Source organism: Bombyx mandarina, chromosome 12 (assembly GCF_030267445.1).
Source record: "Bombyx mandarina strain Sakado chromosome 12, ASM3026744v2".
Classification (NCBI taxonomy): Eukaryota; Metazoa; Arthropoda; class Insecta; order Lepidoptera; family Bombycidae; genus Bombyx; species Bombyx mandarina.
This window is the reverse complement of record NC_143219.1, coordinates 11,374,664-11,493,998: the sequence shown is the minus strand read 5'-3', so window position 1 is coordinate 11,493,998 and position 119,335 is coordinate 11,374,664. Positions and strand designations below refer to the sequence as shown.

Genomic DNA, 119,335 nt, shown 5'->3' with positions numbered 1-119,335 from the left:
TTTTATCACTGCTGGAGTCCTAACAGACCGAGGGCGACCACTTCTTGACCTGTCATCTACACTAGAGTCTTCATTGTATCGTTTGATGGTACGATAAACGAATCTTTTGGTTATATTTAAATTTTTCAGTATGTTAAAAATTTGAATTGGCACGTAACCGCAACGATGCAACGCAATAACTGCGACACGGTCTTCTTTAAGCGTCCACTCCATATTTAAAAATGAGTGAAAATTCGAAAAGTATACTTTTTTATTTTCATGAACAATTCGAAATTCGAATTCAATAAACTTTTTTGTGGCCAGCATTCTAAAAGAAAAGTTTTTACTGTGTGACAATACTTATGACCTGACTAGGTATATAACTAGTCGATAAACGATACAATGAAGACTCTAGTGTAGATGACAGGTCAAGAAGTGGTCGCCCTCGGTCTGTTAGGACTCCAGCAGTGATAAAAGCTGTGAAGGCGCGAATTCAAAGAAATCCCAAACGTAAGCAGAAACTGTTGGCCCTGCAGATGGGGTTAAGCAGAACCACGGTGAAAAGGGTGTTAAATGAAGACTTAGGGCTTCGGGCATATCGAAGAAAAACAGGACATCGTTTGAATGTTCGTCTAATGGACCTGAGACTGAAGAGATGCCGCGCTTTGTTGAAGCGGTACGCGGGAAAAAAATATCGGGAAATTCTTTTTTCGGATGAAAAAATTTTTACCGTAGAAGAGAGCTACAGCAAACAAAATGATAAGGTGTACGCACACAGTAGTGAAGAAGCGAGCAACTGTATTCCGCGTGTCCAACGAGGTTATTTTCCATCCTCGCTTATGGTATGGTTGGGAGTTTCTTATTGGGGCTTAACAGAGGTACATTTTTGTGAGAAAGGTGTAAAAACGAATGCAGTTGTGTATCAAAATACAGTCCTGACGAACCTTGTGGAACCTGTTTCTCATACCATGTTCAATAACAGGCACTGGGTATTCCAACAAGATTCGGCGCCAGCTCATAGAGCGAAGAGCACACAAGACTGGCTGGCGGCGCGTAAAATCGACTTCATCCGGCACGAAGACTGGCCCTCCTCCAGTCCAGATTTGAATCCGTTAGATTACAAGATATGGCAACACTTGGAGGAAAAGGCGTGCTCAAAGCCTCATCCCAATTTGGAGTCACTCAAGACATCCTTGATTAAGGCAGCCGCCGATATTGACATGGACCTCGTTCGTGCTGCGATAGACGACTGGCCGCGCAGATTGAAGGCCTGTATTCAAATTCACGGAGGTCATTTTGAATAAACTTTAGTGTTATAAGAATCTATGTTTTGTTAAGTTTATTTTGGTATATGAATGGTTACATAATGAATAAATTTGTTTCAATTATTTTACATTAAACATGTGACAGAATTTATGACCTGACTAGGTATATGTCTTTCTGAAAAACCAAATGGCATCAACCCTACCACTGAACTCCGAGCGGAAATAAAATGTATAGTTTTATATTTTGATGAACAATTTTTGGTTAATAAATACGGAATTTATTACAATAAACTTATCTAAGACGTAAACTTGCGTTTTTAGCTCATTTCCCAGCCTTATAATTCAATAACGGAAGGAAAAAAACGAAGAAAAAAGTTAAGTATTCGACACGTTGTACCGCTGATATAAAATGTGATTTCCGAATATCTCAGCAAATATAATAGAATAGGACGTATTTTCTCGAGCGAACACACAGTGAAGGGTAGTTATGTAAAAGAGTGAAAACTTGCCTCACACGTCGTGTTATTGCGTAGCTTCGGAAAATGATATCAAAAATATTTGTTTAATATAAACACAATTCCTTCACGAGTAAGTCGATTATGCAAATAAAACAAAAAAAAGTATATAATAAATTGTTTGCTCGGCTTCATATTGATATTTTTCATCGATAATAAACATAACTATATGACAATAGATTGTACTTTGCGTACCAATAATTTAGAACCTTAAGTGATGTTGAAATCTGAAGAGCATGAGCACGTAACTATACTGAGATCTTGGAACTTATATCTCAAGGTGGGTGGCGCATTTACGTTGTAGATGTCTACGGGCTCCAGTAACCACTTCACACCAGGTGGGCTGTGAGCTCGTTTATCCATCTAAGCAATAAAAAAAAACTAGACCTGAAAAAAAAAAGGGTTTTTTCGTTCTTAAGGGAAGTTAGTAAATGTCAGAAACCATGATGAAATTAAACAAATAACAGTTTTCATAAAATTCATTTATTTGTACGTAAAGGCTTAATATAATATTTACAATTGTTTATTTAGTATGTCCCGAAAAATTATTAATAATAATGTATGGCTCATTCTTAATCTTACTCTCGATGATGTACCTCGTAATACATAAACATTTAGGCTTACAGTCTTATGACCTAAATATTTATTAGAGATATAAAATTAATACTACTTTACATTAACTTCGATTTGATTGAATTTCATTCGATCTGATTAATTCCATTTCCGGGTAAGAATTGTTTTGAATTTAAAACGAACAACCATTTTATTTATGATACGGAAGTGACGCACACTTATTGTTATATTTTATTATTTGATACATTTGATTACAACAGTGCAATATGACTTTTATATTCAAGAAAATATATAATTAATGCAGTTCATATATGCAGAATGCATTGTAATTTACAACTGTAAATGAAAAATAAATTTATTTTTTCAATTTTGAATTACTTCACTGATTTTAAAACAGTAGAAGTTAAGAAATTTCACTGGTCATTTTTTTCCAAGAAATAATAATAAAAACAAAAAAATGTTTAGTAATCATGGATAAATGCTTCAAGTTTCAAAGTTAACTGGGTGTTTCTAAATTGTCTGGTTTTACAGTTTTTAGATTTAAGACTTTTCGCGTTGGACTGATGCCCTAATCGTAGAACTTATAAGTATAATAGGATTATGGCACAAGTCCAAGAGAGACAGTGTTACTACAGATAAAATTACATACATTACTATGATAAAAAAATTATATCTACATTTTTCAATTGTATTATTAATTTTAAACCGAACATAGACGTTTCCCTGTAACGAATGTTAAATGTAAAACATTATTCATTCATCAAACTTATTGTTAGCTTGGGATTGACGGGCAGTGATCAGTGATTTTACAATATTATCACACTTATCAATATGTTGATACCGATATAAAAAACAGTAACCACCTTTTGAAGTATATTGTGAACTTAATAAGCGATCTCTAGATTGGTACGATTTTAGACGAAGCTATTTATTTAGGTGTGCTATGAAATGAGATCAATATTTAGTAATTAGGCTTCGTTATGTTTGAATAATATCCGCTAACGGCTTTATTATTTATGTAATACGGATTCTACTAAAATACGAGTATTGGCTAATGAATGTCATAGAACTTAATCTTACAGTTGGTTATTTATTACATTAATACAATGTGTTTATTGAGGAGTCGATTTTCAGTAACAAACTTGACATTTACGGAGTCATAACATTAAGTGTACCTACATAATATTTATATTGTTCTCTTTTTTTAGACAACACATAATATATATATTTTTTCTAGCTTATGTGTCTATGAAATTGAGAATAATAATTATAATAATAATAATAAAATAATGAAAAATTCATTTTCTTCGTAAAACCGTGATGTCACTGAGATTATATTAGAAAAATTAAAAACTAAATCGAAAAAATCTAAATCATGCTAATAATTCATCATAAGTCCCTAAAAGCTATAAATATATAAAAACATTAATTTAATTATCAAAGTCTCGGTCATCTCAAGTATCACTTTTGCTAATATAGGTGGGACACTTCGTTCCAATATAATTTCGGGAGACGAATACTTTGAAAATGTTCTCTTTGATACTTTTCGGAAATACAAGGCTATTAACTACGCCCAACGAGATATTAGATTTTTTTGTTTGTTCAAAAACTAAAGAATTGAAAAGCAGATAATGCTCGAAAAGAATCTATTTGAACATATCCTAAAGCGCGACTAACGCTTCGCCAACTGTGAACTTTTCTTCACATTTTGACAACTTTTCTCAAAAAAGTCGCATAGGTGAATAGGTTAAAGTAAATGAACCAAAAAAAAAAAATTTCCATACGTAAAGTATTCATGTAATAAAAGATTCAGTAATTAAATGTAGTATACGGCGCGATAATGATCTAAATTGTGGGTAGACTAATGTCGATGGAACTCTAGATTAGGTTGTCTATTGTAATAATACTGTACATAAAAAGAATAGTAAGTAAGCGGTAGTAATAGAATAACTTTATTAGGTACTTACAAAATGGGGTAAATGATATACTTACGGCAGCAGTTCCCAAAAAATATAGTTTTTTTTTAAATATTTATTTACTTGTAATATAGATGTCTTAGTAACACCCTGTTATTAATGTCACTAACGTTCAAATAGATTCTTAACGCGATTGGCTGTATGGGAATGATTCCTGAAAATTTGTAAGCTTTACATTGCGGACTCAGGAAACATTTAAAGCTTTAAAGTGTTGCTTGAATTAGCAAATAAATGTCATTTTCGGTTCCAGTTAAGAAAGTGTTGACTTCGGAAAGGGCGTCCTGTTACACCTGTATACAGGGTATAAAGAGATCGTTTCCGAATCTAAAACAAAAACTAACATATCTAACGTGAACAGAAAACACTATTCATTTACTGATTTAACATAAATATCATTAGATATCATTTTAGAAACTTTAAATTTCGTGAGCCAGCAATTTAGCTCAAGAAAACTGGTAGACCCACCCCGCCTACTCCCTTTATCGTTGATTCTAGACGTCAGTCGATTTTATTTGTGTTACATTGCTTGCAATACAATACAAAATATATTTATCCAACATTTTTTGTTTGCGTCTATCTATCTAAGTTAGTATCATCAGTTATACCAACTCGTTTTGACTAACATTTTAAATATTCAATTAACTTACAATATGTAATGTTCTATATTAATGCGAAATCTTTTGTTAAGCAGCCGTTAATTGCTCGACAAATCTTCTCAGAATCTTCACAACCCCACTTACAAGAGCTTATTATTGACAAACAATAAAATTATACTCTCATGAGATTTAAAGGCAGTCTTTACATCTATACATAAATCATACAAATAGCCCGAAAGGCACACACTGACTGACTAATTAGTTTCCGAAATGAGCATTCGTCTGAGAAGACTATAATTCGAACGGAGCACCGGTTTTATTCATTGCACTAATGCCCCACACTAAACTATTTATAAAGAGCATTTGTTTTGAATAACATACTGCTCTACTACTTCGAAAGAGGAATGCTCAAGTGGAAGCAAAAATTGTGATCCACATCACGTCCAGTGATGTACGCGGCTCATCACCTAAAATTACGAGTACGATCGATGGCTTCCATGTGAATTTATTACTTTAATCATCTAAATAGAAGCGAACAAGAATTTCAATAAGATAAATTTAATCATAAATCCTTAAATTATTTTTTTAAACTCTAATTAACTTCACTAAAAATTCTTTATTCTTCAAAAAAAGTGAAGACGTTAACAAGAAATACAATATTTACAACTTACGGTGCTATTAAGTACGTTAATCTAAAAAAATCGGAATACAACCTTCAATAGAAAGTAGACCTTGTGTACATAACTGTAAGCCGTGAATGATTCGTCTCGTGTGAATTATCGAGTAGACTAGAGAATTTTAAGTGAGACCCTTGACGTAATTTGAATTGCTGTCATTCCTCGAGCAATAATTACGTCGAGTGGTATTTATGGAATTTACGTGTTCACAAGCATGGATTCTCATCTTAGACCTCGAGGAGGTACTTGTACGTAGCGAAGCTCTTAAGAAATTGGTCAAAAAACCTTTCTTCAAGAACTGTCTAGGTTATTTTTTATAGATAATTCGCTCCTCTAGACCGTAATGCTAAGAGTCTTGTAGGTTATTGGCGGAAACGGATAGATGAAACGGGCAAAGGATTACGATTCAAACCAAACGACACTGACGGCACAAATAACGCTCGAATAAGCTTTCTGGTATCTGATTTAGTTTCGTTTCTGTTTTATATCCTTAGTTATCAGCGTTGTGTTAGATACCAGCCGTATTTGAACCAGTTATCCTTTCAATGATCCCGTTACGAGTGGAATTCACTTAAAAGCGATTATTCTAATTGTTCACCACCAAAATGTGTAGCTGCTCAAACTGGCAGTTAGAACTTCTTAAGATTATAATAATTAACAGACAAAATTATGATAGTTTTTATTTACAAAACATCAATAGTACTGTAGTCCAGTACGGCGAGTGCAATGCAGCTTTCACACAAGAAAGTTACAAACAACTCCCAGTATACTGTATATAATATAAGTATAATAGTGATCAACATTCATAATCATTTACTCGTTTGCATGTTTGTGGAAATAGGAAATACAATTCGAATGTTTTTGTAAAATCGTTCACTGGGAAATTTACGTATAAAAATTACGAAAACTGACCGCTTTACTTCTGGGGCAGGGTTTTTAGATTTGTTTCGGTTTTTTTAATATGTGAATCTGATTATTATTCGTTTACTAATAGTGTATTTATTGCATAAATTAACTTTACGTCCGATTTCGATATTAATCTGTCACAGTCTGCTAACAAAGCTTATTAAAGCAATTTGACTCACAAGACAATGTGCATAATTAAGTGAAAGAATTAACGTCCGCTTTGAGATAAACGTACCTATTAATGATATCTCTTACTTGGTTTATAATTTATAATTTGTAAGATGAATTTCTTTAAATTGTATTTTTGTAATTTAATGTTGAGAAATACAAAACTGTATCAATTTGTATTAAGTACTAATATTAGATTAAATGTTACGTCAACGTTTTAGACGTATACCGTATTTTTTTAATGATTATAGAAAAATCGATTTCAAAAAATTATCAAAAACCAAACAAATTATCATAATTTTTTTTCAGAAAATATTGAAATCGATTATTTTTAGTCGAATTTGTTCGTCCCTACCCTATCGCTGTTTCATTGCTTGTTCGTTTTATACACTGCCTTTCAAAATCTAGTGTTAGAACATAGCGCTGTTATTGTACATAACATTTGATTACATTTCCGGTTTCCAGTAACTGCATTACATACAAAATAATTCGAATTCAATGAACCGTCACAACGTGCGTTCCCTATATCACAATTGACACAACAATCACAACGTTAGGCATCGAAGATTTAAATCTAACGCGCCCTTCATTTAAACATTCATTTAATAAATGCGCACCGTGACGAAACACGAAAAGGTCTATGATGAGAGATTCATTAAAATTGGGACAGGATTCTTCTCTTCGTTTTAGCGTATGTCATGATAATAAATTATATGAACGAAATGATTGAGGAATTACGACTTAAATTGTATTTTAATGACCTTACTATATTAATTGGCAGCTCTAGTTAAGCATCCGTTTCGTGTAATTAAAATCGTAAAGATACATTATTTTGGTGGAGCATTTACATTTCAATTGATTTGTGTCTCTAACCCAGAACAGATTCAAAGTTCACGCGGTATGCCGAGGACGAAAATAATTAAACAAATCATTTCAATAATAATTTTCGTTTCGTTATTCTACATTTTACCCTGTGCATTTACCGAAGCGAAATTCTTTTCTTTACGTAGGTTATTATCTGTGTACAAAAATAATTTGGGAGGGGGCTTACGAAATTTTAACGATAACCAGGGTCGCCACGATGTGTAATTTGTTTATGAAAATAATGGAAACTAAGTAAAAATTGAGAACTCTTAACTTTTATTACTGTTTTAATGTCTTCCATCATTTTCTGATGATTTAGGCACATCCTTTTTTATCTCTAAATAATTATAATTTCTATAAACTGGGTATTTTACCGTAGCTTAATATTAATTAATATTATAAAGTGTGTTAACACTAAACTGAGAACAATATGGTAATAGAGATGTAGCGACCCTAATGTTGTCATGTGGAATCGGAGGACGTGTGGCAACCCTAATGATACGCTGTAAGTAGGCGTCGCGTCAGTGAGAGCGCGGGCACACGACGCGTTGCGGTGCCGCACCCATCGTGTGCCCGCGCTCTGAGGCGGTGAGGACTCACAGAGCTGCGGCGTCGTGTGTCGTTCAGACGATGATCTCCCTGATGACGCGTCGCGCGCGGGAGTTGGGCGTGGAGTAGCCGGACTCGAGGGACTCGTCGCAGCACAGCGACATGTGCGCCGCCTTGTCCTCCGCGCCACCCTCCTCCGTCGGACCCGCGCCGCAGTACTCCGGCAACCCGCTCACCTCATGGTACGGTGACTCTGACAAACGTATACTTCTTGTTAATTATTTTTTTATTGCTTAGATAGGTGGATGAGCTCACGGCCCCCCTGTTAAGTGGTTACCGGAGCATAGACATCTACAATGTAAATGCGCCACACACCTTGAGATATAAGTTCTAAGGTCTCAGTATAGTCACAACGGCTGCCCCACCCGTCAGACAAGAGTTGTAAGGTTTCAGTTTTAGCAGTACAACGGCTGCCTTTCAAACCGAAACGCATTACTGCTTCACGGCAGAAATGGGCAAGATGGTGATACCTGCGGACGTAATCGTTTTTTTCTTTCTTCATAAACCTTACATACACACCGTACAACCGTACATATATACGTACATACAACCAAACGAGTATTTGTACCGATGGTTATCACTGCGTGAAGGTACAGAATAATTTGCCGCTGAATTTACGCCCGACCGAAGTTACGTTGTACGCTATAATGCAACGTAATTTCGGCATAGTGTGCTTAGACACTTAATTACAGAAACTAGTGGCCACTGTAATCATATACGATCGTCAAACCCTAAGCTTTGGCACGGGTATGGTTACTCACCGATGTGTTGGTCGGCCCTGGGCTTCTTGGGCTTGTGCACGGAGGCGTAGGGGTCGGAGCAGTAGTCTTGGCGCGAGGGGGGGTGCAGGCTGTAGTCGGCGGGCGCGGGGGGCGGCAGGTGCGAGTACGGCGCGTAGTCGTCCACGGCGCGGTACCCGCCGTGCGTCATCCCGTCGTACTCGTAGTTGCTCTGTCGGTCTAGCAGCTGGTGCGCAGGCATAGCGCCCCCGTTGTTACCGGCGGCCATTTTCATCTGCCACAGAGAGTCCTGCGAGTTCACGCTACCCCCGTTGTTGCTATTCGTATAGCTGTTCTCGACGAAGCCCATGTTCCCTGGAAAAAAAGTTGACAATGATCCCCCTGGAATGTGTAACGTCGAAGCGAACGCGTCTCGCTTATAGTTGGTTTACCTTGCGTGACCGTTGCTCGTAGTCCTCGTCGGTAGCACAAGAAACAAAATGTTAAAATAAATAAAAAAATAAGTTCAAAGAAACGAAAGCAAATTAAAGAAGCCGCACGCTTTTCCATCTAGTAAATTGGAAAATGTACATCCCGACATGTTTCGTAATTTCATTTTAAGGATTCTCTCTCGTTGGCCGGAAATAATAGGACCGATTATTATTATTATGTTTTTTGATTTCAGAGAATAATGAATTTATACCTATAGTTGTACAATTTCAATACTCACAGTCAGAATTAGGAATGGCTTGTCCGTGATGAGTTTTGATTTGCACTGGAACGTTGCAGAGGTAGCCTCCCTGAGTGGCGTACATGTTGTTCTTGGAATCATCCATAAGGCCAAGATCCATGGAATGTTCCAGAGCCTTGTTTTCCATACCGGTTCCTGGATAGTAAGGGGGCGGCGCTTGGTTCTGAGGGGTGACCATCGCCGGCCTCATGGAGTCCATTTCGTAATCTTTAGACCTGTCCTTCTTGCTCTCCTTTCGTTTACAGTGGCAGAAAATGAACAGTAAGGCTGCGACTACGACGAACATGATCGCGGAAAACAAAATGGCGAGCATCGTTGCCGTTTTCAAGGTAGACGCTTCCTTCACGTACGACTGTCCGACTGAAATAAATGTCCAATTTAAACTTGATTTTAGATAAACAAATTAATTAAAACACGAGAAGTTTCGAGAAAACTTTTTTCTGTATGTACAGCGCTTTACGTTTGACCCTTTTTAGCTTCCGCAGCCAGGGAGGGTACAGATGAATAAAGTTGCTTTAATCGCATCTTGGATCCGAGATGCCCTTTGATTTTGTACAAAATTAAACCAATGAGCGAGTGGAACATGTGTTCTACGACGAAGACACAGGCCACCGTAAAAGTTAAACTCAATAAATACGTACAGCAAAAAAGTTGGCTGTAAACAAATATAGGGTGTTGTTTTTAATAGGAACGAATAGATAACTCACTTTCAGCTTCGGCGTATTCACTGCACACCTCTTGGTTGACCTGCAGGCAGAGTTTGAGTCTGATCCTGGGATTGAGTTCGTCGAGAGGCGGGTCCGACATGTGTCTGCCTGCAACTCGACTGGACTTGCTGGGCAATTCTAAGGTGGACTCTTGCACGATCGCTGTTGACCCTGATAGCCGCAGCGGTATTGTCTCAACCACCTACACGGAAATACAAGGAGCATGATTCAAATCTAAGTTACAAAAGAAACCTTGCACGTTTGTCGCATTACTTATCGTTCGAACATTATCACTAAATACTCGTAGTATAAAATAAAGTCGCTTTCTCTGTCCCTATATCCCTATGTATGCTTAAATCTTTAAAACTACGCAACAGATTTTTATGCGGTTTTTTTAATAGATAGAGTGATTGAAGAGGAAGGTTTATATGTATAATAACATCCACTAAATAGTGGAGAAATCAATAATAAATTACAGTTTCCGAAGCGAAGCGAGGGCGGGTCACTAGTTTTTATAATAAATTATTATAATATATCAATATTAATAAGGTTGGCCCTTGTGCCGATGGGCCTTTGGTGCCCTGAAGCAAAGAATTTTTTATCAGAAATCTCCAAACGCTTGAAGGAGGTTACTCGTGATGCTAAGGCTGGCTGGTACTTTGCACAGAGAGTAAGTCTGGCTGTTCAACGAGGTAACGTAGCCAGTATCTTGGGAACTGTGCCTTCTTCAAGCGCATTGGAAGATTTTGTCTACTGCGTGAATTGATTTATGTTAAATTATTTTGATTTGTTATTTATTAATAAAAAATAAGGTTAATATGCTTTTTATCAAATTAATCATATGTAGATTGAGGTCTAGTTTTTGATAAAAAAAAATTGCTAAAAGCAAATCGCTCGGTTTTTTTGCCGCACCCTGTGTAATTTCGGCAGCTTGTTGGAGTTTAGTCGATTAAAACCACCTATCTCCCGGACGTAAAACATAGAGAAGTGAAGAATCCTTTTCTATGAAGCTAACTAGTCGACCCACGTGTCAGCTAATGTTTGTTAGTCATAACATTGAGTGATGCAAAAAGTAGTGAAAGATATATTTTTACGATCTTAATTTTGGTAAAACACGAAGGTTGAATCCAACTTGCATTCGCTTCGGAAGCAGTCCCAATTACACTTTGCATGTGGCCAATCTTCTATAAACGTTTACATGCTAATAAGATTAACCACTTAGCAGATGTTTTTGTTCCGTCTAATATAAACAAGCTTAACACAACATCCATTGCATTTCACGGCAGAACGCCGGCCTGTCGATAAAAGAACGCGCGATCGATATGTTATATAAATACACCTCACTGAATTGATTCCGAAATGAATACAAATATTTAAAAGCGTGTTCGAATGCATGTTGGCTTCGACATTTATATGTGCTATTCATAGTTATTAAGTGCCGAATAGACATATTATGTATGTGAATATGACAGCGAACGGTAGAGCCGGTAAACCGTAGCTTCGAACAGCTCTAGATCTTACATTGATTGATCGCATATGGTTTGAATCTATATATATATTAATTAATACGTGAAGCAAAAACTTTGTTCCCCTTTTTACGAAAATTGCGCGGACGGAGGAGTATGAAATTTCCCACACTTATAGAGAATATAGAAAAAGAGTGCAGAATGATAATAGTTTTTTAAATCATGCATAAAAAATACATTAAATCAATAAAAAAAACATTACACACACTACCATGTTTTTGACACACACGCATGCACACTATTTGTTTAATGTCAAACTTTTCTTATTGCTTAAGATCTGTGGTCAAATTGAGAATAGATTAAATATTGTTTCTTTATTAACATTTGTCTAAAGTGTATTTTTGGTGAAGTCTATGATTATAGAAGTATAATAAATAGTCTTTGAAAATAGAATCATAATAGTGTACAAAGTTATAATTTCAATTAATTATAGTCGAATTTCGACTACCGGGGGACTACTAGTATACATTAATTTTTCTAATACGTCATTAATAATAATATATTTTTTTTAATATGAAATTTGTTTTTCTTTTAAGCACACTTTCTGTGACTATTCCAAATTTGTGATATGTGATAGTAGCCGGAAAAAAAAAAACACTAACATTATGAACGAAAGTAATGTTGATACAGATTTCCTTTTAAACACAAAAACCAAGACTTAAAAAAAGACCGAGTTAAGTTTCGTGTTATTATTTAGTCATTTGTATTTTTATAGAAAGTTCATACTTTAAATTTCTGCTGACTTTAAAGTCCCTTTTCCTAATAATGTAAACAAAATAACTTAGCGTCAGGCCGGCTGGTTGTAAAAACTTACACTTTAGAAACTCGTGACTCTTAATAAACACTTAAGAAAGGATATTAGGCGTTCCGATTCAATTACTTTGTAAGTTTGGTTTAGATATTAATATTTTGAAACATTCGATGCGTATTATGAAATGCTTATCGTATAGTTGTTTGTTTGTCGCATTTGATTTAACATAAAAGTAACATGACGGACAAAACTCTTAAAAAAAATATGAATTGGTTGTCTGACGATATCTACTCTGGACGATAGTTTTAGACGATAACCCAGCAGCAGAACTGTTCAAACTGCTAGCTCTGACGCAACGCGAGAAGAAAGATAAATGTGTCACAAGCCAACGCTTGGGCTGATCGCGCATCTATCTCTATCGCTTATTGCGCGCTCTCGCTTGCACGTCCAGGCGGAACGTGACACTTTTTCATGCGTGCAGCCGGTGTTCATCGATTTATAGTCCTATAAAAGTCCTATAGCGTCCTATATAGTATCACGTTCCGCCTGAGCGTGCAAGCGAGAGCGCGGAACAAGAGAAAGATACGATATATACGTTGGCTTGTGACACATTTACTTCTCTTCTCGCGTGACGTCAGAGTTAGCAGTTCGAATAGCTCTGTGTGCTTAGTACGAGTTTCTTAACGTTCTCGATAGCGTAAAGGTTAAGCCAATTTTGTATGCAGTTGGAAGAGCGCCCCTAGCGGCAAACGTACGCAAACGATCCCATTCCAAATATGAGATAACTTTTACGCTATCGAGAACGTCAAAAAAAGTATTCAAATTTAAAATGAATATCTTCCATAGGTCTTTAGAGGCAGTGCATAAGTTAGTAATGTGTTCATTCATCATGCTTACAAACGGACTAATATTGTGACATAATAATATTTTTAATACTACTAGTGAGAGGACGTTCCCTCTGCCCCCATACGAGCCAAGCATGCACTAACCTGCCAGCCAGTAGCTCCTCCCATGTTGCCCAGTCCTTCCACGACTCCTACGACAGTGAGGCAGGTCGGTACCACCGTGAACACGATCATCCGCGAGCTCGGATCGTACGTCACTTGTTCCGGAGGGGCGATCTTATCCACTTTAGTCGTCACAGTGAGCTCATTCGAATACTCACTGTGACCTTTCGTGTTCACCGCCTTCACCTGGAGTCAACGGTGATGTGTCAGTAATCGAAACCGATTTAACACAAGCAAATCACACAAATATATTTAGAAGCGTGTCGAAATAATATAAAAGTGGTGTGTGTGTGACGACACAAAAAATAAAATATATCGAACGTATAAACGATAAATAATCTGTAAACGAATCCGTATGGGTTTATTGTATTACCTTGAAAACAAATGTCAGATGCTGTCGGTAGCGATAAAATGAAAAAAATAAAGAAATGAATTAATATTTTGTCACCGTTTTTATAAAATAAATAGGTAATTAATTGATTTATAAAACTGAGTGAACATGTACGACCATCGGAGACTCAACCATCAATTAGTAGTAATATATTTACAGGTCCACTGGAATTATATCAACGGGTCCTACGTGTGATGCAGACCGTGATTGACGATTGACAATCATCTGCACACTCCTTGGATCACAACTAAGGGTTCTCGTATACTAACGTGCTTACACCAATGTAAGTGAAGTATATATAAGTTGTACATATTCGATTATATTGTAGATTCATTAATAGCTACTAGCGGTCACTTTATTAGTTTTTTATTTTATTTATTTTCTATTGCTTACGGGTGGACGAGCTCACGGCCCACCTGATGTGAAGTGGTCACCGGAGCCCATAGACATCTACAACGCAAATGCCGCCACCTACCTTGAGATATGAGTTCTAAGGTCTAACTTAAGTCACAGTAATCAGGCTATATAAACGTAAATGATGCTATTTTCGTTAATACTATTGTTATATATCTAGTCTTTTAACCGTTGTTGTATATTATTGTATTTGCATTAAGAAACATAAGACGCGTCGATTTGGTGTGCCGTATGAATCAGTGTGAAGTGTTTACCTTGAACGAGTAGGCGTTGTGTTGGTCGAGGCGCGTCACGTTGCAAGGGTTGGCGCGTCCGCAGTCGTACTCCATCCAGTCGCGGTCCGTGGACCGCTCCACGGTGCAGTGCTCGCTGCCGGCGCCCCCCACCCCTCGCAGCGACGCCCGCCGGTACAGCACGAAGTACTTCGTATTAGACAGTCCTCCGTCGAAGCCTGCCTCCCATTTGAGCGTCACATACGTCGGTCCGACCTTCTGGCTCTCGAGCGCGGACGGCGACTCTGGAGCGCCCTTCGGCTGCAGTCGTATCTGAGGTCGTATATGGCCGAGCGAGTTCTTCACTTTGCAGTAGTAGTCGCCGTAGTCCTGAGGCTTCACTTTCTTTATTCGTAGCATGCTGAAGTACGAGTCGTTGCTGTCTGTCGTCGTGTTGATCTCGTAGTGTCCGTCGGAGGACATCTGAAGCGGCGCGGTGTTCGTGCCGTAGAACCATTGGAACTCCGGTTTGGGGTACGCCTGCACTCTGCACACTATTTCGGCTGTTTCGTCGATGTCGTAAGCTACTTTTTTATGTTGTCGAATCAATATCGGTTCGTCTGCAGTGACAAAAAAAAAACAAAAACTGAAAATTTCACATCTCTATATATAAAAATGAATTGCTGTTCGTTAGTCTCGCTAAAACTCGAGAACGGCTGGACCGATTTGGCTAATTTTGGTCTTGAATTATTTGTGGAAGTCCAGAGAAGGTTTAGAAGGTAAATAAATGAATGAAAATGCTCGGAATTAAATAAAAATAACATTTTTGTTTTTCCTTTGATGTGTCCCCCATCGGATGGATTCCTTTTGTCTTTTATTTATCGATTGAGGCACTACGAAGTCTGCCGGGTGAGCTAGTGCACAATAAAAAGTATGCAAAAGTTCGAATTTCACATGGCCTTATTAATTGAAATGAAGGTAAACTCCATTCGTACGCACTTAATTCTGTCGCACCGGTAATTATGTCTTAACATAGCTTGTTTCTGTAAGTGGGTCTACGTAATGGTTGTATTAAAATTTAACGGGTGCATTCAACGAATATTGAAAAGTTATGAATATAAAACTTTTAATGTTTCCGCTTTCGGTGAGTTTCGCCGTCTTCCTCAATCCTTCATGAATAAGCAAACATAAAATATATTTTCTTCTGAGAATCCGTCTAAAGTAATATCTGTCTTAATGATTAAACAGAAAACATTTTTACATTTGGATTAAAAAGAAAAAATAACTTACGTTCTATTCGAAGATGCATTGTGGATTCGACTTTTTTTACTTCATTTTCGAAGTTACAAGAATATATACCCCTGTCTTCTGGTAGTAAATCATTAGTGTTCGGTCTTGCTTTCCCCCTGAACTTTAGCGTGCTCTGTACGTTGTACACTTCGTTGCTGGTTTCGGCGATATCACTCTTGACTTCATACAGATTAGCATCAGGCTTGATCTCCGAATTATCTTTGTACCATCTGACGCTGGGCCGCGGCTTGCCCAGCACGCTGCAGCTCACCGCGTAGTCCTGTTCGCCGGCCCGTTTCGTCATGTGAGGTTGAAGTTTCATTTGGAAGCGCGGAGGCTGATGGACTTCTAAAGTAACCGAAGCTAGTTCGCCGTGGCCGAGTTCATTAGTGGCCTGACAGTGATAAACGCCTTCGCTGCCCAGATGTGCGCTCGGAATGGTGTATTTATTGCCGGTGGCGAGAACAGCGGGCTTCGTGTCAGAATTTTCTATGTCGCGAAACCATCGGTACTGCGGGGCGGGCCAGCCGGGAGGGTTCGCGCTGCACGTCAACGTAACCCCGGTCCCCTCCTGTGCAATGGGCTTGTCCGGACTGATGTAAGCGCGCCCGGGTTTATGCCGTACAAGAACCGCGACCGAAGCGCTGTTTGACCGTTCAGCACGCTTTCCGTTCGTTGACGATATAACGTTAACCGCCCGACACAAATAAGTCCCAGCCATGTTCGCGTTAACACCAGTCAATGTTAGATTGTTGCCTTTTTGGTGGAAATCGGGTTTTCCCTCCATTATCCATTCCACTGAGATGGGTTCAGGGTTGGCCGAGACATCGCATCGTATGTGCACGTTACCCCCTTCTTCGGCTTCGTATGTTTTAGATTCCACTTTGACACTCGGCGGGAATAATACGTCTAGATACATTTCCTTCTCCCCGGGTCGGCCCAGACCATTGTCCGCGGTACAAGCGTACTTGCCCGCGTCTTGTACCGTGACTCCCTGGATCGTGTGAGTGAAAGAGTTCGATATATATTTTCCGTTTCTGGTCCATCGTACAGAGCTGACTTTCGGTTTGGCATCGACTTTACATTCCATCGTGGCGGTGCCATCAATTTCGATTCGCAAAGGGTTTTCGGGTCCTACTTCGATCCGTGGGAAATCTAAGACGAAAGAAAAACAAATATTACTTTAAGGAAGGATAAAAACAATAATAATAAATAAAAGTTTAAAAAACTAACAAAATACGCTTTTATAGAAAATACAACTAAAAAATTGAAAATAAAATTTAATAAATTTGAATTAAAAATAGTGTAAGAAAAAATGATTTTATTGTAAAAAATTATTTTCACTCAGTTTATCATTCAGTTTTCAGAGAATTTATTATTAGATTGTCATCGGTCCTTAATAAGTATACCAAATTTCGAGTTAATCCGACGTTTTGGAGGGGGTCAAAATCATGTTCAAAGATTCCGTTACATACTAACATACATACGTCTGAAGCTAATAATAAAAGCGTATTAAAAATGTATACACGCAAAACAACCGTTGCAGATGTAAAACGATTGCTCGCAAATGTTATTAATCCACTCATCGATTCTGTTTATTTGATTGGACGCGCAACTGTGCAGGCGTCGCTGGCTGTAGGAAGCGGATGTCTGGGCCGCGTTCGAACCGTAAAACTAATAAATTTGTTTACATTGCGCTTTTTAGAATTAAGACACGTGCAATCGCGTGCAGTTCCTGTTTCACGTCTGAATAAACATAATCCGTTATTCGGGTCAGCTCATAACAAACTTTGGTAGCGTTCTTTGAAGTCGTTCCTGAATCGGAATGCGTTTCGTCAGCATTATACGCAATTTCGAATCAACACGAATTGTACGTGAGCTTTCGTTTCCACTCATCGTTGTGAAACAGCGTCTGCTACATTTAATATCAGTGAATAGTATGTTCATAAATTACGTGGTAATACACAGTTCGAATGGTGACGCACCAACAGTGAAAGGTAATTGGATCAAAACAATAATAACTGCAACTATTCTTAGCTCATGAAAATTTTACGAATGAAAAGACAGAGCCGAAATATTGAGATAAATTAGTTTTGTGCGATTGAAATTCAAATGAAATACATGTTTGGTTGGCGTATTTTAGTTCAATCATAATTAAGTATCCATTTTAGTGTGTATAAATGGGAAAAAATTTAAGCCACGTAATTAACAGAAACTATTTTCGTCCCCGAAACCTATTACAGACAGAACAAAATCAGACCACACGACGGCTAGATTTCACAGATTCAATTTAGCCAAAGTTCACATGTCGCGTCTCATTGTTTTGTTTCTTACTCTTAAAACTTAGCCATCGAATTCTATTTTGAATCCTCTGACTAAAATACACATTTAATTGTTAAGATATTTTAAAAGCTGTTTATCGATTATCAAAAATAATATCGAAAATATTGCACAAATGTGAGCTTTTGACGAAAAAGAAGTTAGGAAGTGACAGAAAAGAAAAAATAATTTGAATTTAAAATTGGCCGTAATCGCCGCAAACTTTAGATATTAAATAATATGGATACTAATATCGATCAGTCCATTTTTTTCCCTAGTTATTCGCTGGTAAAACTTGTTGTCCGGGGTAGGGTCAATGGTAAAAGATCTCGTGAACGAAGCCCCAAGCGCTGGACTGATCCGGTGAAAATCCTTACCAAAACCCCAATGAACGAGTGCGTGCGCCAAGTCTCAGTTCGCGAACTATGGAGAACAGCTGTCAAGGCTTTAATAAACAACGATTCCATATGACCACGATTGCTCTGCCAAGAGTAACCGAATATGATGATGATTTACTGGTAGCCTAAGTGGCTATTCTAATTACGACCAGACGGATAGGTGCGCACGGGCTCAACCTGAGAGAATTTGCTAACAGCAGCCATAGCAAGAGCAGTCCTTCACAGAATCTACCACCGGATCGGAATCGCGATCAACTGAGAAGATTCGGCGAGTGGAACACCTTTTTGTACAGGAAGGTGTGAATGGTACAAGACCGCGCGGGAGGTCACCAATGCGGCGGACCGACCAAATTGAGAGGTCCCCTAAGTAAGGATTAAGAAGGAATATCAAGAAAAATACAGTGGATTACTGAAAAATTATTATACATTAAAAATAAGATCTTCGGAGCTATTCATTCGCCGGTGAACATTATCAAGCGCGTCACCTATCTTAATTTTTTTATTTATTGCTTTGGTGGGTGGACGAGCTCACGCTCCACCTGATGTTAAGTGGTTAGACATCTACAAAGTAAATGCCGCCACCTACCTTGAGACATAATGTGTAAAGTCTCAGTTTTTACAGTACAACCGGCTGCCCCGTCCTATAAACCGAAACTCATTTCTGCTTCACGGCAGAAATAGGCAGGACGGTGGTACCTACCCGTGCGGACTCACAATACGTTCTACCAACAGTTAAAAATTTCAAAATTGTATCCTCTCTACACTGAAATTAACTTTGTTTGAAAATCATTTTGTATGTCACGAAAACTAATGACGTCACGATAAAACACACAACGCTATTTGTTCAGTCGAGGTAGGTACTTAAAGTTTGCAAACAAGCCGCCCAGGACTACAAGCCAAGGGATTCAGTGAGTGAAAACTTCCGCGTCTCGTTCATTGAAGCTATTTACCGAGTGCCTTTGCTTTTCCTTGAAGGCCTAGAGAAACGCTAAGAGCTTACTGTCTTAAATGTCTGCGTTTACGTGTCGGATGGAAGTTTTTGCCAACAAAGATACCCATTTCCACTTCCTTTCGCCACATTCAATGTGCCGAATCTTTATATTTCGGGTTTCTTTCAAAAGGTCAGCGAATGTTTCGTAATTTTGTTGCTTAGCACTTCTAAAAAATGCAGACTACACAGACAATATTATTAAACATTTTTTTCTCTGCCTATTTGCTAATAGCCTAAGGGGCTATTTTCAAAGCATTTGCCTTTTTTATTTCAATATTTCAACTCTTTGTGCGAGGATGGATCTTTTGAAAGTTATTTGAAATCGATATCAGCAAACAACACCAATTACTAGCAAATTGTACAAGTATAAGGAATATAAGCGTGCAACAAGTATGATCTGTAACTTAGACAACTTAACTACACTCAAAAGATCCAAAACCATATTAATATAATTAAGTTAAATAAACGTGATGTTTTTGAGTCGTAAAACGGCATTGGTAATAAAGATATTTTCGTAATAGTTGAATTAATATAAATCCTTGGACTTTTAACGTGATAATATTTAGAGCGTGCAATTTTTAATATGCAACTCGAGTTTTGAATATTATCTCTAGTAGTTTACAAAATATGTAATATTATACTATGAATACATGTTGTGCATATGTATGTGATATAGGTTAGGTGTGTGGTAACAGTTTGATGTCTCTTTTCTAATAGTATTTTATTTGGTTTTTGTGATATAATTAAACTAAGATCGGTCCTCGGTCAGTCGTCCGTGCCACTAAAACTGTACAGTATTCGAAATATCGCAAATAATATAATGACAATAAAGAAAGCGATATTAAGGCGTAAAAGTAGTTTTAATTATGATATTGATTTTACTGAATTCTGTCAAAATTTGTATGTATTCCTTTAAAGAGCGCGACAGTCCTATTTGTCTACGCTGCAGTTGAAAGAGATTTGAGTGGGACCAAATTGATATTTTGATGAATTCGCAAAAAACACAACAGCATAAAATCATAATTATTATAATGCTACGCAATTATAATCATAATGCTAGTCAGTAAAATGTTGGTTATTGTTGAATTCACTAAATTAAGTAACTGGATAGGTCTTTCAAATGGATCCTAGGTGTTAAGCGTTGAACAAAATACACTAATAGGTCATTTTGGTTCTGATGAAATTGCATTTTTTTTTTATGATTGAAAGATTACTGGTGGCTAAGGCCTTTCCGGTTTCACCAGGACAGGTGGACGAGCAAAGGCTCAGCCAAGAGGGGTGGGATTTGCTAACAACTGCCCGAGCGCCTCCGAAGGAGACCTGACAACTCAAGAGCCATTGCTTCGCGAATGAATCTACTACCGGATCGGAATCGCGACCCGCTGAGAAGATCCGGCGAGACACTCAGCGGGCTGATGCATGGGTTAGGTTGCACGTCGACCTCTGTCGAGTTCGACGAGTACGGTTACCGGGGTCCCTAAGTCTGCTCCTAGTATTAGAGCTGAAGGCGTCTAATGCAAAGGTTATTGGATCTGATGAATCCGTAAGGAGCATTGCATGAATATTGAGGCACTTATATGCATATTTTGATCGTTCTTCGCAAATTTTAGACAAAATTAAAGTCAAACAAAGAACCAGACCTGACGTTAAAAGGTTAAAGTCTAGAAACATGTTTTATTTAAAAATAGACGGTAGGTAGCAGAATATTCAAATGTCGACGAAATAACAAACATCTTAGTCGTCCGCGACTAAGAAAACTGTGGAGTTTTCGAAACATCAAAAATAGTAAAATGACAATAATATACACGAGATTAAACCGATAAAGGAGTTTTTATCGTGAAACTGTTCGACCAAAGATTTTATATTAGCTTCTATGTGCAGTCTTATTGATCAAGTAATGTTAAGCTGTTACAAAACCAAACAATGAATAGCGCCGTTCACCTTGTGACTATTTTTAATGTATTGGAATTTTAATATGTCTGTCAAAAAAAAAAATATATATATTATACTATTTGATTCGTTTGCGGTAGATACCGTAAGAATTTGGTTTACGGCTTCGTGCGTCATCTACAAGAGTCCGGAGTCTTATGGCATTAAAAGGTTCGTAATTAAAAATGAATTGCGGTTTCATTGCGCTCCACTTTATTTAAAAAAAAAAAGGGTGCGTGTATGTACGCGCTTAAGAAGTTATACTTTATTTTTATTAAAGTTCTTTTTTTTTTTAAATATTAAATAATTAATAATAAATATTTAACGTTAATAATTTAATAATATTTAGTATGAATTATATTAAATAATAATGTTGTCATTTATATTACTAAAAAATGAATGCTAATAACACTTTTTTTACGAGTGTACATGCGCGAAAGTTCACCTGCGGCTATATTCAGACTCGCCAAGTTACGTCGGTCGTATTGTAAAGAGCGATTTAGTGGGCAACTTCATTTCTGTTAATTTTGTGTCACGGTGCGCGCGCATCGTAAAATTTCACTCTCATCAATTTTTCGTAACGCGCCTAAAGAAGTATAACTTCAAAAATATTTCATTGTGCTTTGAGTTTGAGTGAAGTTTCGAAAACCATAAGTTCCTTTAGTGAATAAATACTGTTTTACTTTTATTGATCGATTTCATTTCGGTATCTATTCTCTTAGACCGTGTTTATGAGTAGATACATTCAGATGAAGGTAGATTAAAGGATCAAAGGGTGTATTGTTATTAGGGATTGTGGTCGTTTCAAAGGTCGTCTTGTTGCGACTAATGTTGATACTTAACGAAAGTTATAGTCGTAATCTGGATTGTTCGGATAATTTTGATTCATTTGGAACAATATTATACTTTTAAACTTTTATTATTATGAACACAAATTTACAAGTAATTTAAAAAACAAAAAGATTTCAAATTTATTATTCAATTAAATATATGTCGGAGGAGAAACGCCGAAGGAATGTTTTTAAAAAGTGTGACGTCACCATTGCTGACGTCACGGTCATTAAGTTCTCGACGATGACTCATGTTTGGGCTTCCAAAACAAAACTTCACCAGAACTTCACAATAACTGCGTATATTTCACGAGAAGCGTGACAACGTTCAGAGAGATCCGTACTGTACTACGGCTCGGACACGAATGAAATCAACGCTAGACAGCACGGCCGTATTTATAGGACTTTACACGTCAGCGTGTTGACAAGTATTAAACACGTGAGCGTGTTTACAAGATTTTAAAGTATTGAAATTACAATAAAAGGGACTGTTTAACATCAATTTCTTATCACAGAGTAATTAGTTGATGATCAGTAGGTAAATAGTCATATTTGCGCCGACATATATATATTCGTTTTAGTACATGTGTATATATTTTCGTAGTAAAGTTGATGTTATAATTTTGGGTGCTCCAATGTTCGTATTCCAAAGGACGCCTGACAGAGCCTTAGAGGCGAAGAACGAAAGCTCTAGAATGTCAGCCGTCTCTGGAATGCCCCGCTAGACCAGAACCAATAGGTTGCTCTTTTTCACGATGATAGGAATCTTTTGGAAGGACCAGTAGGTCCTTGGAAAGTACTATTAATGCTTAGTTTCATATTTTAATTGATAGCATGTTGGTTAAATTATAGTATTACTATTTACACTTCGAACAAAAACACTGGAGCATTGAAACTTTGAAATTAAACATCCTAATTTATAAGTGAATAATATAAAAACAGTAAAATACTTTTGTATCCAACTCAAGTACCGACGAATGAAAGGATGTATGCAAAGTTTTGTGTGTTTTCGTTTTAATCAAATTACCCGCATAATACTGTAGGCAACTTTTCTTCATTTGCATTATTTTAAATATCCGGTATATATACAGTGTTCGGGGACCATTTTCGTTGCCTAAACAGCAATAAACAACTGCCCCTTTGGCAACGGAAAACAATATTCATCTATTAAGCCAACCAAAACTTTTTGATGTTTTTGTAAGTCAATAATATTTTGTGAAACCGCGATCGAAAGCAAAGGCGGCTGGTGTACGCTGTTCCCGTTCCTTACAATCATAGGATACCGCGTAAGAGGTGATCTTTTATTTGTGTTACATTGCGTTTAATGAAAAAATCTATAAAAACTAGGTACTTACACCGTTTTTAATATATTATTATTATTCCTGATTATTTCTATTAAATATTATTTCTGATCTTACGAATGTTTTGCAGTTTTCGAAGTTACAGACGATTGAGATATTATTCGTATAGTATAGACGTTTGGACGCTATGATTTTTTAAATTAAATGGTAGATAAAGAAAGTCTTAAGCCGAGAAAACACTGTTCCATTGCAATGGGGAATCAGTAAACACAAGTATGATCTCAAAATCGTGTGCTTGCATAAAACAACGAAAGTAAGTGTTGCTATGTTTTATCTACGTCTATACAAATTTCCGTTGTAAAATGTGTACCTACTCGTATCTAGTGACGCGATTATACGAAAACGATTTAAAAAAAAATCTGCAACCTGTATTCGTAGAGAGCACGTGTTCACAACCAACTTTCACAGTCAAGCCTATGATCGTATCATAAAAACTCAACCGACAAAATGATTGGACAGTCGCTAATAAAATACAATTGAGACTTCGGCTCCATAACAGTAGTTGAACGGCGGCATTCACGGTAAATTAACACTAAACACGAATGAATGAAATGAACTCTATATATAAAATACCAATCAATAATTTTATTGGTTATGTTTCGTACGTTGTTTTAATTCATTCTTTGTGTCTAGTGTGACTTTTTTAACGTGCTCGTTAGCGTGAAAGTTAACTAAAATTTGTGTGCAGTTGGAACAGCGCCCCTAGCGGCAAACGTAGGTAAACGTTCCAACTCCAACATACAAATCTGAGTGAACTTTTACGCTATCGAGAACATTCAAAAGCTCGCACTAAGCACCCTGAATGCCTCCCAATCATTAAGCAGAGCCGGCGATTCCGGACCGGTGGTAGATTCAACGTAGCACTGTTCTTGATAGGGCTAGTGCTAGTAAAATCTCCAGGCTGCACCCCGTGAGCTACACGTCCGGTGAAGCAAGCATAGACCCTCGAGATTACAGACAAAAAACAAAAAAAAAGTCAGACGAAAGTTTCGTGGCCAGTATTTATTACATAAACAGAATACGATTGCTATTGGCAAACAAAAACAAAACCGTAAAATTTATTACAGATAGCCTATAAACCGCAAGCAGTCTGAAGAAGTTATTTTTGTATAGGCGCGGTTATAATAAAATATTTTTAAGAGAAATCCGAATCGCAGGAACCGTCTATCTATTCTTACGGTGTACATTTTACTCATGGATGTATCTGTCACATCCGATATGTGACTATTGGATATGAGAAAAAGTGCTTCGGGCAAAAATCCACCATTACATACATGGCAGTAGTTTCCTTTCAAATTGAAATATTTGTTAGATACAAGCTACATAATATCTATGATATTTCGATAAACACCAAATGGTAAATAAAACGTATTTTATAAATTATTCGAGGCAAGATTTTAAGGTTTATATGTATGTAATATTGACATTAACAAATATATTCACTTTTTTTTTTATTCTATATATGCTGATAGCCTTGAGAGGCTATTTCAGCTTCGCCCTAGCATATAGTGTGAGCTCACGGGGCTCAACCCGGAGTGATGCTAGCACTGGCCCTAGCAAGGGCAGTGCTTCGCAGAATCTACTACCGGATCGGAAACGCGACCCACTGAGAAGATCCGGCGAGAAGCTCGGTGGGCTGTGTCTATCAGCATAGGTAGGATACAAAAAAAAAAGTGAAATACATATTCGAAGCGCGGTAAATAAAATTGCCGTTTAAAAAACAACTGAACTGTGAATGTTAACTTACAATTGACACTGAGCTCGACGCTGGCATCCAGCTGTTCTCCCTCGGGCATAGCACGATTCCAGATCACGCAGCGGAAAATAGCGCCATCATCTTCCTTTGTAGTGTTGAGGCTGAGGGTTGCAACTGTTGCCTCGGCTCTGGTCTTCGCATGCGTCATCATCGCCTCCATCGGATAGATTGAACCGTCTCGGTACCACCTGTTTTATTAAACAATTTTTATGTTACTACAACATAAATGAATTTTGAATAATTCTCAAAAGACTTTCATAGACTTTCATAGTGACAAGAAGAATTTCATATTCAAAAGACTTGAATACGAAATTAGAAACCTGAATTCGTAATCTTAAAAGGCAGTACAAACTGATAAAACAAAAATAATGTTTATTCAAAACTACGTTTATAAGTACTATTACGGCTTAATCTCGCATTTTATGTTGTCATATTTTCGACGACTGTCGGCCGTCGTCCGTGAACCACGAAAACTGTAGTAATAGAGATGTCTAAAATAATATAATGACACTAAAGTACGAGATTAAACCGCAGAAGAAGTTTTAATTGGGTCCACAACTCGCAAAAAGCCAAGAAAATACATACATCTCAAATCAAAATCGCTGGTATAAAGAAATGCAGTAATTGATGATTTTGATTTTTGACGCTTCTTTGATTGGCCCATATGACGTTCAGAAAACCAGACATCACTATGGCACGGTGGTTTAATTCTCTTTGTGTGTTTTCACTTAGACGTTAAGATAGGTTTAACAAAACCTTGCGTATTTGTGTTAGACCTTTCTCATAATGGAATTTAAAATTTAAAGAGGAAGGTACTTCCACATTCCCAGGTTCCACATTCCGTAAAGTCCTGCGTTACACTTTGGAGCGTGTAAATATCTTTGTTGATTTTCTTATTTATTAACGGAATTGTGTGTTTCACAGCAGTTAAGTTCGTGTATAATGCACCCTACCATGTTTTAGATACTTAATAATTTAAAGCCACTTTACGTTTTGAAAATTATAAATTTGTTCAGGGCCTGAGCCAAAGCCAAACTAAGAAATTCAGTCATTACTGAAGAATTTTATTTGAAATTAAGAATGTTAGCACATTTCATTAAAGCATTATTCATATTTGTTTATTTATTTATGGTTATTACTAACTACATTATTTATTTGTTAGTAAAAGACGAAAGGTTCCCTGAGTCCATGGTGGAATATTTTAAAATGTGAAGACAATGCACTGACAGCATTTTGGCATTATCAATGTCCATAAGCAACGGTGATCAATTACTGTCGGAGGTTTCATTTACTGGTTTGTTAAATATATTTAAAATCTAAAATAATGAAAACTGACGCTAAACATAAGATTGTATCGCACTGTTTATTTGTTTTTTGGTGAATTTAACGTTTACTCTCTCTCTCTCTATATATATCCCATTGCCTACAAAGGGTTGGAAAATTACCGCAATGTCCGCATGAATACAATCTGTTTCTCGCAGCTATCAATTACAATGGCACACACATAAACTATATATCAATTCGGAAAGCGAAGCACATTTCACCCTTATGCCTCACTGAGTCCAACGGTAATGCCATTCCACGGATCCTATGGCACCCGAAAACCCTACAAATAGTTAATAAACGTATACGGAATAGCGCTTACGTTCTACAGCATTTCGCGGGTATGATCACAATTCATATTATTTATTGTATTATTTTTGTGTCAGTTGGCTAAAATATACGTAATGTGAATGTAAGACAAGGGTTCCTTGAAAAGGGTCACACCGAATATTACAACTGAACATCAACAAGTAGTTTGTTTCGATTGTTAGATAAAATGCGGCGGTCAAAATGACAAGTATAGTTTTTATTTTATAGTAAAACTAGCGACCCGCCCTCGCTTCGCTTCGGAAACTGTAATTTATTATTGATGTCTCCACTATTTAATGGATGTTATTATACATATAAACTTTCCTCTTCAATCACTCTATCTATTAAAAAAAACCGCATCAAAATCCGTTGTGTAGTTTTAAAGATTTAAACATACATAGGGACAGACAGATATAGGGACAGAGAAAGCGACTTTGTTTAATACTATGTAGTGATTTTATTTTCAACTTCAGACTTCGCAATATATAGATTTTCTATTGAATCATTATAAATCATTACAAAAGCCATAAGGACATAAGCATGGTGAAACGGCACTGAAAAGATATTTAAACAAGATATGTACATAATGTAAGCATTAATTACAATAATTTTATTTTATGAAATGTACTTTTATTTCGTTCACGTAAAACGACTTTTGATACATTATAATTAAATTGCGGAAGAAGGCCTAGAGACAGAAATCCAATGCGGCGGTGGGACCAGATACGCTCTACTCTCAACACCTCAGTCCACGAGGCCATTCGCGCGGCCGAGGACAGGCAGGGCTGGCGTCCAGGAGTAAGTTGTTAAGGGAGGCCACGATCCTCAGCATTGAGGATTATCGACGCAGGAAGGAGGATAATTGATTCATAGTTAATTACTGTTAACAGTTAATTTACTGGTGGTAGGACCTTGTAAGTCCGCGCGGGTAGGTACCACCACCCTGCCTATTTCTGCCGTGAAGCAGTAAATGCGTTTCGGTTTGAAGGGTGGGGCAGCCGTTGTAACTATACTGAGACCTTAGAACTTATACCTCAAGGTGGGTGGCGTATTTACGTTGTAGATGTCTATGGCCTCCAGTTAGCATTTAACAACCAGGTGGGCTGTGAGCTCGTGCACCCATCTAAGCAATAAAAAAAAAAGTTAAATTGATGAATGATATCTGCGACTCGCGAAAAACGAAGAAAACACTCATCATTTTATTCTTTATTAATACAGTAAAGTAATTTTAATCAAATAATACCATAAGAAACGTTTCTGGCTACAGAACATTATATGGGGTGTATCACAAACTGTTAAAATATTATAACGTAAATTTATTTTCATGGAGATTTTTGTTGCCAGTTGAATTGTGTAAAATATTCCTTCCGGAATTTTATTTTTGTGAACCTAATTTTACGTTGGATTTCTTAATTAGCACCGAAATAAAATGTTTGGCGGTAGTACATTTCGAACTGCCAAACTGGTAAAGTTCTGAGCAGTTGACAAGAGCCACACAATTCCAACTTTTATATGTATAATATATTTTCCTGCGCATCAGGATAATGTTTACTGAATATCTCTTGTCGTATTTAACTGAAAACTTAATTAATATTCTACACCTTATAACATTGTTACTTAATTCGTGTATTTTTTTTTATTGCATAGATGGGTGGACGAGCTCACAGCCCTGGTGCCCATAGACATCCGCAAAGTAAATGCGCCACCCACCTTCAGATAGTTCTAAGGTCTCAGGTATAGTTACAACGGCTGCCCCACCCTTCAAACCGAAACGCATTACTGCTTCACGGCAGAAATAGTCAGGGTGGTGGTACCCACTCGCGCGGACTCACAAGAGGTCCTACCACCAGTAAATAAGCGGTGAACTATATTGTACTAGAAAGTTGTGAGTAAGAAAAATGAAGTTTTTGCATTCTCAAAACCGGAAAAAAAATGTTTTGTACAGCCCGTAGGTATATCTAATTTGGATAGTAAAATGGTAAGAAAAAGCCAGACACGATCGCATGAATATAAATATTTGTCGGCGAAATAGAATACGATCGCAAAAAAACCCGAATTTGAGCAAAAAGGATGTAAATCCTTTGCATACATAACAACCGCAGAAGCAAGTTTGCCGAGCGGGTGCTGTGGTCAACACGCGTATACTTTGAATGGATAATTCAGTATGTTGTTCACAAAAAGGCCTGAGCTCAACATTGTTGGGAACTGAGTTTACATGAGCGTATGCAGTTGACTGCGGTACTAACATATGTATATAAAATGATAGTGGAAGTCCGCGACCCGTGTCGTTATGTTCGTAATTAAAATCCCATTCTGTTCATAATTAAAATACTCTCGAAAGTTTTTGTTAGTCGCAATCTAGGTACGTACTAAAAATTAACAAATTAAAATACTGGTAACGTATAATGTAATTTTGCCTTTTTATTTTTTAAAGAACAGGGCTCGTGAATTAAAGGAAAACTTAAAACCTGAGAATTGGACTCTTAAATCGTGATCCGTAAATGGAGTGAAGTAAGAAAAAAATATTGGTTGTAGAGAGCTACTTTGAACATAATCGACACGTGTGAACGGCATAACTTCTTTATGGAAATAATGGAAAATTGAAAACTAAAGTCTATAGAAATATGGAAAGAAAAAATCCACTTTCCCTGATGAGCAGCAGCGACACTTCAACTCAATCGAATATAGAACGTTCAGTTTTAAAGAAAACAATTAGTTATAAAATATTTTTTAAAAGCTTTTTTTTTGTACCTCGTTCAGCAATTATTACTGACTTTTTACGAAAATGCTTAATATTTTGTAGGCTTATTGAACGGGGCGCACGAGCGTTATCGAATCTTTGATAACATTCATTACCGACTAATTATCTATTGAAAACCATAACTTGTTACATACTTGTTTACTTCTTTTTACCCAAGTCTGGTACTTTTGATTTCAGCGGCTCCCTAAATTTACATATTGGGATGAACACAGCTTTAACATCCTAAGTTATTCGTATATTAAATAATAATAAAAAATGTACGCTCGCTCTGCTATCCCAAAAGCTGGAGTCGTGCATTTGATATTAAGCTCACAGATGAGGTTTACCAACTGAGTTTCTCGCCGGATATTCGCAGTGAGTCGCGTTTCCGATTCGGTGGTAGATCCGAAAGCACTATTGCTAGGGCCAGTGTTAGCACATTTTCTCAAGTTGAGCCCCAGTGAGCCAACCCACTAGTTACGGCGTAGCTGAAATAACCGCTTGGCTACCAGCGAAAAGGTAGGGGGAAATAAGGGCCTTGAGAATTATGGATTGAGATTGATAAATAGGATACTACGAAAGTGAATTTATGGTAGGACGTATTAGCAGTAATTTGACGATTTTGATTAATGGCCAAATTGTTCAGTTCTACAGGGTAACAAGTCAGAATCAGATTATTGAAAAAAGCGATTACCTAATTTTTTTGTGTACCGTTTTTATTTTTATTATATTTTCTACTTCTATATTTTATTAAATTACTAGCTGACCCGGCAGACTTCGTAGTGCCTCAATCGATAAATAAAAGACCGACGGGGGACACATCAAAGGAAAAACAAAATTGTTTTTTTTTTTTTAATTCCGAGCATTTTCATATTTATCTACCTTTTAAACCTTCTCTGGACCTCCACAAATAATTCAAGACCAAAATTAGCCAAATCGGTTCAGCCGTTCTCGAGTTTTAGCGAGACTAACGAACAGCAATTCATTTTTATATATAGAGATTGTTCACAAATAGACATTTTTCTATACCAAAATTGTGTGTAACAATGAATACAATAAATAATTATACTTGTCTCGATTTTCACTGAATTTCAATCTTGTTAGGTACTCTTTATATAGGTTATATACTTTATATTGTTTATACCTATATACTTACTTTATACTGTTTACACGGATAGCCGTTTACCGTTGCCAAAGGACTAAAATATTACTCTAAAATAAAGCAAAGTCGTCGTGGCTTATAGGATAAGACACCCGGTATACCTATTCAAATTTCGCGGGCCTGTACCGATTTTTCCAAAGAAATACGTACTTTTACTAGCGTACCACTTTGAGAACGAAGGAGAATCATCGTGTGATGTAGACAAATCCATGAAATTTATACATTTGCGTAATTAATGGTGGGGTAGGGTTTGTAATTGCGAAGCTAAGCACGAACCTACTCGTGCGGATTCATAATATCCCCAACCACCATGTGATGTAGGTAAATTAACAGAGTTTCGAGAATATATTTAAACTCGTATGAAAAATAAAATATATTTCATTCAACAAAACTTCCATAATCTTGTTTTAAAGAACTATTTTGCACATGTCGCTTGTTCCCGAACTTTTCCTAAACGAATAGAACGATTGTGATGATTTTTTTCTGGATGGTTTTTTATCTGCCAGCCTCGAGGGGCTGTTCCGGCTTTACCCTGACTAGAGAGTGACTTAGATCCGCAATTGGAAGCAGTAGATGGAGCTGTGATTTTAGGATTGTTTTTCAGGGCAAGACAACTTTTGCTAGGTTAACTAGTGTCATAAACACATTGTGTTGAATATAATAGGTACCGACATGGATTGCTCCTGACTAGACAAATTACGTTATATCTCTTTTCGCATTAAAAGTGTACAATTTCCAAAAATATTCGAAATTGAGTTAATATGCGGAATCATTTGGTATCACCAGTATTTTTCTCATAAATACTGTCAAAAGTTTTAGTTTTTTTTTTAGATTATCTATATTATGACTACCATTAACAAAATTAATACATAATTCTATCTTACTTTAAAAGACAGATAATATAACTGGTAAAAAGTAAAAAATAAATGTTGCAAAGTTGATTAATATTAAAAATATAATATAAAACACTCTCCTGTAAAATTAGTAAGTTTTGAGATTTATACAGTTTTAATGCGAGAAGACGATATGTCAATCCATTAATTTTTTAGTGTATAATAATCAAATATCTTCAAAAGGATGATCGCGGCCTTCCTTTACCTATGAATTACTTGAGAGTTGTGAGTCAATTTAAAAATTTATCTGTTCCTTAAAATCACATTCGTCTTTAGCTTTAGTAATTACTAGATTAAAACGTAGGAACTAGTTCATACTCGGAGTTGAGAGTTAATCACCTAATTTTCGATTAATTGTGTTCTGGATAATTACAATCCATTTGAATACGATTATTTAAATTAGAAACCGGTGCTTTAAGATATTTCTTCCCGATAAAACGAAAACAATGACACAGTACAATAAACTTTCAGAATACGAAGGATATGTGTCTTAGAAAACAAATCGATTTTTCGCATTAATTTCAATTCAAAATAGGGATTGACGTATTTCTAAGTATCAATTTCCATTTATTAATTTGTAATTGCAAATGACAGTACCTGCCTAACGGTTGTTTTCACCACATTTAATCCAACGTACTTCCATTAGGAACAAATGTGTGATTCCACGAAAATCAAAAATAATTATGTCCCAAATTGGCAATAAAATAGCGTAATTTGGCAACAAAAACGAACAAAAAATCATTGCTTGTTATCCTTTCTATATAATGATATGGGTTCAATTTATATAAAACAATTTTCAAATGAAATAATTTTGATATTTTGGCGTCCATTAAGGAGAATTGGCCATGTTAAAAAAAACGACGATTTCAAAGGCAAAGTATGTTATTATCTGCCTGTGTACCCTATCAATTTCCTCTGTGTCGTTTTATTAAGTCAATGAGTACTTTATAAAAGCCGTCCTTTAAAGGTCCCAAAACAGGCCGACCAAATTTTTTAATTCAGAAACGAGCTCCCGTCTGATTCGTATGGTAACGTATGATACTTCATGGATCCGGGTCAGTTCCCCGCACGAACGTATACGGAGTACATTTTTGCAGTGTGTTCGCACACCTCATTTTCATTTTCACCAGGAGTGATGCCGACCTTTTTATGCAAACCATGACACGGAAGGCTGTGACGGTACCATCGACCCATTTCCAGTTTTTTAACGCTGACGTAAAAGAACAAGTATTGGAGCGAGAATGTTTCTTTGGAGAGACGTGTATGTACTCTTTGTATTCAGAGTAGAGAACCTAAATCAGGGCTTAATTATTTTAGGGAATTGTTCTCCATTTTCAATTCAGATTCAGTTTGAAATACAGAATTTAAAACTGTAATTAAGCCGCAATAAGGGACATATCAATCAAACCGGTACAAGTTTCGTGATTCGTTTTAGTTGAATGAATCTGTTCTGAGAAACGTAATAATCGTTAAGATCCCTCCGCCCATATTTCATAGCTTGTACCGAATATAATGTGCGGTCATTTCAGCGGGCTTCCTCCGCCGGGTATCGTATCCTTTCGTTTCCGTCCTACTCTAATTGAATACGAGTCAGTGCCGACCTGAAATTTATCACCACGTTTATCAGCTTTTTATCTTCCCTGTGCGATGTTCCTAATGTCCTGACCGAAGCTTGGTAATTACAGTCCTCTAGAACTACCATGGATAAAACGCTGTATAATTATTCTTTTAAACGAATTTTAAAAGGTAAAATACAACGTGCTACAAAAATTGAGAAAAGACAAAGCGTTTTATCTCGCAATTACGAGTACATTACTGTGCCATTTCCCGTAACATTAATTTGATATTCAGAAATATGGAGCAAAAATCATTATTATTATTTTCGATTATACGTCTGTATTATAACTATCCGAAAATCCGAATGCCGAATTATATTTGTATTGTGGATTGATTATTAAAATTATATGAGAATGTGGCATGCGACAATACTTGGTAATATGTGTTCAGAACTGATTCTGAATATGGGTTTCAGGAATTCCGCTATTGTTATATGTATTTGTTTACCCAAGTTGTGCTTTGTGACCCGTAATTTGTTCGATGTGAATGTTGTGTTCGATTTGCTCTCACAGTTTTGTTAGTAATGTGAAATTTAATCGGTCTACTTACTTGATAGTGGGTTCGGGCGATCCTCCTGAGCTGGAACAGGCAAGATTGAGTTCTCGGCCCTCTTGTGACTGCGTGTGCGTGCCCGGCGTCAAGGTAGGAGGTCGAGGCTGTATGAGTACAGTGAGGGCATGTCCCTGAGAATGCAGAGTCCGGCCGGACCCGCCCGCCTTCACTCTGCACTCGAAGCGCCCATTATCTCGCTCGTACGATACATTCGATACCAATAAGTCGAAGCGACCCTCCGTCGGCGCGTATGTTATCCTGAAACAAAACTAATCTTAACAGATATGTCAGCGAAAGTAAAGTTTACCTACATTCGTTTCGTTCAGTCCCTCGCGTGTTCTATTGTTAATTTAATTTATCTGTATTCGATTATGTATCTTTTAAACGTTTATTTTGTTAAAGTAATTATTACCTACTTATGTATTTTTAAGAATATTTCAAATTGTTTAATGGTCGAAGTGAGATTATCCCTAAACTTTAAGTGGTGTATAATATATCATAAACTTTTAGTGTTTATGTCAAAATTCTCTGTAAAAATTATCAATATTTTTTTTTCCTAAGCTGATAGCCTTGAGGGGCTATTTCAGCGTAACCTTAACTAGTAGGTGAGCTCACGGGGCTCAAACCAGAGTGATGCTAACACTGACTCTAGCAAGAGCAGTGCTTCGCAGAATCTACAACCGGATCGGAAACGCGACCCACTGAGAAGATCCGGCGTGAAACTCAGTGGGCCCACTTATCAATGAAATTACAATACTTATAAATAGTAACTAATTTATAAATTCTTCTTCTTCTCAGTCGTTCACTCCTGGCGGAGTGGTCGTGGTTATGTAAGTCTTAATATTTGGTTGCGGCTTTTGAGAGGCTTCTCCATCTCTCTCTATTTGTGGCGGTACGTGTACACTCAGTAAGGGAACACTTCGTAGAAAACTTAACCAAGTCTGTCCACCTTGTGGGTGATCGGCCGCGAGAGCGTTGACCGTCTACTCTTCCTTGAACCACTAAACGTTCCAATGACCTTTCATTACGAATGATATGTCCAAACATATTAAGGATTCGCAATTGCACAATCGACGAAAGCCTTTGTTTGATTTGGAGCTCTTTGAGGATGGATACATTAGTGCGGTGAGCAGTCCATTTTACCCTCAGCAAGCGTCTCCAGCACCACATCTCAAGGGCGTCAATCTTTTTACGACATTTTTGATGGATCGTCCATGTTTCTGCTCCATATAGGAAAATAGGAAATATTAAGCACCTCATTAAGCGCTCATGTCAATCCTCATTAATTTATAAATAGTAATGTAATAATCAAGCAAATTTGACGAAAAGAGGAAGTGGGGTGGATACCTATAGAATGTAAGTTATTGAGGAGCTCTAAAATTTTATCATAATCAATTTCGATGTATCTTCACATCACTTTTCACATCATATGCCAATATAAAATTGCTCTTTCAATGAACAATAGTCAAAAATAGCTGTTAGTTAAATAATTTATTACACGCCTATGTACATATGTAGTTACATACATACATACCTACTGAAGCACGGGCAAGTACCACAAAGCTGTTTATTTTTAGCGCGAAGCAGTCATTTTTTCTGGTTTGAAGACTGCCATTATATGTACAAGCACAATCGAGACTTAAACCTCATATTGCAAGGTGAGTAGCGGCATTCATGTGGTGATGTCTATGGGCTACTCAAACCAATTCACAACACGAAGACGTCGGTGTAGCTCATTCCAAAAAAAAGACTGCTAAAAGCAACCTAAATATAAAACATAAATGATTGTTGTTAAAATGCTTAGTCATGATTTATTTCGGTTCTCGGAAGGCATGTGCGAAGCTTATAATTTTCTTTCCGTTTGTTGTTTCCAGATAATATTTTCCAATAAAAACACGACACATTGACACTTTGAAACTCTCAGAATACGAACGCGGAATAACTGACAAATTAATGGGTTTCTCTCGTTTATACCGACCAAAATCCAGAAAATGGTCGAGAGATACGCGTTCGCACTCCACAAAATTACCAACAACACAAAGAATACATTTACTTATGATTTCATTACCGAATTCAATGTTACTTTGTTTCGACGGAAGCAAGGAACTGAAAACTGTGTTAAATAAATTTTCGTATTAACCGACGTTAATAAGGATGTTTGCGTTAAACCAAAAATCGGTCCGGATAAGCTGATACCGGTTTTCAGGTGTTATCAAACGATTTAACGCGGTTTATAAACGAACTTCAAGAGTTCAGTCGTGAACACGTGCCCGCGGGGATTTCGCTTTAACCGACCATTATTGTTGGCTCAGTGAATAATTGGTGGTTTCTTTTAAGCAAATTATTTGATTTTTGTTCCAGTAGCCTGCCTTAGCCTTTTTAATTTTTATTTTTATTGCTGAGATGAGTGGAAGAGCTCACAGCCCACCTGGTGTTAAGTGGTTACTGGAGCCCATAGACATCTACAACGTAAATGCGCCACCCACCTTGAGATATAAGTTCTAAGGTCTCAGGTATAGTGACAACGGCTGCCCTACCCTTCAAACCGAAACGCATTACTGCTTCACGGCAGAAATAGGCAGGGTGGTGGTACCCACCAGTGCGGACTCACAAGAGGTCCTATCACCAGTAAAACCAGTGTGTTCACGGGTGCTCACAGTTAGCGTCGGTTAACTATATATCTATATTTTTAATGTTTTTTTTTATGAAAAACTTGCTGGTTGTTCATTCTGCTTTCCCTTGGTGCCGGTTATTGTTCACATCGTGAGAATTTACTGCGCATTTTCAATTTCACATTCAAGACGCAGTACTAACTTTGTTTCGAGGCAGTGATGACATTGGATTGGCAAGGAATATAGTTTGTAGAATCTGAAATTTTATGGAAATACGATTTATGTATTTAAAATTGACCAATGATTTAGAAGCAAAAGACTTTTCATCGATTTACTTATAGTAAATGAAAATATTCGCGGTAAATCCATTGATATTAAACAACGAAAAGTCGCATTCAATAAAGTCAATTTCAAATACTTTTTAAATACGTATTTAACACGCATGAAATGGACGAATTTTATTATCTATTATATACTAATATAATAAAGAGGAAAGATTTGTTTGTTTGTTTTGAATAGGCTCCGAAACTACTGAACGGATTTGAAAAACTCTTTCACTGTTCGGAAGCTACACTATTTCCGAGTGACATAGCCTATAATCTTTTTTGAAAAAAATTAGGGATCCTTACTAAAACTCCAATAATGTAACCCAAAGTGTAAAAAAAATTAGTTAAAATATTCTTTACATCGCGTGCCCTGCGAAAACTATTTATAATATAATAAAATAATGTACTACGACTTTGTAGAACACATTATCATTTACAAAAAGAGTCGCAACAGCATGTGTCTAAGTATTATAGTTATGCCGCAATAAGTGTTCTTTTATTTAAAAACATAAAACAACGACATATATCGTTGAAATTTTTGTTAAAGACCCGAGCGGAGCCGGAGCGCGCCGCTAGTTGCTACGATAAAGATAAAGAATAACTTACTGGTAGTTCGTTTCGAGGGGAATATTGCCTATCGCAACGTTTTCGTGTCCGCTGGCAGTGCTCCGCACCCAGTAGTAGGTGAGGGGTTCTCCGGCGAGGGGCTCCAATGAAAACCGACATTGCATGGTGACGTTGTCCCCTTCTCTCGCATCGTGTTGCTCGTCGTCTGCCCGTACTAGCCATCCAACTGCAAAAAAAAACAGTTTATTGTAAACCAGGCCAAATAAGATAAGTCGTCGTGGCCTAAAGGATAAGACGTCCGGTGCATTCGTGTTGAGCGATGCACCGGTGTTCGAATCCCGCTGGCGGGTACAAATTTTTTAAATGAAATACGTACTTAACAAATGTTCACGATTGACTTCCACGGTGAAGGCATAACATCGTGTAATAAAAACTAAAACCCGTAAAAAAATTTAATTTGGGTAATTACTGGTGTTAGGACCTCTTGCGAGTCTGCACGGGTTGGTACCACCACCCTGCCTATTTCTACCGTGAAGCAGTAATGCGTTTCGGTTTGAAGGGTGGCTCCGGTAACCATTTAAGACCAGGGGGCCGTGAGCTCATCCACCCATCTAAGCAATAAAAAAAGGCTCTTGCTAGGCAATGTGTCAGTCAAAGTTGAGCTAAGTCCCGCGAGTTCGCCTATAGGAAACCAGAATAACCCCTCAAGGCTACTGTTAAACAAAAAAAATTAAGCTAGTGAAACTCAACCACAATCCACTGTGAACTATTGCCAAAAGTACGAGAAACACCCATTTATTAAACCACGCGCGAACCACATAACGTACAAAAATTCAAATCGCTTAAAAGCCGTGAGTGAGTGAGCGCATACACATATAAAAACAAACACACATATAAACAATCAGTTTTAAAAATTAGATATAAGCTTCTTAGGGTAAACGATATTAGAGAACTATTCGTTGATACTGTCATAATTTCAAAAGCCTTTATTTGGATGTAGAGAGGTCATTTAAAATGGTCTACATTTTATAAAATTCAAAACGAAAAGGACAGCTCCGATCTCTAATATTTCATAGTTTATGTCAGAAAACAAAAGGATGAAATTCATAACTTTTTAAAAATGCTGTCAAACATTGCGATGCAAGATAATTGGATTTTTTTACTGGAAAGTCTGCGTGAATATGTATGCTACCTGTACTGAGAGAAGAGTCAGTTAATTATGATGAAAGTACATACTTCCCAGCCGTGTTATATCGTAATCAACGTAACTTAATAATTTTAAAGATTTATTTATTTTTATTTTTCTAAATGTTGGATCCATTGCAACGTTTTGTATCCAAGCCTGTGTTTCCGATATCACATAAAATATGTTATGTAGAAACAGTACTTTAATTAAATACGTGACGTATACATATGTCAATTTACAAACAGATTAATAATGCAAATATAGGTATGTCTATATATGCCTATAAATTAATAATGCAGACTTCGTTATCCACGTCCGTAGGGATCCTTGAGATACAATTATTCTTGCACTAGACCTCTTCAGCTCTTACGCTAGGAGCAGACTTAGGGTAAAGAATTCGATGTGCAATTCAAACCATGCATCAGCCCGCTGAGTTTCTCGCCGGATCTTCTCAGGGGGTTGCGATTTCGATGCGGTGTTAGATTCTGCGAAGGCTAGTGCCTAGTTGCCAGGGCTAGTGTTAACAACGTCCTCAGGTCGAAGCCCCGTGAGCTCACCTATTCGCCCGGTTACGCTGGCATAACCACCTAGGCTACCAGCTTAAGTAGGAAAAAAGATCGAGACATCAGGAGGTCTAGTTTGATGATTAGGAGATGGATGTTATTCGATACTACGACCACATGTGAGGTCAAGTCGAGGTGAACAAAGTCACACAGAACACATGTAAAAACTACTATTCAAATTTATTTCGAAAACATGCTGACGCGAATCAGAGATTAGCCAATAGACAATAATCAATTGAACAATGCCTATTATTAAACATAATTCGCTTCAGTAATTGCAGCAAACTTTAATTATCAACAGTATCTCGTAAGTGCTGCCGTAATAATAATCCATTGCGCATCGTGTTATGACCACATATTATTTTTATGAGAAACTAGCTGACCCGGTAGACTTTGTAGTGCTTCATAAATAAAAGACCTCAACTTTTGTATAAAATAAACTTAAAACAAACAAATAGAATATGACCGACGGGGGACACATCAAAGGAAAAACAAAATTGTTATTTTTTATTTAATTCCGAGCATTTTCATATTTATTTACATTTTAAGCCTTCTCTGGACTTTCACAAATATTCAAGACCAAAATTAGCCAAATCGGTCCAGCCGTTCTCGAGTTCTAGCGTGACTAACGAACAGCAATTCATTTTTATATATAATATATATAGATATTTAAAAAAAATCAATTTTACTCTGTAACAACGCTTCTATAGTCTCCGAAGGAACAGCGGATTGTATGTTAATTTAAGAGTACTGATAAAAAGAGAAAACGTAAAAGTCAAGCCATACGGAACCAAAATAGCATGTAGAGCACACTTAATTTGGTGGGCATTGAAGTTCTTCTACGCAAACTTTCCTTAGATGAAATCTTTGAATACGCGTATTTTCATATCTATTTTTATAACTCCCAAGAAGGATAAAACTTTACTCGTTTCTATATACTTAAACGTATTTACTGGTAATAGCATTGTTGTAGATGGAGCCGTGGTCATTCCTAGGTTTACGACACAACTATGCGTTCCGATTACAAGGGTAGGGATATTTGCTATTCATATTTTATGTGTTCTATGAGGTCAGCGCGAGGTGTGTCTATCTGCCAAAAAAAAATTAAAACTTTCCAAAGTGAATCTTCTAAGCAACACTTTAGCTTACGTACCAAATTCTCGTTATATCCCAAAGAGAAAGTTCGATTGGGTCGGAACTCGTGTGTAAATATTGCTTACGTGTTTCTTAAGTTTAGCTTAGAACAGAACTATTATTCAGTATTTACTGTTGTTTTGTTTGTTAATCGTTGGCTGATATTTCCTTAAGTACATCGGTGATCGAATGATTCTAGAATATACATGATATACTATAAAATGAATTTTGACAGCAATGTGTTCGGTTTTTTTTATGTATGAGGGATTACTAGTGGCCCAGAGGTCTTTCCTGTTTCACCAGTACGGTGGGCGAGCAAAGGCTCACCCAGGAGGGCTGGTATTTGCTAACAGCTTCCTGAGCGCCTCCAAACGAGATCTAACAACTCAAGAGCAACTGCTTCGAGATGATTGGGCGAGAAACTCAGCGGGCTGATTGCATGCCGAACTCTTTGCCCAGTTCGACGAGTAGTGTATTAATGTAACGTTTTGCTGTAGGTATAGCAACCAAAAATACTGTTGAAACAATAATATAATCTAATTAATTTATTGATATCATGCCTAAGTCTCTCTACATGTCACCAAGAATTTGGAAACTATTTCGAAATAGACAATCAATTTTGTAATTTCTCACTCTCAGCGTACAATGAACCGATCAAAATCAGGGAACAGGCAGTGTTCTATGACGTTCTATGTGATCACCGTGATATACGGATCAAAATAGAATATTATTATGAATATAGTAAGTATAGTAGAATAGTTTGCTTTAGAGGGTACGTTGAATTAATTTTAGTTGTTTAATGAAAATAAAGTATCGTATGGAGAGAACCAGGCAGTAAATGTTACTTAACTACTAAATGACAGCGTTTTGTTTGCAAATTATTTTATGACTATCAATGCCGGTGACCGAATATGGTAGTCACGTACAACAAATTGTATTTTTGAAAGCGATAACATTTTTTTATATATTGTATTAAATCTAATTTAAATTTATAAGATTTTTTTAATTGTTCTCCTTAATTATTAAAATATAATAATTGCGAATAAAGATCTCCTGTAGCCTTACTTCATTTTTCATCGCTATCTTTGGGATATAATTTTCGTAAAATAAAAGTTTCTAGAGAAATTGCAATTGAATTCAATAATAATTTAATAGTATCATTAAATTTACTTAACATAGCTCTCTCTCTTTTTTCAGCATCATCATCATCGCTTCCTAGGTCTACTCCACGGTTAATGGGGTTGCCGGTCGATATTTAATTAGATGCGATGAACACACACTATATTGGCACTTTACTATCTTTTTTTTAAGGTATTTTATGACCTGGTATCTAAGATCTTTAGGTCAAGTCTTATTTTAATTTATATTCTTATTTTTATAAAAAATGTTAATATGAAGTGAAATGCAATGAAGTTAATTAATATGAAACATGGCATGAAATGAAATGAGAAGAAGTGATATGGTATGCAATATAATCACAGTAAAATGGTGGTCATTTACTGAGACTTTCAGTAGACTTTTTGGAGGATCTCGAGAAGTTACGTTTAGCGGCTTTTTTGTTTTTCCCACATTTGTGCACTTTCACAGGTACTAAACAGTTAATAAACCACCGTTGTTACACATTTAAACCTGAAGAAACACTAAATAGACAAAATAAAACAAATCACACAACTTCACTCCTCGCGTTCCCGCCAAAAAGTTCCAGTTTACTATCTTCATTAAACATTACACAGACAACCTTAGGTATACTAATAAAATTGGCATAATTTCCTTTTATTATAGTTTCGCAGTGTCACTGTAATTTTAGCCGCCACGCTTTGCAACGGCTTCTGAATTGCTAAAATTTCAATTTTAACGCAAAAACTTGTCAACTCGTCAATAATTTTGTTTTAGTCTAATGATGAATTACAATATATGTACATAAATATTAAATGACATTACATAAAAGAAAAGAAAACTATGAATACTAAATGATCAAACATTTTTTTTTTATTATGAAAATATGTTTTTCCGTTCGTAGCACTATCAGAAACATATTTTACATATTAGCATTTATCATACACGACACTAAATAGTGTTTTTGTTTTTGTTTATTTTTGAAGAGACACAGTTTAATGGGGGCAGATGTTGGTCGTTTATTTCACGTTCCCACGACGGTAGCGTGAGGACGTAATAATGGACATGTACAACACATCCAAGATATTTATTACATAATGTATTTATTTGGGTCTTCTGCACAAAAGATCTAAAGCTCTTTTATAACGATAAAAGTTGAAGATCAAGTTACTTTTCTTAAATTTCTCTCGAGATCGTCTTAGATCAGAGGACCCACTACTAATAGTCTGATCAAAAATCCATCAGACGATACATAACAATCCCAACCACTTTTATTTACTTTTATTGAATTTCTCTAAATCTCCTTGATTACCCCCTTCTTTCCACACTTTCCCTACTAAATATACAACTAAAAACACCAAAATTTACTAACAGATAGTATTTTATAGCCGCACGGGTGGATACCATTACCTCAATCACTGCTGCAAAGCATTTGTACTGTTATGGGATTTCCTTCTGAGTCCATGTTAATAAAAAGGCAAAGGATATCATAGAATTTTTTAATTTTATTGGATTAAATGGATAACAATTATTTGAGTTATCCAGCATCCGCGCTCCTGCTCTAACTCTCGTGACTTACAACGAACTGCTGCTCTCATCTCTTCAACCTATATATCCTCGGACCATCTAGTCAATAGTTCGAAGATGATTCCGATATTGAAGCTCTTATTATTATTTAAGTATTTAAATTATTCTACTGTTAAAATCTGTATAATCACGGAATATTTTCACGTTAAAATCCTGTTACCTAAATGTTAGTTTTGTTTATTTATTTAAAGCAACGCTTGAGGAGAGATTTAAGAAGAGAAAAAACCGTTAATAATTGGGCCACGAGGCGGCTATGGCGCGGCACCCATCCGACGGAGGCAACGTCGCCCGCGCTGAGGTCAATGACACGGAGTCGCGTGCGCGCGCGCGTCTTCCGAGTCGCGCACAACCTACTCGTCAATGTTACGCGCCTTATAACCTTCCCTTTATTTTGATCTTATACCTTTAAATGAGCAATTCTTGTATATTAATATATATGTATTTAATCTGAATCTCGGAAACGGCTCCAACGATTTTCATAAAATTTAGTATACAGGGGATTTCGAGGGCGATGAATCGATCTAGCTACGATTTATTTTCAGAAAATGTTGTTTTATTCGTGTTTTCAATAATCAACTCTTCCCGAGATCTATTGGCGAATAATAATACTATTTTTCTGAATTGAGGGCAACTAACCGCTTTAAAGACACAACAAGATGGCGTTATAAAAAGGAAACCGAGCTAAGCTCATCATCTAGTAAAGTATTAAATAGTAAGCACATCGAGTCGTTGTTGTTTTGTTACGTAGCATTTGGTCAAATTAAAACCAGTAACAGTGTCAATTCGGCATTAAATAATGCGATATTCGTTTGTTTTATGGAAAAAGACAACACGCCCAAAGTCTAATCTTCAGGTATGTATATAGATAAAACTTATACGGAAGACACTAAATCAGTGACTCCCAAAGTTGGTTATATAATCCGTAAGGTCGATATGGGGCTGCTTGATATGTAAATGGGAAACACTAGGGTGGATGTTGTATTAACAGCTGTGCTCTTGATATCAGAGTGCAAATTATTCGCGGTGTGGCGGGTAGCCATTATAGAACACAAGATATTTAACGATAGGCGGCGGCTTGGCTCTGCCCCTGGCATTGCTGACTTCCATGAGCGACGGTAACCACTCACCATCAGGTCAGATGAGCATACGTTTGCCTACACGGGTAATAAAAAAAAGTTGCCTGAATCTCGCTTACGACATTTTTAAGACAAGCTTGTTATACATACAAGTTCCGAACAACAATATTGGTACCGTCGGTTTGCCGAGTAATATCACCCGCTCGGTGGAAGATCTTCTTTTGTTAAGCCTCCCACACGCGGCAAAAATAACCAGCACGGTGACACCCACCCGTCGTGCAAAGCGCCGTTTCATGACTACAACACTTCAAGCTTTAGCTCCTGTATATCACACAATTACCTAAGACAAATTGGTACCCGCCGCCCTAAAGGCCGGATCATAAATTGACGAGAACCGAATCAAATATTTTGGTCGTAGTAACGCTTACATGTAGCCATCTATTGTTACCTAGCGTTTATTGTTAAAGGGATCGAATGGTCCGCACCTAAAAGCAAGCTTTGTCTTTGGACTCAAAATACAAGCCTACATACGAATTTTGTAAAATAGTTCCAGAATATACGCCAAGTTTAACGTTGTAATAACGTAAATATTTGTATAAGTTATTTATCTTTAAATAGTTTTATTCGCTACATAAACTTTATAATTAATTTTGTTAGTTTATTTATTCAGTTTGTATCATCTTTTATTTGTACTGAAAATAAGTTCATCGCTCTAATTTCGGTCTTCATAGTTATGAATAACAAACAATGGTGGTAGTATTTATGTAACATTGTTTATCGGTTCACGAAACCGTTCAACGCCATTTTGACCATGAGATCTTGGGTTTTTTATTGCTTAGATTGGTGGACGAGCTCACAGCCCACCTGGTGTTAAGTGGTTACTGAAGCCCATAGACATCTACGACGTAAATGCGCCACCCACCTTGAGATATAAGTTTAAGGTCTCAAGTATAGTTACGTGCATCTTATTCACTAGTTATTTGATTTAACAGAACCTGATTTTTAAAACCTACTCATAGGTACTACGTTTGCAAATTTTGAAGTATCTATAAATAATAGCAACGAGTTTTTATCAGATCTATGAATTTAAATCTTTTTGATAGAATAAATCTGAGTATATTTTTGTAAGTATCAAATAAATACTATAAAATACACTGCGAGGGCAGACAAAGTGACTTTGTAATTCGGCTGACACCTTGAAGCGTAACATCATTTTATCGATAATACAAACAACCTTCTTTGTGTGGGGTTTATCCTTTATTTGGAATAGATAACGGAAGCTTTGCCGTTTAGTTATAAAATGTACTGAATTACATAAGGAAGCATAAGACACCCGTAATAGGTATTTTGTTTCAAACAATTTTACCCAGGCTATTAATTTTACTTTACCTTCATAAAGTCATCATTGTATCACCTGCTTCATGTCATCACACACAATTGTTGTTAAACCAATTCCGTTGTCTTTACCAACTCATTTCATTTTGATATCACAAATGTTTTAATTAAAAAATCGGCGCCATAGCTATAAATCACAATGAAGAATATGTTCCCAATTCGAATTTAATATCAAAATTGTTATTTTATTGTAACGGTATTTATAGCCAGTTTTTTTTTTTTTTTTTATTGCCTTATAGGCAGACGTGCATACGGCCCACCTGATGGTGAGTGGTTACCGTCGCGCATGGACATCAGCAATGCCAGGGGCAGAGCCAAGCAGCTGCCTACCGTTTAATACTCTCCACAAGCCTCGTTCGAAGGAGGACATGTCATAGCGCTCGGGAACACCGTGGAGGGAAGCTCATTCCAAAGCCGAATGGTACGTGGCAAAAAAGACTCTGGAAACGCACTGTGGATGAACGTAGTGGCCCCAGGTAGTATGGATGAACTCTACTCCGATGGCGGGTGGTGCAATGGTAAAAACGAGATGATGGTATCATCTCAAACAATTCCTCAGAGCACTCCCCATGTAACATCCGATTGTGTACATATCTACATCCTTCAACAAACGACTCAAAAGACCCGCTACTTGATAAGTTAAAATTAATGTTGTGCATCTAATAAGATGAAATGTTACTGGCACGGTGTCCATTCATTAAGAAATAATTTGCTAGTCCAAACGCGTTATTGATAAATATATTTTATAAAAACAAGGTATTTATATCTCGAAATTATCCGTTAATTTTTTCTCAATATAATCAGTTACTTTGCGGATTCTGAAAACATTTCATTTTCAGATTATTGATAATTTATCAAAGAGAATTTTCAACGTTACAGATTTTCTCAAACGATTGAAGATATTAAATAAAGCTTTCAAATTAATTCAAAATAATCCTCGGACAGTTAAACTGCTGTGAAGAACAAATAGGGCCAGCCGAATAAGAGGCTTTTCAATCAAAATTTCGAAGAGGTTTCTAATATTTGCCGATTAGGTTATTTTAAATTGAATATAACACGATTTTTACATTGAAATTGATTACGTAATCGAATGAATTTGAATTAATGAGGTCTACGTCGGTAGCATTTTAGGATAAGGAAATAACAATTCCTTTCTCTAATGAAACTCCCAATTGGAAATTCCTAGTGTTTCTATGAAGGCAGCAGCGTGGGCGAGCTATGTATCAGGGTCGTATGACGTCATAGCCAAGAATTAAATACAACTATGTGACCGTGAGGCTCTCACGTCTAATGTTTTGAGTTCATGGCCCAGTATACTGAATTTTTTATTATTTTTAAACTAGGCTCTTGTTCTTACTAGAGTTAGATTTACGGGTGATAATGTCATTAATGGCATAAACAATATGAAATAAATTTATTTACGGAACCCTGATTCGCTCGTATTTATAACGGATTGTCGAATAGAAACCCAAAGATTTCGACTTGGTTGTGTAAATTGACGTGACTGTAGCCGTCAGCGCAAAAGAGGTTTCGTCTAAGTTTGAAACAATAATGTTGTTATTGTAATACTGTATACTTACCTTTGCAATGTTACGTGACAAAAATAAAGTGGAACAAAAGACGGCTATAGAACCCCTTATTTATATATAAGGTCGTTATTTATTTATGTATCGAACGCACTGATTTATTTAGAACTCCAACGTTAAAGATTAGTTTTATTTCGAAGCACTATAAAATAATGTACATAATTATGGATAATATTTATCAAAAAAAAAACACTTAAATAGGCTAACCGAACTGTAATGTTATACTATTCATGATAATAGATTTAATGTGATTTAAGTTTACATAGTAGCCATATTTGATGGCATCATTTTGGCCGGTAAGGTCACCCATATTATGTTAATCAAGAAGTATCCATAATTTTCAAACTCAAAACGGGATTCGGTTTAAGATTTAAATTTTAATTCTTTTTTTATTTGCTTTAACGGGTAGATGAATATTCATATAAATACCTGCATTATATACCCCAGCTTGCGACATTGAAATCTTAACGAAAATGGTACTTTAGTATTGTGCTGTCATAAGCTTTAAATGGAATGAATGCTTTTTAGCGCTAGATATGCCCGTGTAGTACCTGTAAATCTGTATTGTGACCAAATATGTTCAAATAAAACTAGTAAAGTTCACAACAAAAGCAATTCGCTGAAAAGAAATTTTCTTTGTGGTTGAAATGAGTGTCACTTCTGTTGAATCGCAAATTTTATTTATGATTCAAAACAACACTCTTAGGTTTCTTAGCAGCAAGCTTCTCGGAAGTTACATAATTAAATTGAAACTGAGACAGGAAAATCTTTTTAATTTCTCCTATCTTTTAGGCCCAGTGTGGTTTTCTTTTCGGATTTTCTTTTACTATATCACAATGTAATTGAGAACTCAATAATAATTACTTACTCAACTTAATTACTGGATAGTTGGAAAGACAGCCCCACGGTCCGACTGATGTTAAAGAATTATCATATCCCATACATGACGTCATAGATAGGTAGGATAGGTACCACCACCCTGCCTATTTCTGCCGTGAAGCAGTAATGCGTTTCGGTTTGAAGGGGGAACCGATTCCGCTTAGTCACTTCTAAAGGTCGTTAGGTGATAATGACTTAAGTTATTTCAACAGAAAAAATATTGAAAATATATAATTTTCACAATTTCGTTGACTTAGGAATAAAAGAGAGAGAGAGAGGTTCTACTGGTGGTAGGACCTCTTGTGAGTCTGCGCGGGTAGGTACCATTGCCCTGCCTATTTCTGCCGTGAAGCAGTTATGCGTTTCGGTTTGAAGGGTGGGGCAGCCGTTGTAACTATACTGAGACCCTTAGAACTTATATCTCAAGGTGGGTGGCGCATTTACATTGTAGATGTCTATGGGTTCCAGTAAGCACTTAACACCAGGTGGGCTGAGAGCTCGTCCACGCATCTAAGCAATAAAAAAAAAAAATGCTGCTGTTGAGACCAGAAATAAATCTTACTTCACGCGTTCTTCACGTGTTTTAATTTGACAGATTCAATTGAAATCACTCATATTCGAAGTCCTTCGTTTAGCTATCGTCGTATTATGAATACTAGAGGTCCTGCAGTAGTCGAAATTCGACTATAATTAATTGGAATTGTATGTTTGTACACTATTATGATTGTATTTTATACTTCTATAATCACAAATTTCGCCAAGACTACACTATAAAAAATATTAACAAAGACAAACAATATTTAATCTATTTTCAATTTGACAACAGACGCCAAGAACAAAAGTTTGACAATAAATAGTATGCATGCGTGTGTGCGTCAAATACATGGTATGTAGTGTGTGTAATGTTTTCTTTATTGATTTAATGTATCTTTTATGTATTATTTAAAAAAAAATTAGCATTTTGCACTTCTTCTCTATATTCTCCATAAGTGTGGAAAATTTCATACTCCTCCGTCCGCGCAATTTTCGTAGAAAGGGATACAAAGTTTTTGCTTCACGTATTAATATACAGATAAAATAACACATTGTAGAAGCGTTCGTGTTTTTCACGTTTAAAATATTGAAACAAATAAACACATTTGTGGATTCGTTGTCAGAGGTGTCGACGCCCGGCGGGTCACATCAGTGACAAATGATAACGATTATACTTAAAAGAATTCCCGGCCATAACATAAATTGATCTCCGTCCCGAATGCTCCTGAATATTTTTGGCAATTTATTTAAAGGTTTCAATTTTTATTTCGCTCAACTAGACATGTGCATGAAAACTGCTTAGGTACATTTATGTCAATTATTATCGAAATAATACTTGGCTACATAGATCAGTTGTAATTAAAACTACTTTTACAGTTTGAAATCGCGTTTTTTGTGGTCATTATTATGTTCTTTTTTAATTGTATTCAAAACAGTAAAGTAGTCGAAATTTTGGAAATATGTAATAACCATATGTAAAAACCATAAAATTGCGCAATTAAACGGTAAAAGTAGTTTTACTTGCAAAAACAAAAGTAATTATATTTGTGTGTTTCAAGGATTTACTTAAAGTAATACCTATATTAAAGTAGAAATTTTAAAGTTAACAATGATTTTATTTTGTAGCATTCAATATTTTACGTAGCTTATAAAGAACCGAGAAAACGTTTTAGATAGGAATAGCTAGGTGTTTTAAATTTCGGTACGTGTTTTATTCTTCTGAGAAATCAACTATGTGACAGGAAGTCAATGAGTTTCATTATTATATAAACATAACGTGTCTGTTAAATAAATCGATGAATAACTTTAAATTAGTAGTATTCGTTTTTTTTTAAATAATAACATATAATGGCATACATTTTTCAGTTTTTATAGATTAAATAATAAATAAATAATAAATATTTACTAACAATCACGCCACGTTAACTGGTCCCGTGATAAGTTCGTAAAGAACTTGTGTTACAGGTACCAGATAACGGAAATAAATGTAAGATTTTTATTATACACATACATATATTTAATATACATCCATAACCCTGGAAAAGACATTTATATTTATCATAAAAATATCTTCCCTTGGCGGGATTCGAACCCGCGACCCCCTGTGTAGTGACCATGTCACTTACCACTACACCAGACGGCCGTTAAAATTTACGATTACTTGTTAGGTGAACAAAATTATGCCGTGATAATAGCAATATTAGCCATAGGGATTTCAATCGCGCCTATAGAAGTATTGTTCACAATGGGTAATGTAGCGAAACTGAACTGAACACAATTGTTATTGAAATGATTCCACACAATTGTCCTATTAGTTTAGTAATTCAACGTATTTAAACTATAATGTGTAGCTTATAGTTAACTTCAAAATAATTTTATCATTAAATAATTAAAACCACATTTACAGCTTAATCTCGTGTATTTTACTGGTGGTAGGACCTCTTGTGAGTCCGCACGGATAGGTACCACCACCCTGCCTATTTCTGCCGTGAAGCAGTAATGCGTTTCGGTTTGAAGGGTGGGGCAGCCGTTGTAACTATAGTTGAGACCTTAGAACTTATGTCTCAAGGTGGGTGGCGCATTTACGTTGTAGATGTCTATGGGCTCCAGTAACCACTTAACACCAGGTGGGCTGTGAGCTCGTCCACCCATCTAAGCAACAATAAAAAATAAAATAAAAAATTAAATTATTTCCGAGTTTTCAAATAATTTACAGTCATCGTGGTCACTAAACGACTAATAGAATAGCAATACAATTACAATCAAAAACGTGAAATGAAACCATATTTAAACAAGTTTTAATTATGTTTACTCCTGAAAACCGATGAAAATGCTATTTTAACATAAGCTGTATTGTAAAGAACTGAATTCTTCACGCATTTAATGCACTCCACAGTCGATGAAGCGAATATTGTTATCCCTTGTAGTGTGTGTCTTATTGGCTTTTGTAGTAACGTGTAGTTTATCGTCGCACGTGTTCCGCATTGTAACTACAGGACTTGGACACAAGTGAATATGTTGTGGGAAATGATCAACACCCAGTAAGTCGAGACCGTGGGAGCATTAGGGTGCGCGTTTGTGTGTCGGATTGCAGCCTCCGCGATTATGGTCAACGGCAACTCGGTCCGTTCAGACTGTCTCATATTACGCTACACACAATATTTCGATTAATGAACACGCTGTGGTTCTGCTTCAAATATTATGTTCTCAATGCTATTATGTGTTCTTCGATTGAACAACCCGTATTTAATAATGCAAGTTCGTACGCAGAAACGCGAAAATTGAATTTCAACTAAGACCGATCGTATTGTAACGTTGCATTCAGCACGTAATTACTCAGTGCGGAGGTAAATTGTTTGACGCCAATCATTTCTAGTAGGTACATTTCGTTTCCGTGTATCGTGCGGTATTATTGATTTTAGATTTTATGATTTCAAATCATTATGTAAACCGTTTCATGCTTGTTTTTATTTCATTTTGTTTCGTAAAATTGAAAAAAATTGTAATAAAATTTAACATGTATAAACTATATTTATGCAACATTATGATTGTTTTATATTTCGAACCATTATGCTTTTTTTTTTTAATAATCGATAGCAAAATGTGTGGTACACTTACCAAATGGCCTTCTTAATACCACGAATACTTAGGCACAGGTTTCTTTCTAATCACAATGCATTTAGAATATTAGCTGGCTTTACAAACCATACTTTTAGCGTTGGTATTTACTAATTTAACTTATTATTAAGTTAAATTCCCCTGATTTTTTTCCTACCTATGCTGTTAGCCTTAGAGGACTATGCCAGCGTCACCGACCAAGGTCTCCTGTTGATTGCCGATGGTGATCTACGAAGTGCTAAGCGATTATGCCGTGAATTCCGCCACCCACTTTCAAAGGTAAGGCTTTTTCAATTTTTTTTTGGAGTCAGGAGGAAATCGCCAGACCTCCGCCCACACGTTGGGGACGGTACTCGGGGCTTGTTGGAGTTGAACCGATTGCTACTTCTCATCCGAGATAGGCTGGGGGCAAGGTGACGCATTTCCCTACCACCCACTAGACGCCAAACTGGCAGTCGAAGTAATGTCTAGGAGGTAAGCTTAGGAAGTAAGGTCTCAATTTATTGTGCAACGGATATCCTGTCATTCAAATTGGAATGAACGACGTACAGGTTTCACAATATAACAACCATCTAAACAAATTTATGTTACTACTAGTATTGATGGATAATGGGGATGAAGTAACAATTCGAAGCTGAAAAGCTAGACAAAAATTCTTTATTAGAACCTTGATTTCTTATCCAATTAAGTATTTTTAATTGGTCTTGGTTTAAAATCATATTACAAACACCCAATTCCCAGGCAGCTTATTGAATAGATCAGGCCTGTCCAACCTACATACCTTTGCGGAGAAATTATATTTATTAAAAAAGCTGGAAGGGCAAATAAAAAAATATATTTCAAAAACAAAATACTTTCTGGGAATTCCCCAAATAATAGTAAAAGATAGCATCACTTTTAAATGATGTCATGGGAATAGAATATTACAGGAATAAAGATAAATAATACCAAATATTTATGATTATATGTTTTGACAAAGAATTCTACATATTATCCAAACTATGTTCATCCAAAAATATTTTCGGACTAAAACATACATCGCGGGTCCCATGAAAACAAGCCGGACCGCTGTCTGGAGAGCCCTGGCATTAAATATTGGTGGCCAATTTGACCAATGATAAAACTAGGGTAACCATGTCTTACAAATTTCTGAATTATTTCTTATTATACTTTGAATTGGGGTACTTTCCCGAATTTTTTTAAGTACTACAGAAGAAAATACTTAGCTATTCCACAAATAAAATCCCTTGATATTTCATTTCTTGTATATCGTTTTATTATTTATAGTTAATTTATTTGTAATAATCTTTTCTTTTGCGTTAATGTCGGGAAATCAATTGTCAACATTAATTTGTTAGTTGAACTAAATCTGATTTTTCAATGCTGACCGTGGGAATAGAAAAAGGTGGTTTTATTCTGTTTAGATACAAAATAATCGAAAAACAGGTCGGTCATTAATATTTCATGAAAAATTTCCGATGAAATTGGATGGATTAAACACACCGTCTAATGTGGGCTTGATAAAAGCATTTATATCCATTGATATTAGCAGTAAGGTACGTGTGTTCTCCGGCTTAGCCGTTTCACTATTTTGAGAGCGGTCACGATAAGTATTTTAGACGCCAATGAGAAATTCACTAAGGTGAACGAACGACTAGTAAATTTCAGAAAGTGACGACAATAAGGAATGGCATCATCCAAGGTCACTTTCCTTAGCCATGATCCGGTTTATGCAACAATGCAACATCAAACCTTTCATTTATCTATGCATTAATAATTGAGTGTATTGTTACGTCGAACAAACAGCATTCGTTCGATTTTTCGTGACAAAGCATTTTAAGTGAACGACATCACGAGCTGTGAACTATTTCAATGTTAAGAAACTAGGTATGAATTTAGTAACTATATTATGCGAAACGAATCAATCAGTAGAATATAAAGTATTGAGCACGAGGTATGCGAGCCGGGTCGGAGCTGGTTCCGTGTGTATAACGGTCGTCACACTTGGAAGAGGCAGGCGGCCACCTACTTATACACGTCTCGTGCTTACACTACGCAATGAGATGACTAAATAATAAAACGACAGAAACAGAGTAAACAAAGTTTGCAACGTTAATTCGAATTTTTTTATTTATTTACTTAGAAAAACGTGTTTTACGGAATACGGTCGTTCTGTAGAGCGCGTTGCGGCTAGTCGACATGCTTACTGTACTACAGCTTTTTTTTGGGTGAAAATAAAAATAATTTTGTCGTTTGTTTTTAAGGAATGCATCCATACCAGAAAAAGAGAAAAAAATACTCTTCACTCGTTAATTATATTTTAATTTTAAACGATATTGTTACGCCGGTAAGATCTATCGCCGAACAGTCGAACGAATATCCAAGGATCTAGTAGCATCTAGAACGCTCGAAAAGTACAACGTCATCTATTGTCAGATAGCGGAAACACAATACTCGATTTGCGTGGAATATTCTCGATAATTCTAGGGATGTGGTATCGCCTTAGAGATGGCACGCAGTCAGTTAGTAATCGGAACTACTCCAAACGAAATAGCGAACGGATCACCTGAAGCGAAGCGAAAGAAGCAAATTGAGAATTTTAAAGTGTTCTGTGTGTAGTGATAAATATAGTTTGAAGTTGTATTATGGTGGAAAATTTATTTATCCCGAAACTCAGCGCGTAACAATATCAAAAATATTTGTATTCTATGCTAGTTTCGTGACTCTCTCTGGCTCTCTTAACCACTTGTGAAAACACCATCAATTTATACATCACTCGAATAAAATATTTATTTAATTGACATATTGCGTGATTCATTAACGACAAACCAGTACATTCGCGGTTTCGTCATAATATACACAATGTGAAAATTGTTTAACACGGAGGCCGTGTGTGGCACGTCTCCATAATTACCTTACGTTTCATTATCGTTCAGCAATTCCAACACGTTATTTATTTAAAATCGTTTTACAAGCAAAAATATAAAGAATAATTCTCCACGTCCGCATTAGTCGCCGCATGGCGTGATATACTTCAGATTCCTGTACGGATTAAATTTTAATAGCGATCGGAATACGATTTCAATTTTATTTTTTCATTGGACTCATCGGTTAGACGAATCTCACGTACCAAGTTTCAATCGTATTGTAAAATAAAAGTCGTACCATTGCAAAGTGAACGTATGAACAAATAGATAATATGCAAACAAAAAAAAAACGATAAAATTACCTGACACGCAAGGTTGGTAGTGTGGCATCTGCCATCTATCTTTGCTGTACATCGCTGGTCCACGAAATATGAACTTGTCGATTGCTAAGTTGTTTTATTTTGTGATAATAAATTCTTTTTTTTATTTTATTGATTAGATGGGTGGACGACCTCATAGCCCCGCCTGGTGTTAAGTGGTTACTGGAGCCCATAGATATCTACAACGTAAATGCGCCACCCACCTTGAGATTTAAGTTCTAAGGTCTCAAGTATAGTTACAACGGCTGCTCCACCCTTCAAACCAAAACGCATTACTGCTTCACGGCAGAAATAAGCAGGGCGGTGGTGGTACCCACCCGCGCGGACTCACAAGAGGTCCTACCACCAGTAATTACGGAAATTATAATTTTCCTGGTTTGATTTTTATTACACGATGTTATTTCTTTACCGTGGAAATCAATCCTGAAAATTTGTTAAGTACGTATTTCAGTGGAAAAATTGGTACTTGCGGAAGGGATTCGAATACCGATGCATCGCTACATACGAATGCACTGGGCGCCTTATCCTTTAGTCCACGACGACTTATTTGCGGTAAGGCCTAGATTATGAAATCCAATCATGTGCATCGAATCTAGTTAGATTCTACAAAAATAATTGGTGCAGAGTATACTATTTGAATGGTCTACACATTCATTTAAAACATATACATACAAATACTCCAATGTAATAGAAAGCGGAACTTTTTTTTTTCTCCTACCTACGCCGAAAGTTCGGTTTTCCTCCCGCTGTACAGGGAAGAAAGTATAACTTTCCTCCCGCTGTGCAGGGAAGAAAATGTAACTTTTCTCCCTGGGTACTGACAAGTGCGCATGCGCGTTAGTGTCTACGTCTACTCTTACGCACCTAAAATTCTCCGCCATTGTTGTGCTCGGGTAATTTGCAATATTGTGTTTAGTGTAAAAGTGAAATAAACAAAAGGCAATAAAATTTAATAGTGAAGTATTAAACAAAGATGAGTTCATCAGACAGTTCTTATTCAATTAGTAGTAGTTTATTTAAAATAAAAAAAACAGTAATATTGTGTTTTTATGAGTATAGGGGGGCTCCGCCCTCCCTACCCCCGGCCAGGGCTTCGCCCCTGAACCGCGGCTCGGTACTCCACCAACTTTCGGCCTGGTAGGAGAAAAAATAGTATGTGCACTATTTTAATAGCTCTCGATTTTATGGACTACTTTTATGGAGTAATCTTTGCACTATTTTTATTTATCACATAGGATGTATAAATATTTTTTTTTAAAAGTCATTTTTATATATTTATTGGAAATATTATCAGTCACCTATGAGAAATTATCTATACTAATATTATAGAGGAAAGATTTGTTTGTTTGTTTGTTTCGAATAGGCTCCGAAACTAGTGGACGGATTTGAAAAATTCTTTTTCCATTAGAAGCCGGCATTGTCCCTGATGAACATTGTTTACTTTTTTTAATTATTTTTTTTTATTTTTTATTTTTGGTTTCATGTGTGTTTTAATGTTTCCGAAGCGAAGCGAGGGCGGGTCGCTAGTGGTTTATATAGTTCGACAAAAACAATAATGTTCGCCCATGCGTTCTTCATTTCTACTACCTGATCTGATTGATATCTTCAAGAAATTAGCTACTTCGTACCGATTCTCCACACCATTTTGAAAATACGGTAGAATTGTCAATCAGGTGGTTTTTTTTCAACAAAACTTTGTATAAACTTCGTAAACGTGTTTCAGCCTCGCTTCGTTTATAATTGAAACACCTGTCTGACTTATGAATAATATAATTTTTCTCTCATTTGAAGCGGCTCTTAAGTCTTATTAATTCTACGCTCCGAAAAATACATACTGAATGAAAATTATTTATTATTAACGAATTCTGACAATTTTAACTTCGACGAAATTCTTATGATACGTTTGCTTACGGAATATTGCATTTTGACTGTTTTTTGAATGTAAATTGTGTTTTGGTGTGCAATAAAGTGTATTATCTCTCTCTCTCTCTATGATACGAATCATTTAATTCCGCATAAATATATATTCATCATCATTTAATTACACATAATATGGAAAGAAAATATATCTAAGTCAACAAACACCACATGGGTAGCCAAATAAGACAAGTTGGGTAGTCGAGCGAACGACAAGACATCTCTCCCAAAGGGAATGTACATTGCGGTTTAGTCTCGAAGTTCCTGTGATAGTGGAATACTTGATCAAATTCAGTTAGTCGCGAACACAATTCTCAGTAAGCGATCACCAACATTTTCTATTATATCTATTCATAGGTCTATTGGCTGTGAACGGCTTAGACAAAAGCAGATTGTTAATAGTTATCATGGGTCTTAAAATTTAACAAAGTTAATGCCGCAATCTGTTAATTCGCACTAAGCTAGCTGGTCTTTCGTCGTGAAATTTATTAATTTACGGCCGTTACATAGGTTTAATCTGAAAATTTGAATTCTTGCATAATCCCATCGCTTTAGTTTATTTAATTGTCCAAATTAGATCGTCCAAGATCGTTATTTTTCTAAAGTAACCTTTTATTACACGCTTAATAGTCACTAACTTAAAGTTCTCAATTTAGACATTTTACTTTTTATATTTTGATTTTGAATTCATATTAACTACTAACAGAGGTAAAACATCTAGTTACATTTCGTTTCGTTTCAAATTTTGACGACACTGACACGTTGTCAAATAAATGGAAAAGTTAAGAACACCATAATTCTTTTAAGTTTTAATACCATTACGCCGACGCCTCTGTGAAGTTTTAGCCACTTGATCAAAAGTTCACACAGCTTCCCTGGTGTACGAACATTGTTAAATAACACGTCAAAAGTGATAATGGCATGGAATTTGTTTTCCCTTTTTGAATAATGGAATCTTGATGAATTGAATGTTACCGCGCAGTCAGGTAACTTTTTATTTGCTATAGTATTGTACGGTTGGATGGGACAGGCCCGTTCGGTCTTCATAAGAGCACAGTTCAGCCATTGAGCACCGGGTGCGTTCGAAAAAAATCCTTTATTCCCCGGGCAAAACTTACGATCCCAAATCCCGGGTCCAAATTATGAATTCCTAGTCTAAATTTGTGAAATGAACCTTTTACAGTTTACGGTTGCATAATACTTAAATTTGTTGGACTCGTAAAGTAAATTTTAAAACGGGGAACCACATCGCCGGCTATTTTAACTTCCTCTAACGCCGCTGCGGTCAGTCACGATATTCATTAGATTAGGTAAAAAAAAATTAAACGTAAAATTAAGGCAGGAATTATTTTAATCTAAAAATTAGCATGCTAACGTAATAGCTTCGATTTGAACCGACGGATTTTATCATAATTACAATTGTATATCAAAGAAAGACTGGCGGAAATCAAAATTGATGCTTTTAATTAATCCGAAAGGGATTATTAATACGGAATAAGGGAGGAACTTTATCGCAATCTGTTATAAGGGACACAGTGCTGAGTAATTGGCGTTTTAAAAGTGATTTTGAAATCAATGAAAGTAAAATAGTATATTGTAATAACCAGGACATTTCAGTTGTAACTTTCAACGTATTCTATTTATAAGGGCGAACCCCAATCACGGCTAAGTCTAATGTATAATTCTAGGGGCTTCGAAATTGGCTGATTGATCACCCCGTCCAACCTGTGGATATCGGAAAATGCTTTCACGAAAAAAAATCAACTTGCTTCTCGCTTTCTTTAACAAACTTGCGCTTTCCTTGCGAAAAGAGTAGGCGTTCTGAGAAAAAAAAAACATCTTTTGAATTTATTAGTCGCTCAATATTTTGCAATGTACAATAATAAAATCGACTCGGTGAAATTGTAATTTTAACGTTGGGAATGTCTTTTGTACTATATTATTTCGACGATCTTTGGAATTTTCTTAACAAGCAAAAGGGTAAAAAGGTAAAGAAAAAGAAAAGCGACTGCATACAAATTTTTAACGTACCTACTAGTAATACTGGTTATTAATTATGTTAGTATAAAAGTGTCATGATATAATATTTGTATTTAATATGCATAATGCTTGATGGTTGGATGTGGTAAAGGTGAATATGGAGGAAGAATAACCTCACCCAAAAGGATGCCGAAGACCTGGCAAAGTGGAGGAGTTTAAGTAGAAAAAACGCACCCTGCCACCAGGGAAAGCGCTAGGAAGAAGAGGAACAAGAAGAAGAAGAATACTTGGATACTTGAAATAATATAAGCATATAAGAGACCCGACAAACGTACTGTACACACGTCTTAAATCCGAAAATTCTATCTTTCATTATAAAATGTTAATTTAATTATTATTTTTGTAGTCGACTGAATTGTGCCTTTAAACCATTTTCGACACGAATACACAAACATTAAAATCAGTCCCGCCGTTTAGGAGGAGTTCACTAACATACACATGGACAGAAGAATTTTATATATTAAGATTTTAATAATATCCTTCTAAATTAATTATTGTAGCGCACATCTAAAAGTTTATGTCACTGCCCCAATCAAATCTAAACAAATGTCATAAAATGCTAAAATCCATTAATTGTTTAGCCCGCCGAGAACGCGTACCAAAGAAATAGTCTTACATTAACACACATTCTGGGAATTAACGGAAACTATAAACGTAACAAACAATTAATATACAACTAGTTCAGTTTTAATTTGTGACAACAGCTACTTAACTACTATTTAAAGTTGTGATATCTACAAACATAAATACGTCCATAGATTTAAATTAATTATTAAAAGTCAACGTGGAAAGGCTGAGATTTTTTTTGGGTCGGGTGATCCGAGTTATCAGCCCACTTGGAGTTTAGCCATTGGCACGAACACCACCAAATCTTCACCATATCTTGAGATATGAGTTGTAAGTCTGAGTTTTTACAGTGCAACGGTTGCCTCACACTTCAAAACGAAACTTATTACAGCTTAGCGGCAGAAATAGAGAAGGTGGTGGTATCAATTGATGCGAGCTTGCAAGACGGCCTACCACCAGTAAAATGTACCACTATCCTGCCTAATGAAGCACTCGTTCGTTCCGGTTCGTAGTGTGAGACAGATTTCGACCTCATGTCTCAAAGTGTATTGAAGATCTAATGAGTAGATGGTAGATGAAAGGACTCCGGTAAACACTTAACATTAGGCAGTTTGCAAGCTCGTACCGCTCTAAGTAGTTATTGTTTTTTTTTTGCGTATGATTCTTATAGTTCTCCAAATGACTTTTACACTTTCTTGACGATCAAATACGACTGTGATCTGATATAAATACAAAACGAATCTCGTTAAAAATGAAACTTGGTTTTGCGTGTTCAAGTCATATAATTTTTAAATACTCGATTACCTTGGAAACAAGACTTTCTTTGTTTCTTTCATTTATTGCTTTATCAAAAGGAAACTCGCAGGCCGCGTGCAGGAAAAACAAAATTTTATTTTCTTTTTAAATCAAAACTTTAAATTCGTCGAGTGTGCTATCTGAACTGGAGTATCTAACACAAAGAAGTAACTCGTTTTCTCGTATTTTCCTGCTCGCCTCCATCCAATTAGCGAATGAGAAAAATAAAACCACAAATTATGTAAGTGTTAGCGACATTTACTCTGTACAGTAATTATGTTTCAGAAAAGCTTTCAATGAAATATTACCGAGCCAACGGCTCATTCATTGAGTGGATTCGCTTTCGATTAGTCTTTTCAGCATGAAGCAAATGTTATTTTTTTGCGAAACTACATAACCGTTTCAAACTTCAAAGAAGAAAAAAGTGAATTCTTTACACAGAATTAACAGTATCGGGTTACCTGAATTACTTTATTACTTTTTATCAACAAAAACAAAGAATGCTTGGAATTAACAACACAAAATTTTGAAATTGCGTAATTTGTGATCCCCCCTCGACCGTAGGCACCCCAGACAGTGGAGACGAGTAGGTAGCTTGATTAGACTTAAGCAAGTAACCACAAAGATAGCGCGTGTTTACGCGTAACACTAAAAGGCCGAGGTTCACTGAAATTCTTATTTAAATTCGCAGACTATTCAGGCTTCATAACGCGAAACATTTTTGTGTTTTAAACGCTACTCCCAATTCTACCGCACCATTTAACATTTCCCAGTTTCAACTTGCGCTCGACTTAGGAACTCTAATCATGTTTAAGTGAAGCTAGTTTGCAACTAGCTCTTGCCAATATCGAGGTTTTGACGTAAAACATCTGATTCCTTTACTGGTGGTAGGAGGTCTTGTGAGTCCGCACGGATGGGTACCACCGCCTTGCCTATTTTTGCCGTGAAGCAGTAATGCGTTTCAGTATGAAGAGCGGGGCACCCACTGTACTGTTAAAAGTGAGACCTTAGAACTCATGTCTTAAGGTGGGTGGCGGTATTTACGTTTTAGATGTCTATGGATTCCGGTAACCATTTAACATCAGGTGGCCAATGAGCTCGTCCACCCCTCAAAGCAATAAAAAAAGGATTATAAATAAGTACACAATTATACGTTCAATAACTTGAAAAATTCGTTCCGAAAAGGTTTACTCAAAACGTCGGAAAATTGTAAAAGAGAAATTCTACAATAAATAAATTAATACATTCTAAATACTTATTTCTACGGCTTAACGTACAAGTGTTTTGAATACGTCGCGATTCGTGAAAAACACATCAAAGCTAATAATAATTAAGGTGAGCGTTAAGCAAATTCTCCGTATTTATTCTTTTGAAATTCGTAATGACTAAATCATCCCCGAACAAGATGAAACGAAGCTGTCATGGAGAGACGCCGTTGGCTAAGCCTGAAATATTACCTATAAATATTCAACAGTTATCTTTTCTTTAGCAACGTCGCCTTATTCTACTGTCGTTATAATAATAATGAGAAATTCTTTGCGTTTGCTTGGTTCTGGCTAACGAGAATGGGCGGGAGTGTGTGCTGTGATTAACCGCAGATAGCATTCTCCTGTGTAAGAGCGACCCTCATTTGTTTAGATTTTATCAACTATATCGTTATTTTAGGCGACCCCAAAAAATTGCCTTTTACGTTAACTAGATACTAAACAATATGCTGAAAGTCAGGCACAGATTTGACAAAGAATAACAAACAGAATGGCCAAACAGAATGAAGCATAAATCGCACTTAAATTACATTTACCGTCATGACTCTAATAAAAATGACAATTTATTTTACCGTCTTGCGACAATTATTTAACTCGGTACATTATGTTAATGAACAACCAACGACGAGTACTTAAGTCAGTTCGAAAAGTATACGTAAAGCAGATGTCTCACTAACGCTGTTCAAAATTAATGAGCTGTATATTAATTTCGAAGTTGTGAGCCACTTCGGCGGGGTAGCGGAGGTGAGGGGGCTTGTTCTGAAGTTTCGTCCCGGATGTGTGACGGCGCGAGGAGCACCACATGTTTGCTTTCTATGAGCGAAGCGCCCTCCGTTCCGTACACATGTCGAGAATCAGACGCAAAAAAAAGGATCAAGAATTATCGCACCGGAGTCGAGAACGAATAGATGTGAAGTTTCAGGAAATTCTAAATGTATTTTTAAAACTAACGTTCAGGGCCAACCTTTTTATTTATACATTTCTTGAAGCAAAATAACGCTTAGTCATTTTTAAAGGTTCGGATTATCCTGTCAGCCTGTAGAAGTAAGTACCTTTTAGAGTTAAGTGAAAATCTGAACGTCAAAGAAATTGTATCTCGCTAAAAGTTCGTGTTGTTCCATTGTCAGCGTATTATAAATCATTTTCAATAGGTAGTGATCTGTAGAAATACTAAAGCGGTCAATTAATTTCAGGCTGATACCCAATAATTTTAGTGACACACCGTTTGATGGAGTACACTAGCGGCGACAGGCTAAATCCACTAATGTAATTAACGACGGAGGGTCAATCGATATCCCGGGTCTTATAACATATTATTAAGTATATATAATAAATCTGAAATACCCAAACTGTGATGAATTCATGAACTCCGACGAAGAGTTCGAACTAGCCCATAGACACAACCCACTGAGTTTCTTGCCGGATCTTCTCAGTGGCTTGCGATTTCGATCCGGTAGTAAATTTAGCGTAGCATTGCTCTTGTTAAGGCTAGTGTTAGCAATTCTCTCAGGTTAAGCCCCTGAGCTCACCTATCGATCCACGTGAAGTTGGAATAGCTCTTTAGGCTATCGACGATTAGGTAGGAAAAAAAGAGTGATGAATGCCAAATTATTAAAAAAATCCCAAAGTTATAAGTTTCAATTTTCATCATATCGTTTTCCCCGCACCATTGCGACGACCTGTCCAATCGCGTTATCTTATTTCACCGTGTCCAAATAATCTTTTAGATTTCAGTGAAAAATTACAGCATTGCTTAAAACATTTACTATGAAATTGATTGCTGATTTCGTATGGATAATTTTATTGGTTTCCTAAAAGAGGACTCTATAATATTGGTGTTGGTTTCTAAGCGGTTGCCTTAATTACTTATTTTTATAGTTTTGCTTAGTAATTTTTCGAAAAATTCAGGTATACAATTCCGAAATTAAAGTTTTGTTTAATGAAATTAGACGAATTTATTGTTCCCCACACAATACTGGCGTTAAACACGCAATACTTTCTTCTACACAATGCCGATGAGCTATCGCTTCTTTATATCTTTATTACCTAGGTTTTATTACTTTCAAAACTACTAATTTACTGTTCGTTTCCTGTAGAATAAACATAATGTTGTCGACTTGTATTCGTAACTGCTTCATTCAAATATGTAATAACAAAAAAAAAAATACGCATGTTATAAACTTACGTTCAAGATTTTTACGTTAAATTTTAGTAGCATTGAATGTATTGTTAACAAGTTTTGTATCTGAATCTATTTATTACACACATACATTGTCTCTAGTCAAGTTCTGACGTTGCATCGACTACACTCGGGTTCAGTTTAAAATCAGCACCCAACAAACTATAACAAGCATAGTGCTGAACTAGATAGTCTAGTGTCAATATATCTATATATTAATACGTGAAGCAAAAACGGAGGAGTATGAAATTTTCCACACTTATAGAGAATATAGAGAAGAAGTGCACAATGCTAATTTTTTTTTTTAAATAATGCATAAAAGATACATTAAATCAATAAAGAACACATTACACACACATACCATGTATTTGACGCACGCACGCATGCATACTATTTATTGTCAAACTTTTGTTCTTGACGTCTGTTGTCAAATTGAGAATAGATTAAATATTGTTTGTCTTTGTTAATATTTTTTATAGTGTAGTCTTGGCGAAATTTGTGATTATAGAAATATAAAATATGTACAATTATAATAGTGTACAAACTTACAATTCCAATTAATTATAGTCGAATTTCGACTACTGCGGGACCTCTATTTTTATTTATTTCAAATCACAAAATTTTAGCGATTAGCGTCCGTCAGCATCAACAGTTTCTTTTCATTTACGTCACTAATACTTTTACCTGTGCTTATTTTTATCCGTTCACAAAAACGTACTAATATCGTAACGTCGCTTATTATGTAAGATCATTGATATTCCGAACGCATTAAAGGCAGTATAAAAAATTCTATTCAAATTCGTTCTGGATACGTTGGACTTTAGATGTTTAGTGCGCTACCTGTGCTATAAGCGGAGTTGTAGATGCGATATGCCTTGCTTTAGAATTGTAAGGGAACGGAGAGAGAGAGAGAGGTAGATGTATAGAGGGAGAGCGAGAGAGGACCGGCCTGGCAGGTAAGTCCGGACGGCGACGTGCATCGAAATCACGAAGCCAGATGCAGCGGCAGCTTGCCCGGTTCACGACCATCAACTTTTCTACCTGAGTTGCTATACGGGCTTGTGAGCCGTTATCGTTTTTTTTTTAGTGCGCGTTTTAATAAATGTTTTAAAATTGGAAATTGAAGGAAGTTGAGATCGAACGGCGAATACGTACGGCGTTAAAACTTTTTTTTTTTTTTCGTTATTGTTTATTTGGTTGGACGAGCTCACGGCCCACGTGGTGTTAAGTGTTTACCGCAGCCCATAGACATCTACAACGTAAATGCCGCCACCCACCGTGAGACATGAGTTGTAAGGTCCCAGTATAGTTACAACGGCTGCCCTACCCTTCAAACCGAAACGCATTACTGCTTCACGGCAGAAATAGGCAGAGTGGTGGTAGGTATATGAGAGCACTTCCTGCAATTATCACGTTCAACAGTCCGCATTATAATAATTAATAACTATTGTTAAACCAACATCAGGTAAGACAAAGCGACAAGCGCGTTCAAGTCGACAATTTTGCAACGTTTATTTTCACTGTGTAGTCTAAAATTTTGTCTTTCGGTAAATATTTAAAAACGTACAATACATATTAATACACTTTATTTAATATTATGAAAAAAATAACGCGTTGTCATCTTACAAAATATTCGTTAAGAAAGAGTACAATACAATGTTCTAAATGTCGAAGTTTTGAACCAACACAGACCGAAGCTAAGGTTAGTCTTTGTGATGAACAGCTGCGTGGAATTGGGAATTAAACTTCGAGCAATTAAAATTCCAAGGAACCCTTGATTGCCGGTAATCTTTGAATTTTTGAATATACTTGGGACCTTAGAACTTATATCTCAAGGTGGGTGGGGCATTTACGTTGTAGATGTCTATGGGCTCCAGTAACCACTTAACACCAGGTGGGCTGTGAGCTCGTCTACCCATCTAAGCAATAAAAAAAACATATTTCAATAGAGAAACTGACTTAATATTTGATCGTTTAAAGATATCACTAAGCTCGCACTGTTTACGATTTAATTTGCATGATCTGGTTTCGGTTCGATCGGTTTTGATCATGCACACGCATCATCATTTAGGTAAATGTTTTACGAGAAGTAAATGTTGGGACTTAGTCAACTTTGAGGATATGTGCATTTTAATAGAAACTTTGAGGTGCAACCAGCACCTTTTGTCTTAATACAGTAAAAATATATAATAACCTTTTTTATAACACGCTTTTTAAAATGAGTAGTCATAATTGAATTGTTCTGATAGCTGAGGATTACTTAAAAAGGATCGAAACCTGCGTGCAGCAACCATGTAATAGTGAAACATAAAACCGGCTATCATAGTGAAATGCGTATACAAAGTTTGGGTGTCTTTGTCGAAGAGCTATTTTTTATCTGCAGTTAATCCTGGAAGACAATTTAGGTTATGCTCACCGTAAATAAATAAAGTAGTAAAATTCAACTGCGGAGTATAAAAGGAAACGATTCTTAAACTATTTAAACTTGCCAAATTTGACTTAAAGATTGCAAGTTAAATCGAAACTTGTCTTTATTTAAATTGTAAATCAAAAGATGCTTTATTTAATTAATGTAAAACAAATTAATGAGAAAATTAAATATTGACATCACATTAAACGTCTGTTGAATTTATTTCAAAGACATTCATTATTTTATCAGATATTCGATGTCTCCTATATAATTAAGTACCTACACAAATTTATTCTCGATGTATCGTCGATACAAAAGAAAAGGAAAACAAACATTTAATTTTCTCGATGCGTACACGAGATACAAGAGGAAAACGAATCATTATCTCATCAGGAACATTCCATTCATTCTGTATTGATTGACACAAACGACTCGGCCAGTCATAAACCCAATGTTTACGTAACGCAAAAAACTGCGTTCGCTTTGGTAATTAAACGCTCCTTTACTGCGAACAAAACGTTTAGCTCAGTTTTATTAAAGTTTTAATCAAAAAGCCGAGGCTCGGTGGGAGCAAGAAAGCGTAGCAATTGAATCGGTCGGCACCACAACGCGTACCTAGCTAGAGATGTTTACCGAAGGGGAACAACCTCCCTTACTTTTTGCCTACCTACCATGATTTGTCGTCATTGCATTTTTTTTACCTATTCTTTAAGATTAGCGTCGTGTACATTTTTTTTATTGCTTTAATGGGTGGACGAGCTTACAGTCCACCTGGTGTTAAGTGGTTACTGGAGCCCATAGACATCAACAACGTAAATGCGCCACCCACCTTGAGATATAAGTTCTAGGGTCTCAAGTATAGGTTCATACATATACTATGATATGTTACTTTAGATTGTTGATATTTAATTATTTTTAGTTACGTATTCTTTTATATGTAATCACAAAACTCAGCATAGCAACGTTTGTAAATGTTAACCCGATATTTTTAATGACTCTGGCTGTGTGTTTCGAAGCGCCATACATTTTCAGGTAATATTTAGTTTGCCAGTTGACAAATTTCCTCGTCGGCGGTTTATTTCCACGTTTAAGTAATAAATTAATTACGCCGTCGTCATTAATTTTATACTTTGTGAACCATAAATCGTGTTTGGCAATTGTATCGAGCCAAACACAATTTAACGGTTTAAGTGAAATCAGCTAATTTAATTAATATGTTTATTGTAGAACGTAGTTACTCGTAATATGATATTATAAAATTGGTTAGATTAGATTATAATATTATATTGAGAAGATGAGTTCGCGATTAACAAAAGTTTGAACAGTATTATCTAACAAGTTCTTACTACAATTTTTACTTTTTATTTATTTTTTTATTGCTTAGATGGGTGGACGAGCTCGTGAACATTTGTTGAGTACATATTTCATTAGAAAAATTAGTACCCGCCTGAGATTCGAACACCGGTGCATCGCTCAACACGAACGCACCGGACGTCTTACCCGTTAGGCCACGACGACTTCAAAATGAAATAAAACATCAGGAATATATTAAAAGTAAAAATCGCTATGAGCACTCGCTAAATAATATTTTTACACTACTATTTAGCTTAGAGAGTTTAATATGGTCCGTAGCCTTATGATAATTTTTACTAAGCATGTTTGCAGATTTTACCTTACTTATATTTTACACGACAATACATAATATGATATCTTTTCACTATGTGTATCCCATCCGCTTATAGTTCTTTAGCTTATCTATTACCTTTACATGAATAATTGTATTATGTTAGAAAAAATGCCTATTTTACAATGTGTAATATAACAAGACCTACCTATCCTAGAATCCTACATATATTACGATCCATCAAACATGATAAATTACTCGGGAGTGTCAGATTGTATTTTTTTCCGAACGTGTAAGATTTCGTCCACGTAGAGACCAACCCGTCCAAAGCCTACCTGCCCGACACACCTGAAGCAATGCTTAGAATACGTAATGCGAACGCAAACCTATATAACGGGCACAGCGCAGTTCTGTTAACGGGCGTTTACTGTCACACGTGACATTAAAGGCAAATGGTGTGATACCGACTGTATAACGGTGAAGCAAATGCTGTTAATTATTTTTTCCTACCTAAGCTGAGAGCCTTGAGAGGCTATTTCAGCGTAACCTTAATTAGTAGGTGAGCTCGCGGGGCTCAAGCCTGACGACGTTGCTAATACGAACCCTAACAAGAGCCGTGCTTCGCAGTCTACCACCGGATCGGAAACGCGACCCACTGAGAAGATCCGGCGAGAAACTCAGTGGGCTGTGTCTGTAGGTTAATTTACTCGCCCTTCCGAGCGACGGGTTCGAACAGAACGATGACCGGTGCTTGAGGTACCTAAAAGCACCGTTAGTGGACCGGGAGGATGCTGTTTATCATAAGCGGCCATGTATTTATATCGCTTTGATTCAATAGAGAAAAGGGGGTATCTTAAAAAGATTTGGATGGACTGTACGAAATAGGCTATACGAGAGATGGGTGTCAGTCTAGAGATGACATATGATAACTCTAAAAAAAAGCTTGATGCGCTGACTACATATTAAGGGCAAAAAAATGTCCAAGAAGTCAATTATTGTTGACCTGAAATTATTCTAATTGATAATTTCATTGTTGTCATTGAAAACTATAGTCTGCGAAAAGAAATCAAAATCCTTCAAAATAGTTTTGGTAACCAATTTGGTATTCATTGTTTTTCTTTTTACGTTAAGATTTTTAAGTAAACGGTCGACGTCGCCCGTGGACACCAACAACTCCGGGGGCACAGCCAAGCCGCTATCCACTGCTAATACGTGTTCAACATGAACATAATAAAAAATTTGAATTTCTTAACGAAATACGTAAAGCTTAGAAACAGTAATTATTTTTGTCGGGATTTATTAAACACTAGCGACCCGCCCTCGCTTCGCTTCGGAAACATAAAAACACACATGAAACCAAAAAAAAAAATAAAAAAAAGTAGCCTATGTTCATCAGGGACAATGTCGGCTTCTAATGGAAAAAGAATTTTTCAAATCGGTCCAGTAGTTTCGGAGCCTATTCGAAACAAACAAACAAACAAATATTTCCTCTTTATAATATTAGTATAGAAGTATAGATTATTGACACAACGTAAACCACTGTATTTGAGTTTTAATTAACGAGATGAAGGATCTAGTCGTGAATAATTACCGCCGACCTTCACAAGCACAACAAATGTACAAGATTCACAATTCAGTTTGCAGTGAGCTTGCATAATCAGATTACCACAGTAGCCAGAGCATCAAGCCCAAGAGACAAATTAAAGCTCATTTATAAAGGTTTATTAGGGGAGAGAAGCGTTTCCTTAATCAACTTTTTTCCTTAGAAATTTAAGAAGGTTTCGCCTCTTTTCAACTTAAAATAAATATATTAAGTTCTACTTTCAACAATTCCCAAAAGCATCATCGACATTCTGAAAGTTTTCTACTAAAGTACCACACTTCTGGCCCACTTTACAACCACTTAAAGGATTCGGCGAATAAGTTAAGGAGACCTTTTTTAATTTAAACTGGAACGTCCGCAAGAATTTGGTCTTGTTTGTGTTTTGTTTGGATGTCCTTTAACTTCATATTGTTACAAGTCGTCGTTGCCTAACAGATAAGAGGCCTGGTGTACTCAGATCGACTGGTGCGACTATACCAGTGTTCAAAACCCGCAGGCAGAACTAAATTTAGGTAATGAAAAAATAATTAACTCAATTTTATGAATGATTCCCACGATGACGGAATTAACACCATGTACTTAATAATCACGCACTGTTTTTATAAATCTAATATAATTAGTAATTAATTTCCAACCGAGATATAAATCTGCTGTCAAGTATCTATGGGTTCTGGTAACTACTTAATATCAGGTGGTCCGTAAGCTTATTCACTATCGATGCAAAAAATACATTAAAATTATACATATAACGCCCTGTCTAAAGTATTAAATGCTATTTATTAAGATTATAATTATGGATGTGTTCGAAAAAAGCGCAATTACGCATTAACTTTGACTCTTTAAAGGTACATAAATTTGGATATTAATAATCCAAAAGAAACACAGGAAAAAGGAAGAAATTAAGAGCGGAAAAGGAACAAGCAGAAATCCTCTTAATGTACTGAATAGCCGGTGTGTAGGAGAACCAGTATGCCTCCACATTTTAGCATTCGCAGTTATATTGTAACTTTGCATACATATACGAGATCCTAATGCGTTATTTTATGTATAATAACATTAACATTAAATGTAAAAATACTATAACATTTGTCTATCATTAAACACAGGAGGCGTTTAGAAAGTAATGTATTTTTAATTAAAATTTCGGCATAATGTCTTTACTTTTAAATCTATGTCGTCAATTTTGTAATGATATTTTTCAGACAGTGACTTTAATAAAGGTCTTGTTCCCTTGGTTGTTTAAGTATAGTTTGATGTCATCAGCAGTTACAACGGAACAACGTAATGTCGATATTATATTGTTGACCTGTTTTATTGAATATGACAATTCAAACGATAAAGGTCTAATATTATTAAACGGCCGTCTGGTGTAGTGGTAAGTGACATGGTCACTACACAAGGGGGTCGCGGGTTCGAATCCCGCCAAGGAAAATATTTGTATGATAAATATAAATGTCTTTTCCAGGGTTATGGATGTATATTAAATATATGTATGTGTATAATAAAAATCTTACATTTATTTCCGTTATCTGGTACCTGTAACACAAGTTCTTTACGAACTTAGCACGGGACCAGTTAACGTGGCGTGATTGTTAGTAAATATTTATTTGTTTATTTATTTAATATAAATACTGTGTAAATTTAACGCATTATAATGGATTATCTTTTAATGGTAATTATTCTGTAGAAGACCTTAGCCCATTGAGTTTCTCGCTGGATCTTCTTAGTGGGTCGCGATTCCGACTCAGTAGTAGATTCCGCCAAGTACTGCTTTTAGCCCAATGAGTTTCTCGCTGGATCTTCTCTGTGGGTCGCGTTTCTTATCCGGTGGTAGATTCTGCGAAGCACGGCTCTTGCTAGAGTTCGTATTAGCAACGTCGTTAGGTTTGAGCCCCGTGAGCTCAATTACTAGTTAAGGTTACGCTGATATAGCCTCTCAAGGCTCTCAGCTTAGGTAGGAAAAAAAAACTGCTTTTGCTAGTGTTAAAAAATTCTTTAAGGTTGAGTCCGTGAGCTTACCTGCTCGTCCGCGAGATGCTGGAATAGTCCTTTAGGCTACCAGCGAATAGGTATGGGGAATATAAATAGAAGGCCTAATAAAAAAATATTTTGTTTATTGGAAACTAAAATTCGTTTTAAAACTGATATCATAACCAGCCACCAAGAAAGCGTTCTCACTTAAAACAATACTTTATAAACACTCCACGTTTACAAAAATATTGAATGGTTTCAATGTTTTTCTAAATTTGAAGTTTCGTAAATCATTACAAAATGTTTAATCAACTTTTAGAAACGCTATAACACAAAGTTCACAATTAAAGTACAGCTCGACGTCTTGACACACCGACCGACATGTATTAATTGATGTAAATCCAATTATCACACGATTGCTTTTAATTAAGCGATTTCGGACGTAAAAGAACGTGACCTAATTTTTGTAAGAAATTTTGCCTAAAGAAATTATGGTCAGATTTATTAAGCCAGTGGCGGCTTAAGAAGTTTCGTTTATTTGTTTTACGGGCAGGTTTTATTACATTTGTCTTTTCTCTGTCTGTCGCAAAGCATTCACGAGTGCCTATAGAACATTTTTTAATACAATACTGTTGAGATTTACACCGCATCTCTCGAGGTAGTCGGCGGCAATCGCCACGATACATTGCGCAACAATATCTATCGCTTCGGCAACTGCTGATTAATGATTGGCAAAAGGTAACAGCCCACTGAGTTTTTCGCCGGATCTTCTCAGTGCTTCGCGTTTTCGATCCGGTGGTAGATTCTGCGAAGCACTGCTCTTGCTAGGGCCAGTGTTAGCAGCACCTGCGGTTTGAGCCCTACACGCTAGGGTAACACTGATATAGCCTCTCAAGGCCATCAGCATAGGTAGGGAAAAAAAGAGGCAAATTGCCTGTTAATAAAGGTAATAAAATGGGCCAACAGTTCGTTGTCTTAAAAATATCCAAATGTGAATTGCCAAGTTCTTGTTATTGCACGTTTTGATATATCTATCAAATTGTGTTAAAAATAATTTCATTGTATTTGATGGACCTTCAAAACCATCTTATAAATTGGAATAAGCGCAAAAGTCGACCTCATTTCATATTATTAACATTTTCTACGTTTTTTGTCAGATCAAAACAAAAACAAAAAACGAATTCATGTAGATGCGGACAAACTTTATCAGTAAAGATGCCCTTAGTAAAAAACCAGGGGAAAGCAACATTTGGGGGGCTAGGGCATGTAATACATGACCCTCCCGATCCCTTCGTCAGGTCTGACAGAAAGCCGTGAATGCGCGAGTCATTGTCATCACTCAGGGCGTTTTCCAAATGCGTCGTAGGAGCCACACGCGCACGTTATGAAATCCACAACTATCTCATTCTAACTCACAGCCAGGAACATAGCTTCGAAGATACTTAAATAAAGTTTTTTTACGCTATTTTTGTTTTGCTGTTGAAGTGACTGGCACTAGCCCCGCTTATAAGATCTTACTGGTGGTAGGACCTCTTGTGAGTCCGCACGGGTAGGTACCACCACCCTGCCTATTTCTGCCGTGAAGCAGTAATGCGTTTCGGTTTGAAGGGTGGGGCAGCCGTTGTAACTATACTTGAGGCCTTAGAACTGATATCTCAAGGTGGGTGGCGCATTTACGTTGTAGATGTCTATGGGCTCCAGTAACCACTTAATACCAGGTGGGCTGTGAGCTCGTCCACTCATCTAAGCAATAAAAAAAAATAAAAAAAGTGAATTAAGCGCAATGTAAAACTTGTACAACAAATATTGTTACCGCGTTGGCCCATAGTACGCCATACCACGAGTACTTCAGATGGGAATTGGACGTCAGTTAGGTTTCAAGGTTGGTATAGATACCTTGAAATAGTAAATTTATAACGGCGTCTTTTCAAGTATACTAATTGTTTAGAATACGTATTTGAAAGTTTAATTTCTTGTTCTCTAATTGTCTTTAATCTAATCCGTGATCCTAAAGTTCAAACACCAAGCTGTTAATTGGATGTTGTATCTTATTCTATTGATATGCATTTTGGAATTTTATTCTTTTTAAACTGGATCTCACGTAAAATTGTACAATGATAATGTTTTCGAGAAATTTGATAATTTTATTATACATAAAAAGAAGAGTTCATAATTTATAATTTTTTCATTGCATCTGATTAAAATAAGGCGAAATAATAAATTTTTTTTTTGTCACAATATCAATGTCGCTTAAAACAGACATACTGAATACTTGTGCCTAAGATACAAGGTACTTTTCGACTCATATCTCTATAGCAAAATCTCTACAGTAAAAAGGTCAACGGGATCCAATTTTTGCGGAAATCAATTCCTTGCGTCCATTATGTATCAACGTATGAAATTTCTTCAGTAATTACCGTCTTATTTACAATGGGTTACTAGAGTTTTATAAGCCCTTTGTAGAAAGACCTAAGCCTTTTTTGTAAGAAAAGAAAAAAATTGCTAGCAGCTTGTTAACTAAAATGGTGCGATAGAACGCCATGTTGCCATTACGTTTAAAAAAAAAGTTATTCGGTCGTTGAAATCGGGGGGTGGCGATTATATTATCCCGCGTCCCGACGACTTCTCAATTTTGTTCCCAATTTTTATATAATAACTCGCGAGGACGACTTAATATCATATTCAAATCATTTATTTCGACTTTAATGTCATCAAATGATATTTGTTGAATGTTAAAACCTATTATCTATGCTGCCAGTCTCAAATACAAAACCATAGTCGGGGAAAAAATCAGCACGCTAATCTTTTGGAGGTTTTTTTTAAAACTTAGATGGGTGGACGAGCTCACAGCCTGGAGCCCATAGACATCTACGACTTAAATGCGCCACTCACCTTGAGATATAAGTTCTAAGGTCTCAAGTATAGTTACAGTTACAACGGCTGCCCCACCCTTCAATCCGAAACGCATTACTGCTTCATGGCAGAAATAGGCATTTCAGGATTCACTCAGGCTCGAATATAGTAGTGCTGACATGGCTTCTGACCATGGTAGCCCATCACTCACTCCACACGCTGCGTTCACCATCGCTTTCCCCGCCTATAATTCTGTGACCACTAATTAGGTTATAATAAAGTCCTGGCTACTTCAAAATTATATGACCGCTACTGAACGTTTTAGCTCCAAACGATAATGAGTAACAGTCACGTTAATCTTCTTAAAACGGGCTTATAAAGACTCAATAACTTATTACGAATAAGATTTTATCGAACTTTTAATAGACTTAAATTACGATTTCGCTAATATCGGCTTATAGCTTCAACAAGCGTTTTATTATTAATAAGATCGCTCAAACATGTTTGAAGAAAGGACGCGGTTACGCGCAAAATTGTAATTTTCGTAATTACTAGTGGTGGGTACCGCCGCTCTGGCTATTTCTGCCGTGAAGCAGTAACGATTTTCGGTTGTACTGGAAATCTGAGACTTCAAACTCATATCTCAAGGTGAGTGGCGACATTCACTTTGCTGATGTCTATGGGCCCCCGGTAACTACTTAACACACAAGTAATATTAAAACAAAAACACAATTCATTTCAATTAAATTAACCAGGAATTCTCAAGTGGAAAGCTGAAGGCCAACTAGTGGAACCATTCATATTCCTTGTGCTAATACTATAATGCATTCTTCGAACCAATAACAAATAATGCACGGTTAGATAAGGGGGAAAAAATGCAAAGAATTTACATAGTAATTACTAGTAACAGAAATGAAGATTTGTTAATCATAAAGTTTAACGAATCTAATGAATCTATACTACTAATCTATACTAATATTATAAAGAGGAAAGATTTGTTTGTTTGTTTGTTTCGAATAGGCTCCGAAACTACTGGACCGATTTGAAAAATTCTTTTTCCATTAGAAGCCGACATTGTCCCTGATGAACATAGGCTACTTTTTTTTCATTTTTTATTTATTTATTTATTTATTTTTTATTTTATGTGTGTTTTAATGTTTCCGAAGCGAAGCGAGGGCGGGTCGCTAGTTAACTATACAGGCTACTGAGTAATTTTACTTTTGCCAAAATCACATTACAACTCAATAATTATCTATTTTAAAGAAATAACCAAACTTTGAACCGAGTTCAACTGGCGATGACAAAAAATGTTTATGCTTTTTGTTATAAGTCTGATTGTTGCAAGATTAATAAAGGCAGTGAGAAAATGTTGCGCGAATATGACACTGAGTACTTTAGATAAAACACAAGCGACTATTGTGACGTCCGTATTTGAAAGGTGTACGGGAACATTGCTGTTGGTAAACATATTGCACAAAAGCACACTCATTTATGATTAACTCTTAACTCCGAACTTGAATACAGGGTTATTTTCGCCGTATTTTAGCGGCCATATTCACGCTACTCATCTAGCGTAAAGAGAGAGAGAAAAAATCCCACATCGTGAATAAAGCCACTAGGTGGTTGTCGTTTTGTTGTTGCTCATGTTAGATGTGACCGCGCCAGGAATGGCTGAGCGGCAATTCCGTCATCATCAGTATTCGGGGGAAGTGAGTTTATTTCAATAAAAGTCAATAAAGGTCTTTTGTATAATAATTATTGTAACTCTCAACAAATAATCTGCACAATGACAGGGTAAATCGACAGTTTTGTTCTATCTGACCCGCCGACTCTGTCCACGTACCGCCCGTTGTATTCTTTGGCGTTACGGCGTCTACCCTATATTTTTCTGATATTTATCAAAACAACACTTTATCATTTAAAATATTAGTCAAAACCATGTCTTAATATTACTTAGATCGTTTTCCACGACATATGTATAGCGCCGGTGGACTCTGGTAAGTATTTAATACCAGATGGGAGGCGAGCGAGCCTGTTCAGCTACTTCCGCGTAAATTAAGAAATAAAAAATATTAAATTATAAATGACAAAGGCAATAAATACATTTCGCTATGAATCATTTTCGTTAATGTTTGTCCAGGTGGACAGGTAATGGAATCTTAGTGGATAAAGTAAAATCTATCTATATATTAATACGTGAAGCAAAAACTTTGTATCCCTTTTTACGAAAATTGCGGGGACGAAGGAGTATGAAATTTTCCACACTTAAAGAGAATATAGAGAAGAAGTGCACAATGCTAATATTTTTTTTAAATAATGCATAAAAGATACAGTAAATCAATAAAGAAAACATTACACACACTACAGACCATGTATTTGACGCACACACGCATGCATACTATTTATTGTCAAACTTTTGTTGTTGACGTCTGTTGTCAAATTGAGAATAGATTAAATATTGTTTGTCTTTGTTAATATTTTTATAGTGTAGTCTTGGCGAAATCTGTGATTATAGAAGTATAAAATACAATCATAATAGTGTACAAACTTACAATTCCAATTAATTATAGTCGAATTTCGACTACTGCGGGACATCTAGTATATATAAAAATGAATTGCTGTTCGTTAGTCTCGCTAAAACTCGAGAACGGCTGGACCGATTTGACTAATTTTGGTCTCGAATTATTTGTGGAAGTCCAGAGAAGGCTTAAAAGGTTATTTTATTCATAAGTTTAGGTTTTTTATTTATCGATTGAGGCACTACGAAGTCTGCCGGGTCAGCTAATCCTTTTATAATGTTTAAATTATTGGAGTGTTTGTATTTTTTCATTGTGCATTTGTGTTCTGGAGGCTGCGCAGCCTAATGCGCGGAGAGCCTTAGCTTCCACACGGAATCCTCAAGGACCGAGTTTTATTCCCACTTGTCCGATTTTTATTATTTTTAAAGAGTTATTTTGAAAACAATGATTTTACTCTAAATAATATTACAATAAATTTTTTATTGCTTAGACGGGTGGACGAGTGGTGTTAAGTGGTCACTGGAGCCCATGGACATCGACTACGTAAATGCGCCACCCACCTTGAGATATAAATTCTAAGGTCTCAGTATAGTTACAGAGGCTACCCCACCCTTCAATCCGAAACGCATTGCTGCTTCAACGGTAGAAATAGGCGGGGTGGTTGCGGACTCACAAAAGGTCCTACCACCGTAAAGCCTTGTTCGGACTAGGAGAGTATTTTAGTCGAGTACCAAGTAATTTAGTAGCTAAATGTGTCTGAGCATCAAAAATTTAGTCGAGTAGGTTAGTAAATAATTTAGTCGAGTCAATCCATTTTGTTCTATTTTTTCGGGCGAGTAGCGAGTAGCTTAGCCACTAAATTAATCGGTACTCGACTAAAATACTCGCCTAGTCCGAACAAGGCTTAAGAGCTGACACGATAGTAAATAGCGTTACTAATAAGTGATACGCATAAAAATACTGAGAGTATATCTGTGAAAGGAGTTAACAAGTATGTATATTATGAGAATAAATAGCGATTTTAATTTAGATAAGTACCATAAACGGCTTTTCTTGGCTAAGGTGATGTCTATTATCGTATAACCTTAAAATACCTTCGTAGCCGTCGAGATCCATGAATACTACTAAATTCTGCATATAATTAACATTAAAAGGACTAGCCTGAGCATGAAGGAACTCATGTCAAGGAATTATTACATTTCAATCCTGACGATTTTTTTTTAATTTTCAACGTTGATTTTTAAATTACTAGTTAAATTGATCAAGTAAATTGTTATCTGACTGATTATCACTGTCGAGTTATTAATTATTTTTATTCATAAAACTGTATTTTTTTTGCTTAGAAAATAGCTTTCGTATGTAAAACTGTATTTAAAAGATATTAACATTAAGGCAGCTGCAGACAATTTCAAAATCAACTTTTCATATTTCCGTTAAGATGTAACTATTATTATGGATACAATCTAATCAACAGGTAAAAAAAATCTAATCGATTTAATAAGGGTATAAAAACTCGACAGTCGAAGTTAGTTCATGATTTGAAAATGTTACGAAATAATGTTATCGTGCGTCATGCAATCAGAACATTATCCAGTTTAAACTGACTAGTTGCATGAACCCGCCGAAAACGTCAAACGATTCATGTAACTATTAAATAGGTAAGACGTACTGGTACCCACTCACGGAGTGCCCTGAATAATAAGACACAATTTTTATATTATTACTAGCTGACCCGGCCGACTTCGTAGTGCCTCAATCGATAAATAAAATACCTAAACTTTTGTGTAAAATAAACTTAAAACCAACAAAAGGAATCCATCCGACGGGGAACACATCAATTTTGTTTTTAATTGTTATTTTTATTTAATTCCAAGCATTTTCATATTTAGCTACCTTTTAAACCTTCTCTTCCTTCCACAAATAATTCAAGACCAAAATTAGCCAAATCGGTACAGCCGTTCTCGAATTTTAGCGAGACTAACGAACAGCAATTCATTTTTATATATATATAGATTATTTATATTTACATAGTTATTGATACCAACAAAATGATTACCAATTCCGAACAGCTGATGAATTGACAAGAAGAATATCATGACAAATGTCACCTAAATGATAAGTACAAACGACAGTGAAATAGTTCACAACATCTTCAAATTAAATTGGCAATAAGAGTATGAATGAAATTCAAACATTCATGCTTTCAATGAAATTCATACAATGTAAAAATGTAAATTCAGAATAACAATAAAATAATAAAACCTGCAGTTAATTATATTTTTTTTATAAACAAATTGTTTTTTTTGTTACAATTTTAGAGCTATGTACCTATTTTTTATAGATTTCCAATTGATCGTTTTAATTGTTTCCGTATTGCAGAATAAAATATCGTTTTGAAATTCATACATCGTACAAATTTTATGTAAAGAAATATGAAAACTGAAAATTCCAATATTTTTTTTGAAAACAGAAAATTCCTATTTTTTTAAGTCCTTTATATTTAAATCGTATTACAAAATATGAGCATGTTGTCTTGTCGAAAAGGAAACGACGAAAAACAATGTCTCTGTTTGTTTAAGATTAATTATTGAATTTCGGTAGCCAATTTTATTTACATTGCGAAAACATATTTTTTCATAATCCTTCAAAGACAGTCGAACTTCGAACACCTGGTGTGAAGTGGCACCGACATCGTCAATGCCAGCGGCAAAACCGTGTCGTTATAAATAGTGGTAAGATAGGTAAGGCCATGTACTACTATCCTGCCTAACGCGAGGCACTCGTTCGTTCCGGTTTGTAATATGGGACAAGCGTTAAGATTTCGACCTCATGTCTCAAAGTGGTTTGAAGATCTAATGTTGGATGAAAGGAGTCCGTTAAAAACTTAACGTTAGACAGTTTGCAAGCTCGTACCTATCTAGGTAATAAAACTCCCGTTTTATTTCGAAAACATGTCGAGGAAAGTCAAATCTTACATACAGGAAATATCGCGAATGAAAATTCATTCCAAAGTATTGTAGTATGAAGCCCAAAAGATAATAGAAAACACACGGGCAAGCCATGTAAGAAATAGACTTATTTACTCCGGGACCGAATAACACAATGACATTCGCAGTAGGTACCTCAAGCACTACCTTGAAGCGCTGTTTAGTTAAGAGCTGATAGAATATGCAGAAATCTAATATTTCTTCTCGTAGCCAACCGTTTCAAACCATCAGTGTGCTTAGTGCGAGTTTTTTAACGTTTTCGATAGCGTAAAAGTTAACACATATTTGTATGGAATGGGATCGTTTGCGTACGTTTGCCGCTAGGGACGCTGTTCCAACTGCATACGGAATTGGGTTAACTTTTACGCTATCGAGAACGTTAAAAAACTCGCACTAAGCACACAGATCCACTAGAATCACCCTGATCAAATGGTAATGAGGTCCGCTCACATGATAAAAATGGAACACACTACACGTTCGGTGTGACCGGTTTTTTGTAGACTGCAAGCCAATGACCAACTGCGAAGATCTTTCTAGATTTATGTTAAAAACCCCCAAATCTTGGTAAATTCGTTTCATTTTCATATCTTAGTCAATAACCCCGTTATGAACGATATTATGGATGCATGTAAATGGACCAGATGAATATACAAAATGTCAAACGTTTAAGACAATCATCACCGTCTTGTAAATTGTTTTAACCATTTTAGTGCTGAGCTTATTTTCACATTTTGGCATAAATTGCTAAGAATTTTTGAAAAAAAGAAGTTAGCATTTATTTTGGTTTTATGCAAAATTCACAGCAAAATATTTTTAAATGATATTTTAATAAATGTTATTAACTTATTAAATTAAATAAAACGTTATACATGAGTACGCTAAAACACGTCCATGTATAGGTCGATACCTAAGTAATACCTATAATCAAACTGCGCAAACAGTTAGTATTCTGACGCTCCGAAATTTTAACACAATAATAAAGTCGATGTATCGACGGCTCGCGCTCAAAGGGTTAACATAGAACAATGTTCACTTGTCAAAACAGCTTGCACCTACTTCGACAAGAAAATGATATTTCTCGATTAATTGAAGAAACTACTGTTTTGCGTGATACCAGAACAATAATTTAACCATTCGTAAATACGCAAATTAAATTGCCAAGCGGAATCAATTCATTCGTGCACTTCCTATACGTTCCTAAATAATAAAGTAACCTTTACGACCTTCTAACTTAGACACGGAGGTCTTAAAGTCTTCCTTTGTTTCTCATTTATTTCTTTTCTTAGGTTTTCCCTCACAACACATTCTTAGCCAATTTTGCCTAGAGGCACAGTGAGATTAAAATATTCCCAGCAAATTTTGTAAGTATATAAATAATAAAAAAGAAGTCCGAGAAATGCTGTATATGTGCCCACCCCGAATACCGTTCAGACGTATGTTTCTGTGAAAAAATGTACCAAGAGTGTATTTATTTACTACTTTTGGCAGGTCATTTTGTTCGTCTTTGTCCCAAGATAGATGTGTCGGAATAAGTTATTTACAGCACATTCGCGTTTTCCTGTCTTGTTCGAGAATGAGATGGAAAAATTTTCAAAAATATCAAATTCAAATTGTAATCTGCGGCGAAACGTATCACATATTTGCTTAATCTTTATAAGAGTAAAATTCAACTAGCAATTATACTCGTTATATCTTTAAACAAGAAAATAACTAACATTTTTTCTGTAGACGAAATAGTTCAATTCCTAGAATTATGCCTGTACTGGTGGTTATCATGGTTTGTAAACTCTTAGAATGCTGATATTGCTGATCATGGATTTTATAAGAGTGTATAATAAAGTCACTGTTGAGTTTCGGAAACATTTGCAATTTCAGCTTTGAACAGTCATAGGCACATAGGCATGTAATTTTGTATGCTAATTAGGTACTTTAATCCTTACATACATTTCTTGGAAAACTCTCGACTACTAATGATGTATGTTGTCATCCTGTCATTCACGCTGTTTGCCAGTCTGCGGCGAATAAAAACCTGGAAATCGAAGAAAGGGGTTCCGAGTCGAAAAACGTGCGGCGGCTTCGAAACCATTAGCTTTTCATTTCACGTACTTTTCAACCTTTTGATCTGATGCCTATTAATTTCGTGTCTTATTCTCATTAAATTTACGTAAGTCAGTATTAAGTTCGGGTTTCCTATAAATACATCCATGCGTTGTTGTTTGTAAGGTAAGACAGCAGTGATATCCCAAAATGGAGACGTTTCAAGATGGATAGCAGTGTCTACCGTGTGGCAGAACCCGCAATACAGCAAGATAGTAATTTTAAATTACTTCTAAAATGTACACAAAAATAAAACAATGTTGCCCTGTGCTCAGCCGACACCAACTTTTAATCCGTCAATAGACATCCTCACTCCATAAAGTCTTTGAGTTCGACTTTTCATGACGAAAAGAAAAACCCTGTCACACGATATGGGGGTTAGAGGTAAGTTGCATCTTTTAAAAATTCGAAGCGATTCATATATCGGTTGCTCTAAAAAGAAATTTGTTCTTCCACAACAATAATTTTTCTTTTTAATTGCTGGATAATGAGTATTCGCAGTTTTATTTTGTAGAAGCCGTTGTTTTTTTTTAAAATTTAAATGTAATATTTAAAGTCCTAAGATATTATAACTGCTTGGATGGTTTCAATAAGCCATTTAAGTTTAAAGAGTAGGAAATCCGTAATTTTTAGGCACTGGAGACTTCAAAGTGATGTCCAAATACAAAGCATATTCCACAACCATAGTAACCTTACCTTAGTAGAACTAGCTACCAAAACACAAAAAAGAACTGAAATTTCTTTTTTTCTGTTTTAACGAATATGTCCACTTCATGTAGAAGTAGAAATCAAATAATAATAAATAGAAATAAGACATATTGGTAGATAAATGAGACATTATATAAATCGGATTTCAGAATTTGTTCTAAGGTAGGCAGGTCATTTAATGTCTACACTTTTTCAACTGCGAATTCCAAATATTGTTTTGTGACTGGTACGTATATTTATATTCTAAAATGGTTCAATTTTATTTCAAGGCAATAAATATAATATCTATCTATCTAAACTATAATTATCTAAAAACTATTTCTAACTAAATTTATATCTATCTATTCTACCTAGATTTTTTTTAAACTTATTTTGATATCAATCTAACTTTTAGGAAGCCGTGACCCGAAACTAACTTGCCCGAACATCTCATTGTGCTCGACAGAATGACAAGCAAAGTGACCAAAAATAACTAGTTGATAAAAGTGCTGGATCATGTATTTAATCTTGTTTTAAGGTTTTATTGGGTTTGATTACGATTTTCTCTAAACATCAACTTCCACAATGCCCTTCATGAAGCTTAGGATCGCAGCAGATGGAGGGAAATCGTACGGGAGAAGCTGATGCAGCGGGGGAGTCACGACCCTCAGTAATGAGGAAAACGACGCGAGGAGGAGGGGGGAGGGGTTTGATTAAAAATACACTTTTACGGTTTAATCCCATGTTCGTTATGTGCAACAGCTATTTCAATGTAGTGAACACTTTAGTTTTCCTGATAAGATATGACTTTATTTGTTAGTCTTGAATCATTAATCAAATAAGCTCGCGAAATTATCGAAAATAGTGATGTTAAATTAATTTCCTTTTTTCATCCACCTATTAGCTGGTAGCCTATTTTCAGCTTCTCGCGAACGGGTAATTTCCTTATGGAAAATTGCTAACATAAATAATATTTAATTGGCTAACGAAAGCACAATTAAAACAAAACTTTTTTTTTTTTTTTATGATTGAAAGTTTACTGGTTGCCCGAAGGCCTTTCCAGTTTCACCAGGACAGGTGGGCGAGCAAAGGCTCAGCCAAGAGGGGCGGGATTTGCTAACAACTGCCCGAGCGCCTCCGAAGGAGACCTAACAACTCAAGAGCAATTGTTTCGCGAATGAATCTACTACCGGATCGGAATCGCGACCCGCTGAGAAGATCCGACGAGAAACTCAGCGGGCTGATGCATGGGTTAGGTTGCACGTCGACCTCTTTGTCGAGTTCGACGAGTACGGTTACCGGGGTCCCTAAGCCTGCCCCTAGTATTAGAGCTGAAGGCATCTAATGCAACGGTTATTGGATCTGATGGATCCGTAAGGACGTGTCTAGGGCGTCGACGGTGACTGGCTCCTGCATGATCAGGATTCGGGGAGTAGTCAGCGGCGGCAACGATAAGGCGATTATCATGACGCATAGCCTTATCGAAGTATCGTTCCGACGCTGACTTCATGTATTTCCGAATTGATTCGAGGCCCAGGTCGTCGTGTAGGTCAACGTTCCTCACGAACCACGGAGCCCCGACAGCTAACCTACAAAAGCGGGATTGTAGGGATTGAAGGGTGTCTATGTGTGTGCGGGCCGCGTGAGCGAACACCACACTCGCGTAAGTCATGACGGGCCTTATGCAAGTTTTGTAAAGTGTCACCTTGTTCCGAAGGGACATTTTACTCCGCTTACAGATCATGGGGTAGAGTCTACCGAGAATAAACGCGGCACGGTCACGGACTGATTTTATATGCGGGCGGAATGTCATCGATGCATCCAGGGTAACGCCCAGGTACTTGACCTTCCTGGCCCAGGGTATGGATTGACTAAAGAGAGTAATCGGGGGTGTGAGATTCCTCCTCCTAATACGGGAGGAAATCCGTGTGGAGCTTCCCCTCTGAAATAGCACCGCAGTACTTTTCGCTGGGTTGATGTCTATGCGCCATTTTCGGAACCACTCTCCTAGGGCTAGGGCTGCGCTCTGAAGCTTCTTCGCGATTAGGGACTTGTTTCTACTGGAATAGTAAACAGTCGTGTTGTCGGCGAATAAAGCTAAATGGGTCGGCGGCGACCGGGGAATATCGTTGACGAATAAGCTAAATAGGAGGGGTGAGAGGACAGAGCCTTGCGGGACTCCAGCTGTGAGAGGTCGTGGGGCGGAGCGGGTTCCCTCGACTCGATATCGAAAAGAGCGGTTCGACAAGAAGTCCCGTATGATGAGCACGAGACTATCCGGCACGCCCATGTTGAATAGTTTGAAAATCAAACCATTGTGCCAGACTTTGTCGAACGCTTTTGCGACGTCGAAGAAGAGAGCTCCCGTGTATAACGGTTTTGGTCGATTAAGCCCCACAAGAATGTGCTCCGTGAGGCGGTGCACCTGTTGAACGCATGAGTGATTTGTACGGAATCCGAATTGTTCATCGATGAGAATGCCCTTGGATGAGACGAAGTCTCTGAGGCGTTTGTAGAGCAGACGCTCATACAGTTTGCCTAGAGACATGAGGAGGCTAATCGGGCGGTAGCTCGTCGGATGATTTTTTGGTTTACCGGGTTTATGTATGCCGATAACGTCCGCTTCTTTCCACACCGCGGGAAAGATACAGTTCGCCATAGCGGCATTGAAAATAGATGCCAACATCACGATGAGTTGGACGGGTAGAAGTTTAATAACGCGGTTAGATATACCGTCGGAACCGGGAGCCTTGCGAGGACGTAGGTCTTTGATCAAGTCTTTAACTTCCATCGGGGTGACGGGTGGTAACGCATCCGAGGGTGGCAAGGAGGCTCTGCGTTCTACCTCACTGTCTACTAATTCTACATGAACAGGGTCCATGGATTGAGTGCTGGGCGTGCACTGGGTTTGCAGTGTATCGGCCAGCAGCTCTGCTTTTTCATCATCATCGAACGCCGCGAGTTGGCTTGAGGGGCCTACGAGGGGGGGGCATAGTTACCACCGTATCCGATTTGAGAGTACGAGCTAAGCGGTAGTAAGACCTTTGGGAGGGCGCGAGTCTTTCTAAGAAATCAGACCATCTGGCATCTCGGACTTCGGCGATGCGAGACTTTACGTCGCGTTGTAGGGCACGCATTCGAGTACGATTATCCACGGTAGGATACCTATCGTAGGCGCGGATCGAGGCGTTCTTAGCTCTAAGGAGTTTCCTAATATCGTCGGGCAATTTGAAGCGGTGAAGGAAGTCTTCCGCTACAACTTGCTCCAATGACCTATCTAATGTCGAGGTGATGTGTGACGTTAAGATGTCTATGGCTTCAGCGGTATCCTGAGGAGACGGGGTAGAGTCCGGGCTAAACGGGAGCGATGGTGGATCAGATTCAGCCAGGCTGATGCCCAGCGTGTGCCAATCCACCACAGTCCTCGTGACGGGAACGGAATCGGGAGCGCGACCGAGCTTCATAACGACGGGACGATGGTCTGAATCTAACTCTGAAACTACTTCGATCGAGTGTAAGCGCAGAGTTACGTTTTTTAATAACGCTATGTCGAGTATATCCGGGCGATGCGCGATATTTAGCGGGTAGTGAGTCGGGGTTAGCGGAGCGACGATATCGAAGGCGAGATCATCGACTAACGCGTCAAGCCGCCTGCCATTCGGGGTTGTGGTGTGCGAGTTCCACCTGACGTGTTTACAATTAAGGTCGCCCGCCAGAATGACAGAGCTTCCCATGCCGAGCAGCGCCTCGATATCGCTGCTTAGAACGATCTTATCCGGTGGAAGATAAACGGACGCGATAACGATCGGCGCGTGTCCAGTCAGTGAGACTCGGCATACTGATGCTTCGATGTTAGAAAGCGCGGGGGGGTCGAGTGGGACGCAGTGCAGGGCTCGTCTATAGTAAATGACGGTACCACCACCACGAGCAGTGAGCCTGTCGTTCCTAACCATGTTATAGTTCGCGATTTTAGGGTCGCGGCGCGCGGGCTTAAGCAGGGTCTCCTGCACCAAAAAGATGTCAATTTGATGGTCACGCAAAAAATCACAAACCTGATCACGTTGATTTGCGAGACCGTAAGCGTTAAAAAATCCTATCGTTACGGATAGGGGCTTTATTCTACTTATGTACGCCATTGATTACCGGCGGAGCGAGGGGAGGACGTACGTATTTAACGACGCGTATACGTCAGCGTATTCTTGCACAACGGCGATGAAGTGTTGTGCAGTGAAGGCAGCGCGAATGGCGTCACCTAAAGCGTTAACGCGCTCAAAGTTAATCGATTGAAAGAAGTCGATCGCTAGAGCAAGATTGTCGGACGCTGTCGGAGGGAAATTCGCGGGGGAGGGGCGTATCACGGGGGTGGGACGAGTCGCGGGGGCGGGACGAATCGCGGAGGAGGGAGTTGTAGCCGTGTTCGTGTACGGCAGCGGTTTCGCCCAGGCCGAGCCACTGGGCACCGGCGCCGGAACGAACGCTGGCTTAGCCTGCGACACAGAGGGTGCCGAGGCTTTGATGTCTGGGTGGGAAGCTCGGAGGCGATTTTGGCGGGCGACGCGGCGATTTATTTTCGGGGCTCGGGGGCATCCGCGGTAATTTGCGGAGTGACCCTGTGTTCGACACAGGACGCAGCTAGGCGGTTCCGTCGCGGTTTTTTGATCGCGAGTGCATAGGGCCGTAGCGTGATCGCTTAAACACTTGACGCATCGGGGGCGCGCGTGACAGTTACGGGAAGAATGCCCGTACAGTTGACAGTTATGGCACTGGCTAGGAGTGCCTTTTTTATGGGGGGCTTCGACGGCGATACCGGAGAGCCTACAGACGGTCCGTATGTTAAAAATTTGCTTACCCTCGGGGGTAGGCTGGAGGGCGACTAGAACCATATTATATGGTTCCCTACCGCGGCCGGTGTGCATGCGGTGCACTGAATTTACTGGTAGGCCTTGTTCCAGAAGGTCGGCCTTGACGAGTTCGGCATCCAACTCTTTAGGGATGCCACGTATGACGGCACGGAGTTCGCGTTCCTCCTGGAGCGTATACGTATGGAAACTTATACGCTCCTTACGGAGGTAAGAAGAGAGGGCCCTATGGTCGTCGGGTGTTTGAACCTTAATTTAAATGCCGTTCGCGAGGTTACGGGCATTCGTGAAATTAATATTTTTGGCCTTAAGGGCCAGGGAAACTCGTTCCCAGGCTGCCTTCTCTTGAAGGATTACCGGGGGAGGGGTTTGTATTTTCTTTTGTACTCCCGGACGCGGCGACGGTGTAGCACGGGCAGGGGGAGCAACGGGGGTCGGTGGACGGAGGCGCGACGCGTTCGCGGCTCTGCTTACTTTGGCGGCCGCGGGAGCTCGGGCTTCCGCAGTTCGCCTCTTACCTTTTTGGACTACTGTGAATCCATCAGTCGAGGGGGCGGGGGAAGGATCGACCTCTATGTCCGACTCCGAGTCGGATGAAGAGGAAGGCGCGGGCGACCCGCAGGCGGGCGTTTTAGAGAGCGCGTGGTTGACGGTCGCGACGGAGGCCACGGACGATCGCTCGGGGGCAGTGGACGGCGTGGGCGCGACGGAGGCCGCGGATGAACGCGTGGACGCGACGTATGCTGCGGATGAGCGCAGGGATGGAACCGAGACCGCAGCGATCGACGCGGGAGCTTTGCTCGCGAGTATTGGAGACACGGGAGCGGCGGGCGCGACGGAGACCGCTTCTGAGTTCGCGGCGTGATTGGCTTTAAATTCTAAAAATTCGGCCGAAAATGTCGGGTACCTCAGAGGGAGGAATTCCGCGAACAGATCGATCGTGGACTCCATTTTAACCGTCACGTGCCCAGGGGGGGCTACCCCGGGACTTTAAACAAACTCGCCTTACGGCGAGGCCCCAAGATTATAATAATCACGATTAGTTACGGCACACAACCGTCCGCTCACAAACGGGCCACTAAGTTGCCGAACGAATTCCAGAAATTTAGGGGTCCGCCCGTTCACAAACGGCGGTGCGACGCAATTAGCACAGGTAGTCACTTCCGAGAAAACACTTGGACGCCAGATGTGCCACGAACCGAGGTCGGGCGATCGAACGAACAATGAGCACGTCAGCACGCGGCGAGTGCTTGGATCGGAATGAAAACAAAACTGAGATTAAGCCGTAAAAGTAGTTTTAATTACGAATCGTGAAAACCGGAGAAAATGTTTTAATGGACATTTTGCTTTTAATTCGATATTTTTATGAAATATTCAAGCGAAAAAAGTTAATTATAATTTATTAACTTTAACTATCTAGGTGAATATTACAACGACATATTTAAACTTCAGGTATTATGGAAACATTTTGCTTTTTTAATATTTTCTGGTGTTTTCGGTAGTAGTGGACGTGATTAAAACTACTTTTAGAGAGAGAGAGAGAGAGAGAGAATACACTTTATTGCACACCAAAACACAATTTACATTCAAAAAAAACAATCAAAAAAACATACATTTGTACAATAGGCGGTCTTATCGCTAAAAGCGATCTCTTCCAGACAACCGTTTAATTTATAGAAATTCTGGAAAATATAAAAAAATATAGCAGGTATGTTGCGGTGTACTATAGATAATATATTATAGAAAATATATACATACAATAAACAAAATATATACCGTTTACATTTAATATGAAATATATACCTATATTTATATACCAATATACATACTTACATACAATACATACTAATATACTTACATACACATAATACATCAACAGTATGGAAATAATAAATGATGATGCAAACAAACAGGACTAAGAAGATAAGTAGTGTTCCTTCACCATTCTTTTAAAACAGTTTAAAGTTTTACTTTTACGATTTAATTTGGCATTTAATAGTGTCACTGTATGTTATTTCCGAACGTTTTTATCGTAACATGATTAAACCGTAAAATGGGTTTTAATTATTTGGTTCTTGTTAATTATGGTTCGCCCCGTTGCAGCGTTGGTAGCATAAAATAAATTTCAATATACTATGACGAGTTTTTCATTTAAAAAATAAACCGGATGTATACAGAGGTCCCATTATAAGATAAATTATTTAAAATTTAATTAAATTTTTTAATATATTTATCTTTTATGGGAAATGTAGTAATAGAGTAACTGTTATGTAGGTAGGAGGTATGTACATACATATGTGTGTATATTTTGATTTATTTCAATCCGATTTTCGTTATCCAGTGTCGGTTAACAAACACAAACATCAAAAATTTGCATTCAAACGTAATTATAGTAGGCAAATAAATAAACAAGAAAAACTACGAAACCGTATTTCTGACGTAAATATGCGCATATTTAATGCATAATACGTTCGTGTTTAATATAATGAGGCAAAATAATAATTAGCACAACGTAACTGTGATCTGTTAATTACATTAATGTTTTCATAACGATCTATTTGGGAGCCGTATAAAGTTGTCACTAGTCGAGGTAATACAGGTCCATGGGGATACCACGGCGAAGACCGTTGTAATCCCTGTCAACTCCCACGATTCTTGGCGATAAATTTTACGTATATGTGATTACGTTAAGGGACTTGAAGTGTTACGATTCGGACAAAATTCACTTTATCTATAATCTATTAAAATTGACAAATATTTTTTTTATTTTTTTTATTGCTTAGATGGTTGGACGAGCTCACAGCCCACCTGGTGTTAAGTTGTTACTGGAGCCCATAGACATCTACAACGTAAATGCGCCACCCACCTTGAGATATAAGTTCTAAGATCTCAGTATAGTTACAACGGCTGCCCCACCCTTCAAACCGAAACGCATTACTGCTTCCCGGCAGAAACAGGCAGGGCGGTGGTACCTACCCGCGCGGACTCACAAGAGGTCCTACCACCAGTAACCAGTACCACCATTACTGCATAGTTATATTTTCGTGTAACGGTAAATGATCGGTGAGAAGACAATAAATCGATAATATCGACGCTATATCTCGCTTTTACTGAATCGTCGTCTTTATTATACATATTATAATGAAAACGCACGGGAAATTGATTTTCCATCTGTTCGTGAATATATGAGTTTCGTGAGAACCATCTGTACGTAATAACTAATTTTCATTTTTTTTTTTGGATATAAAACTGTTTTTCGGATTTCAATGCTTATGAGATTTACCGGGACCTTAGCGTTGAATGAAATGCTAAAATCTGTGAGCACGTTCCGAAGTACCTAGTCTTATTTATCCTGTGGGCGATCAACTGTTGCAACTAGACTAGACCTTAGAACATATATCTCAAGGTAGGTGGCGGCATTTACGTTGTAGATGTCTATGGGCTCCGGAAGCCTCTTAACAGTAGGTGGGCCGTGAGCTCGTCCACCCATATAAGCATTGAAGAAAAAAAAGATTTGGAACAAAGTGCCCATCAAGCGACTCAAATTCGTGAATAACGTATAAATTGGTCCGAGTGGACGCGTAGAACAACAAATCATAAGTTGGCAGTGACCGGAAATGCGGAGTACAGGGTTATCAAGTTCATAAAATATATTTTATCTATTAATCTCCTTAACTTTAGTGAGTTAAGATTAAATTAAAATTATAATTATTATACGAAGATTTAATTAAAATTACTTTAACGGTTCAATATCGTGTATTTTACTCTCATTATACAATTTATTTTCAATTAAAATAAAAGCTGCTTATTCGCGCTTCATTCATTTGCCATTTCACTATTCGCGGATTAAAAAAAAAGCGTCCCAACTCCTATACTCGCGGCTAAAGATTTCTTTATTCGCAGATCTAATCGGTACATACACAATACACTTTAATAAAAAGGATTCCAATATGTGCATATGTAGGTATCCACCGCGCTTTTCCATATTCAGGGTTTCTGTATATTTACGGAATATACCTAGTCAGGTCATAAGTATTGTCACACAGTAAAAACTTTTCTTTTAGAATGCTGGCCACAAAAAAGTTTATTGAATTCGAATTTCGAATTGTTCATGAAAATAAAAATAGTATACATTTAGAATTTTACTTCTTTTTTAAATATGGAGTGGACGCTTAAAGAAGACCGTGTTGCAGTTATTGCGTTGCATCGTTGCGGTTACGCGCCAATTCAAATATTTAACATACTGAAAAATTTGAATATAACCAAAAGATTCGTTTATCGTACCATCAAACGATACAATGAAGACTCTAGTGTAGATGACAGGTCAAGAAGTGGTCGCCCTCGGTCTGTTAGGATTCCAGCAATGATAAAAGCTGTGAAGGCGTAAATTCAAAAAAATCCAAAACCTAAGCAGAAACTGTTGGCCCTTCAGATGGGGTTAAGCAGAACCACGGTGAAAAGGGTGTTAAATGAAGACTTAGGGCTTCGGCCATATCGAAGAAAAACAGGAAATCGTTTGAATGCTCGTCTAATGGACCTGAGACTGAAGAGATGCCGCGCTTTGTTGAAGCGGTACGCGGGAAAAAAATATCGGGAAATTCTTTTTTCGGACGAAAAATTTTTTAACGTAGAAGAGAGCTACAACAAAAAAAATGATAAGGTGTACGCACACAGTAATGAAGAAGCGAGCAACCGTATTCCGCGTGTCCAACGAGGTCATTTTCCATCCTCGCTCATGGTATGGTTGGGAGTTTCTTATTGGGGCTTATCAGAGGTACATTTTTGTGAGAAAGATGAGACGACTGGCCGCGCAGATTGAAGGCCTGTATTCAAAATCACGGAGGTCATTTTGAATAAACTTTAGTGTCATAAGAATCTATGTTTTGTTAAGTTCATTTTGGTATATGAATGGTTACATAATGAATAAACTTGTTTCAATTATTTTACCTTAAACATGTGACAGAATTTATGACCTGACTATGTATATCCTGCGAATAGACTTTACTCTATATATACTTTTTTAATCAATAAACGTTAACTTGAATTTCTACACCAATGACACGGTTATTCTCCATTTGCAACATACATAAAATATTAACCTCATAAGTTTGATATAGCAAATTAGGATATATTCAAACATAATTAATTATATCACAGGTACATATAAATTTCGCTGTCATCTGACATAACTTTAGGAAGCTAATGTCTACCGTTCAAAACTGATTACTTAAGTTTAAGTTCAGATCATCAAAGTGCTCATATTTGCGACGAAGACGAACCTGTTAAAGTATAACCAAGTTTAAGCTGGTTACCTGCGTAATGAAAGCTAACATACATTTTCAAATTTGATACGATTTTGTTGACTACGGTGTGTTTATATCATCGTTTATACCATAAATTTTCTACCATTATCTAGCGTAAATTTATATCATCTGTGGAAATGTTCTTAGTTGTCATAAATTTTACTATTAAGTCTTACTAAAGAGCATGATCAAATGTAAAACAATGTGCTCCGTTAAATCTAGGACTGCTTATTAGCTTCACGTTATTTTAGTTACAAAGACTAAAAAGTGATATATTTTGAGAAAACGCAGACAAATTCCACTGAGTTTCTCGCCCGATCTTCTCAGCGGTCGCGGTTTCGATGCGGTGGCAGTTTCTGCGAAGTACTTACAGCTCTTGCTAGGGCTAGTGTTAGCAAATTCTCTGAGGTTGAGCCTGTGAGCTCACATACCCATCCGCGCGTAGCTGGAATAGTCCCTTTGGCTCTTAGTGAATGAGTATGAAAAAAAAACCGTTTTAAAATGACGTAGCATTTTTTTTACACGGGTGCGTAATAACATCCCTTGTGTGTGACGAAAAATCTGCGTGAACTTTTTGTATTATTTACAGCAATCTGCCGGTGCTTTTAGCGTATTGCTTTTATGCCTATATTTCTATATATGCATAGAAGCATGATGGATAAAAGCATATATGTTATTTGACAACTAGAACCGTCCCTAATTCTATGTTAGTTACCGGTACCGTGGTTACGTACATATATCGATGATTAGGAACTAAGATTTTTTTTTATTTAAAAGGAAAATTTATTGAAAAGTGGTAGTTTATGGACCAAAAACGGTGATCTTAATATTTACGTGGAAAATTGGAATTCATTTGTTTCAACACAAATAAGTTGTAAGCATACTTGTTAATTGTGAAAATAAATGACCACCCATAACCAATGACCAACTCATAAAAAGTTAGATAGAAGATTTCGGATTGTCATAGACAGCCAAATAATTATCCTTTTCTCGAGTGTTTGATGATGGATAATTTAATTAACACGTTCATGAAACCTTATAAAGCACTGCCGTAATTAAACAACCGTTTTGGGCCTCCAAAATACTGTAAAAATATTGTTTTGAAACTAAACTCGTTAGATATACATTTTTTTTATTTTTTTTATTGCCCTTGTAGGCAGACGAGCATACGGCCCACCTGATGGTGAGTGGTTACCGTCGCCCATGGACTTCAGCAATGCCAGGGGCAGAGCCAAGCCGCTGCCTACCGTTTAATACTCTCCACAAGCCTCGTTTGAAGAAGGACATGTCATAGCGCTCGGGAAACACCGTGGAGGGGAGCTCATTCCATAGCCGGATGGTACGTGGCAAAAAAAGACCTCTGGAAACGCACTGTAGATGACCGCAGTGGCTCCAGGTAGTATGGATGAACTCTACTCCGGTGGTAAAAACGAGATGCCGGTATCATCTCGAACAATTCCTCAGAGTACTCCCCATGGAACAATACATATAGTCTTTTCGCATTAAAAGTGTACAATTTCCAAAAATATTTGAAATTTAATTAATATGCGAAATCATTTGGTGTCACCAGTATTTTTCTCATAAACACTATCAAAAGAGCGTAGTTTAGTTATAGTTTTTTTTTCTTTAGTTTACCTATGCTTTGACTACTATTACAAAATTAAAACATAATTTTATCTTACTTTCAAATACTAATAGATAATGTAACTGGTAAAAAATAAAAAAATCATGTTGCAAAGATGATTAATATTAAAAATATCACATGTTAAACCTTTAAAACACTCTCCTGTAAAATTAGTAAGTTTTGAGATTATACAGTTTTAATGCAAGAAAACGTTATAATTCTCTCGTTATAATACTGTAATTCTCCTTAGCAGAAGCCTCTGGTAATACTTATTTATTGAAGTACGAATGCAGAGTTTTTGAGCGAATTATTTCCAAAGAACAGCTGTGCGAGATTTATCTGTTTTATCTGTTGGGAATGCAAATATTAAAAATAACTTTATATTCATTAATTAATTAATGTCCTGATTACACACTTAATTAGTTTAGAACAATGCGAATCGGTGCTGCCAATCACCCTGAGACGAGGGGTCCGTGCACGGCGTCAAAATAACGGCTATCCTTCAAATCTTCATTTAACCACCATTTTACTGGTGGTAGGACCTCCTGTGAGTCCGCACGGGTAGATACCACCACCCCGCCTATTTCTGCCGTGAAGCAGTAATGCGTTTCGGTTTGAAGGGTGGGGTTGTTGCCGTTGTAACTATACTGAGACCTAAGAACTTATATCTCAAGGCGCATTTACGTTGTAGATGTCTATGTCACTTAACACCGGGTGGGCTGTGAGCTCGTCTACCCACCTAAGCAATAAAAAAAAACCATCATAATAATAATTATCGAGTCGTCCACAACACAGAAAAATATCGTGTGTCATTACGTAAAATACAGATTGTTATCGCTGGCATTTATCAACTCAACTGACTACCACTACCGTAAATAAATTACTACGTAAATTCTCCGTGAACAAGAAATATTTCGATTCGTGATTTACGTAAATTAGGTTTAATATACATACTCAAGGATACCAAAAAAACATCTAAAATGAAATTAACTTCCAACTTATAATAGGATCGAGACCTTTGAGGATTATACTTATCGCTAATAAACGTTTTTATTTCTTAAGAAAAGCAATTTAATTCAGATAAAACAAGTTTAATTTCGCTTAGTTTTGTAATCTAATTTCTTTTATCCTCCGGTAAACGAATCATTCGAAACAAATCAAAGTGATTACTTTTAACGAGAACGAAAAGTTTCCTTACTTACCTGTGGTTTAAACAACTTTTAACAAATTCCATATCTCAATTTGCATTAGGTACTCATTTCTATCTTTTACCATACAATCATATTAATCTATATATTAATACGTGAAGGGAAAACTTTGTATCCCTTTTTACGAAAATTGCGCGGACTGAGGAGTATGAAATTTTCCACACTTATAGAGATTATAGAGAAGAAGTGCACAATGCTAATATTTTTTTAAAATAATGCATAAATAAAGAAAACATTACACACACTACTATGTATTTGACACACGCACGCATGCATACTATTTATTCTCAAACTTTTCTTTGCAGTCTGCCAGTTATAGTCTGTCAAATTGAGAATAGATTAAACTGTTTTCTCTTTATTAATATTTGTCTAAAGTATAGTCTTGACGAAATCTGCGATTAAAGAAGTATAAAAGTCCTTGACAATAGAATCATAATAGTGTACAAACTTACAATTTCAATTAATTATAGTCGAATTTCGACTACTGCGGGACCACTAGTAAGAATTGATTTATGAAAAATAACAAAACGACCCAGTTTTTTTTTCTTTTCTGATAAACAAAAATTAATTAAGCTGTATTTTAAATATCGAGTTCAACAAATTCTAGCCACACGTTTCATATCGCCACTTTTTAATCACAGTTCTTTAAGTTTTAATGAATTCCGAAAATTACCATCCAGTCCTAACAATGATTTACATTTCAGAACGGATAATTTCAGTTCGGGATACACATTAAATATTTGCGGTCCAAATTACGAATTTACAGTTCTTAATAATCACATGTCCGATACTCGTATCCATAAATACTTTAAGATATACCCTGTGTTTATTATTATTATATAAATTGATGAATAAATATTCATGATGCTAATTGATGTTCAGTTTTGAGTGAAACCACGTCCGCAGTCTAAATCTGATGCAAATTTCATACTAAAATAGAAACTTGGTCTCTGAGGAGACGCGGCATCAGCACTGATTGTAAAGCTTTGTATTTAAAGTCCAGCTCGAGCGACGAACGTTTTCGTCTGTAATATATTCGCTTTTATTTTTTCATTTCCTTTATATATTTACAACTACCTTCCCACCTTCCATCTTGTAATATCCTTAGTTGGTTTTCCTACTTAACTTCCTGTAGGACTCCTCCGTGCAATGATTACGTGTTCCGGTTGGAACGGTGAGTGTTCTAAACTGAGATTACTCTCAATATCTGAATCTCAATGATGGGCTATGGACTTAATACCTCACATACTTACTTAATACATAAAACATATCACATGCTATTCACCAATAAAATGTATTAGTTATTCGGAATGTATACATAAAAACAATACATTTACAGTTCCAATCAGTATTAGGTATAATAAGGACATAATGAGCATACCATATACACGGAGGGAGCATAAGAACCCGAAGTATAACAAACCTTATTATCGATTGTATTAGGCAACGAGACATGTATCGCCTGGGGCCCTAATGGTATTATTATATTGATAATGCTATTGCTTTCCCGAAGCTATAAATTCAACGTAAATATTAAGGTATCGAGTAATTTATGTTACCTAACGTTATGATATTTTGGGAAACGTTCTCAAGCTCCTTAATGTAACAGTTTATATCGATAAAAGTTTAATTATTATAGAAACTATTATCGATTCGTTACACGTCCGACACCATCACTAGTGTTTGCTTCATCAAAGAACCCCTCGATGCTGCGGTTTACGATACGAATATGTATCGTCGGTGTACATTAAGCCAATTAATTCGTCGATTTTAGTATAATGGCACTTACGATTTATTCATGGAGGCTATAGATCGATAGTGCCCGTTCAACTTTTATGAAAATTTGAAAGAACTTAATACGTTGTTTGTTTGGTTTGTTGTTTTAACTTCTATTTACCACTAACGGAAATGTAATGGACAATTAATTCCAACTAATTTAGCTAACTATAATTTATATTAGTGATGATAATAGAACTCAGAGTGCTCTGAGGAATTGTTCGAGATGATACCGGCATCTCGTTTTTACCATCGCACCGCCCGCCACCGGACTAGAGTTCATCCATACTACCTGGAGCCACTGCGGTCATCCACAGTGCGTTTCCAGAGGTCTTTTTTGCCACGTACCATCCGGCTGTGGAATGAGCTCCCCTCCACAGTGTTTCCCGAGAGCTATGACATGTTCTTCTTCAAACGAGGCTTGTGGAGAGTATTAAGCGGTACGCAGCGGCTTGGCTCTGCCCCTGGCATTGCTGAAATCCATGGGCGACGGTAACCACTCACCATCAGGTGGGCCGTATGCTCGTCTGCCTACAAGGGCAATAAAAAATAAATAAAAAACGATTAAATCAATCTTACAGCTCAATGTCTAATGATGCAGTATATTTGAAAGAAATATAAAACTAGCGACTGAAATTAAGTGTTTTATCATAACGGTACCATTCGCGACGTACGTGTGCTTTACGGCGTCCATTAAAATCAGCATAGCCTCGGTTCGCTGTACTAATTATACGAGTGATATAATATGTATTATAACGCCTGATTCTAACAGCACGGATATAGTGAAAAGTCTATTTGAAAATAGGATAATTCTCACCCATCAGATTGGAATAGGATAGTTTGGGATATATATAGAAATATTTATATTTATAATAATTCCACATATGGAAATAATATATGTGAAAATTATAAGTATCATTTTCTAAACAAATATACTGCAAGTGTTGCGCTCTTTAGATACTAAATTCTTCCAAAAGTGCTACGCTACTATGTGGTCCAGAGTATTTTTGTAGGTTTAAATGACTATGGAAAGAGGTTCCTTACTCTTCTTCTCAGTCAGACACTCTTGTCAGAGTGGTCGTGATTGCGCTGATGCTGTATGTGCAGAAGGACCGGTTAGGTCGCCCATGTTCCCGATGACCGCCCTCCAGGCAATACGCTTCCAGGTTTGGCGGTTCGAAGCGTTTCGAGTACATTCGACCATAGTGGACTCAATTGTCATCTTTATTAGGTCAGTTCAGCGGGTCGGTGAGCGGCCGCGTGATCTCCTGCTTTCCACCCGGCCCTGGATTACCAGTCTCTCCATCGAGTGCTCTTTTCTGTAGATGTGTGTGAAAGAATTTTAAAACCCTCAGTTGCACAGTTGACGACAGTCGGTCTTTAATACAGAGTTCTTTGAGGATGGATGCATTGGTGCGGAATGCCATCCATGGGATCTTTAGGGCTTAAAATCTGATAGTGCCCCTGGTTTTGACAAAATTCCTACTAGTTTTTTAAAAGCTGCTCATGAATTTACAGTGCCCGTCATAACCCATCTTGCAAATGTATGTTTTGACCAAGGAATATTTCCATCTGCGTTAAAAAAAGCCCTAATAACCCCTATACACAAGGGTGGGGACGGTTCTATTCTTTCAAATTACAGGCCAATCTCAGTTCTTTCGTGTGTTTCAAAAATATTGGAAAAGCTAATGAACATCCGGTTGGTTAAATTTCTCGAAAAGTATCAAATACTTTCGCCGTATCAGTTTGGCTTTAGACGAGGTCTATCAACGGAAGATGCAATCTTGGCACTTACTTCTTCTGTTACAGAAACTCTGGACAAGGGAGGTAAATGTCTTGCCGTTTTTCTTGACCTCAAAAAAGCCTTTGATACTGTTTCCATCCCAATACTTTTGCACAAACTAGAAAAGATTGGAATACGAGGTTCGCCACTCTTATTGTTTAAAGATTATTTATCTGATCGCAAACAAAGTGTCAAAATAGATAAATATACTAGTCTAGATCAAAACATTATATTCGGAGTGCCGCAAGGGAGTGTACTCGGCCCGACATTGTTTCTCATATATATAAATGACTTGACTAGCATGGCCATAACTGAAGGACACATTCTGTCTTATGCCGATGACACCGTCTTAGTATTTTCGGGGAAAACGTGGGAGTGTGTTCAAAAGTCAGCGGAAAATAGTTTGGTAAAGGTAGCGTCATGGTTAAATACCAATTTACTCAGCCTTAATACTGAAAAAACCAACTATATTTGCTTTTCTATATATGACAGTACTCAGCCAAAAGACGATTTTGAAATAAAAATTCATGAATGTTTAACACGCCACCGAGGCTGTTTATGCGCTAAAATTAATAAAGTACGACAAACAAAATACTTAGGAATAATATTGGATCAGAGACTATCTTGGCATGTGCATTCAGAACTAATAATGAATCGAACAAGAAAATTGATATGGATCTTCAAAACACTGCGTCATATAACCACAAAGAAACTGTTAAATGAAATTTATATAACTTTAGCACAATCAGTCTTAGGATATTGCTTGTCAGTTTGGGGAGGAGCCACTAAAATAAAATTTTTAGAACTAGAAAGAGCCCAACGGTCTTTGATTAAAGTGATGTTTTTCAAACCTTATCGTTTTCCAACGGAACAACTATACATTACATCTGGGCTATTAACCGTAAGAAAACTATATATTCTTCAACTAGTTCTAAGGATACACAAAAAAATGTGCTATGACCCTGAGATAGCAAATAATAAAAATCGTAGAAAGAAAGATGTAACGCCTCTTGTTACAGTCAAAACCACATTTGCTAAAAGACAGTTTGTCAAACAATCATCACACATATACAATAAACTTAACAAAGAACTAAGTATATATCCGATGACATCCTTTAACTGTAAAAAATCTGTTATTGAATGGTTGAAAATCAAAAGCTATAAGGATGTTGAAAACATTGTTCAAGCAATGATGTTATAATAAACACACACACCCACGCGCATGCACGCGCGCACGCACTCACTCACACACACACACACACACACACACACACACACACACATTATTTCAATTAGGATTAATTTATTTATATTATAAAATTTGTTTTGTTGCTTATTCTTATAAAATATTATGTAAATGGCTATAGAAGAGCGGTATTTCCTAAACAAGCAAGTATTTTGCTTAAAAGGAGATTCCAAACCCTGTATGTTTAATTTATAAGTTGAAGCAATAAATATTTTTTCATTTTCATTTTCATTTTCATTTCATTTTCATTTTCATTTAGGAGGCGTCTCCAGCACCACATCTTCAGTGATCGATTTTACGGCAATCCTGCAAATCTTAGAGACCAGGTTTCGGCTCCATAGAGAAAGATTGGACTTCCACTCCCTTTCATGTTGTAGTACTTCCACCAGGTAGAGTACAACATGCAAATTTATTTGAAATATTGAAAACAATCGATCTAAAAGGACATAATATGAGTTACGAAAAGAACAAGCGCACGGCCCCTCTGGGGTTAACTGGTGACCAGAATCCACAGACATCAGCAACGTAAATGCAGCCACCTACTTTGAGTTCTAGGTCTCAGTTCTAGATTACAAAGGCTGAAGTTAATACTTCGCGGCAGGGTGGTGGTACCTATCCGTGTGAGTTAAGAAGACGCCCTACCACCAATACTATTATGGTTAAAAGCGACGAATATACTCAGGAAATAAACTCAGCGAGCAAGCCTGTGGCAGAATAGCTAGTAAGCAAAATATACATATTTAGGGATGTCTGTCAAAGATGCATTATTCTCTTTAACCCCCACTCGGAATATATTTTTACAGGATCTTTGCGTGTTTTGGAAGAAGGTTTGACATACGATGTAGCAGTGACACGACCTTACACTTGCGTTCACTTGAAGAATCTGAATAGACTTTTAAATAAAATTTCGCATTAGCAATTTTTCTTTGAATCCAAAACAAAATCAGGTAAATGACAACATAATAATGTATGCCCATGTGCAACTACTTAGATTACAATGAACCTTGAAAGGACCTAAAATATTATTAATTATGTCGATGACCCTAATCAGTATGGTCTAGAAATAAGATGCAGAAATCGAGCAAGTAACGACTAAGCTTTTCAAGAGTATGATCATTCTGTGTAGATTAATCGATTCTGCACCCATCTATCCCGTTTCTAACTTATCTATATCCTTCTGTGCGGAACTGATATTCATAAAAACCATGCGTCAAAGAATATCAATGGGAAACACTATAAATTTGTATTGTAAGCCTGCACCGGGTAAGTACCACAATCCTGCCCATTTCCGCGGCGAAGTCGCCCTATGATCCAGTCGCAAGCTGGAAAAGCTTTTATACAATGTTGAAACTTCAACCTCCTGTCTCAAGGTGGGGTCACGGCATTCACGAGAGCGTGCACAATGCAAATTTAACAATTTTCGCTTTGAACTGCTACAGCTTATAACCCAAGGCAAACTACAAAGAAATAAGAGTAAACATAAGTGATGATCAACCTTCATTATCAGAAGATTGCACTTACAGAAGATGAACGTTCGGAGGTCATTCACCAGCATAATCATCGTGTGATGGAAGAATGATATCGTCATTTGTGAGCGGAGTAACTGTGTTACTAACAGACACGCTCGCTGCGAATTGTTAGTTACGATGAAGTGCTGACGTGGGCTCAATAAGTAAAAGTTAAATAATTATCTACGAGTTTTTTTCTCTTTTTTTTTCGAAATAAATTCGATTCGTTCGCATGCGGATGACGGATATAAGAAAACGTCACGGATCAGGACAGTTACAAATGAGTAATAAGAACCCTTTTGATGAACGATCCCGGAGATCTGACGAGTAATAATGTATTACATAGAATTATATCCAGTAATGACAGAAAGGGACTATTGTCGCCAGTAAAGGCTGATTTTATTATCGAAGCATCCAAAAAAATAGATCGATGAAGAAAGAGGTAAAGGCTGACCGAGATCTGGGAACTTAATTGTATGTAGTTCTTATAAGATAATATTTGCTTATAACAAAATTTGTCGTGAGTACGGTTATTTTGGAAAAATTGAACTAGCATCACACCAATTTAGAATTTAAACGGAATCTTTTATTAACAATGGCCTTCATCGCCAAGTGACAATTCAAGTGTATTTCAGTTTTCTTTATTTATTTAAGAATGTTTTTAACCTTTTAATTTGATGAATAATTGTTTTATTATTTTAGCAGTTTCGTAACGGTATTTAAATATTGTCTTTATTTTGGAAACAAAAGCTTCGAAATCATGAACGAACGAATTTGTTTTTTATTAACAAATTAAAACTGTTACAGTATACGATTTTGTTGTGACTTCAATTAAACTGTAGCGTTATTTATTTCAAGCGTTCAATAGCCTTTTCTCCTCTCATCATTTTTAGCATAAACCTATAAATTTTACTGTTTAAACATTGATTTTAAAAGCAATATTACCAGTTTGTTTAATTAATGATTTTCGCGAACATCTGAAAACCAAATACACATATCATAGGTATAAAAATACCTATACACCTACATAATATGGTAACAAACACAAATGCAGAGTAAATCTCTTAGATAGCGTAAGAATTTTGGCAACCGAACTAGAGAAATTCTATACTTTGAGATCCAATACGATGTATGGGTGAATCCTATAAATTTATTGCGAAGTACATATTATTATGTATATGAGAAACTAAATATAAAAAAAAAAGTTTAACTTTTTTTATAACTTTAGTGTAAAGATAGAATGAATGTCAACATAAATCAGTAGTTTACCTGTAATTTTTTGTCATTATTGTGGTTTTGTTCCACGCACCGTGACATGATGGGGTCACTCAGTGGCAAAGGAGGTCTGAGACAATCAGTCTCATGCAAGCGGAAGCCACCATCGCTCGAAATAAAGAAAACGAGGTTCGTGTCAGTTCGTGTGAACTCAACCACGACAATGCGACCGTTGGGAATAACACGTTATATTCATAAACTAGAGACCGTTTTTTTTTTTTCTTCAGCGAGATTTTCTTATTCTCGTGTAAGTGTCGTTAGTCAAACCGTGTCTCGAATCTCAGATCCAATGCGATAATATGATAGGGTGAGAATCATATTTAATGCGGTTAATAATAATAATTAACAGATAGCGTTGGTAAAAAATAGAAAAAAGGTATATATATATAATTTTGGACAGTCCATAGTAAAATTCCAAACGTTATTAGAAAACTTCGTTCATTAGATACTACTAGAGGTCCCGCAGTAGTCGAAATTCGACTATAATTAATTGGAATTGTAAGTTTGTACACTATTATGATTGTATTTTATACTTCTATAATCACAAATTTCGCCACTATAATTTTTTTTAACAAAGGTAAACAATATTTTATCTATTCTCAATTTGACAACAGACGCCAAGAACAAAAGCTTGACAATATCTAAATAGTATGCATGCGTGTTTGCGTCAAATACATGGTATGTAGTGTGTGTAGTGTTTTCTTTATTGATTTAATATATCTTTTATGCATTATTTTAAAAAAATATTAGCATTGTGCACTTCTTCTCTATATTCTCTATAAGAGTGGAAAATTTCATACTCCTCCGTCCGCGCAATTTTCGTAAAAAGGTATACAAAGTTTTTGCTTCACGTATTAATATATAGTATACTATGTATAATACTTAAATATTTATTTGAAGCTCTAGAATGAAAGCAGAACAATCCAACATTGTACCATAACAGAATGTAAAAGGTTAAAAAAATATTGTATTACAAGGATATTATCGGTTGTATTATAATATTCTTTTAAATATTAATATGTACTGTTAATTATTTTTGCTACTTTATTTTTAAAATTTTATATGAGTATGAATAAATTTCAATTAACTACTACCGGTTACATCTACAAGTCGATTTATTACTTTAAATTTTAAATCTATTTCTTTAATACAAAGTAAATTTTTAGTCAAATCGTAAACTCCTTCCTTTTTATATTCTGTTGCTTAATTTCGTATATTTTTCCCTGGTTCCTTTTCGTTCTAAATATTCAACAATGAAATGCACCGGAAGTACTTAATTATTATTTATACTTTGATTACCATTTCAAAGAAATTACAAATGACAGAAAAAAAACACCAGTATTCTGGTGGTATATTCTTTCATAATTCTTAAGGGTAGGGGATTCGGATTTCCGCGAATTTATGTAGAGGATAAGGGCAGCTTTGCGCAAAAGGTAGTCCTGATATTCTAGCGAGAGGGTCTCGGCCGCTAACAATTGAAACAATAAAGGAAAAGGCGTCTCTGAACCGGACAATCCCTTAGCAGGATATTGTTTTATTCGCTCCGAGGCAGGGCCGTAAATATTTAAAAGCTTACTGCCGGAAAGTACGGAAGCACTGGATGACCCCCTAAAATCCCACAGGGCCGATTTCACGTTCTTTATATAAATCGTCAAAGAATTTACAATATTAAACAAATGTAATGTGATTTTTTTAATTAAAACTGAGACATACATTTATTATAATTAGTCGCTTCAACTGATTTCATTGATTAAAAATGTTAGTACACAAGTATTCGAAATATTGAAATGTTATAATATTAATTATTTTATTTTGTTTTATTTTTATTGATATACAGATCGCGACAGCTCACGACTTATCTGGTATTCCGTGAATTCCTACTTTAAACCTAAGGTGATGTCTTTGTAGAATTGAAATAACGGATATCTACCACCCCTAACTTTGATATCGGAACGCAAACCATACAGAATATTGGTAGGTACCAAACCATACGGATTTAAAATAATGTCGAATAATAAATATTTGTTTCTCGCCGGATCTTCTAAGTGGGTCGCGTTTCCGATCCGGTGGTAGATTCTGCGAAGCACGGCTCTTGCTAGGATGGTGTCAGCAACGTCGTCAGGTTTGAGCCCCGTGAGCTCACCTACTAGTTAAGGTTACGCTGAAATTGCCTCGCAAGGCTCTTATCTTACGATAGGAAAAAAAAAGTTAAATAGCATGGTCTCTATTTTGTGATGCGTGTACGAAATGATAACTTATTCCACATCTCACAGAATTAAATCTCGTTTAAAACTAATCAACTGCGTGGAGTAATGTAACTCAAAACTCTGGAGCTAGAGGGTCTGAGAGCCAGATAACTTTGTAAGCGTATAGACTTACTCCATCCCGAGCGTTCGGTCGCCACCGCAACGCACACCTGCATCGGACCAAACCGGTTTCTATAAACATGATTTCACTCTCTCAGCGCGCCATTGGCGTTGCCTAATTTACGCATTCAAGCTTGAGATCCAACTTATTTATTTTTCTTAGTTTTATCTTGGGGCTTCTTAAAATGATCAACCGATGCATTTATGTAACACGTGACCCTTTATAGTGTAGAATTTTAAATTATTAGTACCCTACGTGTAGGCGTACCACAATTCTCGGCTAAAATTTAAATCTGAATAGGTACCTTTTCTCAACTCTCTCCAACTCTTTACTAGCTTTTGAATTGAAAAAAATCGAATGATGAATGCAAATCGAGTAATTGTAAATCATCCTGCAAATATACAGCTAATACCAACACTAGTTAACTTAAACTCTGAATACCGAATCTAATACTAATATTTATGAGATAATAAATTTCCTAGGACTCAGACTGGTTAAACGTCAAACGTAAAATTGCAATCCTTAAAAGCTTTGGATGCCTAATCTCTTATTCAGAAATAAAGTTCCCTCAAGCCTAAAACACCTTTCTTAAATATAGACTAAGCATAGCCCGTGGTTCTACTCGCAATAAAATTCGAATAAATTGTTGTTACCTTACATTTTTGCAACGGTTTAATAAGTTTCGTAATGGTATGCAGGCATACGCAAAAAGTTAAAATTTTAACTCAATGTAGCAAAAAATACAACTAGATAGATATTGAGAAACGACAAACATATTTAGTTAAAATTTTAACTTATGAGACACACGACGATAAGATTATATCTCAATGTTCTTTCGTTTTTGTGTAGGTACTTACTTTTAACAATGGGAAATGTAACCCTATTGTGTTCTTAACTCGAGCTATCCTCAGAGAACAGTGTACCCACATAGCTATGGTATCACCATTGTAACGACGGTGCACCTTTACACACAAGCAAACAGGCAAACTGTTGATACAACGGACGCTGTGTGAAGTGACTCAGAAACTAAGTAGGTAGCTCCGCTTACCTGTGCAAATCAGCAGTAAAGTCAACGGTGAAAGCCGATCGGACTTCATGTTGGTGATCCAAGCAACTTTCTAGCAGTCGTTCGTAAAAAAATTCAATCTTAAGCGCCCATCTTGCAACACTGGTTTTTGAGATTATATGCTTAACTCCAACTTAACTGTCATGCATTGTAAACTCACTCGCACAATAGTATTAAATATTCACTTTCAAAACTTTTTCACTAAGTTAATTTAGTTTAAAACTGAATAAATTGACACGTTCCAACTTTGTAAACTTCGTAAAACAATCTCATTTTCCAATCCTCAGTGTAAACTTTGAATGTAAACGCGATCGCTCTGTAACGGAGCGCCAGACACGTTATACACGAGCGACGGTTAACCCAAGGCTAACACGTCGTTCCGAGCAACAAAGCGCCACGCGTGAAAGAGACGAACTTACTTTCGTCTCGCTCTCTTGCTAAAGTTTACGTTGTCTTGTCCGGGAATGAAGTGGCAACAACGCGCTACCGGTAACGTATGGCGAGTTTTTCACCAGAGGGCGACTCAAAATTAAAATTCTACGCCAGTTTAAGCAACAGAGAAACGCAGCTGAAATCTAACTCAAGTTTATTTTTTATTTTTATTATTTCTTATAATTCTTGAAAGCTCTCTCACGAAAGTTCAATTTAACGAATCCTGCTAAACAAGCTGTCAAAAATGGAGACACTGACCCTAAGTTATCATTTTGACAGTTTATTGAACGTTAATTTAAATGTAGACTGTGAACATTAATATAATTAATTGAATTAAAAATGGTAGGAAACGAAAAGTGTTATTTCATGTAATGTTTTGTTATTTAATTTTACTCAAGGCAATGTTAATCAAGAATTCTGATTTCAAAAGTAGCTGATTCTGCACGCATCGAAGATTGCAATCGAACCCTTTCCAGCTATTGTACATATATGTATGTATATACAGTACCAGCCGTACCCGCCGCCCGCTTCGCTGGGCATTTAAAATTAACATTACTACATATTTATTTTCATTATTATTAAGGAGTCCAACACTCATATAAATATTAGCCTATCCATTAAGTACATGTATTTTCTACATGGATACCAAGTTTCAAGTCAATCGGATGCATGGTTCAGTAGTTATAACGGAACATCCGTAAATACCACTGTAGATTTAATATTAGTATAGATTATATCAGTAATCATATGAAAGACATGGTTTCTTGAAAGGACCAACGCGTAAGCTATCATAGGTTAATTGCACTAAGTATAGCTGCTGTGCTAAAGTTTAATCCTAATCCGTCCAGCAGTTTTTACATGAAAGAGTAACAAACATGCATTCATCCCCAAAAACTCGCATTTATAATATTAGTAGGAATTATTAATTAATATTCAATATGCAATGTGCAACCTATGAATACTTATGCAATATGCAACTTTTTGGGCCAATGCAGGAAAACGAACGTTGTAAAGTTGAAACTGGTACGGGGTAATAATATATTAATTATGTGCGCGCACGTATGCCCACTGAGTTTCTCGCCGGATCTTCTCAGTGCGTCGCTTTTCCGATCCGGTGGTAGATTCTACGAAGAAGTGCTCTTGCTGGGGTTAGTGTTAGCAACACCTCCGAGTAATTACATACCCGATCCTGTGGACCGAATAGTAAACAGTCGACATCGTCCTAAACACGTAATTACGGATCCTCCCGATCCATTAACGGTGCTTTTAGGTACCACAATGACCGATGGCAGATTCTGTGAAGCACTGCTCTTGCTAGGGTCAGTGTTAGCAACACTCCCTGTTTAACCCCCGTGAGCTCACTTACACGTTTACTGGTGGTAGGACCTCTTGTGAGTCCGCGCGGGTGGGTACCACCACCCTGCCTATTTCTGCCGTGAAGCAGTAATGCGTTTCGGTTTGAAGGTTGGGGCAGCCGTTGTAACTATACTGAGATCTTAGAACTCTTATATCTCAAGGTGGGTGGCGCATTTACGTTGTGGATGTCTATGGGCTCCAGTAACCACTTAACACCAGTCTTGTCCAATGTCTTGCTTTGTTATATTATTATATTATATGTACAAATGTATCTGGAACCCTTAAAAGAAAACAAGATTTCAAATAATTTTCTATCGGCTCAATTAATGTTTGATGGTTATTGCAGTCCATAGACATCACAACGCAGAGGGAAGCCCCCTACCTTGATATAATAAGAGAACGGAGTCTCAACTGTACTGTTTTTTAGGATTTCTAGTTGGTGGACGAGCTCACGGCCCACCTATCGTTAAGTGGTCACCGGAGCCGATAAATCATGTTAATGCCGCCTACCAATCTTGAAACACGAGTTTTAAGTCTCAGTTTTTACAGTACAACGGATACTCCACTCTTCAAACTGAATCGCATTATTGCTTCACGGCAGAAATAGGCAATATGGCCGCACATACCCGTTCCGACTCGCAAGACATCCTACCATCAGTAAGATATATTATATACATATTATTATTGTAGTATATATACTAAGTATAGTAAGATATATACACCTTAATAATGTAATTGAAGTCCCAATTTTGTAATTTCCGCATTTCATTTTGATTCTGAACATTACACGAAAACCAGTTTTGTTATTAGTTTTTCAAAGGAAAAAATAATGAGATTTGTTGTTAAAGAATATAATATTTTTACTGTAAAAAAACTTACATATAAATTACCTTTAAGGGCCCATTCATTAACTTTGATAATATTTAGTAAGCTTAATTTTTGAGCCGAACCACAAATCCAGGCGGCGTATATAAAAGATCAAAAGAAAATTTCACGAATAACCCTGAAAGTTTGGGTTTGTTTATTTACTTAGGTTTTCCAACAAAAGATATACACAGCACAATTATTTCAAAAATATATTAATAATAAAGATTCTTAGCATGTGTACTGCCTAGATTACATTAAAACACAGAATTCATAATAATTCAACTACGCTAACACCAATTAAGGCTAGAGTTAAACTTTGCTATACAGAATTCGCACCGGTAGGTACGGTTCTTGTATAACTCTGTGAAAAATTAGGAGGTTTCTGCTTAAAGGGTGGGAAAGCCGTTTTATGATTCAATTGATTTCGACCTCATGTGTCAAAGTAGACGACAGTATTAGAGTTCACAAATAGTCTCTGGCAAACACTTAAAGTTACATACATGCGGGCTTATCGCGATGAACTGATGTTCAAGTTTAAGCATATGTTTCTAAATTCAGTCTACTTCTGCCGTGTAGTAATCAGTTCCGGTTTGAAAACAGCCATTGACCACTGTAATTAGACCTTACGGAGCCATTGGTGCCTGAAGACTGCGGTAAACTCTGTTTAAGGTACACTCTCATGCTCGGAATTGTCCTATCATCACCTATCACTGGAGAGGAATTCTGAAGCCGCTATACTCATCCATGGTGCGTTTAGATTACGTACATTCCAGCTCTGGAATCAGAATCTTCCACGAATCAATCAGACCATTCCACGAGGTTTCCCAACTTTATGACATATCTTACTTCAAATCTCTAGTCGGCCATTTTAGCTCTAAAATACACACATTAGAGAATGGTTTTTTAAATCGAGGAATTCAAGCAAACAGAGAAGATACCAGAGAAGAGAGAAGATAGATTTTTTTTCTCAACACGCCAAAAGTCAATTTGGGGCCGGATTATATATCGAGATTTTTTCTTCCTAACTAAGCTGATAGCCTTGAGAGGCTATTTCAGCGTAACCTTAACTAATAGGTGAGCTCACGGGACTCAAACTGGAGTGATGCTATCACTGACCCTAGCAAGAGCAGTGCTTCGCATAATCTACCACCGGATCGGAAACGCGACCCACTGAGAAGATCCGGCGAGAATATCAGTGGGCTGTGTCTGTGGGTTAATTCGATCGTCGAGCCCTTCGGGTGCGACGGGGATGGTGACCGGTGCTTGTAGTATCTAAAAGCACCGTCAATGGATCGGGAGGATCCGTAATGACGTGTTTTTGGGCGATATCGACTGTTTACCATTCGGTCTACAGGATCGGGTATGTAGTTTTCAACGGCCATGACAAGAGGGTTTTTATGTCGTGTATATCGAGATGTTACGCAAAACTTCTTCACGAGCTTGGCAACTCTTACCAATGCTTTTAATTTACATTGATGGTAGCACTTGTTTCTCATATTTTGTGTTTATATTTTTCGTGTTCACTCGGAGTTCATATTTTGTGAAGTCGTAATGTAACGTAAGCTTAGTTGTGCCGACACATTTTTTTTTTTTTTTTTTTTCCACAGGAGAAAATCGCCGGATCCCCACCCGCACAGCAGGTGGGGTATGTGGGAGTCGAACCTCACTAAAAACTCCTGCCGCTCACAGCCGGCGCCCTACCCCGGACCGGGTGGGAACCCAATCGGAGCTATTGAGACGGCGGGACAGGGTTTACGCAGTGCACATTACATCCATCCCGCCGTCCCCCAGACGCCGGACCGGCGGCCGCCAGCAACACGACCGCCGGTTCCCTCGGTCGACGGGCCAAGAGCCCGATTGATAGCGCCGCGCTACACCTTCCCCCGGAGCGGTCGGGGGAACGCGACCTACCACGCCGCCCCACGCCTAGGTTCCTCCCCGCACAAAGCGGGTGGAGCCCGAAGCCCTTAGGGGGCCGGGTTACGGACGGGACCCCGGTCCCGACCCCCTGCTGTGCCGACACATGGATCATTTTCTTGCCACTAAAAATTCTAGAACATACATTGCATGCTAAAATACTATTGAGAATCAAATATCATGATTAAGAGATACCTACTAGGTACATATTTTCCTTTTCGGTAAACGGTACCCTTCGAGTGTATACGGATATATGATATGACGATGAATTGCTCGATTCCACTTTCACTATTTGCGAATGATGAAATGAAAGACAAATGGGGGAACTGGCGATTGCCGATAAACATTCCTGGATTATTACCTGTGTACAATATTTTATTTCTTATTGTTCGGGAAAACTTGTGCAAGAGCTTGAGCTCAGGGGAGTTAATGTTACTACTTTCTACCTGACGGGGTGATCCACTGTCATAAACTAAGATTAGTTTCAAAGTAACATTACAATAGTCGCTGAATCATCTGGACTATTGCTATCTGGGTTATTGCCTCTATGAGTGAGCAATATAAAAGTAGAGAATCCAACAAAATAACAAGTATGTTATGGTAATGGTGAGCATATTTTGGGCTCGCACAGATAGGTATCGCTATCCTACCTACTCATGGGGCGAATCCTTCGTGTTTTCTAATTTGAAGAAAAGGACCATTACATAGAATTGAGATATAATATAGCGAGCGTCCCGGAAATGGTATTTCAAGTCGTAAACTGCACATAACGTTCAAGTGAAATATCGATTCTAAGAAAGAAATAAGTTTCAAAGTAAATAATTTCTGCAGTAACAGCTGTTGTTGTTGAAATTAGTAATTCATTCGGCACGGGTTAAGTTTCGCACAAGTTTATTTATTTAATCAGTCGAAATCTAACTCCGATCGGGGTAGGTTCCGTACTTGTCTCAAATGATAACGAGACCTAGTTTCAAAGATAGGAAAGGTCTACAAATTTGCAACTGAGATGTCAATCGCGGCATTAGTTCGACGGGATTCACGTTCTTTTACGTATGAGGGTAGCGAAGTACCTTAAAACCAGGAGGGCTATCCAATTGCCTTACTGTTTTTCCCTACTTAATTGATAGCCTAAGGGGTTATCCCAATTATGCATGATAGGTGAACTCACGAGGCTCAACCTGAGTGGACTTGTTAACACTAGCCCTTTTTTTTTTTTTTTTTGTCAGGAGGAAGTCGCCGGACTTCCGCCCTTCCCTGGGGATGGAGGGCGGGGCATGTCGGAGTCGAACCGACTAAAACCTCCTGTCTCTCAACAACCAACGTCCAAACCTTTTTTTTTTTATTTTTTTTTTATTGCCCTTGTAGGCAGACGAGCATACGGCCCACCTGATGGTGAGTGGTTACCGTCGCCCATGGACTTCAGCAATGCCAGGGGCAGAGCCAAGCCGCTGCCTATCGCTTAATACTCTCCACAAGCCTCTTTTAAAGAAGGACATGTCATAGCGCTCGGGAAACACCGTGGAGGGGAGCTCATTCCATAGCCGGATGGTACGTGGCAGAAAAGACCTCTGGAAACGCACTGTCGATGACCGCAGTGGCTCCAGGTAGTATGGATGAACTCTACTCCGGTGGCGGGCGGTGCGATGGTAAAAACGAGATGCCGGTATCATCTCGAACAATTCCTCAGAGCACTCCCCATGGAACATTCGGTACAAAATACAGAGGGAACCGAAGTCCCTCCGCAGACCCAAAGGTTCCAAACGATCCGCGAGAATGGGATTATCGACGACTCGAACGGCCCTCCTCTGTATGGAGTCAAATGGAAGAAGCTGGTATTTGGGAGCCCCGGCCCAGAGATGGGAACAGTACTCCACGCGAGGCCGGACTTGTGCTTTATAAAGCAAAAGTCTTTGTCCAGGCGTGAAATACCGCTTCGCTCTGTTGAGGACTCCCAGCATTTTGGACGCCAACTTGGCTTTGCCTTCCAAATGACTCCGAAATTGGACATCACTCGAAATGTCGACCCCAAGTATCCCGATGCTCGCGGAAGGTTGCAGGGATACTCCTTGGAATTGCGGCGCCATGACAAAGGGGTCCTTCTTCGCAGTGAACGCGCAAACTTGTGTCTTCAACGGGTTGAATTGAACTAAGTTCGATTCACCCCACTCGGAGACTCGCCCCAGAGAGTTCTCCACTTCAGACACAAGTTTTGATCGTCTCTCTTGCACCACGCTCCGAGAAAGACTCTGATGGCCGATATATCGCGCATCCCCCGTGCTGTCATCCGCATAGCAATGCATGCCATCAATAGACAGCATGTCATTGATATACAGGATGAAAAGCGTGGGGGAGAGCACCGAACCTTGTGGAACGCCAGCATTAATGGTCATGGTATCAGAACAATCACCGTCTACAACGACCGTGATGCTCCGCCCATCCAGAAAGCTAGCGATCCACTTGCAGAGACCCTCGGGGATTCCGTAAGATGGTAGCTTCGACAGAAGCGCCTTATGCCAGACCCTGTCGAAGGCCTTCGCGATATCAAGGCTCACAGCAAGAGCCTAGCCCTTGCTCTCCAAGGCTTCAGCCCACCTGTGAGTAAGGTATACAAGAAGATCGCCAGCTGAACGACCGTGACGGAAACCGTACTGTCGGTCACTGATCAGCTGGCGATCTTCAAGATAGTTCAGGAGTTGTGTGTTTATTATTCGCTCCATCACCTTGGAAAGCAAGGAAGTTATCGCGATAGGCCTATAGCTCGATGGGTCCGACCGGTCACCCTTCTTGGGGATAGGGTGGACGTGGGCGGTCTTCCATGAAGACGGAACCCTGTTAGTGCAATAAGAGAGGCGATACAAACGCGTTAGCGCAGGCGTCAGCTCAGGGGCGCACTTTTTCAGAACCACTGCGGGGATGCCGTCTGGCCCACTCGACTTATGGACGTTCAGGAGTCGGAGCTCCCGCCTGACTGCACACTGTGTGAAGCAGATATCCGGCAGGGAGCTATCACACCGGGGGATGTTCGGTGGTGTGGCACCCCCGTCGTCCACAGTCGAGTTCGAGGCGAAGAGTTTGACCAGAAGGTCAGCCTTCTCTTTCGCGCTGTGGGCCAGATTGTCATCGGACTTGCGTAGTGGTGGGAGACTAGACCTGCAAAAGTTTCCTTCTGCAGCTTTGGCGAGCGACCAAAAAGCACGGCTCCCAGAGGGATAGCTCTTTAGTCGCTTGCCAACTCTAGCAACGTGCTCCGACTTCGCCTTGGCAATTACCTTCTTGTAGGACCTGGAGGCGGCGTTATATTTCCGCCTTTCCTCTGAGATGTTAGGATCCCGACGCCTCCTGGCATCATCCCATGCCACGTATGCGGACCGCTTGAGGTGTGCAGCATCCCTGCTGGCATTGTTATACCAGGGTCTGCTGCGACCCCCAACGGGCACTTCAGAAGAGGGAACAAACAATTCCATCCCCTGGAGCACCACGTCTTTAAGACGGTCCGCACAGACGTCAGGATCAGCAGAGGAAAAGCAGAACCGCCCCCATGGGTAGGATGCGTAAAATTCACGCAATCCATCCCAATCTGCTGACATATACCGCCAAACTCTTCGATACCCGGTCGTCGTTCGACGACCAGGACGAGAGAGTGGTACGGCAGCACGGATAAGGCAGTGATCGGACGATCCAAGCGGAGCGTCGACCACCACACTGTATCCGTGGTCAGCAGAAGGTCCAACAGAGAAGGCTCGTGCACCTCGATATCTGGGACACGGGTGGGCTGTGTCACCAGCTGGGAGAAGCCGTAGGCCAAGGCGAAATCGTAGGCAGTCCGACCCGGGAGGTCAGTGGTTCTGGACCCCAACCACTCTTGGTGGTGAGCGTTAAAGTCTCCAAGAACCACCACCTCCGCAGATGGGTACTGCTCAAGCACGCGGTTAGTCCCCTCTTGCACATGCTCTATCAGAGCTGCACCTGCATCACTGCTGTGGGACCTGTACAGGCACGCGTAGACTCGGGTACAACCCCCGTGTTCTACGCGCAGCCACAAGAGGGACAGGTCCCGTTGTTCGAGGCCTCGTAGACGGCGACAACAGACATCAGCCCGGACGAATACACACACCCCGGCTTTACGCAGGAAGTTGTGCTCCAATACGTAGCCGGGGTATTCAAGGTAAGAGGTATCATCCGGAGCAGATATCTGTGTCTCCGTCAGAAACAGTAGGGCAGGCTGCGCCGTCTCAAGGTGGTGGTGTACGGCGTCAAGGTTGCTATGTAGGCCCCTGACATTGCTGAAATCCACATTAAATGTGGAATAGGGGATCGCCGATATAGCCCTTTTTCTTTTTCTTATTTTCATTTTGTTTTTTGGAGAGTGGGATAAGGTGAGGTAGGATGTTCGGAGTGAAAACATGACAACACCTGAATAAAGCGCGGAACATAGTGTGCGGTTGATCACGGGTTCCGTGAGAGTCCGACGCAGGGCATGGAAGGGCCCCCAGTCCACCCTGCGTACGATCGCCGGGATCCACTCCGGTCTCCGACTCCGGCACGACGACCGCACGACAGGATTTTACACCGGTTGGCGGGACAGCTTCCCGGGGCGGAGTTTAGTAGTGACACCCGGGTTCAGGTCCCCTACTGACCGGCGGGCGGCGGCGAACACCGTTTCACTGGGTCTCCCTATACCCCTGTCAAACAATCACGTCCCGCAAGCTCGCGCGCACGTCTGATCCGCATGTTCCAGGTGTCATCAAGATTCACCCCCAACAAGGAAGAGGAAAGGAAAGGAATAAAACTGGCTCTCCAACCCACACACCGGAACACAGCTAGGCTATTTGGCGGCGGACTCTAGTTAGAGGGTGGTCGCCAGCCAGTCGGACTAGTCCTACCACCGATTATGTTTTCGGCTCCCGTTTAGCACCACCCAGGGGTCACTTGTAGGGAATCGCGGGTTAAACCTACGGAAGCGGGAAGCAATCGACCCCCGACCTCGCATGAGACAAAACTCATGAAAAGGCAAAGGGGGGAAAGTGAAGCGTTTAGTGCGGAGCACATCTCTCCCATCACCCTCCCCCTCGGGACGCCGGACTGGTGGTCGTCGGCGCCACGACCACCAGCCCTCTCGGTCGGCAGGCTATCCGAAGCCCGCCTAGATGGCGCCGGTTAGAATGGTCTATCCTACGGAATACCCCGCTGGGTCAGAACCAGCGTGGGTTGAGGATAGCCGGCCTTCCATCACCCGGATGCTCATGCGTAAAACGCGTGCAGAGCAGCTTGCACGACGTCTTCTTAGGTCCCCCTCGCCGGTCCCCAGACCGACATATGAGGGGGACCCGAAACACTTAGAGGGCCAGGGCTTGGGCGAGATCCGCCTCCCTGGCCCCCGCTCGACGGCGGCGGGCCTGTGCGTCTCTCACGCGCCCCGCCGCCTCCTTCTGCGAGATGGTGCACTCGCAGAAGTCGAGCATCGCCTTCCACGACTCGTCGTCACCGAGCATCGATGCCACAACACTCGGCAACGACAAGTCGTTTCCTATTTTTGCGACGAGGACACGGCGCCACCCCTCCCATGCGGGGCAGGCGACGAGCGTGTGCTCCACCGTGTCCAAGTCGCAACCACAATGGTGGCACTCTGCCGTCGGCTCGGCTCCGATCCGGTGCAGGAACTCACCGAAGCAACCATGCCCAGTGAGCACCTGCGTGAGCCGAAAAGTGAGGCGTCCTCTGTCACGATTCACCCAATTCACAAGAACCGGGCGAATCGCCTCGACGGTCCTACGACCAGCCGAAGGATCGGCCAGCCGTCTGGACCATGACTCCAGCACGAACCGCCGAGATTGGGCCTTCCGCGCTCTGACCACACTGGGGCTGGGACGTGCCACGCCCCGGGAACGAAGGTCAGCCCGCCACTGATAGTCAGCGGCGAGCGCCTCCGCCTCCAGGACCCAAGGCGGCGTCCCAGCCAGTACACACGCCGCCTCGAAGGAGATGGTGCGATAGCCACGGATGACCCTGACCGCGATGGTGCGTTGCGGCCGTTGCAGCAGCTTCGCTACCCCCACGGCCAGGGACTGGCCCTACATGGGCACCCCGTATAGGGCCATTGATCGCACCACCCCCGTATAGAGACGGCGCGTCACCTGGTCAGGCCCCCTCACGTTGGGCAGAAGCCGGCTTAACGCGCCGGCCACCCCCAACAAACGAGGGACCAGGTTCTGAAAGTGAGCACGGAAGGTCCAACGACTGTCCAGAATGAGGCCGAGGTACTTCAACTGCACCCCGACCTCGATACGGACGCCTCCAACCATGATATGGGCATCGACAGGTGGCACTCTCCGGGGCCTGTGGAACCACATGGCCTCGGATTTACTGAGCGCCACGTCGAGGCCCAATCTCCTGATTTTGCCGACGACATGCGCCACCCCAGCGGTGGCAAGACGAGCAGACTCAGTAACACTAGCCCTAGCAAGAGCAGTGCTTCACTGAATCTACCATCGGATCTGATTTGCGACCCTATGCTAAATACGTAACGGGTTTAATTCTAATTTGTTGTGGTGATGAACGACACCTTCCTACTCGAATAGTAAATAGCCATGTGATCGGCGAAGAGGAAAATTGGGTAGGCAGCGACCGGGACATATCATTAATGTATAGACTAAATAAGAACGGGGAGAGAGCGAAGTCTTGTGGGGCTTTGACCGAGATTTGACGGAGAAGAGAGCAGGTTACTTTAGTTGACACCGAAACGAAGCGGCAAGAAGTCTCGTATGATGAGCACGAAACTGTCTGGTACTCCCACGTTGTACAGCTGCTTACAATTTCTACTATTTATAGGAATATTAAATGATTGATTTTGATTGTGAGATGTACTGGCGACGGTGAGATCACAGATCGCGTACTCCTATCTTGTCATTAAAACTTTGACTACGAGACCAGTTTAAGGGACTTTCAGCCAGGGCACATGAGGTCTTTTCGAGGAAAGATTGGACTTCTTTACAGTGTGTATGAGACTTGAAAGACCTAAGACAGACAGAAGACAAAAGTTCGTTTTTGACGTATAACGCAGTCAACGTGTTAAAATTTGTCATGATATTATATCCTTCATTAATAAAAAGGGCTGTTACTTGTACACTGAAACGTTTTCAACCATTAGTGAAGGAATTTTTCGTCAATCATTAGCGAGGTCAAGAACTCCCAACATCTTTGTAATTCAAGCGTATTCAAGTACGGATCCTTCGCTCTCGTCGTTAACAAACACTCGCCAAATCCGACCTTTTACTCTTTCTCTTTTACAGCTTTTGATCTTAGATTTAAGACGAAATTGTTACATCCACTGCCTTACATTACAAAGATTCATCAACGCGAACTGAAATGAAATATTCATAATCTTAATAAATAATTGATAAAACGAGAGGAAAAATAAAATGGAAGACGCACCTTGAGGATTTCGCGTCAACGATTACATTTAAATTCTGAAACAATTTTCTGTAAGTAAATAACAGGCCACGGTAATGAAAATCCGTGATTTTTTATGTTATTTAACAGTTACTGTATCCCATTTCAAACTTTAAAGAAAAAGTAGATACTACAGAGAGAATTCTTAACGATATTCAAAATAGCAATGAAATAAAATTAATACAGAATAATATTCTCGATATGATCGGTTCGGATTACGCTTTGAAATGAATGTAGCCTTGGGAAGGATGATGTACTGTGACTTGCGTGATCCAGATCCAAAAAAAATCCAAAAGTGATTACGAGTATAAGTGATCTCCATCCGTTGTCTTATCCGTCTACCTTGAAGGCAATTAAAAAATCGGCCACTATATGGTAAACGTAGTCAATAATCCTATCGTGTCCACGATTATTGTTAGTTTTATAAAAGGCCACATCTACTGACAGGTCCAGTCGCTTGGCCAAGTTCGATTACTCAGTCGGTCGCATTTTATAGTGTTGTGATAAACATTGGGCTTCTAATAAATCCAAAATCCACAGACCGCCATTCATTTCATTAACACTTGAAAGCGCGTTACAGAAAGCAACGTATGAAGTTTCTTCAGTACAACCGTTTAATATTTAACTAAGAATATTTATGTATGACTTTCAAAATACTAGTTTTTTTTTGTCCAACATCTTCTTTCGTATTACATACCCTCTTTACCGTGTTTTCGCGCTGGCGTTACCTGCACAAGAGCACGCTTAAACCCGGCACTGGCAAGCTTTCCGCAGATTTAAACTT

The 119,335-nt window shown here is 37.9% G+C and overlaps 2 protein-coding genes across 3 annotated transcripts; both read right to left on the bottom strand.

The window, feature by feature from the left end:
* Positions 1-2,226: 2,226 nt before the first annotated feature.
* On the bottom strand, positions 2,227-106,923 carry ed (hemicentin protein echinoid). Of its 2 annotated transcripts, XM_089731996.1 has the most exons (12): positions 106,513-106,923; positions 37,621-37,807; positions 34,074-34,334; positions 25,472-25,668; positions 15,897-17,051; positions 14,649-15,226; positions 13,963-13,983; positions 13,572-13,775; positions 10,306-10,507; positions 9,578-9,958; positions 8,890-9,222; positions 2,227-8,321 (listed from the first exon to the last, which is right to left on the bottom strand). In XM_089731996.1, exons 1-12 carry the CDS (start codon positions 106,559-106,561, stop codon positions 8,143-8,145), a joined length of 3,747 nt encoding a protein of 1,248 aa, XP_089588122.1. In that variant the 5' UTR covers positions 106,562-106,923; the 3' UTR covers positions 2,227-8,142. The 2 variants fall into 2 exon arrangements, with proteins under 2 accessions (XP_089588122.1, XP_089588123.1); XM_089731997.1 differs by lacking the exon at positions 13,963-13,983.
* LOC149501829 (uncharacterized) lies at positions 87,613-89,331 on the bottom strand. Its single transcript, XM_089732004.1, has one exon. It carries the CDS (start codon positions 88,323-88,325, stop codon positions 87,630-87,632), a length of 696 nt encoding a protein of 231 aa, XP_089588130.1. The 5' UTR covers positions 88,326-89,331; the 3' UTR covers positions 87,613-87,629.
* Positions 106,924-119,335: the final 12,412 nt, after the last annotated feature.

Excerpts from the sequence above, each read along its gene's own strand:
- LOC149501829 (XM_089732004.1), bottom strand. The coding sequence starts at position 88,325 with ATGGAGTCCACGATCGATCTGTTCGCGGAATTCCTCCCTCTGAGGTAC.
- ed (XM_089731996.1), bottom strand. The coding sequence starts at position 106,561 with ATGAAGTCCGATCGGCTTTCACCGTTGACTTTACTGCTGATTTGCACA. Across the intron at positions 37,808-106,512 it reads TTTACTGCTGATTTGCACAG|TTGGATGGCTAGTACGGGCA; the intron begins GTAAGCGGAGCT and ends TTTTTTTTGCAG. Across the intron at positions 17,052-25,471 it reads CGTCGAGCTCAGTGTCAATT|ATTTCCCACGGATCGAAGTA; the intron begins GTAAGTTAACAT and ends CTTTCGTCTTAG.